Here is a 115,940-nt window from a genome sequence, read left to right as displayed (position 1 = left end):
TCCAGGGTGTTGCAGGCCATTCTGTTCCATTTTTGGCAGTGAATGGGTTAAGAAAAGCACTGTACTGGAAACATTTCAGTGCTACAATCTTGTTTTCAAGTTTCTGCAGCACATTCCACTGTTTCTTCAAAACATAGCCTTCTGAGCTAGTTTGTGTCTCAGGTCACAGATATGCAGCCAAGGGTACACACATGTATAAGGCACAGATCCAAGCAAGCAAGGTAGCACATTTGAAAGGTTATTTTATTTATGTATGGTACATGGTGCTTTACCAAAAAAAAAAAGGAGGATAGGTCTCTGTCCCCAAGGGATTTACAATCTAGGGGGGCAACACTAGGGAGACAAGAGGAAGAGGAGGGAAATGCAGGCATGGTAAAATGTGCCATTGAGTTGGTGCCGACTCCTGGCGACCACAGAGCCATGTGGTTGTCTTTAGTAGAATGTAGGAGGGGTTTACCATTGCCAACATGGGAATAATTTCATTTACACATAGGTAAGCTTCCTAACCTTAGAGTGTGGGGTGTGAAGTAGAGTGTGGGGATGAAGGGGTTGTGTTAAAAGCTCCTGGAAAAGAAAAAGGATTGGAAAATTAAGCTGCCAATATAGTAATGCCCTTATGTGTAATATATGGTGTGTCCACATGTGGAAGACTGTGTCCATATCTGGGCACCACACCTTTTAAAGGATATTGTGGAGCTGGAAAAGGTGCAGAGGAGGGCAACCAAAATGATCAGGAAGTTGAGTGGCTCCCGTAAGAGAGACTTTGTGGCCTTATTTTAGAAAGAAGGTGGGTAAGGAGGGATATGATAGAGGTGTACAAAAGTATGTCTGGTGTGGATAGAGAGGAGGTCTTCTCCCCCTCTCATAATATTAATGTTAGAAGCTGGGATCCTCCATTGAGCTAAATGCTGGGAGATTCAGGACAAAAGGAAATACTTCTTTTCACAATGTGTAGTTAGGAACATAGGAAACTGCCATATACTGACTCAGACCATTGGTCTATCAAGCTCAGTATTGTCTTCACAGACTGGCAGCAGCTTCTCCAAGGTTGCAGACAGGAATCTCTCTCAGCCCTATCTTGGCTGAGATACCCTTATACTAGGGAATCAGGTTAGTAAACCTGTATGTCATTTATGCAATGCTCCTGCATAGGAATAGGGAGGGAAGACATGACCAAGAGGTTCACGCAGATGAGACAGTAAATCTCTTCTGGAAAAGTTTGTATGGTTATGTGCAAAAAGACAAGAGTATCTCTTCTAAACAGCAATGGGACAAATTGTGGAAATGGACGTTGGATGTAAACCCGCCCCCCATTACCTGATGTGCCTTGAAATCCCCCACCCACCGAGTTACAGTACTACCTGCATATACTTCATAACCTTGTGGGTTTCCAAATCCTTGTGTGTAAATCTTTGTAGATATATCATGTACAAACAACCACTTTGTATATAATTGTGCTTTGGCAACGTACTGTATGCTTTGGTAGTTTGCTGGTTCCAAAAAAAAAAAAATCTTGTCCTATAAAAAAATCTTGTCCTATCTTGGAGAAGCCAGGGAGGGAACTTGAAACCTTCTGCTCTTCCCAGTGCGGCTTCATCCCCTGAGGGGAATATCTTGCAGTGCTCACACATCAAGTCTCCTATTCATATGCAACCATATCTAAACCATGGAAATTGCTGCTGCTGTATGTAGTGATAGCCGCCAATCTAGATGGTTTTAAAAAGGGATTAGACAAATTCATGAAGGATAGGGCTGTTGTGTGCCAAAGTCACCCTGTACTCTGTGTATGCCCTGGGGCTACACCAGAGTCAAGGCAATTAGGCCTGCGGCCAGCTAAGGGCTCTCAAGTAACTTCATGATATACAGCAATTCCTGGTGGAAGCTCAAAGAAAACAGACAAAGGCTGTACGTTAATATGTTTAAGGTAAAGTGTGCCGTCAATTCGATTTCAACTCCTGGCACCCACAGAGTCCTTTGATTTTTCTTTGGTAGAATACAGGAGGGGTTTACCATTGCCATCTCCTGCGCAGTATGAGATGATGCCTTTCAGCATCTTCCTATATCGCTGCTGCCCAATATAGGTGTTTCCCATAGTATGGTTTTCTATATATTTCCCATAGTCTGGGAAATATACCAGCAGGGATTCGAACTGGCAACCTTGTTTGTTAATCAAGCATTTCCCCGCTGCGCCACTTAAAGTGGACTTACTTTTATTACCCTAAGGTAAACATATTATTACAAAGAGATGAGCTGGCAAGGGTGTATGCAATGGCTCAGTGGCTAAGGATATCTAACTGCTACCAACATTTAACATTGTGAAGGGAAGGGCAAGGGAGAGGGAGGAGAGGATGGAGGTAAAGCTAGGATTGGCTAGAATGTCAAAGCTAGAATATCAAGGAAAGAGGCAAAGGCTGGCAGTAGCAGTGGTTGGAGTTTGATGGATGCGTTGGCAATGGATTCAGGTGGGTCTCACAGCACAGGTCTCGAACATATAGGACAGACAAGTTAGTCATTACGCCAAGTCCTCCTGCAGAGGCAGCCATCAGCAAGTTGGGAGGGAGCTCCAGAGCTCACTTCCCTTGCTTCTCATGGCTGGTCCTCTTATACAGTTAAAATCTTTGATCTACAGCAAATGTCCATCATCAGTGTCCTAAACATGACAAAAGTGTTAATGCAGCCAACCATTAAGGTTTTGCCCTCATATCAAATGTCCTCACATTCAAAGATGGCACATCCTGAATATTTTGGCAGTAAGTTCTTATCAACAGGCGTGTTCCCTGTCTGCTCCCACAAGTGTCTCTTATTATCAGGCGAATGTCCTTCAGATGCAAAAACATGCCAGCTCAAACTGCAGTCTCTGGTCTTTTACTATTCCATTTGCCAGTGCCTCAGCAATTCAAAGCAAAGAAGAAGTGAGAAGATAGAGGAAGAAGGGAATGGGGGCAGGGCAGGGTGTGAATCAATCAATCTATATATTTTACCAGCTCAAGGCACTTGTTTACAGGATAAGTGTAATAAAAGAGTATACATTTCACCTGTTACAAGCAATAAAAGCACTACCACAGAGTAACTACAAACAGATCAAACAAATCCCTTTTAGCAGTAATTCCCTAGAGTTCAATAAGTTCACAAAGAGTTCAGAATTCCCCTGGACCAAGGAATCTCTTGCATCATGAGCAGGCCTAGTAGACACCTTAGGTTTTAGCCTGTCGATACAGATTCAGGTTGAGCCACTTGGTGCATAACACTGTCAATGACTACTAGCCTACATAGCAGTATATTTCCATCAGGATCAGAGCTGGCATGCCCCTGACCACCATGTGCTAGGAAACACCAAGGGAGGGGGCAGTTACCTGTCTCGCCACTCCCCCGCTTGTAGGCTTCTCTGATTGGCCACTGCATGAAGCAGGATGCTGGACTAGATGGGCCTTTGTCCTGATCCAGGAGGGCTTTATGTTCTTATTTATTTATTTATTTATTTATTTATTTATTTATTTATTTATTTATGTATGTTTACTTTATTTATTTATATATACTGCCTGATATAAACCTCTCTAGGTGTACAAAGTTAAAATGTAGCGAATGTAAAATAATATAAAACAGTTAAAATTCACAAAACAAAACCAGTAAAAAATAACCTGAAAAGATAAAGATATCATCATTATTATGTTTTGTTTTTTAAAAATCATTTAAGTCTAGGAAAACAGACTTGAGGTTCTTCCTAAAAGCAAGCAGAGAAGCTCTTATTTCAAGAGGGAGCGTATTCCAGGGCCCCTTTTTGCTCCCTGTTTGAAATATTAATCATCTCTTCTAACTAAAATAAGTTTTAAAAAGCTATACAAGAGTGATTTTATTCTGCCAGGGTTCGATTCATACAACCCAACCCGCCCCCAGCATGCATTCTGTGCCTTTAAAACTAATACCAAAGATACAGAAATAAACTAGTCTATGCCAGTTGAACTTGTGCCTGCCACGAAGCCTTTAAGTGCACAGAAAGTGCAGCGAGGAAATAACTTGACTAGCAAGCCAGAGGTTGCCGGTTTGAATCCCTGCTGGTAAGTTTCCCAGACTATGGGGAAATCCTATATTGGGCAGCAATGATATAGGAAAGATGCTGAAAGGCATAATCTCATACTGTGTGGGAGATGGCGATGGTAAACCCCTCCTTTATTCTACCAAAGACAACCACAGGGCTCTGTAGTCACCAGGAGTTGATATTGACTCGATAGCACACTTTACCTTTAGACAACTGTACAGAAGTCTGACTACTTATGTACATTTTAAAAGTGCCTGAATATAGGCCCCTCAAATGCAGGGTACAGATAGAAAGTATACTGTTGTACCTGTGTTCAACATAACTAAGTTGTGAATAACTCTAGTTATGTACAGATCTGTACCTGCATTACGCTGTACACTAGTACAAGTGTTGAACATAATGTGAATAGAACTCTGGCTTCTCTCTCTTTTACGTAGAGCATGTAATTATTTCAAGGCATGGAAATAAAAAGGAGCTGCCTGCTTGAAGGAGCTACATGTATTCATTTAGTTCCATTTGCTTTGCCCGCTCTTGCCCCAGGAACGGAAGATTATGAAATTGCTATGGAAACTGGAAGTCCTCCTATTCACGAGCTATTAGGACTTAAACCTTTCATGGTTTTCATGCCGCTATTGAGGAAGTCATAGATCAGGGTGGTGGAAGTGGTGAGAGTGATTAAACTTGCAAGATTCAGCACTTCAATCTGACACCTAAAAACAGCTGGAAAAAGGGACAAAGCCTCTCCCCAGAGAATGGGGCTGAGGCAAAAACAAAGATCAAATCATTTGTGTTGGCATCAAAAAATTCCACGCAACCCTCTTCATAGTCCAGGGACACCCGGATCTTTTTAACATCATGTTTCAGGGCCACATGGGTTTCTTTGGGGGAAGTAAAAGCCCTGAGGTGATGAGGAGGGAAAGAGACATCCAATGGTTTCCCTACAGCCCAGATCCCCTCATTAGAACTAATGCTCTCCAGTCTCTTCCTCCTGACAGACTCTCTTGTGACCCCTACCGCCCACATGGTCAACTTCTCGTTCCCATCCTCCTCCACCTCCACCTCCCACCAATGCCTTCCTGAAGCGAATCTTTCACAGCCCAGTACACAGGTCTCCACATCAAATCTTGCAGGGCTTTCAGGCAGGTTGTCCTTTCTGCTTCCCCACTTCACATTCTTCAGATCCTCAGAGAGAACAAGCCAGGGATTCGCTGTGTCTGGATCCAGAGTCACGTTCACTACATGTCAGAGAGAGAGGAAGACAGAGAAGGGTGGATGGTGTCAAGAATCATGTTAAATATACAGAGCCCTCCTCCCATCCTACCCTACTTCACTGTCTGTTGCTGGAGAGTGACTCGCAAAGGCTGACATATTGAGCAATGTTCCATCTGCCTTGTAATGGAAGGTGCATGCAGGTGTGCAAGAGTGCTAGTGCAACTGGAAATAATAGCTGTCCATCACACAACTGTATCTGCGCCATTCTTGAATATTTCAAGGCAGATGGAATGTTGCACAGTATATCAGCCCCTTTCTCCAGTCTTCACTTAAGTTTGGCAGAATTATACCTGCCACACGTCATTCAATATAGTGCTATTGCTATCTTAAAATTCAGATACCTGTCCCAACAGCAAAGGGGAAAAAGACTGCTGGTAAAGTAATGAGGTAAGAGACCACTTGTTGTCCAGCTCTTTCTAATTTGCTATGAGTGCAATTCCGTACATGTGCACCAAGGACAAGCCAGGAGAAAGTTGCTCTTTTCAGAAGTCCCCCCCCCCCCGCTTCACATAGACACATACAGTGAACATGGAAGAGGAAAATGGGAGCACATCAAATCACCACATCCCCATGCTGAGGTGCCTACCGGCCAAGCCCCTCCCCATGACATGTGTGTGTTCAGTGTTCCTCTGCATAGGGTACAAGATATAAGATTTGGGTATGTGGAATAGGGGTAAGGAAAGGTGTGTATATATATATTTGGTAAGGTAAGGTAACATGTGCCGTCAAGTCGGTGTCAACTCCTGGTGCCCACAGAACCCTGTGGTTGTCTTTGGTAGAATACAGGAGGGGTTTGCCATTGCCATCTCCTATGCAGTATGAGATGATGCCTTTCAGTATCTTTCCTATATCACTGCTGCCCAGTATAGGTGTAGTCTGGGAAACATACCAGCGGGGATTCAAACCGGCAACTGGCTTGCTAGTCAAGTCATTTCCCCCCGGTGCCATTAGGTGGCTGTGGAACAGGGGTACAGCTGGGTAATTTTGGCACCTGGACCTAGTGAGCTTACACCTCCCCCCTCCCAAAATAATCATCCTCTACACACACACACACACACACACACACACACCATGGTTTCACACAACATTCTTGAGCGCACAGATCCTACTGGAATATGTTAGTGCATCTGTTTGTGTGGGAGAGAGCTCTTCCCATTGGCATGGGCAAGAAGGCAGGCACAGGCTGAGGCAGCAGCACACAGAGCGCCCTGCCTCAGCCAGCTCCTCCCACCCACTGAACAGCTGAAAGATTCACACACCTTCTTTTTCATTCACCTCAAACCCCCAAGTCTGGGCCAGAGAGCATTTTCAAAAAAAGACCATGCAAGCCCCAATGGATTCACATACATTAGTGATCATTCACCACAAACCCACAGGTCTGGGACAGAGTGTATTTGAAAAAAAAAATGTAAAAACTGCTCAGAGACTTAAGTTTTGGGCGGTATAGAAATGCGTTGAATAAAAATAAAATAAATAAATAAAAACACAACCCAAAATAGATTCAAACAGTTTCACAAACCAGCTGGGATACAACATGTGTTCCTTGCTACACACCTAAATCACAAACCAGCTTGGAAAAAATAGTGCATTTGTAAGGAAAAAAATTAAAACCACAACATGTGACTCTTGCTCCATAGTTCTCACGCAGATCATCTGGATCACAAACCAATCTGAGCACAGTGCATTTTTTAAAAAAACAAAAACGTTTATTCAGATGTTAACAGTTCCACTTTCACTAGGTGTGAAGTACTTTGGATAGAGGTAACGCTTTCTGGCAGATTTACTGCAATAGGGAAGCATTCATTAAAAACCACAGGATTGATTCCATATGGGGTGGAAGGAGAAATGTTTACCAAGCCAGACATATAGAGGAACCTTGTGGGGCAACTCAATTATTGTTTGACAAGGAGATAAATTTCCTTGCAATCAGCCCAGAAGTGAGACCCTATCAGGATTTGTGAACTGTCCCCAATACCTTTATATTTTTTCATAGCTTTTTCCAGAGGGAATTTTTTCTGAGAATGTGATGTGATTCTCTGTTCCAGAAATGGAGAAGAATCTGTTGCATGTTCCACTTGCTGCTTCTTATACCTGGAAGAGAAGATGGTTAAATTTAAGGAACAGCTAAAGATTGTTGCTCTGCTTCAACCTTGTAGTCCAAAATGGCAGGTTAGACACTTATTCAAGAGGAGATTCACTCCCTTGCTATTTCAAAGCTGGAAAGGAAAGACTGTGCCATTGAGTCGGTGTTGACTCCTGGTGACCACAGAGCCATGTGGCTTTCTTGGTGTTTACCATTGCCTTTCTCCCACATAGTATGAGATGATGCCTTTGCCATTGTGACTGAAGTGAGCAACCGTCTCCAGCACCTTCCTATATCGCTCCTGACCGATATAAGTGACTAGAAATATATATATTTACTAGGCACAGTCTGGGAAGCACACCGGCGGGGATTCAAACTAACAGCCTCTTGCTCCCTAGGCAATCTGCTTCCCTGCTGTGCCACCGCAGTTGATTTCAAGGCTGGACCTCCTTCATAATAAGAGCATAGCGAAAACATAACTCTGTGCATCATATAAGCCACTATACTTAGTTTATAAAATGCCTGAAGGGCTACAGAGTCACATACCTGCTCAAGGTAATTCTGATGTCCTGAAAGAGAGAACAAGAGAAATAGGTCTTAGCTATGACAAAACACACACTTAGCTGACAAAACACACACTGGAGTTCATGTTTGGCTGAGGAATGGATATTTCCCCTAGTTTGGGATTCAGGGATGTATTTTTTCTTGTGCAGGAACTTGAGAAGGGTCTTTATCTCAGGGGGCATAGAGACACAAAAATTAGATCACATTGTGCTCTGGAAAGCTCAACATATTTTTGTCACACATATAGTTTTCCAAATTCTGAGTAAAAAGGGTAGTCTTAAGTCTTCTCTGAAAGACTGGGACTGAGGGAGCCATCTGGAGCTCATCTGAGAGCAAGTTCTACAGCCTGGGGGCCACCACTGAGAAGGCCATGTCCCACACACTCAACAAATGAGCTTCAGCAGCTGTTGGCACACAGTGCATGCTTCCTGACTGATCTAGTCAGGTGGGTAGATTCAGCTAGGAGCAGGTGGTCCTTAAGATACCTGGGGCTCAAGTCATTTAGGGCTTTCAAGGTAACAACCAGCACCTTGAATTGTACCCAGAATCTGATTGGCAGCCAATGTCTTCAAAATAGGCATGATATGGGTAATTAAGGGAGAACAAGTCCTACCATCTTGAAGCACAAGGGCTGTCCAGAAGACTGATTGGCTAGATACCTGCGACATCACCAAGCACCACCCCCCTGCCTGGAGTAGCCTACTTTCCACATAGAAAGTACCCTTATTGCTGTCTATGTGTCTCTGTCTGTCACTCTGTATGTGTGTGTCCCCCAACAACTTTGCAATGCTTGCACCAAATCTGGTACAAATGTTGTGCCACATAGGGATACCTGAATGGCATGGCTTGTGACAATGTCATGCACCTCAATCCAAGAAGGAGACTGCACGCAAAGTAGATGGATTAGTTCTTGGTAGAATAATTGCATGTCTAATCCCAAACATGCAGACTGTTAAGAGCGGGGGAGGGTGGGGGACAGATGAGGTTATTGTTATTTACTGCAGAGGAAAGTACATATTTGAAAAGCAAAATGGAGGAAAGCTAGGCTTGTCATTCAGCAGCAAAGCAAAAGAATAACTACTGTTATTGGGCACATCTGTACACTGGCCTCACCTGCAAGAATTCCTGTGGTGGCTGCTGAAACTTCCCTTCCATCTCTGTAATCAGGTTACTGAGACGGGAAATCTCTGCAGAAAGCCTGGTGACAATTTCTTGATGCCTCTCTTCAAAATCTTTCTTTAAATCTTCCAGCTGGGTTAGCCACAGATGCTCTTTTTCCTCAATAAATCTGTGCATTTCCTCAAAGACAGATTTGATCTTTTTCTTCTCTTTTTCTAAGTATGTCTGGAGAAGCACACAAAAATTGGGGAAGGGTCACAAATGAAATATGAAGATTGATCAAGGGAAATTAGGTAGAGGCCTTTGCCTTTGACAGTATAGCAAAGAACAAACAAAATCACTTTCAGCAACAATAAATTAGAATGCATCCTTAGATAATATATAAACAATAACATCAAAGATACAATCCATAAGATGACAGAGATGGCACCAAAAAGATTAACTAAGTCGTGAGGTCACATATTTTATAAAACTACAAAATTCACAAATATAGCCAACAGAAAAGGCAAAATGGAACCAGCCTGTAGATCCTGCAGGAATTCATTCATATCAAACACCTAAATGTCTGTGTGAAGGATGCCCAGAGCATGAATGCAAGGCTTCAACCTTCCAGCCTCTGCACTATCAGATTCCTCCTAAAAAGAATTGTCCGCTGCCACCACCAGCCTTTAGGGGTAGGCCAGGTACCTGAATCATGCAAACACTCTGAACTCCCGAAAAGACACACATTCAAGAGTGTTAACATGGGTTATCAAGTATAACCCCTCAAATTCTTAGTCTTTCAGTAGCAAAATGATTAAAGTGGGCACAGGTAGGGCTGAACATAATGTAATACCCAGCACAGACCAGAATTAGAATAAAAACAAGTAAAAAGTCTAGTTTATTAAGTAAAAAAATAAAAGAAGAGTTCAAGAACACAAAAAAGCATTCTTACTTGCATCCTAGGCTTAGATGGAAGAGTCTAGGAGGCAATTTCCCTAAGTTATTTTGGAATTTAGTATCTTAGGCTTAAAGCATGATTGAAAGCAGCCCTTTGCCTCAGCTAGGACAAAAGGAACTCTGCATGGTCTCTGGAACACGCATGTTGGACTCAAAGCAAGAGCCCTCCACAGAAGCACACACTAAGGTGATTCACATGACTGCTGGGGCGGGCTGGGTGAAAGGCAGGATCCGACCTTCCTTCCCACACACAATCTGGGGCCCAAACAGGACTATGCCACTTGCGCGCCCACATGAGTGGCAGAGCAGTGAGTAGTGTGCTGAACAAGAGGCGGAGGAAGGAAGCCTGGCCACCAGATATCCAAAAATGTACTGTGTGAGTGGCGTGGTACATTGGGATATTTCCCGGCTGCTGGGCCACTCCTTCCCCCCAGTTCTATGATAAGCATGGTCGCCAGAAGCCCGAGTGCCCACACAATTCGGATGTGAGGTAGGAGGTGTGCGTGCATCCTCCTACCTCACTTTTAGCCCAGGTTTCAAACCAGGGCTACCTGGGGGTGGAGCGCCCGGATCGGGAGCAATCCCAGCCCTGCACACAACCAGCCCTGCCTGGCGTAGCCCTGTTCTACCCAGGCAGGGCTAGTCATGTGAATGATTTTACTTTATTTCTTCCTCCTTTTTAAAAATTGCAGACCTCAAAGGGAAGTTCTGTCTCCAGTTGTCTGTCACTGGGGCTCAGAGAGATGGAGGCACTAATTAAGGTTTAAGTCCTCAATCTATGCAGCCATCAAAGATAAAAGGTGAGTAATTGTTTTATTTACCTCTTATTTTACCTATCTCAGGGCAATTAGTGCCAAACGGTTTTTGTGACACCTGGAGCTGACGTGACTGAAAGTATGTAACCTGTACGTCAAAATGAAGGTTCTGGTGATTGGGCAGAATAGACATCTTCCACTACAGCCTGTTGCTTCATTGCTCAATCAAAATGGCTTGTGAGCAGTATGCTTCTGGGTTCTCTAGAACCCTTCATCAAGCTAGGGGCTGTTTCTCTCTAATGGGTAGGTCTTAGTCTCTCTATCTCTCTCTGTGTTACTTGTTAGGGTTACTTGTTAGGGTTAAGATATCACAGGACTAGGAGTTCTTAGGGTTACCTAAAGGCAGTGTTTACTTATTGGTGGGGGTGGAGTAAGCTAGGGCTGGGAGAGGCCCCACATTCCTTTCCTTTGACTCACATCCTGTGTGACAGTTGGAAGGATACTCTACATATGAGGTGAAGGCCTGAAAGCATAGCGAACAGGGATAGCAAACAGGACGTAGGAGTTTTGCAGGAGTTTAGCGGGAAGTGTGCGGGGGAGCCTGGAATAAGCCCCTGCGATCACAAGGATCACAAGGAGCCTGGTGGAGAAGAGAATGTAAGTACATATCCCTCCCTCGTATCCCTCATATTCTTGGGAAAGACTGTTTGGACAGTTAAATCGTTGACCATTACAGCTGAGACCTATCCTAATAAACTATCTAATAAGCTATCTAATAAACGGACAATAAGCTCCCTAAATACAGTAAACAGCCAACTAAAACAGTATGAAGATAGAAGGTCAGCAGGGGAAGGGGCACTTCCCAGTGTATTGCACAGAGTGCCACATGTACGACTACTTGCCCCATGGGCAGAAGTCATGGGTGTGTGCTCGGTGCAAGGAGCTCCTGGCTCTCAGGGAACAAATCCGTTCCCTCGAGACCAAGGTGGCGGATCTGGAGAAGCTCAGAGAGACAGAGAGGCATGTGGACGAGACCTTCAGGGATGTGATAGAGGCATCGCTCTCCAAGGCTGGTAGCTCCTCTGCTGTCAGGGAGAATGAAGGTCTTGGGCAAGGAGGACATTGGTCTGAGGAAGAGGGAAATGCTCCTTTAGAAGGGACCCCTTCTGTGGATGATGAGCCCATATCCTCTCGCACAGGGGATACTCCTCTGGGGGGTGGGGCCTCCTTGTAGTTGGTGATTCGATCATTATGGGGATAGAGAGATGGGTTTGTGACCGCATGGTGACTTGCCTGCCTGGTGCGAAGGTTGCAGACATTACGCAGTGTCTAGACAGGCTCCTAGGCAGTGCTGGGGAGGAGACAGCTGTTGTGGTGCACGTCGGCACCAACAATGTGGGGAAATGCAGTCGGAAGGTCCTGGAAGCCAAATTTAGGCTGATAGGTAGCATTTTGAAGTCCAGGACACCCAAGGTAGCATTCTCAGAAATGCTACCTGTTCCACACACAAGTACAGGGAGACAGGCAGAGCTGAGGGGTTTCAATGCGTGGATGAGACGTTGGTGCTGGGAGGAGGGGTTTAGATTTGTTAGGCACTGGGACACATTTTGGGGCAAGCAAGGCCTGTACAAAAGGGACAGGCTGTACTTGAACCAAGATGGAACCAGACTGCTGGTGCTTAAAATCAAAAAGGTTGCAGAGCAGCTTTTAAAATGACACCTGGGAAACAGCCGATGGGAGCTGGGCAGTATCCCATTTGGCAAAAGCCATCCTTTAAAGTGTGAGGCTGCAAAGAATTCAAATAAAACAGAAGGGGACGGAGCAGAACCGCATAAAGAGCAGACGGGAGGCGTCAAGGAGAGGCAGAGCTGTAATTATGGGTGATTTCAACTACCCACACATAGACTGGGTAAATTCAAATTCAAGTCAGGACAAAGAGGTCAAATTTCTAGATACGCTAAATGACTGTGCTCTAGAACAGTTGGTCATGGAACCAACCAGAGAGAAGGTGACCTTGGATCTAATTCTGAGTGACACCCAGGACCTGGTGCGTGATGTCAGTGTCATTGACCCTTTAGGGAACAGTGACCACAGTGCCATCAAATTCAGCATACATGCGGGGAGAGAATCACCAAGGATGTCTAACACAGACATTTTGAATTTCAGAAGAGGAAACTTCTCCCAAATGAGGAGTATGGTGAAAAGAAAGCTGAGGGGGAAAATCAGGAGAGTCACTTTGCTCCAGAATGCATGGAGTGCATGGAGTTTACTCAAAACCACAATACTAGAAGCCCAGTTAGACTGTATACCCAAAAGGAGGAAAGGTACCACTAAGTCCAGGAGGATGCCAGCATGGCAAACGGGTACCGTCAAGGAAGCCATAAAAGGGAAGAAGACTTCCTTCCGAAATTGGAAGGCCTGACCAAACGAAGAGAACAGAAAGGAACACAAACTCTGGCAAAAGAAATGCAAGGTGACGATAAGGGAGGCAAAAAGAGAGTTTGAGGAACATTTAGCCAAAAGTATCAAGGGGAATAACAAAAACTTCTTTAAGTACATCAGAAGCAGGAAACCTGCCAGGGAGGCAGTTGGACCATTAGACAATGAGGGAGTGAAAGGGATTATTAAGGAGGATATGGAGGTTGCAGAGAAACTGAATGAGTTCTTTGCATCTGTCTTCACGGCAGAGGATACTGAGCATATACCTGCTCCTGAACAGGCTTTTTAGGGATGGAGGCTAGAGAGCTGAGTCAGATAGAAGTAACGAGAGATGATGTTCTAAACTGTCTGGAAAAACTGAAAGCTAACAAATCACCAGGGCCAGATGGCATCCATCCAAGAGTCCTCAAAGAACTCAAATGTGAAATTGCCGACCTCCTTGCTAAAATATTTAACTTATCCCTGAAATCGGGCTCTGTACCAGAGGACTGGAGAGTAGCAAATGTAACACCGATTTTCAAAAAGGGATCCAGGGGCAATCCGGGAAAGTACAGGCCAGTTAGCCTAACGTCCGTTCCAGGCAAATTGATGGAAAGCATCCTCAAGGATCAAATTGTAAAGCACCTAGAAGAACAGGCCCTGCTCGGAGTGAGCCAGCATGGCTTCCGCAAAGGTAAATCTTGCCTCACCAACCTTTTGGACTTCTTTGAGTGTCAACGAATGTGTGGATCAAGGTGATCCAGTTGACATAGTCTACCTGGACTTCCAAAAAGCTTTTGACAAAGTTCCTCATCAAAGACTCCTGAGGAAACTTAGCTGTCATGGGATAAAGGGACAAGTACATGTGTGGATTGCTAACTGGTTGAAAGACAGGAAACAGAGGGTAGGTATAAATTGAGAGTTTTCACAATGAAGGGAAGTAAGAAGTGGGGTCCCCCAGGGATCTGTACTGGGACCGGTGCTTTTTAATTTATTCATAAATGATCTAGAAGCAGGGGCAAGCAGCAATGTTGCCAAATTCGCAGATGATACCAAACTCTTCCGGGTAGTGAAATCCCAAACGGATTGTGAGCAGCTCCAAAAGGATCTCTCCAAACTGGGGGAGTGGGCGACAAGATGGAAAATGCCGTTCAATGTTAGCAAGTGTAAAGTGATGCACATTGGGACGAAAAACCCCAACTTCAAGTATATGATGATGGGATCCGAGCTGTTGGTGACGTACCAGGAGAGGGATCTTGGGGTTGTGGTGGACAGCTCGTTGAAAGTGTCGACTCAATGTGCGGCAGCTGTGAAAAAGGCAAATTCCATGCTAGGGATCATTAGAAAGGGGATTGAAAATAAAACGGCTAACATTATAATGCCCTCATACAAAACTATGGTGCGGCCACACTTTGAGTACTGCGTACAATTCTGGTCACCACATCTTTAAAAGGACATTGTTGAACTGGAGAAGGTACAGAAGAGGGCAACCAAGATGATCAGGGGCCCAGAGCACCTTTCTTATGAGGCAAGACTACCAACACCTGGGGCTTTTTAGTTTAGAAAAAAGACGACTGCGGGGAGACATGATAGAGGTCTATAAAATCATGCATGGCGTGGAGAAAGTGGAGAGAGAGAGATTCTTTTCCCCCTCACACAACACTAGAACCAGGGGTCACTCCATGGAATTGATTGCCAGGAGGTCTAGGACCCACAAACGGAAGTACTTTTTCACACAATGCGTGATCCACTTGTGGAACTCTCTGCCACAGGATGTGGTGACAGCCAACAACCTGGATGGCTTTAAGAGGGGTTTGGATGAGTTCATGGAGGAGAGGTCTATCAATGGCTACTAGTCGGAGGGCTGTGGGCCACCTCCAGCTTCAAAGGCAGGATGCCTCTGAGTACCAGTTGCAGGGGAGTAATGGCAGGTGAGAGGGCACGCCCTCAACTCCTGTCTGTGGCTTCCAGCGGCATCTGGTGGGCTACTGTGCGAAGCAGGATGCTGGACTAGATGGGCCTTGGGCCTGATCCAGCAGGGCTGTTCTTATGTTAGATAGCAAAGTAACATAAAACAGAGGGTGGGGACAAGAGGAAGCTGCTTATCGGGGCAGAGCTTAAAATCTGCACATCTTACAATTGAGAACTCTCATAAACAGTAGACTCAAGCTCCACCAGTGCCACCATGTCCAGCTTTGATGACTCCTTCCTCTCCCTTTTTATTTTGCCATCCAGACTGATGAAGGACTAGAAAGCTCTGGAGAACTAGAAAGCTTGCTGATCACAACTCTGTGTCACTTTGATTGGTCATAATAAAAGTGGGACTAAACTGTAACTTTTGGATTTCTTCCCCCAAATGGATCAAGAAGGCTACCTAGGGTTTTGTTTACAATTCAAGAACATGAGGAGCTTAGCAGGCAATACTCATCACCCCCAACATGTGAAATGTAATAAGAAACACCTACCAGGCACTTCTTGCTTCCAAGTTCTTCAGCCAATTTCAGAGCCACAATATGTTCTCTCTGTTTCTCCAATGACTTCATCCGGACCGTGATTTTTTCCTGCACACATGAGGAAAAACTTTGCTTGAGGAGAAGTCTGGACCATTGATAACAACCATTGTTTTCCTTTGAAAACTATGTTTGATCTGATAGTGAAGGATTAGCCACTTGCCAAGGAACATTTCCACCTTACCCAAGGAAGCTAGGTAGCTTCTCTGTGACTGTCCTTTCACCCCTTCTCTGTTTTGCCTGATCAAAGAGCTGGAGGGAAGACAGGATCCAACCTTCCTGCTCCCAGATGATTAGAGATTCCTGGGTTAACCCTCTCCTACCCAGGAGAGGGTTAATCCTCTCCTTTTCCACCCTTTGTTCTTGGTTTCCTGACAATGCCATTTCCTCCAATTGCCTGTGGCAACCTCCTTGATTTTGTTATAAATACCTGTGGTATGTTGACATCAGAAGTAGAGTTGTGGTATTTTTCACTTAAATTAGGCAGGTCAACACTGCCACTAAGATTAAATGACAGTGTGGGCAAATGAGGTCTAGGACAAAACGTCCTGAGAGGTTTTAATTGAAGGACAGGGCTGTTGTTCAGTAGGTTCACCATCTGAGGATTTTCCTAACCCAGCATTGCTCCTGGATGCTCAGGTTGTAGCTGTGGCCAGGTGTATCTTGGCATAGCTTTGACTGATGTATTAGCCATATCCTGTAGAGGGAAGCTCTAGGCACACTTACCCATGCCTTAGTCACATTGCAGTTGGACTACTGCAATGCACTCTATGTGGGATCACCCTTGAAGAGCAGCTGGAAACTTCAGCTAGTACAAAAAACAGCCACCAAGGTTCTTACTGGGACCTCAGTGTAGGAGCATATTGCTCCCATCTTTATAGAACTGAACTGCCTGCCTGCCTGTTTCTGGGCCCTATGGTGCTGATGCTTACCTTTAAAGCCCTAAAGGGCTTAGGCCCCAAGTATTTGGAGGACTGCCTTTTTCCTTGGGCGATTGCCTGCCACATGATCAGCAGAGGGGGCCTTGCTTCATGTGCTCACACCATAGGAGGATCACTTGTCATGAGTGTTGAACAGGGCCTTCTCTGTTATTGCCCCCAGATTGTGGAACACTCTCCCTGTGACTGTTCACTTCCTCCCAACCTTGTCTGCCTTTCAGTAGCAGGCAAAGTCCATTCTGTTCTCTGGTACCTTTTTGCTCTGACTGCTGTGCTGGTTTTCCGCTCAATCTAATGGTTTGCTACTATAGTTATTTAATTCATTCATCTTTCTGTTGCTGCTATAGATATTTAATTTATTCCACTCTCTATTGGTAATGTTTCTTTGTAATGTTTGAATACATGTTTTAATCTTGCAGTATTGCTTTTGTATATTGTATTTTAGGTTTTGTTAGGTTCCTTGGGATTTTAGATAAGGCAGGATAACAAACAAACAACAAACAAAAATAAATATGGGCTGACACCCAGACTAATGCAGTGCGGGTGCTCTAATGCCATGCTGATGCTAGTGGGGAAGGAGTGATTTTCAGTTATCTTCTCTTCCCTTTGAAGCCCACTGTGCCTTCTGAAAACGTGTCAGTGCTTATTTCCAGAAGGCACAGTGGGGTTCACAGAGGGATCAGCAAAAGTCACCCCCTCCTCCATAGTACCAGTGCTGCATTCGTCTGGTTGCTAGCCCTTATTTATAAAAGCAAATAAACAAAATATGGAAGAGAGGGTGAAGAAGAAAGCAAATGGCTGGGAGAAAATGAGCACTGGAGCAAGACAGCAAGTACTGAAAAAAACAATTGGAAACAGGAAATTACATGTCAGACATGACACTTTGACATCTGGAATACGACTACATATATGCTGGATTCTCTTTTGTTTCCCTTTGAAGAATAATGCGTGTAACACACTTTTCACTTCCCTGAATGGCTAGATGTGGCTTTCCAGAGAAGTGGGCAGGGAGTGAGTGAGAGAGAAGTGATGAAAACATAGGAGCAACTCCTCACTTACCAGCCACCTAATGGTGCAGTGGGGAAATGACTTGACTAGCAAGCCAGAGATTGCTGGTTCGAATACCTGCTGGTATGTTTCCCAGAAACACCTATATCAGGCAGCAGCGATATAGGAAGATGCTGAAAGGCATCATCTCATACTGCACGGGAGATGGCAATGGTAAACTCCTCTTGTATTCTACCAAAGACAATCACAGGGCTCTGTGGTTGCCAGGAGTCAACATTGACTCAAGGGCACAACTTTACCTCAGTTACATATGGGGATGAGGGTAGTGGAAAGACACTTTCAGGGAGAAAAATGTGTTTTGTGGGGAGGGCGATGTGTTGAAGATTATCTGATTTGATGATAAACAGATTGAGTGTTGAACATTACATGCGAATAGGTCTGTAGTGAAACAGAAACAGTATGAGCAATAGCATCTTCCAGGCAATAGCAGTGACAGATGCTTGGTGCCTGCCTCCCAAGAAGCAGGAGGGGCTTGGAGAAAAAGTCCCCTCAAAAATATTGGCGGTGCCATCAGCTCCAGAAAAGAAAACAAGGTCCCCTTGTTCAAATCGAACAGGCCCCTTCAGAGCTTGTTATGCCACTGGAGAGAAAATGAAACATTAACCAGAATTTACTAATATAAATGTTTTCTTAAATCATAATCATAAACTCAGGCTACATAAATAGCAAATCCTGCTCTGAATGAACATGAATAAAAGTATGATGTGCTGAATGTTAGACACTACAGATGAAAAACAATGTTAAACATGCCCAGCTTTTCCCTTTTTGATTTTTGAGCTTTAAAGAGTTCTTGTGGATACACACCAGCATTGTTATTTATTTACTTGTTATTACTTGTGTTAATAAATGTTGGACAGCATTCAACTAGTTAGGCAGGACTAAGCACCACCACAATTAACAGCCATTAATTTCAATGGGATTCAGTCAAGACTAATTTAGTCTGAATGCTGCCCAGTGATAACATTTTGATGATAGGTTTTGGCTTGCAAACCTGCTTTTTCTTTGCAGATTGTGCAATTTTATTCTTGTGATACATTTATGCTATCAGTTTCAGTGCATCAATACCTTAGTCTTATGTAATATCTGAGAGAGTAAGTTTAATGGTGAAGGACCTTCCTTATAGAATGTCATACTTCCAAAGGCCTCCTTAGCTTCCATAAGCCATTGTCACAATTTTGTTACCCTACTCCCCTGCTTTGATGTGTGATATAATGGCTGATTCACACAATCATTCAAATATAGGTTTAATGTGGGCTACCAACATCAGCATGATTGTGTGAACCCATGCCAAGGTAGTTTATGACCCAAGATGAATCTGGGATTCCTACCTTGGCATGGGCTCACACAATCACACTAAGTATTATTATTAATCATATTTTATACCGCCTGATATGTACATCTCTAGGCAGGGTATATAATTTAAAACAGTAAAAACAGTTAAAATTTCACAAAATATAGTAAAACCAATCTCATGTTGGTAACGCACATTAGACCTAGATCTGAACAACTGTGTGAACAAGACTGTGTGTGTTATTACAAGCATTAATTACATGTAATAGCACATGTAATAATTGCATGATTGTGTGTGTGTTATTACATGCACATGTATGCATGCAGCTGTGCTGGTGTTCCTCAAAGGGATGTCCACGCTGTATAATGTGAGATGCTGGAGAGGAGAAAGCAGGATGTGGTGATGTGATTTTAAATTACTGTTCCTATACTGAGCCCTATTCTCTTGTGTGTCCTGGATACAATACAGCACAGCTTTCATACAGATCGATCTATCTCTATATCCAGTGGTGCTCTTACCCCTGGACTTCGGCCCTGAAGTCCAGGGATTCCAAACCCCCTGGGGTCCCCCAAATCTTTAGTCTGTTCTGGGTGGTGCGGTCACCACTGGCCTGCACTGCACCGGGCAGCTAAGTGTGATTATGACCTGTGTGGGGTGCTTTAGAGACAGAGGGGGGAGTGTGGAGAGAAATATGTGGGATGGGAATATGTTAAGTTGCATATTGAAATGTTTCTGCTAATGCATATTTGCATAAACATACCTGTTTTATGTTTTTACATTCTTATGAGTGAGGTTACTTTTTGTGCCCTCAATAACTCACATGTTAAAAATACTGCATGTGTCATGGTGTGTTTGTGTGTAGGGGGATTATTATTATTATTATATTTCTATACCGCCCTTCCAAAAATGGCTCAGGGCAGTTTACACAGAGAAATAACAAACAAATAAGATGGAACCCTGTCCCCAAAGGGCTCACAATCTAAAAATAAATGTAAGATAGATAACAGCAACAGTCACTGGAGGTACTGTACTGGGGATGATGCTTAACTTGTGGAGGGCGGGGGTAGGACTCCAAAGGCCTTTAGGTCCAGGCTCCAAAATTTCCTAGGTGCACCTCTGACTCTATCTATCTATCTATCTATCTATCTGGACAGACAGACAGACAGACACATATAGATAATGAAAGACCTGGACACTTCTGTGAAAATGAGGCAGCTTTGCTATGATTTGAAGAACTCAACAAAATTTCTTATAGGAGTGAATATACAGAGCAGGGGCATAGTTATCACTGAACAAAGAGGGACAAATGTCCCTGGCCTTTGCCCATGGGGAAAGCTCCCGGCTCCTGATAGGAGTGTGGGGCGTGGGTGATATGATTTGCATGAAGAGCAAGAGAAAGGGCATGCCAAGAATGTTTTGCTTTTTACCATATCCTTATAGTTTTTCTGCAGCAAAGACACGGGTGGGGGGAGAACAACAAGGCATGGGGTCAAGGGTCCATCTAAACGTCTTGCCCCATGGCCCACTTCAGCCTTGCTACATCCCGGTGCAGAGCCCTCTAAAAGAAAACAATTTTTCCCCCTATAGATTTCCACTATGGTGATTTCCTACCTTGAACTCCTGGGCAATCTCTTCCACTGGAACCACATCATGACCCTTGTGCTCTTTGGATTTCTCGCATACCAAGCAGATTAGGTCTTCATCATCCTTACAGAAGAGTTTCAGGACCTCCTGGTGCTTGGCACACTCTCCCCCTTTTCTTTCTGCTTGTTTTTCCTTCTCAAGTTTCCTGATTATTTCTACGACATTTGCCAGTTGTCGGTTTGGCCTGAAATTCTTTTGCTGAAAAGTTTCTCTACACTGAGCGCAGGAAACAACTCTGTCAGACTCCCTCCAGTACTGGATCAAGCAGGCTCTGCAGAAATTGTGGCCACAGTCTATGATCACTGGATCTTTGAAATATTCCAGGCAGATGGGACAAGTAGTCTCATCACAGAGCTCTTCAACGGGACCCCCAGCTGCCATTGCTGCTGTCTCTCCCTGAAGCATAAAAACTGTGCTACTTTAACTCCAAATAAGGAGAGGGTGTTCCCTTTCCTATAATTGCCTCACCATGGCAAAAGATCCAAATGAGAGAGTGACAACAGGAAAAGGGCTGGTGTGTTTGCTGCAAAACTAGACACATTAAATATGTTGTCTCTCTTGTGTTTCCCCCCCTTTCCTTTAGAATACAGTATTATTTCCAATATGGGGAGGGTGATGATCCGGACTAGGACAGTGGCATGGTTGGAACCAGAGGGGGGTTAACCCATTAATCTCATGCGGTTTCCCCAGGAAATATCTCACCAAAATAGCTATGTGCCCCCCAAAGTGTCACGTACTGCAATGCTGGGCCCTTAATCTGGTGTTCCTGCTTTCAGAATGCACGCTATTACATGTGTACAGTTGCATACAATTGGACATGGGTTTAATATAAATAAACTTAGTTGCACGTAGGTGTACATACGAGTACAGCTGTACTTTCACTCTGGATGTCAATTCATTTTTTATAATATACCTCTGCATTTCAGTTTTACATATCACATACAAATTACTGTTTGTGCTCGTTAGCACAATGAAACCTGGAAAGAAAGAAAAAAGAATGAATTCATTTGGGTCCATCTGTGAGTAGAATAATTAAGGCAGACTGAATTCTCCCATTCCTCAGCCACTTTTCAAAAATGAAAGAATAAAGCAGCATGGAAATATATTTCCATGGTCAACGTGTTGAACTTCAGAACCTATCAAGCATGACTGAATAACAGGGTGCCTTTTGACATGTGCCAAACACTTTCCTATCACCATTATCGGCCTCCTTCCCTCCCCTGCCAAGCCCCTCCCCTCCCACAATTAAATAGCAGTTTCAAGATTCCAGATGGAACTATGAGTTCCATCGTTCTACTCTCACCTTGTTTCCCATTTGTAGAGCGAATGCTTGGGGAGGGAATGGGATCATCATGGTAGCTGGCTCTGCCCCCACCATCCACTGACCTTACTCCCCCACTCCACATAGTTTCACACATTAAACCTATTTACACACACGAGCTGCCTGGATAGTCCCAGGCACAGCTCGTGTCATCTGGAGCAACAGGAGTCTCTGCTCCAGTCCTGGGTAGCCTAGCTCTTCTACCCAGAGCTTTACTGAGTTAAAACGAACAGTAATGTGCCTGATTTCAAATTATGTTTGTTATTTATACTGCTTATCGATAAATGTTTTCATAGGAAAATAAATAATAGATACTTAAGATAAATTAATATGGGGTTCCCAACAGGGGTACTCATACTATTTGTATTTTTATGTATATATGTCTGTGGTGGAACAGCTCTCTATTCCTCCTAACCTTTTGCCATTGACACCAAGCAAACTTCTTGTATGGCTGAGTCCACTGTAACAGCCCTTCAAAAATTATCAAAACCAAAAAATACAAACGCAAAACAGTTACTTACAGAGCATGACAGGGAAAATAAAAAGCTGGAAAAACACATCCACTACCTGGCTATACTGCCCCTACACAGAGTCCTCTGTACTTTCTATATTCACAGCTTCTGGCTTGCTGGGCAGTCCCTGTCCTGGTTATAGCAAAAGTCTCGGGCTCAATCCAACCTGGCTTTTCTTTTTCTTCTAGTGATTTCCGTTATTTTCCTCCCGCACCTTCTCTCCTGCAAATGGACAAAATCCATCACAGACCAATTCTCTTTCAGACTTCTTCTAGCTGCTCACTCTTGACTCTCTGGACTTGCTCTCTGCTCTCCTGGACTCACTCTGATTTCTTCTGCAACTGCCAGCTCTGCCTCTCTCCAGCCCCAACAGTTTATTGGGCCAGCCAATCAGAACAAACAAAAATTCCCTCCATTTTTAAAAATCCCTTTCCCTCCAAAGAAAATCCACTGTCAAACTGCTAAACCAATGTGAAACTACAAAAAAACAAGAATGAACTTTTGACCCTGCACTGTCTCCATGTATAGGGATTTGCAAGCACAGAAATCCTATTTACAATTATTAGGAACAGAATATAATACAATTCATTTATCAGGGCTTATTTACAAGAAGAGGTTTGGGAATATTAACAACAATACAGGGGCTTATTTGCAGAAACCCAAGAGGTCTAGGCCTTGTTCCTCCACAATGTCACACACACACACACACACACACACACACACACACACACAATGTTATGGCTGTGAGACAGGCTACTCTAGTCACTAGCTTATATCCAGACTAAGTTACTCATAGCAGTCTTATTGAAATTAATGGGACAGGATTACTTGTCCTATTAACTTCAGTGGGAGTACTCATGCATAACTTGTACATATTATATGTACACACACATACACACACACACACATGCTGAGGGAGGCCAGCGACGGCCTGGGATCAGCCCGCCACCACAGACCCCCCTCCTTGTGTCAGTGTCTGACATCTGATGCAGGGAGCCCCTGATGTCAGACACGGAGGGGGCGTGGTTTAGTTCCCAAATGGGGTGTGTCTGGGGCGTATGGCACAGCCCCTGAGGGGCAGTGACCCGGGTTCTCTGAACACCGTTTGCTCAATGGTGGCTCCGCCCGTGTGTGTGTGTGTGTGTGTGTGTGTGTGTGTGTATAAAATCTCTATGGGGTTCCTGACCTGAAGGTTTGTGACAGAAGGGGTTCAGTTGTTTTAAAAGGTTGGGAACCCCTGAGTTAATAAATAATAAGAGGGGAGTTGATTAGAATTGGAAAGATCTGAGGGAGGGATGGTCAACCACTGACCAGCGCCTGACCCTACAGAATTTAATCTAGAAATACTCCACCTACACACTACAGTCTCCCTTTATGCAGCGTTTATAGATCTCAAGTCTGTATTCGACTCTATATCTTGAGCCAAACTGGGGGGGGGGGGGCTAGAAACCTGCTCAACTGATGCTTGCTACTCCTCATCCGCACCTCCACAATGATACATCCCTCAGATGCAACCCTCAGGGTCACCTATCAAGTGCTGTCTGAACTCATAAGAGCATTAAGCAGGGCTGCAAACTGGCTCTGCTCCTGTTTAACTTTAAACAACATGGTGGGTCATCTAAACCAGTGTTTCTCAACTATTTTGGAGTCATGGACCGGTACTTTCTTCATGTGCAGTTTCCTGGACCAGCAGTTAGTAAAGGGGTCACCCCCCTCGCCGCCACCCCCTAACCCCAGTGATGTCATGCACAAAGGGGGCGGGGCCCAAGGTCCACGGAGACCAGACGAGCTCTCCAGAGCTCATTTCTAGGCAGGCAGCCCTCGCTGCTGGATAATGTTCATTTCGCTTCCTCAAAATGAACATTATCCAGCAGCGATGGCTGCCTAGAAATGAGCTTTGGAGAGCTCTCGGCATGGCCCCTGCTGGCCCAAAATTGTGCTTTTGCGGGGGTGATTTTTATTAGTGATGCCTCACAGACCAGTACCCAATGCTTCGTGGACTGGCACCAGTCCGCGGACTGGTGGTTGAGAAACACTGATTTTTACACACACATACACCCCAAACCCGCAGGAAAACGCATCTCCACCTTGCCCTGTGCAAATGACTCTGCAATCCTCTCTGCGGGGAGACATGGTAGAGGTCTATAAAATCATTCATGGTGTGGAGAAAGTGGATAGAGAGAATTTTTTCTCCCTCCCACATAACACTACAACCTGGGGTCACCCCCTGAAATTGATTGCCAGGAAATCTAGGACCAACAAATGGAAGTACTTTTCATAATCAACTTGTAGACTTCTCTGCCACAAGATGTGGTGACAGTCAACAACCTGTATGGTTTTAAGAGGGGTTTGGATAACTTCATCAAGGAGAAGTCTATCAACGGCTACTAGTCGGAGGGCTGTGGGCCACCTCCAGCCTCAAAGGCAGGATGCCTCTGAGTACGAGTTGCAGGGAAGTAACGGCAGGAGAGAGGGCATGCCTTCAACTCCTGCCTGTGGCTTCCAGCAGCATCTGTTGGGCCACTGTGCGAAACAGGATGCTGGACTAGATAGGCCTTGGGCCTGATCCAGCAGGGCTGTTCTTATCCACTCTAAGATCCCTATAGGTCTCAGAAGAGCCCTGAAAGCCTTCACTCAATACTGTAAGGAGAATCGACTAGAAATCAACTACCACGAAACCAAAATCATGATCTTCAGCAAGAGACCACTCGTGGCACATGGGCATACAATCGAGCAACTCACATGCTTCAAATACCTGGAGGTGGCCCTCCATGCCTCTGGCACTGTTGTGTGCCAAAGTCACCCTGAACTCTTTGTATGCTCTGGAGCTACACCAGAGTCAAGGTAATTAGGCATACTGTCCTCTTGGGGCTCTCAAGTTCCTTCATGAGATATAGTGATTCCTGGCAGCAGGCACAGAAGAAAACACAGACACAGACCGTGTATTACTTAAGCTAATCTATTATATTAATTCTCCTGGGTGTGCCTTGGAATGTGCGTCCCAGAGCCCAGCTGATTGGCTGGGTGGTGGACGTGCCTGATTGGCTGAGGCACACCCTGGAGGATTGGTTGCTTCAGTGGTGGCCCAGCCATGGAGGCCAGAGGTGGCGGGCCCGGCCGTGGAGGCAAGGCCCAAGAGGGGGGAAAGAAAGGGGGGCAGAAGTGGCAGTGGGGAGGAGAGGTGGCTGGGCCTGGAAGCAGAGACTGGGGCAGAAAGGGGGGGAGGTAACCGCCGGCCCCAAAGAGCGCACAGATGCTCTGTGTGGGGTCGGCTAGTAAAATGTATTACTTAGAGATTATCTGGCAAGGGTGTGTGTACTGGCTCGGTGGCTAAGGATATCTAACTGCTAACAGCATCGAACATCCAGCGGAGGAGGGGAGAGCAAGAGAGAAGGAGGAGAGAAGGGAGGCAAGATTAAATGAGGAAAGAAAGGAATGGAGCTGATAATTTTGAGGAAAGAGGCACCGTTATTATTGAGACTTGGTGCAGAGTTTGGCAAGCAAGACTGTCAGCAAGTCGAGAGTGAGCCTCAGAGCCCACTTCGCTTGCTTCTCGCGGCTGGTTCTCTTATACAGTTAAAACTCTTTGATCTACGACATGTGTCCATCATCACTGTCTTGAACATTGCAAAAGTGTCAGTGCATCCAGCCATAAAGGTGTCAATCATATAGCAAATGTTCTCACATTCAAGGAGGGCACATCCTTTAGTGTCAGTTCTTATCATCAGGAGTGTTCCCTGTCTGCTCCCACAAGTGTCTCTTTTGTTATCAGAGGAATGTCCTTCAGATACAAAAACATAGCTGCTCAAACTGCAGTCTCTGGTCTTTTTCTGTTCCAATTGCCAGCATCTCAGTAATTAAAGGTGGAGGAGGAGGAGGAGGAAGAGGAGGAGGAGGTATGAAGATATAGCAAGAGGGGAATGGGGGTGGAGAGGGGGCACTACAATCTGTCTGTATATCTTGCCAGCTCAAGGCACTTGTTTACAGGATAAGCATAATAAAAGGGTATACATTTCACCAATTACAAGCAATAAAAGCACTTTCACAGAGTAATTACAAACAAATCCCTTTTAGCAGTCATTTCCCAGAGTGCAATAAGTTCATGCAGAGTTCAGAATTTCCCTGAACCAAGGACTCTCTTGCTTCATGAGCAGGCCTAGTAGACATCTTAGGTTTTAGCCTGTTCGTTCCTATCTGAAAATGCCATGGATTGAACCTGGGACCCCGCCCCGCTTCTGCATGCAAAACATGTGCTCTTTTACAGAACTAGAGCCCCATGATCCCTAACAGACAAATGTATACCACAGTTAACAGAGTTGAGGGATTCTAACAAAACACAGAACACTGGAAAGCAGAACTGCACAAACACCTAGTCAAAGGGAACTATGCTGGTAATGAACAGCAAGGCTGAAAGCTAAGCACAAGGCCAGCCATGGTAGAGATGTCTAGTTGCTTTTTGCTTGCTCTTGTTAAATTAGTGGGAATCATCAACTTCCTGTTGCCAATCTACCCAATGCCTGTTTCACATGCCACAGTGGTGTAGGCCTGAACCAGACCGAAGCCATGTTACCTTTCATATATTCTGTCTGTGTAAGGGGGGCCTAGGGGATTCCTTATAAGGAGTTGCTTTTCTGTGCCAAGGAGGGCCAGGAGAGACTAGATAAGAAGGTGATGAGGTATTCACCTAAAAGAATACATGCACAGAAGTTAGCTGGAAATTTACAGAAAGTTCAGACAAAGGAAAAGGGCAGTACCTATGCACCATCTCCTAGGCTATAAATATGTCATGCTTGTAAATGATCGGGGTCTTGGACTTGAGCACTAGCTATCCAGGACCTTTGCTACTATAGAGCAAATAAAGCCTGCGCTTTATAAAGCGTGCGCAAAGCATTACTGGGAGCTTTGAGAGCCGCAGCGGGGAAGGGGCGGCAGGGAGGTATCCTGCCGCCCCAATTACTCTACTACTTACGGCGCCACCGTGGGAAGCGGCGGGAGGGGTAAGTAAACCCTCCCGCTGCTCTTAAAGCGACCCCTACCCCCAATTCGGACCACCCAGGTCCGGACTGGTCCGGGCCCATCCCTAACTCTCTCTCATCCTAGCCCACCTCACAGGATTGTTGTAAGAATAAAAGTAGGAAGAAAGAATCATACAAATACTACCCTGAGTTATGCCAAACAGAAAGCGAAGTCACCCACCAGCAATCAGTTTAGACAATCTCTCTCTCTCCCTCTCTCTCCCCACTAATTTGGTTTCAAAGCAGACAACAAAATGGAATACATGGAGTCATCCCAGTTTCTTGGGATCTTAGTAGTAAGCATTTCAGGGGCAGGAGAGAAAGGCACCTTTAAAAATAAATCCCCAGCATCAACTGATTTGCAAAGTCTTATTTTGGTGCAAGTCTTTTTTCCTTTAAGCATTTATTCAGCAGCTTTAGACCCTTATCAATTTATTTATTTATTTATTTATCATCATCATTATCATTATTATTAACATTTTATATCCCGCTCTTCCTCCAAGGAGCCCAAAGCGCTGTACTACATACTTAAGTTTCTCCTCACAACAACCCTGTGAAGTAGGTTAGGCTGAGAGAGAAGTGACTGGCCCAGAGTCACCCAGCAAGTATCATGGCTGAATGGGGATTTGAACTCGGGTCTTCCTGATCCTACTCCAGCACTCTAACCATTACACCATGCTGGTTCAAATGGACGACTCAGCCTTAGGGGTGTGCATAAAACGGGCTGGTCTGGTTCAGTTCGAGTCCGAACCGGACTCGAACCTGACAGGACCAGTTTGGTCTGGTACCCTCTGAACCGGCCCCCACAGTCTAGTTCAGTCTGGGGGGGTGGTTTTATAATTTTATTTTTTTTAAAAAAATTATATTTAAATTTACCTTCAGCCCCTTTGGGGGGCTTCCTGTAGGCCGTGGGGGTGGGTCCGCCAAGGTTTCCCCTCCCCCCACTGGCCTCTCACATCACAGATGCGGCCCAAATTTAATCAGTTTACTGGCCCATTCGGACCTCTGTAAATTGATGCAGTGGCCATTTTGGAGGCCGCCGTGCATTGCCTCTGCGAGGCCTGGCATGGCCCAGGACCTCACAGAGACCATTTGTGCATGTGCGGCAGCCATTTTTTTTTAAAAAAATCGCCACCAGAAAAATGGCTGCCACACATGCGCAAGTGGTCTCTGCAAGGTCTTGGGCCATGCCAGGCCTCGCAGAGGCCATTTGCGCATACGCAGCAGCCTCCAAAATGGCCACCATGCTGATTTACGGAGACTGATTAAATTCGGGCCATGGCGGTGATGTGAGAGGCCAGCGGGGGGAGGGGGAACCTTGGCGGACACCCTCCCCTGTGGCCTACAGGAAGCCCCCGGAAGAGGCTGAAAGTAAATTAAAATTAATCTTTTAAAAATTCACAGACTTGTCCGGGGGCTCGGTTCCAGTCCGGATGGAACCGGGGTGGGGTTCAGTTCGACCCCAAACCCCTGAACCGGGCCGCACATCCCTACTCAGCCTGCAAGATCCCAACATTGAACACCAACTGTTCTCTCTACCTCCATCATGCTTACTTTTAAAAATACAAGTTTCTGTTACTTTCCATCACATCAGTACCAAGACAGCCTCCGCCCCTTTCTCGTCAGCTCTTACTCCTTTTCATTTGTCTTCTTCACATTCTACTTGTTCCCTCCACCCGATGGTTACTTTTAAAAACACAAGTTTCTTTTACCGTCCTCCCCCTGCCTTGCCTTCTTGAGGGTCGGTCAGCACAGCAGAACAATACAATTATGTAGCCCTCAGGCAGTTTCTCTCCTTTACATTCTTCTCCCCGCCCCACCCAATACAACTTTCATTTACATTACCTCCTGCTGCCTTGTGAGTCAATCTATCAGCAACACAAACAATGCTTTTATGCAGCCCCCAGGCAACCTGCAGCCAGCAGCTCGGCTACAAAGCTCCAGCACTGCGTCTTGCTGCTGGTGGTGCCTGACGCATGTGTTTGTGCCTGCATGACATCACTCAATCGGCATGCTCTCAGCTCCAGAGAGTGAGTCTTTGCAGAGCACAGCTGGGAGCAGCCATGCTGGGAGGTGGGAAGGAGGCAAATAAAAAGTGGGTATTGGGCCACTTTGCTGCTGCCACAGCAATAGAGAAAGGGAAAGGGTGAGAAACGGGGGCGGAGGGGAGAAAGGGCAAGGATTGAGAACTTGGGGCCCCTCAGAGGCTGTGGGCCAGGAGACATTTGTCGCCCTTTGCCTAATTAACGGAACACCCCTGACCGGGTTGCCATATCCTGGCTTTCCAAATCTGGGTGCCTAATTTGCATATTATGTAAACTGGCTTGAAAATAATTTTTGAGCAGAATAGTGACTGCATGTTTTGCTCCATATCTGCTTCTACAAGGGCTAGAACTTAGGGTTTTTTGTTTGTTTGTTTTTGTTTTAATGAAAGCTGAAATCCGGGTGAATCTGGGTGGGCTAAGCAATGTGGATTAGGTGCTTAAAATCCAGGTGAAACTCAAAATTCCAGTGGGCATGGCAACTCTATGCATAACAGCACCAGGGTGCTTTCCAGCTTAGCCGCTCAACAGCGGCAAAATGCTTCTGTTCAGGCAAATAGCATTCAAAACGTAAATAGCAAAGCGCCCAGAAGGGGGAGCAGTCCCATGAAAACTAACAACCTGAAAAAACAGCAACTTTTTAATGTTGTATATACAATGTTATAGTACTATATTGGTGTCACAACACAGGAAGTGGGGAAGCACACTTCAGAGATTCGTCGTGACCCCGTTGCAAGTAATCTGGAAAGTGCCCAGGAAGACCTGTGGCAACCACATTGCATTAAACTTAAACATCCTGAGGAGTGCCACCGCCATCTTAAAATTCTTCTGTACCCAAAGAGGATAATACATACCTTCAGCCCTTAAATTATTGAAAGCCAAGTCTCTGGCCCAGCTAGTTTACAGCACAATACCACCCCACCCCCACAATACCCTCATTCTCCCACAACTGACTAGGTTCCCCGGCCTCCCTGATTAATTCTATACCTCTCTATTACTCTCTGACTAGTTCTATGAAGCTGCGTGCAAAATTCGCCAGACCCTGACCGCCAGTAAATGCTAACTAGACCTAATGCAGCACAGAGCTCCACCTATAATCTACAGACTTTTTATAGTTTTCAATTTGAATTCTACAATAACTTTTAACACTCTATAGCCTTTTACTTGTAGATCTTAACTATCCCAACATTTTAACAGTTTTAACCCATATAGTTTTAATCACTTTTAATTGGTAAACCTTTTAGTCTCCTATAGTGCAACACTGCAACTGCTGATTCATGGTGCTTACAGTTTCTGTGCTACGGCTGCCTTACGACAGTCAATGGCCATAATACAGTCTTTATAAACCTTATAGGCTGTAACAATTTGGAAATTCTATAGCCTTCTTACTGTTTATACTCCCTCAATCTCAATAGCCTTCAACACATGCCAATGTTATGTTTTCTTGCCTTAGGCTGGTCAAAGATGATAATAATGTTATTGATTGATTGAATTCAAATCCTTCCCCCCTCAGTTATGAAGCTCACTGGAAGACCTTTTGCCATTCACCTTTTCTCATCCTAACCTACTTCACAGGATTGTTGTAAAGATAAGGGGGAAGGGAGAAGAACTATCACGTCTGCCACCCTGTGCTCAGTGGCGGTGGCTTCATTGGGTGGGGTAAATGAGAAAAAGAAAGGAAGCAATATACAAAAAGCACAGAATCAAAAAAGAGGAATCCATGTCTGAACTGAAGAACTGAGAAGAAAGGAAGCAATACTGAAGGAATAATTCATTAAAGCACAGGGAATAGAACAGAGAGAAAAATGGGAAGAAGAACAGATAAGCAGCAGGAGAGAAGCATCCCAACAAAAACTAGCTGGATCAATCAACTAGTGGAAGCAGATGCTCAAAAAATGAAGTGAACATAGCCGCATAATGCAAAATGAAAGGAAATTTCATTTTCTGAAAGAAAAAGGATTCTTTCCTTCACCATTCCCCAGATGTTTCTGTTTGCTGCCAGAAGAAAACACCTGAGGTTTACTAATAAAATTCAACTTGAGTTTAAAGAACAATGACCCATCTTTTATTTTCCTCACCCCCCAAAAGTTCATATCATTTTTCTTCTAAGCAAGGATTTTAAAAGGTGTGTTTAAAGCAAAAAGGAGTTTAAAGCAAAGTATCTAATGCTGTCATACAAGGGAGACCCAGGAAACAGTCATTGAAAAGGACGTTTTTTTGCTGGGATAAATAGGGATAGTTACCACTTCAAACGGCACTCCTCTGTTCAGTTAGCAGGGATTATTTCCCCCAAAGCTGCTGAAACATGCCTATTCAGCCTCATACACTTCTTGTGCTTCCCTAATAGCTTTATTTTGAGCAAGATATGGGAGGATCAGGACAGATCAGTTAATCTTCCTGAGTTTCCCCCTCTGTACCAGCATCTAAAGCACTAACTGAATCTATTGCAAAGTGCCTCCTTTGCTTGGGGGCTGCAGAGAAGTCTCCTCTCCGCCTTCTCCTCCTCTCCCCTCTTCATCCAATCAATGCAGGGAAGGGTGTAAAGACCTGTAGTGTTTAAAAATCCAATTCATGTTTTTGTTGCACTTGTAACTAGTTTGTGTATGAGGATAATCTGGGGCCAGGTTTTGCAGGAGATCCTGCATATTGAGTGCATGGAGGATGACCCAGGTTGAATCCCTAATATCTCCAAATAGGGCTAGGAAAGAAGAACGTATGAATCCTTGGAGAGCTAATACTGATCCATGCAGACTATAGCCTATAGTCAGTGCAGACTAGTATATATGAACCACAGGACTGACTTGAAATACGGCAGCTTTGTATACCCCACAACTCTCAGCAAATGCTTCACATTTTAAATTCCCCATTTGCTGTATTGATAAATATTTTAAGGACTTGAATGTCACACAGCCCTTTCCAGAACCCTGTCATATTGATAATGTGTGAAATGGGAAGTAAATGAGGCAACATAGGCAAAAAGCTTTTAACTTTTTATTGAATACTAGCTGATCCGGTGCAGAGCATCTGCACCCCTGTTTGCTGCTGCAGCTTTCTCCCCTCACCCTACCCGCCCCCACTTTTTTGCCCACCCGCCATCTTCTTTTTCTCCCACGCCCTCCTGCCCACAGCCGCCGTCGTCTTCTTCTTACCTGCCTGCCACCCCATCTTATTTATTTATTTATTGTTAAATTTATATACGCCTTTCATTAAAAACAATCCCAATGCGGTTTATAAAAGTTAAAAAACATACAATAAAAATGAACAATTAAAAATATTAAGCTACAAATATGAAACCAATCTGATTTGAAATATATAAAATACACACATAAAAAACTATACGTGGGTAAGACACACAGAAACAGCAATAAAAACAATCATGTAAAGACCTGGATAAAAAGTCAAGATTTAACAAGCTTTCTAAAACCTGTGATGGAGTCCAAGGAGCGAGTGGCCACTGGGAGAGCATTCCAAAGTCTGGAGGCAGCAACAGAGAAGGCCCTGTCCCGTGTGCACGACAACCGAGACTCCCTTATTGTATGCACCCGGAGCAGAGCCCATCAAGATGATCTCATCAAGCGGGCAGCAACCCTTGGGAGCAGGTGGTCCCTCAGGTATCCTGGGCCCAAACTGTTGAGGGCTTTAAAGATCAAAACCAGCACCTTGAATTGGACCCAGAAACACACTGGTAACCAGTGCAGCTCTTTCAGGATAGGTGTGATATGATCATACCGGGCAGCTCCAGATAGAACCCTAGCTGCCGCATTTTGCACTAGCTGCAGTTTATGGATATCCTTTGCACGTGACAAGGGTGTGTGGCCTGGGCTGCCGAGAGCCCGAACAAGCTCTCAGCTCATCATTTCAGGCAGCATCAGCTGCCTGATAGGACATTTCCCCCTTTCTCTCCCTCCAGAGTTCTCTCCTTGGGTTCTTTGAACCCGTTTGCCCAATGGTGGCTCTGCCCCTGCTGCAGTCCATAGACCAGAAAGGGGGAAAAAAGAACAGTGATTGTTACAGCACCAGAAATGGCAGTAAAATACCAAACAGTTAAGGGTGTGCACAAACCGAGCTTCGAGCACAGGTGGTTAGGTGCCGCAAGGAGGGGAGTGGCGAGCGGGAGCTTTAAGGAAGAGAGCGGGACAGTGCATGTGATACCAAGTTCCAAGCACCATGCTGACCACGCAAATGCTGCCTGTGCATGTGTGGATGCCATATATGTGCTGGTGCTGTGTGTGTGGGTACTTGAGATGTGTGCCGCCCCAGCAGGAAGCTGCATGGGGTGGAAAAGAGCAGGTGAGGACCTGCTCTCCTCACTCCTACTCCGCTCCCCTCCCCATGGCACCAAACCTGTGCTTGAACCTTGGCTTGTGCACCCCCGTACAAACAGCACAAATCATATATTCCAGATGTAAAAAAAACCCCATGATAACCCTCGACCCATAGCCACAAAACCATCCTCCTGTCAAACATCAGTTTGCAAGTTGTTTCCTTGCACTAACAGCAACGTACAACGTACAGCCACTACTAGGATCACCTTTGAGATGTTATCTATGAATAAATATTTAACCTAAAATTGATTAGATCTCAGTGTAGTCAATATAGGCATAATCAATAGTTGGTGGGCTCCAGAATAGAAACTGCAGGACAACAAAATCATGCCCCCCCAAAAAAATCTGGTGAGCAGGATGTGTGAGCAGATGCAGAATGAAAGGTCTCGGAGGGATGTATCCCAAAGGATTAACCATGATCAGTGTGGCCATGAAAATATGGCCTTTGTTAGGGAGGGAACACTCTCCACAATGTCCACTGTTGTGCCCAAAGTCACTTTTGCGCTCTATGTATGCTCAGGAGCTACGCCTGAATGAAAAGGAGCTTGGCTGCACTGCTTCTTGATCTTAGTTTGGGAATCACAGTTCAAACTGGCGACATAAGATCAATACCACAACATTATGCAATCTTAAATTTTTATTGAACTAAAAATAACAGCATAAGGCAAGCAATATTCTAAGACAATCCAAGCATATGAAGGATAGCTATCATATGTGTTGGATGCATGTGAGATCAGTATTACAGCTAGCAGCCAATAACATTTTCAACCATCTAAGGGAGGGAAGGGAAGAGACAGACACACAGTGAAAAGCTTCGGGAGGAAGGAGTAGGAGAGGGGAAATAACAGCTCAGGCAGGCTGGGCTGTTGGGAGAGAGGAGGAGGGAGAGGAGAGTTGGATGGAGATCAAGGAATCTGGAGAGGCTGCAGAAAGCATCTTTACCAGTTCTAGTGATGGTCAGCAAGTGAGCGTTGCTCAGGCACATAGCTTGTGAGCAAGGAGAGCAGCAACTAGACAGGCAGATGGTGCGTTCTGGAGATCCCTTTCTGGAGCTGGGTACAGATCACAACTATACTTCAATTCCCTGCTACGCAGAGGGAATTTGCCAGCAAGTTACATCTAGTGGGACGTCTGCTTGGCTGGATAGCCTTACAGAATCAGAAAGTTGAGCAAGTGATTGCTGAAACCATGCCTGTTGCTAACCTGTTTTATGTTAGTTTGATCCTTTGATCTGAACATAAAGTCTTTGGTGCAGTGCAACATCCAAGAATATCCATACATCTTAATAGCTAAGCCATAAACATGTGCCTCATGACAAAGCACATCTTCAGTTCAAGGGAAATCCACTCAATAAAACTTACCAGGAAGGAACTGTCTGTTTATCCTTGTTGTAAGCATTTTAGGAGGTAAACAATCAAACTGCAAACTGAGGCGCCTTTCTTGGTTGGGGTCTGAGAGGGAGGAAAGGGCAATGGGTGTTTCAGGGGATAACAGCCTAAAACAAATGGTTGCTACCTTTACCTATATGTTGCAAACTCAGCACAATCAAGAAAGCAGTTTCAACAACATATGTAACAGAAAGAATTCAATCTAAGAATATAATCCAGAAAGGTGCAATATAAGGTATACATTAGCACAATGAATCACAATGAAGAAAGCAGTTTCAGTAACTTATGTAATAGGGGTGTGCACAAAACCGGTTTGCCCGGTTCAGAGTCCAAACCAGATTCGAACCAAACCGGGCATATTCAGTTTTGTGGCACAGAACGCGCCCGCCCCTCTCTCTGCCTGAATGCAAGCCAGCTCACAGGTTCTACTTTTTTGGTTTTGTTTAATTTACACTCACCGCAGTGGGTCTGGCGGCCTTGGGGAGTGCAGGCATGGCTCTGTGTGTGCGTGTGGGGTATCCTCTTAGTCACCCCTCCCCTTGCCAGCCTCCCCCTGGTCGTGCAAGGGCTGTTTCGGCCCATTTTCGGGCTGTTCCGGCCCTTTTCCTGGTGGTGGCAGCCATTTTGTAGGCCACGGTGTATGCTCCCTGGCCATTTGTCTGGCCTGGGTCATGACCCAGCCACACAAACGGCCAGGAAGCATAAGCGTCAGCCTCCAACATGGCCACGGCCACTGGGAAAAGGCCCAAAAGGCCCCAAAACAGCCCTTGCAGGACTAAGGGGAGGCTGGCAGGGGGAGAGGGAGACTAAGGAGACCCCCCCGCAGCTGCGCCAACACCCCCCCAGGGCTGTCGGACCCATGGTGGTGAGTGTAAATTTTTTGTTGTTGTTTAGAACCCCCAAAGAGGCCCCGAGCCAGACCAGTTTATTTATTTATTATTTTACTTAACATATTTTTATACCACCCAAAACTGATGGCAAACCAGCTCACACATCCCTATTATGTAACAGACAAAATCCAATCTAGGAATATAATCTATTGCAAGTCAGCCAGGAAGAAGCAATATAAGGCGTTAATACAACAGGATACACATCCTTAGGGGAAGACCAGCTAAACATTTACTGTTCTAACAAGGTACCTTTGATAGGTATTTTCTCTGAGTCTGGTAATTCACTAAGAGTTCAGCATGCCTCTGGCCAGAGACTCTCTGGCAGGGACACTTTAAATGGACACAGGCCTAATCCTTGGTTCTGATATAGAGGATATATTATGGGTCATAACACCACCTTGGTGCAGACAGAAAATAGCAGGATGAACTAGCACAAGAACTGCTACACGTAGATGCCCAAGAATAACTCCTGCAAGTAGTTTTTGCAAAAGTCCACTGAACCTCCCACAAAAAAACCCAAACACACACACACACAAACCCCTCCTCCCTCAAGAAATACCCTTAGAATCCAATTTCTGTGAGACAACAGTGGTGGAAATAAATAAAACTTCATGTATAACCCAAAACGACATTAGAGCCTCTGTTTCATTGCACTGTGATTATTATAATTCTCTCTATCCATAAGTAAAAATAATAGAAAGCAATGACATTTCTGCCAGGTTTTTTAGAAAAAACAAAACAAAACAAAACAAAACAAAACAAAAACATCGGTTTAAATTGGCAGGGCTCCAGTGTCTTTAAAGTGTCATGAAGGGGGCATGTTGAATAGGGTATTTTTAAGTGATGATAATCCCAGCCTAAGTAAATGCTGTGGGATACACATCTTTAGGAACATAAGAAGCTGCCTTATTTATACTGATCCAGACCATTAGTCCATCTGGCTCAGTATTGTCTACAGAGACTGGCAGCGGCTTCTCCAAGGTTGCAGGCAGGAGCCTCTCTCAGCCCCATCATTTATCTTTAAATAAACAATCAATGGAACTGATGGAGGTGAAGGGATAGTGTAGTCTGTTCTAATTCAATTTCTTCCTGTCATGTAACATTGAAATGCACTAGAACTTGACTAAGAACACCCTAAAACCTTCAACCCTATATGTAATAAATAATAATATATGGTTTTTGTTTTTCTCTTTTTCTGCGTACACTATGGACTGGATCTCACGATCCGTGAGACCCAGTTTGGGGTGGTGAGCGGGAAGAGCAGGCTAAGCCCGCTCTCCCCGCTCACGAGAGTGATTGCGGGCTCCGAGATGGAGCTGGCGGGGGCTGGGGAGCCCGGGGGCCGTGCGACCCCCGGAAGCCCCAGTATGCCCTGCGTGAGCACGCAGGGCATACTTGGGAGACCCCCAGAGCTGGGAGACGGCTTTTTACCTCCCCTCTGGGGGTCTATTCGTGAGTAGGCATGGCGTGAAGCCGCGGCGCGGCTACTCACGATTCAAAAAACCAGGTTTGCGGAGTGCTTGCTCCGCAAACCTGGTTTGGGAGCAGGGGTTCTTGAGTGGGCTACCCACTCCAGAACCACCGGGCTTGCAGCCGAGCCCGGTAGTTCTGACGATCTGCAAAAATTGGGCTAGGCTCTCCTAGCCCGATTTTTGCAGATCGTGGGAATAGCCCCTATAATTATTTCAATGCTCTGCAACAAGTGATAGCTTCCAACCCTGTCTGCTTTATTTCATTTTTTAAAAAACATTTGATTCTGATACTTTCCACCACACTTGCCCTGCAGATGGATGGGAAATTCTGACCCTGAGAACTGGAAGTCCTGCTTAAGAACCATGAAGCCCGATTGCTTGGCTTTCATAAAGCTACAGACGAAGTGCTAAACCCTCTCAGGAAAGTGGAGCTGTAGGTGAGGATTCTGCTTCTTGAGATTTAACATTTCAGTCTGGATTTATACCCTACCCAGAAATAAGGAAGGATCCTCTCTCCACTGAATAAAGATAAAGTGAAAGTGAAGATCTGGTCATCTGTATCAGCATCAAAAAATTCCACGCAACCCTCTTCGTAGTCCAGGGACACCCGGATCTTCCTGATGTCATGTTTGAAGGCCAAAGGGGTCCATTCAGAAGTAAATGCCATGAATTCATCTGCTATCATCCCCACTGCCCAGATCCTCTCATTAGGATTCAGTTTAAAGGTGAACTTTCCCTTCCGCCTGACAGATTCTGCTGCTACCCCCACGGCCCACATTGCCCCTTCCTCATTCTCATTCTCTACCTCCACCTCCCACCAATGCTTCCCTGAAGTGAATCTCTCACGGCCCAACACACAAGGCCTGAAATCAAATCGCTTTGGGCTGTTAGGCAAGTCCTGCTCTGTGTCTCCCTTTCTTACACTCTTCAGATCCTCTGACAGAATAAGTTCAGGATGTGCCGTGTCTGGATCCAGAGTTATATTCTCTGTAGGTTGGAGAGAGAAAGAAAGAGCCAGTTGGAAGGTGGTTGGTTCATGGAAAGGATTTGTGTCAGCTGCTGCTGGGAAGTGATTCACACACAAACTCCCCCTCCCTCTGGCTTCACCTGAATCTTAATCTGGTTAGGAGGCCCTATAAAGAACAGGAGAAGTCACTCCCTGAAGGACGGGCAGGTCAAGGAGAGATATAAAGGCAGATTCACACACTTGCGGTCCAATTACAGGAGAACCTCATTATTCGCGGAACCGCTATGTGTGGTTCTGCATACCCATGGGGTGTCTTATTGACACCCGTTTCAAGTATCTCCAAATATAAACAGGTTAAAACTCACATATCCACAGTTCCTAGAGCGCTGGAAGTGGCCATAGAGGTCACTTCCGGCCACCATTTTATGCTGAGAAAGCTAGGAAGAGACAGAAGGAACCATTTTGTGGCTCATTTCTGGTGTTGGTGAGCAGGGCGGGGGGGGGGAGGAATTTCCCCCGCAGTTTTTTGGAGGCATTCCATCCTTTGGGGTGCATATCTGGGCACATGGGGGACCTGAGGAGCACACCACATTTGGGGGCCATTCTGGGGCTTTAGACTGCCTGCCTCCACACTGAAACCTAATCTACCCTTCCCCACAGACCTAATGCCTTCTAATTTGTGGTTCCATTACTCGCAGTAGTAGACGAGGAACAGAACCCCTGCAAGCAATGAAGTTCTCCTGTATTGCTATATTTTAAATTGATGTTATCTCATATCAAGAGTTTCTAATCTCTTGCAGTTCTTTACCAATAGCTGCCTTTCTACAGAAATTATTCTAATATCTGTATCTGTCATGTGGAAGACAGGCTGACAAATTAAAAATCAGGCCATGATACGTATAGCAATGCATCACTAGAGATGGACTGTAGCTCAGTGGTTGAACCCATGAAAGCATGTAGGAGGTCCCAGTGTGAATTGTTGGCATCTCCAGGTACGGAGACACTACAGTCTCCAAAGAGCCAGTGTAGTGCAACAGTTAAGAGTTTAGGACAGCATCAGGGAAAACCAGACTCAAATATTGCAGTCAGCCATGAGTTCTGTGGGTAGATTTGGGCTAATCACATTCAGCCTAACTTTCACAGGGTTGTTATGACGATAGCAAGGGTGCAGGGAAGAAACTCCTACCCACTCTAGGCTTTATAAAGATGGGCGGGGTGAATAATAATAATAATAATAATAATAATAATAATAATAATAAAATAAGAAACAATGATATTAGGATGTTATTCAATGTTTTTTAGGTGTAGGGATATGCGAACCAGCTCAAGGTCTAACCGGTGTGCCATCAAACTGATCTGGCTCAAGGGCTCACCCTAGAGCTGAACCACACCTGGTTCGGCTTGAGGCTGAGCCAAACTCCCCAGGCTGGCTTGGAGCTGGTTCGGGGGTTCTAAAGTTTGTTTGTTTTTAATTTAAACACTCACCGCTGGGTCCAGCAATCTCAGGGGGGTGCTGCCGCAGCCATGGGAGGGTCTCCACTGTTTCCCTCTCCCCCCACTGGCCTCCCCCCGGTCCTCCAAGGGCCATTTTGGCCCGTTTTCAGGCTGTCCTGGCCCTTTCTCTGGTGGCAATGGCCATTTTGGAGGCCACCATGCATGCGTCCTGGGCATTTGCATGGCCTGGGTCCCAGCCATGCAACTGGCCAGGGCACATGTGTGGTGGCCTCTAAAATGGCCACCGGCACCAGAGAAAGAGCTGGAACGGCCCAAAAGCAGGCCAGAACGGCCCATGGCTGACCAGGGGGAGGTCCAGAGGGGGAGTGGGAAATGATCGAGTACCCCCGAGGTAGCTAGACCTGATAGTGAGTGTTTAACAGTTTTAAAAAATATATTTTAGAACCCCCGAACTGGCTCGAATTCGAGCTGAGATCGGTGGGGGGGGGGGGGGATGTTCAGGGGCACAAAACCAAACATGCCTGGTTCGGTTCGAGTCTGGTTTGGACTCAAACTGAACTGGGCAAACTGGTTTTGCGCCCACCTGTATTTAGGTGTTAGATGATATCTCCAAAAGCTAGCAGACAGAACTCCTCCTTAAGCCTGTCTCCCGCACCATATCCTATCCATATTTCCCTTGTCATTCAACCCAGAAAATTACCTTTGTACAGTGCTGGCTCCAGAGATTCCAGGGATTCTGTTGGATGGAAGCAAGAATGACAGATTTACTCAAGCCATTGTATCTGTAGCAATGTATCATGTCATGTAAAAGAAATATCAGGCCTCCCATATACAGAAAACACCTGATTAAGCTTAATATTTAAAGGACCATGTCGCAGGTTCTTTAGATGTTGCTGTTGAAATTTGCAGGCATCTGGTGGGCCACTGTGGAAAACAGGATGCTAGAATAGCTAGGTCTTGGGTTTGATCCAGCATGGCTCCTTTTATGTTCTTAAGAGTTTGAGTGCAAGAAGAGGAAGCACCATCCAATTAAATTGGTGAACTGGTGCCAATGGGAGATTTGCTTTTGGGGTAAATAGTGGTCACAGGCGAAGGATCCAAATCAGGCATGTAGCAGGGGCAAAGACCCCTTCCCCTCATGCTGTGGTACTGATCAGGACAATACATACCCACATGCTTGCTATTGGTTTACCATTAAGAAACAAACATATAACAAACATATAGTGACCAGGTTCCCCTCCCTCTAAAGTTAACAGGAAGTGAACCCTTGTCTTGACTGACAGGCTGGTGAACTCCAGGGCAACCAATCAGTACACCAGGTGGGTGGGACATAGAGAGCTGTTGCTGGGAATTCTGGGAACAAGAAAGGAAGTCTGGGCAGAGAGTGTGGACTAGCAGGAAGTGTGCTGGAGGAGCATGGAGGAGGACATGTGGCAGCAGGATGGTTGTAGATCCTTGTAAGGCAGGATGGCAGGAGGCTTGAGTCTCATCTGGAGTTTGGTGAGTAAAAGATCCATCTATCTTATTTATTTATTATTTCCCTATGTAAACCGCCCTGAGCCATTTTTGGAAGGGCGGTATAGAAATCAAAGGAAGGAAGGAAGGACAGGAAGCCTGGGTTTTGGCTTTGGGAATTTAGTCTAGGGAATAGTTTGTTTAGTAAGACTTTGTGTCAGGAATTTATATTTCTTTGTGGGTGTGCTTGGCATTTTCCTAATTATCTGTTCCTTGCAACTAATTAACCAAGATTTTTAAAGTGTGCCACCCCAGCATCATTTGGGGTGCTTTTGAAATATTCTTGCAATCAAACTAAGTATTTTGTAGTGTATCTAAAAGCTAAAAGCCTGGTCTGTTGAACAAAAAATGTTTTCCCCTTTGTTCTTAACCTTTTTCAAGCCTCCAAGGGTGGTTATTGACCCAGCAGGAGGAGGGGGAATTTCTCTGGTACAAAACATATCTCAATGAGAGCTTGGCCAAAATAACAGTTAATTCCACATGTAGGCAGAATTCCTTGGAGAACAATTGGTTTTATTCTTGCCTATTAGCATGGGGGAGCAGATATTTGTATTTGCCTAATACCTATAGCACTCAGTCTAATGGACAAGTACTCTACAAGTCTCAGAGTGCTTGGTGGCAGCAGAAACCTACCAGAACATCTGGGTTTTACCAGAATCTTTTTTTTAGCTTTCTGGGTTCTGAAAGTTAAGGATTTTTAATATTAACTGACCTGAGTCAGGAAAGGGGATTTTCCACTACCCACAATCCACTACATGGCCAACAAACATATTAAAATAATGTATCATTTGATACTAAACCTCTGTGTAAAATATGGATTTAGGAATGAAGAACCAACATGAGTCCTACAACCAAGTGGAGCATTTTTAGAGATCTTATCCATTTGCCTTCCACAATACCTTTAAATTTTCCCATGGCATCTCCAAGAGCAGAATTTTTCTCCGAATAAATATCAAGTATCTCTTCCAGCCCAGGAAAAAGCTCCACTGCATGACCCATGTTGTCTTTGTCATACCTGGAAGGAAAGATATTAAGAAAGAACTGTGGCCAAAGCGTTGAGGTAAAAATGCCCCATCTCATCCCCAGAAGGATATATTCTAAAGATATAGCATAGGGTTGATCTGAATATTTATTATTATTATTATTATTATTATTATTATTATTATTATTATTATTTCAATTTCTATACCGCCCTTCCAAAAATGGCTCAGGGCGGTTTACACAGAGAAATAACAAACAAATATATTCTTCAAAAATAACTTGTGGGGGACATATTGTCCTTAGGAGCCACCTAATGGCACAATGGGGAAGAAACTTGCCTAGGGAGCAAGAGGTTGCCGGTTTGAATCCCCACTGGTATGTTTCCCAGACTATGAGAAACACTTATATCGGGCAGCAGTGATATAGGAAAGATAGTGAAAGGCATCATCTCATACTGCGCAGGAGGAGGCAATGGTAAACCCCTCCTGTATTCTACCAGAGAAAACCACAGGGCTCTGTGGGCACCAGGAGTCGACATTGACCCGACGGTACAACTTTACTGATTGTTCCTAGAGGGGGTTCAAGGAGATGGGATGAATCACGGTTGTTTGATGGTGGACAGTTTTGTGACTTTTGTGGCATGAGCTGGTTCTGCCCCCCCCCCCCAAATCCTGTTGTCCCTTTGTGGTAGCAGTGATTCCTGCAGCATTTCCACTGCTTTTCTTCCTCAGAGACTGCTCCTACCAGGCTCCATTTTTCCGCCCTGGGACATCACAACAATGATGTCATTCCTGATTCATTCGGGGGTGGGAGGATGGCAGTTTCCTTGGAGTAGTTCCCAAACCACATAGGAAATATAATTTCAGATTTCTTCATATTGCCCAGCTCCGTGCCACCCCCTCCCCCAGCATCTCTCTTTAATATTTTATTGTACCCAACAAAGTGACAATAATTTTAAAGAAACATGTTTGCTTTTAACATGGGACCAAATGTTTTCCATAGGAAGTGAAATGCAAATAGAGTGAGAAAGAGTCACATACCTGCTTAAGGTGTGCATTATGTCCTGAAAAAGAGAAATGGGTCTTAGCTTTATGGATAAAACACACAATATGATCATTCTTGTTCTAGTGGGGATTCATCTGTCCACTCCCACTTCTGGAAGAATGAACTGTTGATCCCAGGGTTGTGCCACTTATTCTTTAGGATTTATGGAGATGTGTTAGTGAGGACCCCTTGACTGACTTTTAAGCTGACCTCTCTCCCATAGGTTCTGAGTGTGTTCCTTGTTTTGCTGGAATGTCAGTTACCCTCAAGACCCATCAGCACCAGTGTTCTCTCTAATTTTTTTCATTTGTGTGCAAAATGAGTTTTGTTCTGGGTGACAGTATCAAGGCAGTGTGAGTGCACGTGCATTCCGAGTGAGGCCTTCCGGATTCAACCTGAGAGGGATCTAAAATTAACTGAGCAGACATAAAAAAAATTGATGCACGTGCATGTGCACACACCTTAGAGGGAACACTGATCAGCACTGCTTTCACACCAGCCCTCCTTTATTCACTTCTTGCACAGCACCCATGTGACCTCATGAGGCAAGGTGAGATGATTGCCTCAATTTGTCCAAAAAAGAATCCATGTGTGTGTGTATCTATCTCCTTTAATTACAATAAAGATGAAATATAAACATCCACTCAAGGGACACAGCCCAGTTAGGGAGTTAAAAACTCAACTTTAAAATTCACAAACACACAAACACACACACACACACACACACACACACACACACACACACACACACACTTATAATAAAATAGTCTCTATTAAAAAATTGGAAGAAGTTGAATGTGCTGAAGGTTTCTCAATGTAGATTAAAAAGATCCAATCTAATCTTCTTTTTGTTGAAGAGTAATATATCCAGAGTTAGTACTCCACTGTATCTTGTTATATAGTTAAAAATGCCAAACATGTTTCGACCCAAGACAAAGGTCTTCTTCAGTGGCAAGCATTCCCACTATAGAACAAAATATGGATTATTTACTTCTATCTATCTATCTATCTATCTATCTATCTATCTATCTATCTATCTACCTACCTAGCTACCTACCTACCTACCTACCTACACACACACACACACACATATTTGGAGTCTTTCTTGGACAAATTGATGTTTTGTTGAATCCATATAGGGCTTGTTTTTTGTTGAGATGATTGCCTCAAGCAGCAAATTACTGAGGTGCTGGGTGTGTGTGTGTAATCAGATGTCACTCACCACCTCTTTTGCCTCTTACTGTTTGCCACCATGAAAACAGATCTTCATCACAGCTGCTGCTCAGCAAAGAGCTGCTTTGAGGCTGCCATCTGCCTTCTCTCTGTGCTCCTTGCTAGGGTCGGATTGGCTGCCCTCATCTCCTCATTTGCAAGAAGCACAAGGAAAGAACAGGAGGATGCTGGGAACCTTGCAAGAGGCAGTTTTGAAAGGGCTAGCCTTCACCAGGGACGTGGGGCAAAGCAGTATTCGGTGCTGTGCCTTGGACATGGCAATACTTTGTGTCACCCCGAAGCCATGTACAAAAAAAATATGGCTGGCTGTGCTTCATTCAACAGGTCTCCCTTGGTTATGCAGGGAACTGGGGAACATGTTTTTACTTCGGTTTCACCTGCAGGAATTCACTTGCTGGCTGCTGGCACTTCCTTTCCATTTCTCCAATCAGGTTATTGAAGTGGGAAATCTTTTCAGTGAGTCTGCTGATATTTTCTTGCTGCCTCTTAACAACAGTGTCCTTCAGATCTCCTAATTGGGCTAGCCTGACGTTTTCTATTCTGTCAAGCAACCTGTGAATTTGTCCAGTGGCAGACCTGATCCTCTGATGCTCCTTTTCTAGCTCCATCTGGGGAAAATGCAGAAAATGGAGAAAGGGCAGAAGTGGAACATGAAAGTCACTCAAGAAAGGTCAGCTAGAAGTCTGGGAGTGCAGGAATTAATTAGTCACACAATTTCTTATTGGGTCTTGGAATGAATCTAGTCTCCTACCCATTTCATATATTTTATGAAGTATTATGCATGAAATGAAAGAATCCTAGATATGTCAATATCATGCATAAAATGAAATTTAGCATTAAGAAAATTAATACTAATATACTGTAGTCTCAACATACTGGAATTGTTTTTGGACCAGATTGATCCTAGGGATGTCAATATTATGCATAAAATGAAATTTAGCATTACGAAAATTCGCTTCTTGTATTTTTTAAAAAAATTATCTGTGACCTCTGGTTTAGAGACAGAGTGGGGGATAAAGATGTGTGATGGGAATATGTTAAGTTGTGTGTTGAAATATTTCTGCTAATGCATATTTGCATAAATATACCTGTTTTATGTTCTTACATTCTTGTGAGTCCAGTTGCTGCTTGTGCCCTCACGTGTTTGAGCGCACGGATGCTGCTCAAAGAAAGACATATCTGTTCAAGGCTAGCAGAAGGTGTTGACAAGCTACACAACACTCACTGCACATCATTGAACAATGATTGGTCCACAACATCATTGTAAAAACTGCACAACTACTACTGTTGCAACAAATATTTATATACTCTTCTTCAACAAAAGTTCTCAAAGCAGTTTACATAGAAAAATAAATAATAAATAAAGATGGCTCCCAATCCCAAAAGGGCTCACAATCTAAAAAAGAACATAAGGTAGACACCAAAAACAGCCACTGGAAGGATGCTGTGCTGGGTTGGCTAGGGCCAGTTGCTCTCCCCCTGCTAAATTTAAGAGAACCACCACTTTAAAAAGTGCCTCTTTGACCAGTTATCAGGGCTACCATCAGGGGTGGATTAATCTTTTTGCGATTTGCCGCCCCAGAGACAAGAGTAAGAGGGCTTGTGGGGGAGAGAAACTTAATTCTGTTTTTTACTTTTAAAAATGCTGCTGTGTGGCAACAGAGGCTCCGCCCACCTCCTAAATCATCACAGGAGGTGAAGTCGGGCACTGGAGGATGGTGGTGAAAGAGGTCCTCACTCAAGCCCGGCTTACTCGCAAATGACACAGACTGGGAGATTTTGGGCTTCTGCACATGCATGTGCATGCATAGAGGCCCGAAATTGCCCCTCTGTGTCATTTACAAGTAAGCCGGGCTTGAGCGAGGACCTCTTTCACTGCTGTCCTCCAGTGCCTGATCTTACCTCCTGTGATGGTTTAGGAGGCAGGCGGAGCTTCTGCCACTACACAGCGACATTTTTAAAGGTTGAAAAATAATAATTGAGTTTCCCTCCAAGATGCCGCTCCCTAAGATTTGCCGCCATAGGCGGCTGCCTACACTGCCTATGCAGTAATCTACCATTGGCTACCATATACAACTTTGCATTTGTCCCAGAGAAGTCTTCCATAAGCAGCTGTGCAACATCATGGAGTCCACAACTCTGTACAGCTTGGCAACCTTCTTGGGCCAAGCTTTAAGAGAACCACCACTTTAAAAGATGCCTCTTTGCAACAAACAGATTTGTTTGTTGCACAAGCAAGTCATTAGTCAGGATGTCAGCCACTGAATACAAAAGATAAACCAGAAGAAACTTCCAATAAAATCTTCACATTATAGTAAAAGCTAAGTAGCATTCTGAGAATGTCCCACACAGTTTCACATATCCTCCTGATCTTGAAAGGAGCATACTATAATTATGTTTTTTCTCTGTAGTTAACATCAGAAGAGTAACTTGGTTCCATAGGACCACTACATTCTTCAAACCTCAAGGGATGAGTTGCATATGTGTAGACCAGCCTGTGGAAACCACACAGCAGCACACGTTCATGTCCTGTCAAATGCTGAGAAATCCAATTCAGTTCCCTCACCAATCAAGAGCATGGGGTGTCTATCACTCAACATTCACCTTCAGCATGATAGCAGGAGCACCTACCAGACATTCCTGGCTTCTCAGCTCTTCAGCCAGTTTTCTGTCCATAAGATGTTGTCTCTCTTTCTCCAGGGGCTCCTGCTGCACCTTGATGTATTCCTGCAAAAGCAGAAAAGACTTAACACTTTGGCAGAAGGCCAGCCCACCCTCTGATATCAACCAATGTTTCCTTAGAAACCCAGGTCCAGTCTGACAGTGAAGGAATTGCAGCTTGCTGTAGGCAAGAGGTTTTTCCCTTGAAATCCCAAGCTGTGTCAAAACGCATGTGGCTTGCCAGGCTGGCTGACTGACTGACTGATTGATTGATGGATGGATGGATTGCTCAGTTTCTATACCACCTTTCATAAAACTCACCCCAAGATGGTTTAGAAAAGTTAAACTACAATAAAAATCCATAAAGATCAGATTAAAATGTAAAAATCCATTAAAACCATAAAAACACCACCAAGCAGCAGCAGCCATACAAAGTCAAACACAGAGCTGTAAGGGAGCAGAAAAAATGGCAACTATTACCCTAAGGAGTAATAGCCTGAACAAATAAACACATTTTTAGTTGTTTTTTAAAAGCAGCCACAGATGTCACAGAATTGACACCCCCTCGCCCTCACCGGGAGAGCTTTCCAGATCCTGGGAGCAACAACAGAGAAGGCCCTGTTCCATGTACACAACAATTGAGCCTCAGTCAATGTCGGCACATGGAGCAAAGCTACCTTTGATGAACTTGCTGGACAAGCAGAAACTCTTGGGAGCAAGTGGTCCTTCAGATATCCAGGACCTAAACCATTAAGAGCTTTAAAAGTGATCTGGAACTGGATCAGGAAACAAACTGGCAGCCAATGCAGTTCTTTTAAAAAAAGATGTAATATGCTCAGAGTCAGGTCCAGCAATACCCCCAAGTTGCACACTTGCTCTTTCAAAGGTTGTGCAACCCCATCCAGAGCTGGTTAAATCCCACCATTCCAACCAGCTTTCCTACTGACCAACAGCACCATCGTGTCTGAAGTTAACTTCAGCTTGCTAATCCACATCCAGCCTATCACCGCCTCCAGCCCCTGGGCCTTTCCCAGACAGCAGGCTTTACCGCAAGGTGAAGAGGGGTGAAAAACTGTGAGTTACAGGGCATTAGATATTTCGAATTTGCCCAAAAACCCAACACAAAAAATGGAATTTTTTTACCCCAGACATAAATTGGGCTAGCTCCACTGCACAATGAAAAACTTGAGTCGTGTATGGAGCGCTCCCCACTAGCCTGCAGGGACTTCAACCTAAATCTGGATGATATGCGAATGTACACCTGCCCCTTCCCAAGTAAAATCACCATCTGCCAGTGATCCTGCTGACAGCACATCCACTGCCTCTTCCAGCACACCCACTGCCTCCTTAACACCTATTGACAAAGAAAGATAGAGCTGAGTGTCATCTGAATATTGATGACACTTCAGTCCAAACCTCCTGATGATCTCTCCCAGGGATTCATGTAGATGTTGGCATGGGGGACAAAACTGAGCCTTGCGGGACCTCATAGGCCAATGGCCAAGGAGCTGAACAGAAGCCACCCAGCACCATCATCTGGAAACTCCCCTCAAGATAGGACCGGAAGCTCTCTAATGCAGTACCCCCCAATCTCCATACTTGAGAGGCTGGCCAGAAGGATACCATGGTCAATGGTATCGAGCACTCTTCCTCTCTAGTTCTTGGTAAAGGTCATCCACCAGGGCAACCAAGCCAGTTTCAGTGCCAAACTCAGGGTGGAAGCTAGATTGAAAAGGATCTAGATAATCTGTATCATTCAAGACCCTTTGCAGCTGCACAGCCACCACATAAGTTATCACTTTGCTTTAAAAAAGGGAAGATTAGAAAGAGACTGATAGTTATCAAGGTTGGAGAGATCAAGGAAGGGCTTTTTAAATAGTGGTCTTACCACCGCCTGCTTGAGGCTCCATGGCATTTTGCCCTCACTTAATGAACCATTAATAATTACATCTAACCTTCCCTGGGAATTTTTATTAGCCATGAAGGGCAAGAGTCCAGAGTGCACAATGTTGCTCACACACTGCCTAGGATCTTGTCCACCTCCTCAGGCTGCACTAACTGAAAAGACTCCAATACAATGAGAACAGATAGTTGTTGAGGCAGGTCACCTGGAACTGCCAAAACCCTGGAGTCCAAATCAGCATGAATGCAAGCAACTTTATAGGTGAAGTGACTAGCAAACTGGTCACAGCAGGCTACTGATGGCTCTTTCTCCGTCACACAGGGGCCCATGTTAAGCAATGACTTTGCCTCATGGAACAGCTCCGCTAACCTACACTGATCAGATGCAATGGAAGCAGAGAAAAAACGTTTTTTGCCACCTCTACTGCCATGGAGTAATCCCTAAGATGGGCTCTAGCCTGTGTTTGATCAGATTCATTATGACTCTCCAAACATCATTGCTCTAGCTCAGGCTTCCCCAAACTTTGGCCCTCCAGATGTTGCTGAACTACAACTCCCAGCATCCCTAGCCACAGTTTATTGTGGCTGGGTATGCTGGGAGTTGTAGTTCAGCAACATCTGGAGGGCCGCAGTTTGGGGAAGCCTGCTCTAGCTGTAGTCTGAGTTGTTTAATTGCCCTGAGCTCTGAGAAAAACCAAGGTGCTGAATGGGCTCCGCCAAGCTGGAGAGGGTGCTTAGGAGCGACCATGTCAGTGCTATTGCTATTGGTTGACTCAGCCTTCCATCCTTCCGAGGTCGGTAAAATGAGTACCCAGAATGTTGGGGGGCAATATGCTAAATCATTGTAAACCACTTAGAGAGCTCCGGCTATAAAGCGGTATATAAATGTAAGTGCTATAATAGCCTATGTCCCATGTTCCTGCAGCTGTTGTGCGAAAAGGACACCAGGCCTGCCCCTTCTTGCTTCCCATGTACAGTAGTCCAGGCAAGGGAGGGAGATGGGAAGCAGGCAGGGGCATGATGAGGTCTGACAGGCATATTGGAATTCCAACAGATTTCTGCAACAACAGGAATTTAGTCAGAGTTCTGACTGTTGGGGCTAGGGATGTGCTCAAACCGAGGTTTGTGCACTGGTTCAGTGCCATGGGGAGGGGAGTGGTGAGTGGGATCTTTAAAAAAGAGGAGAGCAGGTCCTCCTTACCTGCTTTCCACCACTGCATGCATGCAGCTTTCCACCACTTTCTTACCTGCTTTCCACCACTGCGACAGTGCTTGTCCCACGAACCAAGTGCAGCGCCAGCACGTAAATGGTGTCTGTGCATGCGTGGGTGCCATTTGAGTGGTCAGCATGGCAAGGACCTGCTGTCCTTTTTAAAGATCCTCCTCGCTGCCCCGCAGTGCTGAACCAGTGCACAAACTTTGGCTCATGCACATCCCTACTCGGGGCTCCCTCCTGTTATAGCTGAACACATTATGATAATGCCTCGCAGAAGGCACATTGGGTCTGACATGCCTGTGGGATCCAACACAGTGCATAGCCCTACTCGGCTTACTGCAGTCTCTTCTTCTCTGGAATGTTTTGAAGTAGGAGAAAGGACTTAGGGGGACGAGATGGCAAGTCTTTACTCCAGTCCAGATGTTCTGGCTGCAGCTGCTCAATGCCATCTGTTTGCCTCAAGGGAAGTTATGAAGGGTCCCAAGGCAGAGTCTGAAGGCACATGACCCAGTAATCTTGCTGAAGCTTAAACAGGTCCTGGTCTGGTCAGTACCTGGATGTGAGACTCCCTGGGAAGCCTATGTCCATGGAGTATAAGATAGGAGATAAATCTAATAAGTGAATAAAATTACGAAGTCATCCCTGTACATAGCTGTACGTATCTATGGTTTTCCAGAAACATGGGAAATTGTCTATTATATGCTGCATTGTTCAATATATGCCTCACATAGATAATTTTTTTTGGCAGAGTTTCTAAATGGAATGCTTAATCATGGAGAGGGTGTGACAAAACTGTTCATAACAGGAACAAACATATGACTCATATAACTCTTTATAGCCTTTTTCACATTGTCAATTGAAAGATCAGAAAGAAATTTGAGGCACAAAATGTGATCAGGAATAAAAAGGACCATCATATGCAATCAGTGTTTCAAAGGCCAACCTGTCATCTAATTTATTGTTACTCAGTTCATTTTAGACTGTAAATGTTATGGTCTTACAGTGGGCTTTCATCTGCCTATTTCATATTGTTTGCTCTGTTGCACTCCTAAAACCGGGGTTCCTGTTTGGTCATGAGCATTATATTAGGGGCTGGGCGTTTGAGGGTGGGGCTGAGGAGTTGGGTTGTGCCAGGCCTTTTGCAGGTATGTTTTTGGGCTCTCTTGAGTGGGATGGCGCTGGGGGTGTGCCCAGCAGTTCTGGGGCAGCTATTACTGTAGTGGTGGGGAAAAGAAGAACTGGCACTGGCAGAGCAGCTGGCCATTACAGGGGAAGGGAAACCAGTAATTTAGTAACTGTTTCCACTTCCAAATCCTTTGTTAACACTCAGGCCTCGGGGAGCAGCCCCAACGACCCACAGAGTCTGGCCTTGCTCCTCTGCAATGTCAGGTTGGTTCAGAATAAGACCAAAATTGTCCACGATTTGATCGTGGATGAGGGAGCTGATCTGGCATGTATAACTTAGACCTGGTTGGGGGAGGCAAGTGGTCCAGTGTGGGCTCAGCTTCTTCCACCAGGTTACTCTGTCATGGAGCAGGCCAGGGGAAGTGAGCGGGGGGTGGGGGTGGAGTGGCTGTGGTCCATAAGAATACCATTTCCCCTCCAGGGCCCCTGTGAGACAGTTGACTTATATTGAGTGTATATTTTTGAGGCTGAGAACTAGGGATAGACTGGGGATTCTGTTGGTGTACTATCCACCCCGCTGCCCAACTGACTCCCTAACTGAGCTGACGGAGTTGGTTGCGGAGTTGGTGTTGGAGTCTCCTAGACTTTTGGTCCTGGGAGACTTCAATATCCACTTTGGGGCTGGCTTGTCTGGTGTGGCTCAGGAGTTCATAGCAGCCATGACAACTATGGGCCTATCCCAATTAGTTTCTGAACTCATGTTGCCGGCCACACACTCGATTTGGTCTTTTGTTCAGATCAGGGGGGTGTTCCGTGGATGTGGGATCTGGTGGTTTCCCCATTGTCATAGACGGACCACTACCTGGTTAAGGTTGGTTTCACAGCCTCAATCCACCCCTGCAGGGGTGGTGGACCTATTAGGATGGTCCGTCCAAAAAGGCTGCTGGACCCAGTGGGATTTCAAATGCCTTGGAGGATTTTGATGCCGGTGCGGCATGTGATTCTGTTGATGCCCTGGTGGGAAACTGGAACAGGGAACTCAGAGCAGTAGACAAGATTGCTCCTAAGCATCCCTTCCGACCTGCTTCAAAAATGGCCCCTTGGTATACTGAGGAGTTGCGGTGGCTGAAGCAGTTGAGTAGGCGACTAGAGCGCAAGTGGAGGAGAACTTAGTATGAATCTGACAGGATGCAGCATGTGACCCATCTGAAGACTTATGTGATGGCGGTGCATGCAGCAAAAAAGAGATTTTGGTCTGTGCGCATTGCGATGGCAGGTTTGTGCTCAGCATAGTTATTCCAGGTTGTGAAGAGTTTTGTTTCTGTTCTTTCTACATCAAATCATTCCCTTGAGTCGTTCTGCTGTGATGCCTTTAATGGGTTCTTTGCGAACAAGATCTCCTGTATTCGGACTGACTTGGGCTCCACTATTTCTGCAAGGTCTATGGAGGAGGTGTCCAGCGATCCCTCTTGCAGTATTAGATTAGATCAGTTTCAATTTGTGACTCCTGGGGATGTGGACAAGCTGCTTGGGGCGGTGCGGCCTACCACCTGTTCTCTGGATCCTTGCCCGACTTGGCTGCTTCTATCTAGCAGGGAGATTGTTGGAGGTGGCCTAGTTAACATCATAAATGCATTGCTGAGGGAGGGTAGGGTGCCTCCTTGTCTGAAGGAGGCAATGGTTAGACCACTCCTTAAGAAGCCTTCACTGAACCCCTTAGTGATGGATAGTTACGGGCCAATCTCCCTTAGTTGGGCAAGGTGATTATAAGGGTGGTGGCCGACCAGCTCCAGGCAGTTTTGGAGGAAACTGATTAGACCTATTTCACACTGGCTTTAGAGCTGGCTATGGAGTTGAGACAGCCTTGGTCGGCCTGATGGATGATCTTTACCAGGGAACCGACAGAGGGAGTGTGACTCTGCTGGTTCTTCTGGATCTCTTGGCGGCATTCAATACCATCAACCAAGGTATCCTTCTGGATCTCCTGGGGGAGTTGGGGATAGGGGGCACTGCTTTGTAGTGGTTTCACTCCTATCTCTCGGGTAGATTCCAGATGGTGGAGCTTGGTGACAGTTGCTCCTCAAAACAGGAGTTGTTATATGGAGTCCCTCAGAGCTCCATTCTGTCACCAATGCTATTCAATATCTACATGAAACGGCTGGGTGAGGTCATCAGGAGGTTTGGTGCTGGGTGTTATCAGTATGCTGATGACACTCAAATCTACTTCTCCTTTTCATCTTCAAGAAATGGCACTCATTCGCTAAATGCCTGCCTACAGGCAGTAATGGGCTGGATGAAGGATAACAAATTGAAGCTGAATCCAAATAAGATGGAGGTGCTCATTGGGGGGGCTCAGAATCTGAGGGGTGAGTTAGATCTTCCTGTGCTGGATGGGGTTACACACACTCACCTAGAAGGAGCAGGTGCACAGCTTGGGAGTACTCCTGGACCCAGGCCTCACTCTGGTATCTCAGGTGGAGGCCATGGCCAGGTGTACCTTCTATCAGCTTCGGCTGATTCGACAGCTGCACCCATTCCTTGAAGAGGATAAGCTCAAAACAGTGGTGCATCAGCTGGTAACCTTTCGGCTTGACTATTGCAATGTGCTCTACGTAGGGCTGCCTTTGTATGTATTTCGGAAACTTCAGTTATTTCAGAATGCGGCAGCCAAATTAGTCTCTGGGGCAACCTGGAGAGACCATATTATGCTTGTCCTGAAACAGTGACACTGGCTGCCAATATGTTTCTGGACAAAATACAAAGTGCTGGTTATTACCTTTAAAGCCCTGAATGACTTAGGTCCAAGTTATCTTAGAGAACGCCTTCTTCTGCATGATCCCCACCGCAAGTTAAGATCATCTGAGGAGATCCGTCTCCAGTTACCACCAGCTCTTCAGATGGCAACTCAGAGGTGGGCCTTCTCTGAAGCTGCTCCTGGCCTCCTAGGCGGAACGGGGGGGGGGGGGGGGCAGGCATGGCACGTACCCTAGGCGCCACTGAGGAGGGGGCACCATGTCAGTTCCTGCCCCCACACGCCACTGCCCACCTGCCCAGCCCCAGGGTCCCTCAGCCACTTGCCTCCAGCTCCGGCCTAGGATCAGCAACCAGGCCTAGGATGAGAGCGGCCTGCAAACTGCAGAGCTTTCTCTCCCTGTCTCTCAGCTGATCGGTGGGTGGGCGGGGCTTCCAGAGAGGCCTCTGAGTAGGCCTCCCTGAAGCCTGTACTCTGCAGGCCCCAAGCAAGCCAGGAAGGAGGAAGCAGGCAGAGTTCTGCAGCAGACCCTCTGCCCAGACCAGCCAGCACAGCTTTTGCCAGGTAGGCTGTGAATTCCTTTTTGTGGATGCACACCCCCACCATATATAGGGATCTGCTTGCCATAGGGCTTTGATATGGGGGGGGGGACTGAGAAGTCTCTGAATATTTAATTTAAAACAGACTGAAAAATTTGCTGGCTTTAAAAACAAAAACTATTTAAAAAGGCCTATAAGTGGCTTGTTTCATGGCAGAAAATTACAAAAACTTCTGGAGCAAGTATATTTTATTTATTTATTTTCATTCATTCATTCATTCATTCATTCATTCATAAATGCACTTATGTTCAAGTTGTTTTGCAACCCAGAAGGTCTGAGTGAGAACTGTGAAGCATGTGTTGTGCTTTTATTTTATTTTATTTTATTTTTCTTGTGTGTGAACTGCTCTCCAATAACTTGCAGGGACTTCAGGGTAAATCTGGCCAACATATGAATGCAGCACCTCCATTCCAGAGGAGATGTGTGTTAAAGGGCTTTAAAAGCCTCGTGTGAAAAACCTCCTGGAATCAAACTTCACTGAATTTGTTCAGAATTCTGAGAAAACAGACATAGGCTCACCCTGCATGGTTGAAAGTCTCCTTTGCTAATCTGCAGCGAGGGGGCCATTTTAATAATTAGTGTTGCTAGTGTGTTCTAGGCATTACAAGTAGCACAAATATATAGTACTCAATGTATACCACTATATACTGTGAAGTGTGCATGTGTGTATTCAGTGAAATGTATTTCCAGGCAGCATACATATTTTGAAATATCAGTCTTAAATCCTTGGGGGCCTGGGGTGTGTGGAGGTCCTGGACTTTGAGGGGCTGGGGGCCCATTTTAAAATCTCATCTTGGCCCATTCCAACCTTGCTATGCCCCTGGCGGTCACTACACATGGGTTTCTGCACAACACCTGCACAGAAGAAACTTCCATGTAGAAAATGTGTCTCTTGTAAATTGACACTGAATTTTCCATCCATGACTGGGATATTTGAGAGTTAGAGTCAATAATAAAAGAACAGCACACAGCTTGTGATCGGAAGGGGCAAATTACAATGATTTCTTAGTCTGGCAGGGGCTGCTTTTGGCCCTGGCAGAACTTGGCTGTCTGCTCCTGTTGCAAATGCCTCTGTCTAGTGTGGCAAACTAATGTATCCTCCCTCTTGGTGTCAAAGTAAGCACTGGTGTGGTGAATGCACATATACCCCATCATGAGCCAACAGTCATCATAAGACAAAGGCTGGCAGGAATCATTCACTGGTTTATAGACCCCCACCACCTTCTTCTTCCCCTATTTTGCTAGTGGCTATTTGGGCAGGTGATCCTCTAGGACAAAGTCATGTTTTTTAAAAAGAATGAGATGAGACAGAGAAAATGACACTTGGAATCCTCGCATAACTCCTGACTGTTGTTCTAAGTCTTTTACAGAGATGGCTCATGTTTTCAGGTTTTGATCAACAACCATGTCTAGATGGTACAGTGTTCCTTTTAACAGGGATTTCCAGATATTGTTGACTACAAGTCCCATCATTCCTGTTTGGACAGGGGCACAATTTCAGTGCTTGCCCTAGGTGCTATTTTCCCTAGTTACACCTCTGCCTGGCCTGTGGAATGCACTCCCGGCAGAAATCCATAATTTGAGTCCATTGCTGTCTTTCAGGAGTGCCCTTAAGACCTATCTTTTTGGATTGGCCTTCCAACGTTTTTAGACTACTGTAAACTGTTTTAAATTGTTTTAAATGGTTGCCCTGGTTTTCCAGGGTTTTTAGTTGTTTGCATGTTTAATTGGTTTTATTCTTTTCTTATAGTGTTGATTTTAATTAACTGGTTTTAATTGTTTTTATCCTGTTGTAAAGCACCCTGAGCCATTTTGGAAGGGCAGTAAATCAATCAATCAAATAAATAAATAAATATTATACTGGCTGATGGAAAAAAGGAAATGGGAGTTCTGTTAAAAAAACTGTGGGGAGGAAGTTGCTGTGAAGGTGGGGCTATTCTTTCATGCCCTTTATATACAACAGAAATTCCTATATAAGTGATGCTCCAACCCTCCAAAAAGAAAACAAAGTTCATTTCCCAAACCTTTCCATTATAGTAGCTTCCTACCTGATATTCTTGAGCAGCCTCATCCTCGGGAACAATGTTATGATCTTTGTGCTCCTTGGATTTTTCACAAACTAGGCAGATGGTGATTTGATCATCCTTGCAGAAGAGTTTCAGGGGCTCCTGGTGCTTTTCACAGACTCTCCTCTTCCCTTCTGCTCTTTCCTCCTCCTGAAGTTTCTTGACAACCCTTCCACCTGCCGTTTGCCGGTTTGGCTGGAAGTTCCTTTGCTGAACTGTTTCTGTACATTTTGAGCAAGGAATGCCTCGGTCAAACTCCTCCCAGCAGTAGGTAAGGCAGGCTGGGCAGATATTGTGTCCACAGTCTAAAATCACTAGATCTCTGGAAAACCCCAAGCAGATGGGGCAAACAATTTCATCACAGAGCTCCTCGTCACGACCCCCGGTTGCCATTGCTGTCTCTCCCTGGTGTAGAACAAGGAGGAGCTTAGTTTCACTTTTGAGTTTAAATGACGCCTGAGGATTTCCTTCCTTTGCAGCAATGCGCTCAAGATGTGGGGAGGTTGTCACTGAGCAGGTTCGGCTTTTTTTTTGCCTTTAGTGCAGAGGCACAAAACTAAAGGAATATCCAGAAGTGTGTACTTAGCCCTATCTCAAAAGAATATCCTTTGGAGGACATGGGGATTCTGCACATAATCAGAACCAGAAGTTCTTTCGCTATTAAAAAGAAAAAGAAGAGAAAATAAGTAATCAAAGCCTCCTCTCCAATGAAAAATAAACAGATTAGGACTACTCAGGCAACTCAGAGGTTATTCCAGCATCATTGCCCACAGCAGCACTAAGCCATAAAATTGGCTGAACCTGAAAGAGGAGAGGCTCAGTTTAAAGGCACAGGGACCCCCATAAGTTTTTATTGCACGTTGTCTGTCCACAGAGCACATGCTGGAGCTGCGATTGCATTACTACCAAAAACCCCCCACAAAAAACCCCTACTACAACTTGGTTCTGAAAAACAACAGGAAGAAGATGCAGAAAATGCAAGTTAATGATTTGGGAAAGCATCATGTGCATGCTCTGTAAAAAGTGAACGAAGGAAGGGTAACAGTTTTTTAAAAAGAGGGAGGGATTGGTGCTGAACTCCCTCTAGATGAGCCTAGTATGAACCTATGAAGCTGCCTCATACGGGGCCAGACCACAGGCCCATCTAATGCTTCACTATCTACATTGACAGGCAGTGACCAATGTTCCAGAGAGGAGCTTTCTCCAGTCTTATCTCGAAAGGTATTGAATCTGGAACCTTTTGCATGCAAAGCATACATTCTACTACCACTGAGCTGTGGCCTCTCAGATCAGTGGGATCTAAATGTACCTGAGCGGACACCAAAAAACTTGAGAGTGCACACATGTGTGCACGCCTTAGAGGGAACACTGCTCCAAAGTCCCTGCGAGCTATCAGGGTTCACTCCAGACATGATTCGGGGTTTTCACTGCGTGTTAGAATTTAGCCCAATTTATGTCCAGGGTTAAAAAAAACAAATCATTTTTTGCATCTGTTTTTAGGGGAAATTACTCACAGTAAAGCCTTGAAGTAAACTCCTGTTAAAGCCTGCTGTCTGGAAATGCTCCCGGAGTCTCCAGAACTGACATCAATCTCCAAAAGAGTTTTGAAAGCTCCGAATGGCTTGATAGTGTGAAAAATATTAGAGGAAAAATGGTGTGTGTGTGTGTATCTCCAGGAATATACACAATCAGGTCTAACAATCAGACTAGAGGAGGTTGCTTTTTGGGGGTGGGGTGTGACGTGTCTTGACAGTCCGGCTGACTTTTCTTTTCTTCGTCTACAAGACCAGCTGCCACTGTGTGTCAGGGACTGCATACTGCGTTAATCCAGCATTATGCTTATACTAGTTAAATGGCTTGTGCAGTTTGCAAGCATGCCTCCTGTAAAACCAAGTCTGGCTTTTCTGTGTCTAAAGTACCAGAGAACATTGCCAAGGTTTGTTTGAATCGTAATCCTAATCCGAACACATGATTTTCCAATGGGAGAGGTTTTTCCAAGTTTTCTGGGCCATTAATGGGTTTTTCTGAATTTTTGTTTGTCTGTTGGTCGTCTGGGCGAGATCTGGAAGCTACTTGTGAAAATGGCATGTTTCTATCTTTGGTGGTTTGGTCTGGGACTTTCAGGTCAGTCAGTGAGTGAGGCCCATGTAACTTCATATAAATAGAAGCTTCCAAAAGGCCACATTATAAGGGAAGAAGAGTCACACTGCTGAAGGGAGCAGACTACGATTCCCAAAAGTCTCTGCATCGCTAAGCATGTGTGTATGGGGGTGGAGGTGGGAAGGCAATTCCCAGAGAGTCTTCATCATCCAGACTACCTGAGTTCTCGTCTCATAGCCTCTCTGTGGATGGATTGATAGACCAGGATCAGAAACTGGTTGGCTGCTTTTGGTTTTGCCAGCACGAATGTAAGCTGGCTGTAAGCTGGCTTTTAGCATTTGCTGCTCTTTGCTGATTCATGCTGACTTATTGAAAAATACCTTTTAGATAGCTGCTTTGCAATGCTTGGTGGAAAACCAGTTTACAACTTGGTGTTGGGAAGTGCTAAGTCGCCTTATCTGTCCAAAGCAGAATAGTAGGTGGGGAATATACAACAGTAGGGAGAGATAGGATATGTTGTCTTTACACGTACGGAAGATAATACTGCACATGTAAAGGATGTATTTCCCAAATATGGAGTGGAACTTTCCTAATACTGAGTAAACTTCTCTGTACAATGATTGGATGAAAGTTGGTACAAAGGGGTGGAGAGAAAAGTTTATAAAAGTTGCTGTTGCCATGTATAGGGCGCGTCCCTGGATCTTTGCCGTGAGGCACCAGGGCCGTCCTCAGCGCTGAGAAATAAACTTGCTTCCTTCACTGTCCGTGTCAGTGGTCACTTGATCGGGTAACACATACATGGCAGGCAGACCCAGGACATGAACAGCTGCTTGCGAGGGAGGGTTCGATCGATTGATCGATCGGAAGAATGGCATCATAGTGACTCCAAACAATCCACTCCATCTTGTCCTTGGCTCCAGGTCTCCACTCCCTCTTTCCTAAGCTCTTCTGCAGTTCCTCCTGTTTGGGGCATCACAGTCCCACAGAAGAGTGCCTGGAAATGCCTTCAAAATATCCCACCCCACCCTGCTCCCCCAACACTCATTTCATTCTATAGAGATGCAAGATTATTAATCAAGGTTATTAGTTAACCTCATCAGAAGCAGCTGCATTCACGTGCAATAAAAGAAGGCGCATTTCGCATGAGCCTCCTTAAAGTATGCCTTCCCTCGAGTGGGACATGGATACCAAGCCTCAGAAAGTGCTGTGGTTTGTGATCTAGTTTGAGGAGGTGGATGGCGAGGAGGAAGAGGAAGAGGTCTCCTCCTCCAAGGCAGACGAGAATGAGAGGGGGGCTCTTTGTTGGCGAGTTGGCTTTTCCAGTCCAGTGTATAAATGTATGTGAATGTGCGTTTTTAAAAGAGCCTATTATTTTGTCGCCGCTTCAGTTTTTCAGGATAATGCAGTGTCTGTTCTAGGTGGGTGCATGAAGCCAGCATCCCTGGAGCTTGGAGTGAGTGAGCAGTGTGAGACATAACCTACTCTGGTCCTGCTGCCTCCCGCTATTAAGATGCACTATGGGCGGGAGAGGAAGGTGTAAACATGGACGGGGGCTCTCTTGCATCATGTGCGCACCCCAGAGCCAAAAACCAACTGTTCCAACGCCTTCCATTATCCCAGCTGTGCTTCTGGAAAGTTGCAAACCGCCCCCAGTCATTGTGGGCACCTCCCTTACCCAATCGCTTAGTAATTCCCATCACTGGAGGAGGCAGAAGAAGGGAATTTCTGTATAGGCATAAGGAGGGGGCGTTGTTTATTTTGCAGGAGCAAGGAAGTTGGATTTAAAAGACAAACAAAAAGAATTGAAAGCTTTTAGTCTATTCTACTTTTAGTCAATTCTCTAAATGCCATTTATTGAAGTATCCCCCCCACCCCTGCCCAAGGGGAGACTGGATGGGGAAAGCAGAGAGATCGGGGTGGGAGTGGATTGCAATGAGCAAGATTTGCACAAGAGCATGAGGATAGCCGGGAGGGGGAGGGGGAACCTCCACGGACTCACCCCCCGCCCAGCCGCCTCCAGGAACTCCCCTGAGGGGAGTAAGGTTTTTTAAAAAATGTTTTTTAAATTAAAAGAAGTTCGAGAACCCTCAAACTTTCTGGAGGTGTTCGGTCTGGGGTCAGACCAAACAGGGGTTGGTTTGGTTCGACCCGAGCCATCGACGTCGAGACAATTTGCACATCCCTATTGGAGACAGGCCTATAGTTGCTTAACTCTGAGGGATCCAAGACAGGCTTCTTTAGAAGTGGTCTAATTATTGCCTCTTTAAGGCAAGGAGGCATCCTGCCCTCCCTCAGAGAAGTATTTATAATCTCTGCTAGGCCTTCTACAACAACCCCCCTGCCAGATAGTATAAGCCATGTCAGGCAAGGGTCAAGAGAACAGGCAGTAGGCCACACCACTCCAAGAACCTTGTCCACATCCTCACGAGTCACAAACGGAATTGATCCAGCCTGACCACATAAGAAGAGTTGCTGAACACCTCCAATTCGAACACTGCTGTAACTGTGGCGTCTAAGTCCGTCGGCCCAAATACAAGAGATTTTATTCACAAAAAAACTCATTAAACACATCACCTGTATCACCTGCAGAGCTAACACTAAATCCTTCCAAGGCTTCTTGGAACCCTACTGGATCCAATAACCAGAATGTAATGGCCAGGTTGGTCTCTGGGTCATCTAGGAGAGACCATATCACTCCTATCTTAAAAGATCTACGCTGGCTGCAGATAAGTTTCCGGGCAGAGTACAAGGTCTTGTTTATAACCTATAAAGCCCTACACAGCTTAGGCCCTGGGTATTTAAGAGAATATCTTCTTTGCTATGAAACACGCCGCCCATTGAGATCATCAGGAGAGGTTAATTTGCAGTTGCCACTGGCTTGTCTGGTTACTACGCGGGGATGGGCCTTCTCCATTGCTGCCCCAAGACTTTGGAACATGCCCGTTGCTTAAATAAGAGCCTCCTCATCTTTTACAACTTTTAAAAAGGCAGTCAAGACACATTTGTTCACCCAGGCTTTTAATTAGATACTGTTTTAATAGTTTGATGGTTTTTATTAGTTTTAGCATGGTTTCAAATTTTAAATTGTTGTAATGTTTTAACCATTTTACTTGTTGTTTTTATTGTTTTGTTGTAAACCGCCCAGAGACTTGCATTTTGGGTGGTATGCAAATATGTTAAGAAAATAAATAAATAACAAACCTTCCATAGTTTATCAAAACTTTCCCTTTCTAGTATTCATGCTAGAACAGACATTCTTTACCTCAGAATCACCTTCTGAACAAGTGTAATGAATCTATGGGGAAACGACTAAATTATGAGGAGCAGAAATTGAAGAGCACACTTGAAACTACAACACTGTGATTGGGTCTCCCTCCCCCCGCCCCGCCATGTTAACAATTGGAGATTTGCTAACTAATGGTGAAGCCCAGACTGATTCAATTTCTTCAGGAACAGTCTTTTGATATAAAGGTCTTCCATACAAAGGTCTTTCATGGGTTTGTCAAAACACAGGCACTCCCCGATTTATTAACACCCAACTTATAAATGATCCATACTTACAAATAGAGCTCCATAACATATTAAATAGGGATGTGCACAAAAATCTTCGGCGCTGACGGGAGTAGCACTTTAAGGGCGGGGGAGGGTGTACTCACCCTTCCCGCCACATTTCCCCCACCAGTGCGCTGTTGTTTTTAAGCCCCTCGGGGCGGCAGCGTTCCTCCCTGCCGCCCTGTTTCCCCCATCGGCCGGAAGTGGCCACGCACGCACACTCGCAACTTCCGGCCACTTCCAGCTGACGGGGGAAACGGGGCGGCAGGGAGGAATGCTGCCACCCCGAGGGGCTTAAAAACGACAGCGCGCCGGCGGGGGAAGTGTGGCGGGAGGGGTGAGTACACCCTCCCCCGCCCTTAAAGTGCTACCCCCATCGGCGTTTCGGTGCCGAAACCGCCTCCAGCACCAAAACGTTTTGGAGGCCTTCATAATGGCCTCCGAAACGTTTCAGGCACAAGCCTAATATTAAATTAATGAAGTCCCAAACCTACAAACACGAACCCACACATACAGACAAGCCATCCCTCATAGGAACTATATGCACTTCGAATTAGGAACATCCAACTTACAAACAAACTTTTGGAATGCAACCCTTTTGTAAGTTGCAGTAAGCTAATAGTTAACAGGGGTGCACAACTTTGGCTCTCCAGCAGCTTTTGGAGTACAACTCCCATTATTCCCAGTCATAGTGACCAGTAGTCAAGGATGATGGGAATTGTAGTCCAATATTTGAAGGAAGGTCAAAGTTGTGCAACACTGGTTTAGAATGTTTGTGAGGAGAGAGAAAGAGGGAGTGGGGAGGATTTGTCAAAAGAAATTAAGGAAATACTAGTATTTGTAGATTGCACATGATAGCATGTTTCTATTAGGGAGCACAGAACGGGATATTTCTACATCTGCTTCAGCTAAAGTAGAAGTGCACAGGTAAGGGAGTACTGCTAATTAATATTGTCTGGAAACATGGAATTAGAGTTCTAAATAAAGTAGTTTATTTAGAAAATCCATCAGGGAGATAGATTAAGACCTACATGCCTGATTGCTAGCTACATACAGAAGGAAGGGAAGGGAGAAGAAGGGAAGGGAGGAAGGGAAAGGAGAAGAAGTCTGTCTCTCCAGGTGAGAGAATGAAACCTAGCCAAGGGGAATCAGAGTAAAGAAAAGATGAACAGAGGGGGAATGCCCTTACTGACTATCTCTACCCCTAATGCCCCTAGTGCCCCAATAGGGTTGCTGGTCCTAAGAGTCAATGCCATTAGGAGCTGCATCTCCAACAGTTTCTTCTCTGGCAGTGAAGATTGCATAGGAGTGTGGATGAGTGTAGTGAAGACCATAAGGTTAGGGTTAGAACTGGCTTCATAACTCAAAAAATCTCCCCCTCCTCAAAACCATCCCCTTAAATGGCATGTCAGTATAAGAGAAAACATATTTTTATTTCATCCCGCCACCCCCAGCCACCTTTTTTAAAAGGCTATGCAGAAAAGAGTGAAAAGTACAGAGAAATTGGAAGTCTTGCCCAAATGAAGAGAACAGAAAGGAACATAAAGTCTGGCAAAAGAAATGTTGCAGGACAAAAAGAGATGCAAAAAGAGAGTTTGAGGAACGTTTAGCTAGATAAGAAGTGTCAAGGGGAATAACAAAAACTCCTTTAAATATATCAGAAGCAGAAAAAACCTGCCAGGGAGGTGGTTGGACCCTTAGATGATGAGGGTGTGAAAGGGGTTATTAAGGAGGATAAGGAGATTGCAGAGAAGCTGAATGAGTTCTTCGCATCGGGGCAAAGGATACTGACCACATCCTTGCCTCGGAACTGAGCTTCTCAGGCTTGGAGGCTGAAGAATTGGGCTAATTTGAGGTGATGAGAGAGGATCTTCTAAACCGTCTTGAAAAACTAAACATTAACAAATCGCCAGGGCCAGATGGCATCCGCCCAAGAGTTCTGAAGAAATTCAATGTGAAATTGCTGATCTCCTAGCAAAAATATGTGATTTTCACTACAATCAGGCTCTTGATGTGGGACCTTGTGGTGGTGTGAGCAAGGGATCCAGATTAGAGATGTACAAATAAAATGCTACCCAAACCACTTTTTTTTTTTACTCTCTCCGTTCTCTCATTTTTTCGGAGAAGAATTTCCTGTTCCAAAGCCTGAGCAAGGAGCCTGTCTGAACCAAGAAGAAGCACTTTGTGTGCCTAATTTTCAGGACTAAGCTAAGATTGTAAATGTCAGCTCAGGTGAGGGGATGTAAAAAACCAGATGAGCAAAAAAGAAAATCTGTTGATGATCATGGAATATGCCTTTCTCTTGAGAAATGCCTTAATACATTGTATCCAGAAGGAAAGAAATATGATGTTTTGAGCAATGTCCACACCTAGTGATTAATGAGACAACCCACACCAGAGTGAAACAGTGTAACTGCTTGGAGTTGGGAAATGTTTTGCTCACAAGTCTCTTCATACGCTTGCACATATGAAGGATTATTGGAACTGTCTCCTCTTTTGAGCTAAATTCCCCAGATTTGCCCCAACTGGGGGTGCTGACCAAACACCCTCGAGGCAGTTTTGTCAACAAGTGGCAGTGTCTAGAGATCTCTCCTAGCCAGGAGCATGAGGCAAGGCAGGGGATAGGGCAGGCCTGCACAACTCAAATGACCTGGCGGGCCGAAACAACCGTGACTTGGTTCATGGAGACCGAGGTCAATTCTTAGGGTGCTGATTATTAGAGTAACACTTAATATCAATCAACCAACCAACCAAATTAAAGTGAAATGAATTAAAAATGAATTAAAATGAATTTAATCAATATTTAACTTTTGATGTGCTGGCAGGCCAAGATTGATTTAAATTAATATGAAATAAGTTGAATTAAAATTCATTCTAATAATATAAATATTATACAATCTGTACAAAATACATAATAAAATGCATTGTTCTTCCTTTCCACCTCTGCCAAATCATCACACATAACATGGAACACTTTTAAGGGGGGGGGGGAAATGGGAACCTCTTATAATTTTGGAAAAGAAGGGAGAAGGGGAAAGAAAGATGGAAAGGATGCAGCAGGAGGCTTGGCTTGAGAGAAAGAGAGAATGGAGCAGTCTTGGAGAGAGAGAGAGAGAGAGAGAGAGAGAGAGAGAGAGAGAGAGAGAGAGAGAGAGAGAGAGAGAACGAACACAGAGCAGTCGGTGAGAGAGAGAGAGAGAGAATGAATGGAGCAATCTTGGTGAGAGTCTGTTCCCCCTTGTTCCGGAGGTCCCCGTTCTCCTCCCGCCACTAACAGCTTTCCCTCCCCATCCCTCAGCAATGCTTTCTCTCCCTGCCGGGCTCCATCCATCCCTGCCATTTTTGCCCGCCCCCGCCACTGGCCACTGTCCACCACCACCTCCTACCTCATTGCCGCCACCCCCCCCAAAAAATTCCAGTCGCCGCACAGCCGAGGAGATGCCCTCTGGGCTATTTCCCTTTCCTCCCTCTGCTGCTTAACCACCACCCCCATTCCAGCCACCGCGCAGCCGAGGAGATGGCTGCACGGGTGCGGGAGTCCTTCCCTCCCCTCCCCTCCCCCCCAAGACGGCGGCGGCGTACGGTGACAGAATTCAGAGCGACGCTTGGGCCTGCTATTTGGCCCGGCGTCGCTTTCCAACTGAGAGACATGCCTGCGCAATTAAGAGACTTAACTGTGCAGGCGTGCCTCGCATTTGGCCTGCGGGCCATATGTTGTGCAGGCCTGGGATAGGGGAATGCTGGAAGAGGGATCACCAGTTGTATAGGCTGCTGAAACAAAGGGGCCCATAGAGTTCCATTTTCCACTGACAGGGATTCTATGTTAGTGTGCAATGTGGCCCAGAGAACAGAAAGACTATTGGCACCAGTGTTCCCTCTAAAGCATATGTGCGAGCTCACACATTTTTTGATGTTCGCTCAGTTAATTTTAGATCCTGCTCGAGTTGAATCAGGAAGGTCCCACTCTGAATGCACATGCGCACATACTGCCTTGCTACTTCTGCCCAGAACAAAACTCAGCTGAAAAAGATCAAAGGGAACACTGAGTGGCACATATCCCATCACCCCACCGAGATCTCTACAATATATACAGGCTTACCTCACTATCCGCAGACTTGCCATCCACGGTGGGTAATAGACACCTGACCAGCATACACGGGAAAAATCCAGCTATAAAGGGGTTAATTCCATGTCTCCATGGGTTGGGGTGGTGGTGGCTGGAAATGTCCTCAAGGTCATTTCCAGTGCCATTCTGAGGGCAGGAGCCATTTATGGCTCATTTATGTTCTGTTTTTTAAAAAACAAAACACATTTTCAGACTAATTTGGGGGATCTTTTGCACTTGCAGAGGGCATCCTTAAACACCTGACTACCACGGAGCACAATTGGGAACTTCATCTGGCCTGTTTTCACAGTTTTGGAGTGTGTGTTTTTTTAGTCTGGGAACTTAACCCAGTGGTTTCATTACCTGTGGTAATCTGTGTGGGAATGGGTGTGATGATGATAATGAGGTACTCCTGCATACTCTTCCTTCCCCCGACCACCACACTGTTTGCAAGAATTTCTCTCATTTGTATGGGATATCTGAGGTTTTCCTTGATTTCATTTGCCTCCCATGTGTACTTTCTGATGAATAACAAGATGCAGACATTGAGAGAAACATTTCCCACACTCAAGACACTTATATGGTTTTTCTCCTGTGTGGACTCTTCGGTGAGCAACAAGACTAAATTACTAGGGCGGTCCTAACGTAAAAGCAATACAAATATGTTTAAAAACATACTATTGTAAGACACATTTAGCTAAAAGGTCCAAATTATGTATAAATTCCCAGGTGGGCTAGAGAAAGGTACTTAATATAGAGGGGCAAGGTTTCAGAAATCAGAGAAAGTGTTAGATTTACCCTGAAGGAGCTGGGCAAGAGGCTATTCCACCTGTCCTCACAAAGATCAGACCTGGGCAGCTGGAAACTAGCGTCCTTCTGGGGATACGAAGTGGAAAGCAGGAGAGTTGAAGGAGTTAGTGGGGTTGCTCACAAGGGACGTTCCAGCGTGAGGCCATCTGGATATATCAGCAGGGGAGCCGATCTAAAACCAGGCACAATGAGCTGATCCTCGGCATGAGGGCAGGGAATTGGCCAGGCAGGTAGTGACTTCTGCTTGGGCCGCCCCAGGGCCAGACTGGGGGTACTGAGAGAGCGGTGGAATGTATGTGGGGAGGGCGCCAGGTTTTGAGCAGAATGGGTACTTAAGGGTGGGAGTATTCACTCTTGCTGAGTACGGCGGAGCACAGGGGCGACCTGCAGATGAGGCGCACCAGGAATATGCCCTGTTGCCCTGTGGGCCAGTCCGAGCCTGGGCGACCCCAATGGAGAGGAGAACACCAAGGTAGTCTGCTATAGTTCTTGTTGTGATGGAATCCCAAGTGAGAGGCACAAGGAAACACAAGATGGAGTCCCCAGTATGAGAGAGAGGTGACACTTGTAGCAGTGGAGTCCCCAGCGTAAAGCACAAGGGAGCACACAAAGATGGAGTCCTCAGTAGGATAGAGAGGGGAACACACTGAGTCAGGGGCCTGGGGATACTTATATCCCAAAATGTGCCTTGGGGGCTCTTTTCTGTTGTCATGCTCTGCTGAATAGGTCCGTGTGCAGGTGCATCAAAGAATATCCTGTGTTGGGACTGACTCTCCCAATCATTTTATCAAAAGTTTCAATGGGCACCTTTTCTCTTCCTCTTTAATGTTTTTTGACATTTTGTATTTTACATACATCTTTCCTTGTTTCCCCCCACCCGCCCCAACCCCGAGCCCGACCTCCCCTCCCCTTACCAGCCTTTGCACGCTGTGCTGGCTGGAGCGAAGTGGGAAAAGAAAGGAGAGATGGGGGAAAGAGAGAGAAGGAGCAGGAGGAGAGGGAGAGAAGAAAAGGAGATACGCACCGTTGCACCAATAGATGTGAGTGAATCTCAAAACACCAGAGAAGGTGTTTGGGGTTGTTTTTTGTTTGTGTTTGTAAATTATTCTAAAAATAGTTTAATAAAGTTGTCCCAGATTTCTGACCATTTATGCAGTTTATTGACTTTTATGAGGGCCCATTTTTCATGTGCCGCTAACTTGAGCAAGTCATGCACTCATTCCTCACTCTTAGGAGGAGTGGGAGATTTCCATCGCTGCAGTATTAATCGCTTGGCTACCAGTAAGCTTCTCCATACCATTGTTTAGGACCTGATTTTCATCCTCACTCAGTTGGGATATACTCCAGTAAGGCATTCAGATCCTTCAGTGCAAGGGATGAATCTATCACTAAATTAATATGCGTAATAACCTCCTTCCCGAATCCTTGCACTATGGGGCAATCCCAGAACATATGCATTAAGTTGGCATGGGGATTATTGCATCCCCAGCAATTATTTGAGGCCATTTTTAATTGCTTAGAGGGGTCCAATATGGGCTCTCAAGTCATCAGCCCTCTATCTAGCAGTAGATTAACTTGTAGCCTAGCAACAGCCCTTAAACTTCTCCTAGCACTATAAGAGCTACTAAGCAGGCCCTGTCGTAAAGCAACTTTGAATTTAGCACTTCCCACCACACACAACAGCTGCTGAAAAGGCACCCTAGGCAGGCACCACTTGACTCTGGGTGTGATACTGAAATTCCGGATTATTAGCCTGGTGCGCTTAGCCAATTGACTCACCAAGTCGGAGACCGTTTTCAAAGCTTAATTTGTTCTGCAGAGCAAAGCAACCCTGGGAATACTTTCCAGAGCAGGGCAGCACAGGAGAATGGCTGCCAGGGGGTGTTGGTGTTATATACAGATTGAAACAGTTTTAGCATGATCAGCAATTAACAATGAACCTGACAGGTAGTCCTGTGTAGCACCAGGTAGCATCACCATGCTAGCCTTTGAAGATTCTAAGGCTTTCTTTGTTAGGGATCATAATTACTTTGTCTCCTACATGAGCTACTTCTTATCAGCAATCTTCCCTACCTGCCATCGGTCAAACAGCGCAGGAAGGCATAGCATTTAGCATATTGTTGTGATTTCCAAGGCTGGTTACAGCTAAAGGGTGAGAACAGACCAAACGCTTTCTGCGTGGGAACAAACGGCTGTCAAAATGGAGGAGACTCTTGCTCAGTTCAGCTAGGAATCTAAAATGGCGCTGCTATAGCTAACTCAAGGGTAACAGGTGTCCAAGCTGGTTTGTGATCCAGGTGTGTGTTTGAACTGTGGAGCAAGTATGGGCTTCCTCTCTGTCACCCCCTTTATTCCTACCCCACCTTCTATAGCCTCTCACCACCTCCTTGATTTCCTTGTCTTTCTGTACTCTTTCCACCCTGCCCCATCCTTAGCATAACTTATTTGAAAATTGAATAAGTTACCTATTGGAATAAGATATCTATCTGAATCACTGGAAAATATTTTATTGTATTTTACCAAATATAATGTAGTAAATGTATCTGGGGGTGAGCCTCTTACAGTATATATCCCTCCCTACAGCGTGTGTGTGGATGGATGGATGGATGACATTGCTTTAAAATGGGTTAATTATTTTGACTGCTGAATGAGTGAATCTTATTACGGTCAATAGCCCATAACAGAGACAAAACAATACAACTCGTTTGACAGAATACAAAGAAAAGGGGGGGGGGTTGTATTGTGACTGCTAAAAGTTGCCTCACTCCCACATCTCCCTCTGTCATAGTTGAGATGTGGGCCGTAAATGTTGGAGATGGAGTTCCAGTGCATCGACCTTTTGCACCAACTATTCTAATGACCACTAGAGGCAATGGGAGTAGAGGTAGTTAGTGAGGGTCTCTCCTTACCTGACCCTGCTTGCCTCTGCTCTAGGACCCCTGCCTTGACTCCACACGGGTACGTCCTGTAGTGAGTCAGTCCTCTTTCTTTCTTCCTACAGAGAAGATGGAAACATCTCTCCCTACCTATTCATTATGTAGCTGATAGATAGGTCTTTCCTATCTCAAATGTACTTCACCAATAAATCAATTTACTTTAGACTCTGCGGTGACCTCCATGCATGTTACTTAAACAGCTGCAATCACTAAACTCTGCACTCTGTAACTGGAGTGGTAGCTTTCTTGGTGCTTTGCTAAATAATCACAAACACCAACAATAACAACAAGGGCATTGTCAGAATCACTGGAACTCGAAAAGTGATATGGGAAAAACCATGACCATAGCTGTATGTGGCTAGAGTACTGTACTTTTAGAAGTGATTGGTTTTGCTTTATTAAATGTATAAAGAACAGCCAGGCTGATATGGGGACTGCTGCCTTTTTGTTTTATATTCTTACATTCTTGTGAGTTCAGTTGCTGTTTGTGCCCTCAAGAGAAGCCACGTGTTAAAAAATACGCTCTGTGTGTGTGTGCGTGTGTGTGCGCAGGGAGATGATGCTTAAATTGCTGAAGGGTGGAGTGGGGTGGGGGCTCCAAAGGCCTTTAGGTCCAGGCTCCAAAATTACCTAGGAGCACTCTGCCCACAGTGTTGAGTTATCATTGGATCTTTGAAATATCCCATGCAGATCAAATAAGTCACTTCATCACAAAATTCTTTGGTGGGGCCCCCAGCCCCTGCCATGCCATGGCCCCATGAAGGGCAGTGGCAGCCTTCAGTTTCTTTTTTCAGATAATGACGGGCATTTCCTTTCTAAAACTTCCTCAGAAATGGGCAAGTTCCTCTCTGAGCAACAATCTACTGATAGATAAAGCTTGTGCTTCTCCCCCTTGCGCTTTGTGCTTTTAGCGAGCAGACTGTTGACATGATTTAGCACTATATACATATAGCTGCTATGGTACCAATCAGAGGAATAGTGTTGATTCTACACATGATCAGAGACATTCTTAACCCATTTTTTAAAAATAGAAGCTGGTTTCCTTCCCAAAGAAAGGGCAACCTGCACACTCTGGGTCGGTTCCAACAATAGTCTGCCAGCGCATGCAAGAAGGCTGGGGATGCATCACCATTTCAGGGCAGTCTTTAATTGTATGAGGTTCATCTGAATCACCCTCTACACGTGCTCCAAAGACTAGAGTTGTCAGGATGCCCTCCACTCCGGTGATACATCAGGGTGGGCATGTTCTTGGTGCATCCATCCCCAGCCTTATTGCATATACTGGGCAGGGCAGCATTTTTCTGAACTGGCCCAGAAGAGGCAACTTGTTCTCAGTGATTGCCAACTGTCCAGAAAACAAAAAACTGGCCTACTTTTGTGCCTGTAACAAGAGGTTGCTTCCCAGAAACCAGACAGCAGGCTTTACCGTAGGTTTACTGAGAGGCTTTACTGTGAGTTCAAAGTTGCCCCCCAAAGATGCAAAAAGTGGATTTTTTTTTTAAAAACCCTGGATATAATTCAGGGTACATGGTAATGTAAAATTTAAAAAATGGATTTTGTGTGAAGTGCTCCTCAATAGCTCATTGGGCTTCAGGGTTAATTTGGCCAATATGTGAACGCATCCCCTCCATTCTGGAAGAGATGCAAACTAAAAGCCAAGAGATAAACATCGTCACCCATTAATTACTGCATCTAAAATTGCTGCTAAGCAGTCTACTACTACAGGGATTAGGTACTTTGCACATGACCAAAGACACTCAGTCAAGGTGCCAGAATTTCTAAAAATTCTCAACTCGACTTGAAATGCTCCAGTTTCAAATCAATACATTACAATCCTCTTAATTCGGACCCCCTATTTTCCCTATTACAAGGCAACCAGTAGGTGGGGGAGGAGAGTAACTTTTCGGAATGGAAGAGAGGACCACAGTTCCCAGAAGCCCCCGCTGAGAGAAAGGAAGGACCGAGCAGCCGTAAACACGCTGCTAGCTATTGGGCTTCGTTAAATTCTGGTGTCGGATTGGCTGGCATCGTTGACTGAGTCAGTGATTGTTGTGGAGTAAAGATTCGGAAGTGTCTACGCTGCATGGGAGCTCAGGATAGAGACAAAGAGGTGTAGGTACCTAGGAGGGTGGGCCGTGAGAATGAGTGGTATGAAAACTGCTTGCTGAATCCCGCAGTTTGCAGTTGCTGGTGAGGAGGATAAGAACAAATGGGGCGCGGGGATGATTGTTTTTGTTTGTTTGTTTGTTTGTTTGTTTTGAAGATACAACGCTGCTGTCAAATAATTGGTTCGCCTAGGTCAATATTGACTATGCAGACTGGCAGCAGCTCTGCAGGAAGTCAGGTAGGGGGTTCCCCCCCTGCTAGAGTTTGGACCTGGGGTTCTCTGCCCCCAAAGCATATCCTCTACCACTGAGCTAAAGCCCCATTCTATACTGGTGGAGGCAGATTTCTTGTGTGAGTCTGCCTTAGTTTTGCATATTTCACTATAGAGTGGTAGAAGAAAATGATGACTATGCTTTTGTATGTACGCAGCAAGCAGGAGGAGATTAGAAAAAAGGGGGATAAGAAGCAAAGTTAGTGGAACTGAAGAAAGGGTGGAGATGGTATTGTGGGAGGAAGGGAAGGTTATCCCTACTGGGGTCTCTTCATTGTTAATATGCAGAAAGAGGCAAGGTGAGATGAACAGCAAACTGGGTGGCAAGTCAGTTATGCCCGTTTCACCATTTCTACAGCACAGAGTGCTTTGGAATAATTGAAGGAAGCCAATGTTTATCCTGTCCATAACTTGCTTGGAGGAAGGACCATCCAACCTCTGAGTTGGAATAATAATTTTCCAGTCATGACACTGCACATTACAAAGTAATGGTTTGATTCTGTTGGTGGTAATTCAAACGAGAGTAGGTTTTGAAAAACACTAATGTATTAAAATTGTTAGGATATGCTGACCTTTTTTTAAAAAATTCATAGAAATGCAATAGGAAAATATCATATTGGTGCTGCATCACAGAACTCCAGTAATAAAACAAAGTGTTTGACTCGAGACAGTTAGGTTTGGCTGCATTCGTATGAGGTTCCGTTGTAATCAATCAGGGTCAGACATGTCCAGTGGCCTAGCAGTAAGCCCAAATGGGACTGGAAGAGAAATAACTCCTCACACATGTTCCCTCTTACTGAGGGAGCTCAGAGCAGCTTGCTTCTGGTTCCTGAGCGGTCTCCCATCCTGCCAATGCTTGGAACTAGACAGAACTGTTTTCTGCATATTGGTGATGTGCCTTCAGAAGCGATAATTATTTTTATGGCATAAGGGCAATCCCAATAAGGGTAACGGAATTGGGCATGTTGCTACCTTTTCAGTGACATAAGAAACAGGACAGGTAAAAGACTGCATGATTAAGTGGATGCAAAATTTTAAACAGGACAATTGACATGCAACAATGGGAATATCAATGGAAAGTGAATATTAAATTTACAGCAAATAGCACCTTAAGAGAAAACTAGTACAAAATATATCTCCGCTTGTATATTACTCCTACGATGATTTCAAAGATGGATAGTAATTACTCTGGAGATTGCTGGATGTGTAAGAGCCATGCGGGGCCATTTTATCACATGTGGTGGACATGTAGTAAAGCGCAACAGTTCTGGAAACAAATTCAACATAAGATGCAATAAATTTTAAACAAATTTTACTTATTCACCAGATTTTTGTTGGTTAAATATGGCTAAATCTTATATTCCTAATAAATATATGGAGTTGTCTCTATATTATTACTGCAGTTAGGAATCTATATGCTGCCATTTGGAGATTACACATAATCCTGATTTTAGATGAGTGGCTACTCAAGGTATGGGAATATGCCTCTATTGCTAAAATTACTGCTTATTTATGGAACACTTCAGATGTAACATTTGCTTTAATCTGGGAAACTTCTATAATTTAGCACAGGGTCAACACCAACATTTGGGTGGGTTTTGGTGGTGTTTTTTTTAGAACTGATGGTTAAAGCATTATTTCTCTCTTTTTATAATACTTGGTATTAGGGTGGGGTTTTTTGGAGGGTTGACAATGGATGGTTGTTGAATTCCCAATTGATGTATGTAATTATGAGATGCTCAAGAGATGTTAATGTATGATAACCATGAAGCTATTTTTTATCCTTTTCCTTTCTACGTGCTGCTTTAATTTCTGTAATCTTTTTGGGAAAACAGTTTTTTTTAAAAAAAAAGACATAAGCAGATTTCCAAGTTGATATTGTATATACCAACTGGCAAGCAGGGGCGGAGGGAGGCCAGTGGCGACCCAGGTCCAGCCTACTGCTGCTGCCTCTTAGCCCTGCCCCCACATCCGATGTCAGGTGCTAAGCCCCGCCCCTGCTTCTGATGTCAGAAGCAGGGGGTGTATCAAAATGCCCTGCCAGTGCCACGTTCACGGGACAGCTGGAGTGGCTCTCCCTGCCTAAAGGGCTAGGAGAGTTGCTCTGCTCCCTGCTGTGCTGTGCTGCAAATGCGCTGTGCTGGTTTAGTTTGCACAATATTGCAGCACTGGCCAGGTATTTTGCCTGAAAACAGGGCCGCGTAGCCCTGTTTGCAAGCAAAGATACGCTCCCTGCCCTGCGTCTGACATCAGACTCCAGTGGCATGGGTGCAGCCCCTGATTGGCAGCATCCCGGCTTCTTCAAACCTGTTTGCTTAATGGTGGCTCCACCCCTCCTGGCAAGAAAACATCTACTAATGTCTGAACCATGCAAAATATGTTGGAAGCATTATCAGAATTTTTGGACATCCCTTCTGATTCAGTTACCAAAGTATTTTGTGTGTTTAAAACACTATTTCTTTCTTTCTTTCTTAGTTTCTTTTTTAATGGCCTTATAGTAGGAGATGTTCTCTTGCCAATGGGTATGTATAATATCAACTTGAAAATATGCTTATGGCTACAATCATTGAAAAGTGGCAATATGCCTGATGCCATTATCCTTGGAATTGCCTGTAAGCAAATAAATAAATAAAAACAGAGAAGCAGATCCTCTGCCGCAAGGGTTTTTCAGCTTAAAGGATTCTGCCCTGTCCTAGACTGCATGTTTCTGCAAGTACTCAGAACACATATGCTCAAATGTTTATATGTACTTTTTCTTATAACCCATCAGGTTCTGTTCATGAGACGATATTGCAGGACCCATTTTCAGTCCAGGTAAGTACATGGAACAGATTTACTTTTTTAACAGAAAGGGATGGGAAGGGGAAGTGAAAGTGTGGGAGATTAATTACCTCTGTAGTTGAGACTGCGGAGGCTGCTTTATTCTGTTCCTTGTCTGTTGTTAAGTCCCTTAAGGGGGTTGGGGGAATTTTCTGTCTTTGCAGGATCCAGTGACCTTACAAAGGTTTCTTGACGGGTGATGCCATCATGGAGAATTGTGGGAATACGGCCTTGTCAGGTAAGGGACATGCTTTCTCATTTGCTAAGAGCTGCCAATTCCTGGCTGTAGTAATACTGCCCTTGTGAAAATGTGAAGAACTGGAAGAGATCCATTTATTTTATTCAATTAGATTGTTTCAAACGAGCTATTATTTCAATAGGAACATCAATGTGCATGATGCTTCCCAGAGTAACAAGAAAAAGATTTATAGTATTCCTAGTCCCAAAGAGAATTGTAGTCGGCCTAATTGCCTCTAATCAAATGTTGACTTTATTATTGTGGCTCTGAGATGTAAAACCAGTACAACATTCCCCGATTTCATTTCTGTGGAAAACTGGAGAGAAGGTCAGAGCACCCAAACAAGTTGAACATGTTTACATTGTCTACAGTCAGTTTGGACACAGGGGGTGAGGGAGAGGGAATGGAAGAGAGTGAAGGCCCAAGACATGTTGGATACGTTTCTCAACTGTATAATTCCATAATTGTTAGGATGTTGGCAGGGTTGTAATGGAGGAGGAATGTGCAGGGACGGAGCGCTGGTACTTCTCAGCTTCTCTGACTGTTGGGGTGGGCATGGTCATGGGGGCTGTCATGGAATGCGCCCTTTGCACTTGGGAATTTGCAACTACATCACTGGATGTTGGCCATTTTTAAACAAATGATTATAAATCACATGACTTCCTCATTGACTTCCTCAACTAACTGAATTTTAATTGGGAAATTATGATATAATTGAGAATGTTGTATTGATGTCTTCTAACTTGAAATCTTCTGCATGAGAAGCATGTGATGTGCTCCTGAGCGATGCCCTCTTCTCTAAGTTAGTATTGGCTCCTGGATGTTCTTGGGAGGATGTTTTGTTGTGTATGTCTTCTCGGGATGGTTTGGGGTGTTCATCTGAGTCCCTTCTGTCATTCTCTTTTTCTTCTTTCGTGACAAGGGTTTCTCATCCTGAAGCCTGATCTCCTGACCTTAATGCAAGGTGGACAATTGCCATGGGTGCCAATTTTTCAGGGCTTGAACCAAAAGGAGATCTCTGACAACAACTCAGGTGAGGGATCAACCGAAAACAGCTGTACTCGCACAGTCACTTAATGGAATCCTCACTATGGAACTACACTCCCAGAACTCTGTGTGTGTTTGACACCCAATTCTGCAAGAGATCAGAAATGTGCAAAGTGCAGCATTGGACCCAGAATTGAGCTTGGGTTTCTTTGAAAAGGAGGGCAGCCGCCTTTGTGACACAGAGATGTTTGCAAGTGTGTTGAGAAGTGGCAGAGTTTCATACATATTAAACTGCCTTACACAGAGTCTGTCCGTCTAGTTCAGTATTGTCAACACTGACTGGCAACAGCTTTCTAGGGATCAAGACAAGGGCCTTTTCCCAGCCCTACTGGAAAGGCCAGGGGTTGCATCCAGGGACTTCTGCATGCAAAGCAGGTGCTCTGTCAATGAGCTAGAGCCCTTACTTCTGAAAGCAGACCTTCTCTCTACCCTGTGGGAAACTTCTTATATCCAACTTTTTCTGGTTTTAGAATTCAGATAAGGGAAAGGAAAGGCTAATATTAGTCATTCTAATTTATTTATTGGTTTGTTTGTTTGTTTTGTTTATTGGCAGATTATTTATTTACTGGTACAATTGATTATACCTCTCTCTCTCTCTCTCTCTCCCCCTCCCCACCCCCGCCATTACTTTGGATTGAAATATCAGTCCTCAGCACTTCCTCTTACATCTTGCTTCTGACCAACCCACCTGCTGTGGAGATAAAGCTGGAACAGGAAGAGAACCCAGGGACCCCAGATCATCAAACATCTCAGGAAAATTGGACCCTCCCAGCTGTCCAGTCAGGTGATGGAATGGTCCACTCTACTTGGGTTGCATAAGGATTTATTCAGAATAAGTTTTGGACTTCTTCTATTGATTGCCTGTGTGTTTACTGCCCATCACACTTCTCCAGGAAGGAACACTCCTATGGAGAGTGTCAAGCATAGGAAACCAGCCCATGCCATAGGGAGGGATGGTGATGGTGCATGTGGACAGCATCCAAAAGGCCCATTGGCCTGGCTGTGGCATAGAAGTCGGCTGTATTGTTGCCTCTCTTCTCTTGCAGTGTGCGGTGCTTCTTCCTGCTCTTGTGCTGAATGTGTAAGCAGAGCCACACCACTGCCCGTCAGACAGCATGTTAGCACATGAGCCACCTGGGGCGGTCAGTACTATCAGGTCGGGGTGGGTGGGGAATGATTATTGTGATTTTTGACAAGGTCTACGCTCCTGGAGATGGGGAAATTGTGATAGCATTGCAATACATTCAACTTTCAGTGTGGTGTTCTTTTATGGTCCTGGCTGCAGCAGCCAAATTTGCAGTGGCGTTTTAAAAGCGTAAAAAACACAAAGACGACGATAACATTTTATCCTACCCATATTTACTCGAATAGAAGACTATTCTGAATTTGATATGATTCCCTTAAAAAATAGAGGTTAAATTTAGGTTATACCTTATGTACTCCAAAAACCTAGTCTTGGATTCAGGTAAACACAATGCCTTTCATGGCAGATGACCACCAACTTCCCAGGTCCTAAGATGATACATAATAACTTTAAAGGGGTCTCCTTGATGTGATTCCCTTTTGCTTGGCCGCATTGTTTCCACAGCATGTAGAATGCCATCCTCATTTCAGTCTGGATTGTCCTCTCCTTCCAGCCGAAGGGAAACAGGTGTAACAGCAGAATCAGCTCAGGTAGGAGATTCTGAGGGAAACTGCTGGTGGGTTTTGGTTGGGGAGGGGGAAAGCAACACACACACACACACACACACACACACACACACACACACACACACACTCTCAAATAGGAGAGGATCTCCTACTTTCATAGCTTTATATGGACTGGAGAGAAACAGCACATCCTCTGATCCAGATTACCCTCATCTGCAGCACTAAGCTTCAGAGGGGGCAGACATAATAGCAGCTTCAAACTCTTGGATGGGCAAAATAGGGATGCCCCAGCTGAGCTAGATAGACCAAGGATTCCTCACCCCTCATTTTGCCTCCCTTCCAGACTTCTATACAGCACAAGAAGGGAGCTTGGGGTAGCCGAGAGCTTAGCATTGTAGATGCTCTAGCCCTGGAGCTGAATGCTGCATGTAGTGTGGATGGGGCCATAGCCCATCGAAAGAACATCTGCCTTGAATGCGGAAGGTCTTTGGTTCACTCCCTGGCATCTCCAAGTAGAGCTGGGAAGGACTCTTGCCTGAAAACTTTGGAGAACTGCTGCAAGTCTGTGCAGAGAATACTAAGCTAAGAACAGCCCTGCTGCATCAGGCCCATGGCCTATCTGGTGCAGCACCAGATGCCACGGGGAAGCCCACAGGTGAGAGGTGAAGGCATGCCCTTTCCTCTGCCTACAACTGGTATTTAGAGGCATCCTGCCTCTGAGCCTGGGGGCAGCCTATAGCCATCAAGACTAGCAGCCACTGATAGACCTGTCCTCCATGAATTTGCCTAAGCCCCTCTTAAAGCCATCCAGGCTGGTGGCTATCACCACATCCTGTGGCAGAGAATCCCATATATATTAATTATGTGTGTGTGAAATAATATTTCCTTTTGTTGGTCCGAAATTTCCTGGCAGTCAGTTTCATTGGATGATCCTTGGTTCTAGTGTTATGAGAGAGGAAGAAAAATCTTTAAACTCTTTCTAAAACATGCATAATTTTATAGACATCTATCATGTCTCCCCTTTAGATGTTTTTTTTTCTGAGTTAAAAAGCGCCAGATGTTGCAGCCTTGCCTCATAAGGAAAGTGTTCTAGGCCCCTGATCATCTTGGTTGCTGCTTTCTACATCTTCCCAAGTTCTATAATCTGTCTTTTGAGATATGGAGAGTAGAACTGTGCACAGTTCTCAAAGTGTGACTGAACCACAGATTCACCTAGAACCATAGATAGACCTAGCATGGAATTTGTCTTTTTAACAGCTGCCACACACTGAGTCAACATTTTACATAGGAAACTGCCATATACTGAGTCAGACCATTGGTCTATCTAGCTCAGTATTGTCTTCACAGACTGGCAGCAGCTTCTCCAAGGTTGCAGGCAGGAATCTCTCTCAGCCCTATCTTGGAGAAGCCAGGGAGGGAACTTGAAGCCTTCTGCTCTTCCCAGAGTGGCTTCATCCCCTGAGGGGAATATCTTGCAGTGCTCACACATCAAGTCTCCCATTCATATGCAACTGGGGCAGACCCTGCTTAGCAATGGGGACAAGTCATGCTTGCTACCACAAGACCAGCTCTCCTCTCCCGGAGAGGGGCTCAATGAGCTGTCCACCATGACCCGAAGATTCGTCTCCTAGTCAATCACTGACAGCTCAGATCCCATCAGTATGTACATGCGGTTAGATGGACCAAGGGTCTGACTTGATGTAAAGCAGCTTCCTGTGCTATAAGTGTGTGTTGGGGGGAGGATTTCCCTGTCCCTACCTCATTGATGCAGTTTGTGATAGACCCCAAACTACTTTTTTATTATTTTCAATATTTTTATTACTTGAAGTATTATTTAATACTTTATCAGTCTACCTGAGAAATAAGGTAGACTGTGAGGATAAGGGTGTTTTGAGGATAAAATGTGGGCAAATGTGTCTAGGCTTGCCTGATCTCCTTCAGAGGAAGTTAAGAGACAAATATCGTCATTTAATATGTGATATCAAATGTTATGGTGTGGGTATGAGTGCACAGCTGCAATTACTCAACTCAGCAATTACTTTTTAAAGGAGGATAACTTAGCCTGCGGTTCCAAGAGGAGGAAGCAGATGAGTAGAGGAAGTGCTGAAATATTATTTCCATGACAGGGGTGGGCAAAAGCAAAACGTAATGTGCCCAAAGTGTTGCTGCAAACAGAACCCAAATGAGGTGATTTGTTCTTGCAGAGGCAGGTGACGTTTGAAGATGTGGCCGTGTATTTCACAGAGGAGCAGGCCGCTCTGCTGGACCCAAACCAACGAGTTTTATACAGAGATGTCATGGTGGAGAACTATGAGAATGTGGCCTCCCTGGGTAAGGAGCTTCTTTCCTGACATGGTATGGAAATGTGTGAGCTACCCATGGACAGAAAGGCAATACATATGCCCCCTGCCCAATTAAACAAAATGCCACATTCCTCCTGATGTTCTCCATTCTCTGAGTCAGACCCTTGTCCATCTAGCTCACTATTATACACTGACTGGCAGTGACTCTCCAAGGTTTCAGGCAGGAGTCTTTCCCAGGCCTACCTGGAGATGCCAGAGACTGCCACATGCTTCCTGACAGTCTCTCTCCTTTCCCAAGGAGGATTTCTGCTCCCAAAGCCTGAGCTCATTGTCCGGTTGGAACGAGGGGAAGGACCGTGGATGTCAGACAGTCAAACTGTGGATGATACCCTCATGACTAACCCAGGTGGGTAAGCCAGTGGATGGCAATTTGTTTAATGATTACTGATACCTGGGAGCGCCTTAAGATAAATGGGGAGATTCTTCACCTTTTTACCTTCATTTCATTCATGAGTACTGATCTAGCCTTTAGAAAGAATTGGAAGTGTCTGCTTGTATCTATGATTTAAACTAAAATTTAACATCTGAACACAAGCAAGATTTATCCACCTGTGCAGCACTGCCCTGCCATTAAAGAACATTTGGTTCTCCCCCCTCCACCTCTGAATTACTCATTTTCCAATGTCTAATAAGAGGAGAATACAAGCTTTCCCCCAGCAGCAAGTCCCTGGGTTCACATTTCTGTTTATGCTACTGGAGCAAAGTGATGGATGGTGAGATTTTAGCTCTCCAGGCTAATGCTGCAATCCGGTGTACACTTTCTTGGGAGTCAGCTTTGATGAACTAAATGGGGCTTACCTCCCAGTTAATTTGCATAGGGTTGAGCAACACATTCTTCCCATTGCTCCATAAGCCATATCCTCTCAGTAGACCTGAAAACACCTTAGCAAGGAATCAAGCTAGGGTCTATCTTCAGGTTGAGAGGCAGTATTATACCGAATACCAGTTACAAAGGCATGCCTTCATCTCCTGTTTGTGGTCTTCCCAGAGGCATCTGGTGGACCACTATGGGGGAAACAAGATGCTGAGCTAGGAAGGCCTCAGCCTGATCCAACAGAAGTCATCTTCTGTCCTAAGAGGGTGACACCAAAACACAGTGGCCCACCAGGTCTAAATGGAAGCAAAACTCCAGAAATATACCAATAATGTGGTACTGATTGCAAAAAGGGTTCTCTCTGTTTATCATGAACTACAGTTTTTTCCAATGTATTATTGCATGTTGTTAAAATGCATTGGGCATGATCTGTCAGTTCCATAAATGATAGTTATAATGCAAAAAGCAAATGATTGTAAATATAAAATGACTTCTAGGAAAGAAAATCCATGGGATAAACCATACTAAAATGATAGATAAAACCTATGTATTAAATTCCACAAACACACTAAAAACAATCTCTTAAACATACAAACTTAGGATTCATAACAGCATTATTCAGCTCAAAAGTTATAATGTTAAAAAAACATATTAAGCAGTAAACCAAAACATATTAGAACATGCATGCCATGTTATATGAACATCATCACTCATTCAGCTCTTAAGTTTTTCTTCAGAATCTTAACGGCTTGTGCTTCCCCTTTATTAATCTGATTACTGAATTGCATTTTCTCCTGCACTCCGCAGTTAATTCACTCTATTTGATTCAATCTTCCTCCAGCAGATGATTTCCAGAAAAATCACATGAGCCCCAAGTTTGGTAAAAGCTTTGCAGACAAATGCAAGCTTCTGCGACACCAGAGGGTCCACGGAGGAGGGCTGCCTTACAATTGCTTGGAGTCTGGCAAATGTTTCCTTTGGAAATCAGACCTTGCAAGCCATAAGATCATCCACACAGGAAAGAAGCCTTATATATGCCAGGAGTGCGGGAAATGTTTATCTTGGAAATCGGCCCTCATAAGGCATCGGAAACTCCACAAGGGAGTGATGGGAGAGAAACTTCACGAATGCTTGGAGTGTGGAAAATGTTTCTCTTGGAAATCGGATCTTGTGAGACATGAGAGATTCCATATGAGAGAACCCCTATAAATGCCTGGAATGTGGAAAATGTTTTGCTTACCAGTCACACTTTATATACCACCGGAACAGGGGCATAGCTAGGGGAGAGGGGGCCCATGTTCATCCCTCTTTCTGGCGTCCCCCCAGACTGAGGGAGATAATGAAGAAAATTGGGAGGGAAGTAGCTGGAGGGCCCTCTGGAGCTGGGGGCCCGTGTTCTTTGAACCCTTTCATTCAATTATAGCTACGCCCCTGCACCGGAAAGCCCATATGAGAAAGAAGCACTATAACCATTGTGTCATCTCTATGGATTTTTACAAACTATCAAAGCCTTGTGTGTAATACAAATATTTTTAATGTATGAACTTGCCCTTAGCTTCCTCACAGACAAATTGCCCAATAAACACTAACAGCAGCTAGTAATAGTTGTGAGGATTGTATACAGTTTCTTATAATGACAATAATTAGGTAACCTTACATTCAAAAGCTGCAATCCTATGCACATTTAACCCTCTAACAAGTTCCATAGAGTTTAAGGGTTCTTGCTCCTGCATAGGATTACACTGAACGTTAAGCATTTCTAATTCTCATCAATTTCCATAAAAAATATTTAAGCACATAGCTAACTCTTCTACCAAAAAGTTGTAGAAGTGCTTGATTTTGCCTGAGTTGTGACCCGACTACTTGGACATCATTTTTGCAATGTTAAGGGAGGAGAGCTGGTCTTGTGATAGTAAGCATGAATTGTCCCCTTTGTTAAGCAGGGTCCACCCTGGTTTACATTTGAATGGTAGACTACATGTGTGAGCACTGTGAGATATTCCCCTCAGGGGATGGGGCCACTCTGAGAAAAGCACTTGCATGGAGAAAGTTCCAAGTTCCCTCCTTGGCATCTCCAAGATAGGGCTGAGAGAGTCTCCTGCCTGCAACCTTGGAGAAGCTGCTGCCAGTAACTTCCTGGCTAAGGTGGAACTTAAGCATGGGATCTCTCCCTTTTGTTTTAATAGCCACTGCATCATCCTAAATAAATAGTTTCCTAAATAAACAGAGCTGAGGCCTTGTGTCTGATATTCCTCCATTTTGTGTGTGGCTGTTGCTGGATTCATTCATAGTCGTTTCCTACTATGAAAACAGGCCTTGGGAGAGCTGTGAACTTGTGTATGAGAGAGGAGGAGAGTAAAAGCTTGTTGTCAGGCTGGCTCTGTTCACCATTTTGGCTTTTGCTTTGAACGAAACCACACTTCTGTGTTACGTACAAATATAGTGAACTGTGGTAAGGTTCAAACCACAGGAAAAACAAACTGGGCTGATAATCGGTTTCCCCTATTTGTGTTTGTAATGCAGAACTGTTGTTTAGTACAATCAAGCAGCAAGAGCTTTCACCCTTCTCATCCTCCCATCTGTGAAAGGAAAAGGGCAAAGCATGTAGATCTGCAGCTCTCTGGGACTTATTGGCTGGATTCACACACAAATCAGCACCTCAGGTTCATGTGAGGTGCCACAGCCCTGGGAGCACGTGTCACCCTCTCTTCCAGTGTAGGTTCAGATCTGCTGGGGCTGGCTGAGTTGTGTGAACCCACCAGTCTTGGCATATCAGAACCTACACTAGGAGGAAGAGTGGTGAGTGCAGTCCCAAGGCTGCGCACATCACACAAACCTGAGGTGCCATGTTATGTGTGACCTCAGCCATTCCCTTAGTGGGAAACCATGGCTTCCTGTGGCTTGTATGCAGATGCTTCAGATGAATGAGCGAGGGAGAATGAACACTACCCCACAGCGTGTCAAGGGTGAAGTATTACTTGAATAAATAGGAATAGCAGAAAAGGCTCTGGTTGTGTTTTAGGCAGGCAGAAGAGAGACAGAGTAATGCAGTCATTAGAACACCAACAAAGCCCTCTTCACATGATACATTCACGTGCATACAGTCTGTACTGTGTATGCATATATGCAGTTATTCACTTATATTCAATGCATGTACAGCAGTACACTTTTAAACTGCATCTTGCATTTCAGGAAGCCTGTACCCAGGTTCACTTTTAAAATTAATCCATACAGTTATTGTCACAAGAACATATAAATGTGTACAGACATTTGTACACTTGTACAACAGTCTAAATAGGGTAGACTTCTAGGCTGGCCTTGTTACAAAGAACAAAATACTGTAGATAGCTATGAAGGAATATGGCCCAAACCACCTCTTTTTCTGTTACAGATTTCTGTATTGTTTATTCCCGATGTTGTGTGAAAGAAGCTGTGTGCAGGGGTCATAAGTCCACAGCTCCTGTTCTTCAGTTTGGTTTGTGAGAGAGAAGAGTTGTCCTGGTTAAATTTTGGAGGGAAGAGAGGGTTTGATTGGATATGTTGTAAAATAATGGAGGGAACGTGGGCTGTTTAGAAAAATGAAGTGGGGAAAGAATAAAAGGAGGCTTGCCTGCAGCAGAGGGTTAGTGCAAGTTCCAGTTGGAGTCAGAGTGGAAGAGCGCAAGTCCAAGTGAAGGAGTGCAAGTTCCAGTTAGAGCTGAAGTCTTGAAGAGCCAGGAGAGAAGAGCTGCTGAAATTAGAGCCAAGAAATCGCTGGGAGAGTTGAGCTGAAACTCTCTGAAGAACTGGATCACTCTCAAAGCAGCCGAAAGAACAGTTGCACTCTACTTGGGGCTGCTTTTCTACATAGCCTGGAAACTACACTTGGTACAGAATGAGGCAGCCAGATTGGTCTCTGGGACAACACGAAGGGACCACATAACACTGGTTTTGAAAGAAATGCACTGGCTGCCGGGGGAAATACAAAGTGCTAATTATTACCTATAAAGCCCTTAATGGCTTGGGTCCAGGCTGTTTAAGAGAGCGCCTCCTTTGTCATGAGCCCTGATGCCTGTTATGATCTTCTGGAGAGGTCCGTTTATGGTTGTCGCCAGCTCGGCTGGTGGCGATTCAGGACTAGGCTTCTCTGTGGTTGCCCCAGGGCTTTGGAATATGCTCCCTGCTGAAATAAGAGCACGTCCTTCTCTGTGTTTTCAGGAAGACCCTCAAGACTCTGTTCTCACAAGCTTTTAAATAGAATTTTAATAATTTGTTTTAATAATTGTTTTATACTATTTTTGAATGTCTTGTGTATTTTAATTGGTGGGTTTTTTTAAAAAAAAAATTAAATCCTGTACACTGCCTAGAGATGTACATATCAGGTGGTATAAAAATATGATAAATAAATAAATGAGACATTTATGGAATAAACCCTGTTTATGGAATAGCCTCCCCTGTGAGGTTTGCCTGGCCTGGCTTCATCACTTGGCTCGTTTAGGTGCCAGGGACAACTTCAAACTCACAGTAAGGCAGCCTTGCAGAAAATCTGTGGTAAAGCCTGCTGTCTGGGAAAGCTCCAGGAAGTTATCCAGACATGGCTTCATGTCGTGGAGTATCTGAAGAGCGAATTTCTTTGCTTCAGATTCACAGCTGTTTAATTTGGAGGATTAAATGGACCTTTCACATAGTGTCAGCTACTCTCCGCATTCCCTGCAGATCTTTTTCCCGTGTGCATTCTCACAACTTGCTCCAGGTTTTTTCTCCAACCAATGACATCCCAGAGGAGGAGGTGAGGCGTGACTATACCTACGTCACCCAATTGATTTCCCTGCTCCTTCTCTCTCCTGTTTCCCCTCATTTCCCCCCAATCTCTCTTCTTGGGCTAGCAGATTCGGGCTGGCGGCTGGGTAAATTGAGTGCCTGGAATCCCTGCCCTGTCCAGCTGTCATGAGACAATATTCATCATTCTCACCTCCAGTGACTGTTGCTGGTGTCTATCTTATGTTTCTTTTTAGATTGTGAGCCCTTTAGGGATAGGGAGCCATCTTATTTATTTGTTATTTCTCTGTGTAAACCGCCCTGAGCCATTTTTGGAAGGGTGGTATAGAAATCAAATAAATAAAATAATAATAATAATAATGGCTGTTAAACCGATTAGGAGGTTGGCCTCAGAGCTACCACCCCCCTTCTTTACACCTATGACTATGATGGATATTTATATATTGCTTTTCAACAAAAGTTTCCAAATTTATTTCCCAATTTATTTATACATAGATATAAATGAATAAGATGGGCTCACAGTCTAAAAGGAAACATGGGCTAGACACCAGCAACAGCTGCTGGAGGGATACTGTGCTGAGGTTGGATAGGGCCAGTTGCTCTCCCCCTGCTAAATAACCACCACTTTAAAAGGTGCCTCTTTGCTCAGTTAGCAGGGGTATGTGCACTGAACAGCTAGGCCATGGGCCTTTTTTTAGAATTAGGTAAACTAGACACAGACCAGCAATTATCAGACAAAAGGGTGGTTTTTATTTGAACAAAGGGATAAGGGCTTGGATTTAAACTGATTGAGAGAGAAAGAGAAGTTAAGAACTCCACACAACCAAGCCAAAAGATAGTAAAGACACTGGGGCCTTTCACAGCATTGTGCGGGCAGAATCCCACAATGCACCATGTGAGGAGCACTCTAGACACTTGTCTCTGTGCCAGTGAGGGTGGCAAGCATACTGAACTACCACATGATCCTGGAGCCTGGGTTAATGGAACACTTGCTCCTTTAACCCCGACTAAAAAGTCAGGCTTGGCACTGTGGCAGCGCTGGGATCCACATGGATCCTGGTGAGTCTCACAGGCAGCCAAGCCCAGGCCGGTTTTTCCACATGGTGAGAACCGCTGGGCTCGTGGGTGAGCCTGCTGGTTCTCTGGCGGCTAGCCCACCAAAGTAGCCCTCCCCTTAGCCCAGGTTAGTGGAGCGAGCGCTCCGCTAACCTGGGTTTTCTGATCATGTACCGGCACGGCTCTGCACCATGGCGGCACATGAGGAGACTCCCGCCAGGAGGCTGCAAGCAGTCTCCCAGGTTCGGTGGTCTCTCCAGGATGCCCTGAGCGCTTGCACGGGGCACCCTGGAACTTCTGGGGGCCGTGCAGCCCCGCCAGCTCTGTGACGGAGCGACAGTCAGGGCTGCCTTTGGATCATCTGCGGGGAGAGCGGGCTAAGCCCGTTTCCCCTGCAAACCCCCTTACAGCTCTTCACACTAATTGTGTGAAGAGCCTCATTATATTGCACTATTCAGTATGGCTGATAACTGACCACAGGAAATCTAGCTTGATTTAGGCTCATGCCAGCAGATCTCAGAAGGTAAAGCTTTTTCACTGGAGAGATCAGCATTATCACCCACTAATATCTATTTATCAGGTTGTTGTGAAAGCCACAGGTGGCAACCCTCCTGTCTCAAAACAAACATAGGGGCTTGCAGATCACTGATGCAGTTCTGTCACTTGGCAGCAAGTTGAACAAGATCCAGATTATCCATCTTTCATTCTACTTATGAAGCACTTGATTTTTTATCCCAGTTTCTTCAATTTATTTTGCAGGTTATTTGGCACACAAGGAAGGATGTCATAGAGACCCACCTACCCACCCACCCACACCGTAATAGCATAGAAAGTTGGGCATTCATTTTGGCTACATATACCCATCCTAAAATGTTTTTTCTTAAGACATTCATACAGCTTGCCTTTAACAATTTTTTTTTTGTTATGAACAAGGACCCTTTATGGAGGCTATGCCAAGTAAGAACATCTGATATTAGGGTTTTTTTGCATAGTTTCTCTGATGTTCTTGCAGGCTGGATTCTCTGGTAAATGCTTTCCATGAAATCCTATTGATTGGTGTGTACTTCTCTCATAAGAAATGCTGAAATAAAAAGAAAACAAGCAGGCAGAGAGGAATTACTAATACATACAGTACATATCTTTGAGAAAGAAAAGGAAAATGGGGTGGAATATCTTTGCTAATTGGGCAAGGAGGCCCCTTTTCAAATGGTGGCTCTCTTACATTTACCGAGAGGATAGCAGCTGTCTGTATTCAACCCAGTACAAAGTCCCTCCAGTGGCTGTGGCTGATGTTGCCTTTGTGTTTCTCTTTTAGACTGCAAGCTCCTTTGGGACAAGGAGCCATAGAGCCCTTTCTCACGATCAGTGAGAACGGCTACCAGGTGCGCAGGGAGGAAGGCTGCTGGAATTTACCTCCTCTGCAGACAATGGCCCAGTCCATGCTGGGCATGTGGACTGCGTGCCCACACCAACACCAGCTGCCCCAGGCAGAAGGCAGCGTGGAGGTTTGGGGGCTGGGATACACCGTCCTGGCCAAAGGAACTCCCATAATGCACTGTGCAAGAGCACAGTGCATTGTGGAGATCCTCCAGCTCTGGCCAGGAGCCTGCTCCTGTGTCGGCACTGCGTGGTGCCAACACACAAGCACTTAGCTCGGGTTAAGAGTGCCCTCGTGCTCTTAACCCGGACTAAGTGGCGGGCTCCCTAAGCGGGTTTGCCGTGCCGCCGCCAGGAGCCACTCGCCTTGGCTTGCTCTTGGCTTGATGTGTGAACAGTCTCATTTTCTCATCGCTGTGCGAACCTTTTGTTGTTGTTGAAAAGCAATACATACATATTCTTAATAACAATAGTAAAATGAAAAGAGCCCATGAGAGACACGGACTAAAGTGAGACACAACGGCAATGAGAGAAGAGGCAGGGGGGAAGACTGGGCAAATGATGTGTCACCCATTTATCACCTTTCTCCCACTAGGGAGAAGGAGCCACAGAGAATGTTTGTATTCCCTTACACAGTCCTTGGGAGGGAAGGCAGTATAGATTGAATAAGGCTTGTAATTTAGGCTTGGTCTAAATTACATGCAGCAGAATGAAGGGTTAGAATCCTGAGCTGGTAGAGTGGGCTGCAGCAGTTACACAGGAACATAGGAAGCTGCTTTATACCGAGTCAGACCATTGGTCCATCTTGCTCAGCTGCCTTATACTGAGTCCAGACCATTGGTCCATCTCATTCAGTATTGTCTACACCAGGAGTTCCCGACCTGTGGTCCCTCAGCTGTTGCCGAACTACAACTCCCATCACCCCCAGCTACAATTTATTGTGACTGCGGATGATGAGAGTTGCAGTTCAGCAGCATCTGGAGGGCCACAGATTGGGAAGCCCTGGTCTACACTGACTGGCAGTGGCTCTCCACGGTTTCAGGCAGGAGACTTTCCAAGCCCTACCAGAGATTGAACTGGAGAGTCCTTCTGCATTCAAAGCAGATGCTCTGTCACTGAGCTACAGCCTCACCTTCAGACTGCAGATGAAGGAAGGGGAGCCATTTTGAATACACTCCCACATAAATACTTCCTGAATTAAAAGGAAAAGGGAGGAAACAAAGACAAAAACCAGCACATCGGGAGAGAGGTTCTATCTCATTCAGCTCCCTGCTCTGCTACTTTCTGTTTGCAGGGTTTTCTCCACATATGGTAACACTTGAAAATGACATGCATACATTACAAGGTACCAAATCAAAGCATAATATAAGGTCCCAGACCAGTTAATTATCTTGAGGATAAAGATTATTCTCACCTGAACATGTTCTTTGATGGCGAACAAGAGTAGATCGATCAGTATACTTCTTTCCACACTCCAGGCAATGATAGGGCTTCTCCCCTGTGTGGACTCTCTTGTGACTCACAAAGGCGGAATGATGAGCAAAGCATTTCTCACACTCTGGGCATTGATAGGGTTTCTCTCCTGTGTGGATTCTCTGATGGGTTACAAGGTTCGAATGGCAAGCAAAAGCGCTCCCACACTCTGAACATGTATAAGGTTTCTCTCCTGTGTGGATTCTCTGGTGTTTCACTAGGTGAGTTTTTTGAGTAAAACATTTCCCACATTCCATGCATTTATGGGGCTTCTCTCTTGTATGGACTCTCTGATGCTTCACAAAGTTTGAATGGTGAGAGAAACACATGCCACACTCCAGGCAGTTGTAGGGTTTGTCACCTGTGTGTACTCTCTGGTGACTCACAAAGGCAGAATGATGGGCAAAGAATTTCCCACACTCTGGGCATTGATAGGGTTTCTCTCCTGTGTGGACTCTCTGATGGGTTACAAGGTTTGAATGGGAAGAAAAAGCATTCCCACACTCTGAACACGTATAAGGTTTCTCTCCTGTGTGGATTCTCTGGTGTTTCACTAGGTGAGTTTTTTGAGCAAAACATTTCCCACATTCTACACATTTATGGGGCTTCTCTCCTGTATGGATTCGCTGATGGTTCACAAAGTTTGAATGGTGAGAGAAACACTTGCCACACTCCAAGCAGTTGTAGGGTTTCTCACCTGTGTGGACTCTCTGGTGTTTCACAAAGGCTTGGCGGTTGGTAAAACATTCCCCACACACCAAACATTTATAGGGTTTCTCTCCTGTGTGGACTCTCTGGTGGGTCACAAAGTTTGATTGTTGACTAAAACTTTTTCCACACTCCAAACACTTGTATGGTTTCTCTCCTGTGTGAACTCGCTCATGTCGGATGAGGTTCGTTTTCTGAGTAAAACACATCCCACACTCTGAACATGGGTGTTTTTTCTTGACGCCATCTGCTGGGACAAAGGGAAGAAAACAGAGACAAGAAGATCACTGCTAAGTCTGGGAAGAAGGAGCTTAAAAAGTAGACTGAGATGAGGGTCCGAGGACCACCTTGGGACTTTGGGAGTCCCCTAGCCAAAAGATTATCAGCGTCCCTGAACCGGCAGAGACTAGCCAAGGAAGAGTGGGCTGGCTCTGATGATTCAAGAAACTGGCTTGTGGGATGCTGAGAAAGCCAAAGGTGTGCCCAGCCCACATGTTCCACCCTCCCCACTGTTGCTAGCACTGCTCTTCTGCAGGCTCCCAGAAGCTTCTCTGTTTTTGTCTGAGATCATGGATCCATGGCTCTCACTTTTAATATGCTCATGAGCCTCACAGGATCGTGAGTTCTCCATTGGCATATTTGGGACCTGTCACTTAGCAGGCAGTGGGACAGTTACCCCCAGATTTAGTAGCTGCCAAAGTCAAATTGAAAGGGCACTAGCCTTGCACCTTTCCTTATGTTTGGGAATGCCTAAGTAGACTTCTGAAGTTAACTTGCAAAAGTTAGTTTTCATTCAGGGTCTCTCTCTGCACCAAGATTGACCCCCTCTTGGTCTACCTCCCCTCCATAGATGCCTCAAACAAGTTAAAAACCAATTACCTCAGCAGGGAAGTCAGATAAGGCTCTGAGATGCAACTTACTTCCTACCAGAAGAGAGCTAAGTGGGCGATAGAAACTCATAGGTGTAATAAAATACTGATGAGTTTACTAGGTTCTTCCAACCCAAGAGATACCGTGTTTTCACGTTCATTCATGCCATTTACATACAGGGTGCAGTTGACCCATTCAAAACATTGCGTTGTAGTGCAGCACAGCAAACACAGACAATGGAATCTTTTGAGATTCCCTGGAACTCCCCAATTCAAGAAAGAAGAGCAACTGGAATGTTGCCTCAGGACATATTTTGAGATATAATTGCCCCTGGCTCCTTGAACCAGTGTGCTTTATTCAGTTCCCAGTGCATGTCATTTGGTTCTTATACCTTGGAGTCACCCACGATATGGATGCTAGATCGGACACCCGCCATTACCCTTGGCTGTGTCTTGCTCTATGTGCCAGTCATACTTCCAACCTTCAGATCAGCCTTCTCGCCTGGTCCAGTCTGCCCAGCCAACATTGCTTCTACCAGAAGTTGGCTATTCGAGAACAGACACTTTTTGGATCTACCTTTGCTGCCCAAACCCCCTTAGTTTCCCGCTACTGCCTGCTGCTTCCTGGTCCATCCCTGAAGAAAGAGGTCCTTCATTTGCGCTAGAGCCACAAGGGTCCAATCACCACTAATTCAGACACTAAGCTAAATTTCCTCTTTGCAGTTATCTGGTTAGCCTTGTAATGTATTTTTAGTAGTAATATTGCTTTAATTGACTTTCCTATTCCCCTGTAGCCCTACACTGCAATAAAACCTTGTTTGTTTTTCAACTTTAACCTCTCTCTCAGTTCATTTTCCTATAAACAAAGCTTTTCACAAAAATTATTCCATGTGGAACTGCTCCACCCCATCTCGCTAATTCCTCACACAAAGCCCAAACACAATTTTGGGGTTTTCACCAATTACCCCAGGGCAGTTCCATTAACAGCACAAAATTTGTTAATACAAGACTGAAACACCTCCATGAAAAAGGGACCATGTACAGCCTATTCTCAAATATTTATTTATTTATTTATTTATAATATTTGTATACCGCCTGCTACTAAATTCTCTAGGCTGTTTACAATTATTTATAATAAATAAATAACTTTAAATAATTCTTCCACCAAAACAATTAGACATGAATAAAAATACCATCCACCAGATGTTACAAATAAAACTTGTTTTAACTTACAACATCTGGTAGATGGTATTTTTATCCTTGGTGACAGTGTTCCCAGATGTTGTTGACTACAACTCCCAGAATCCCCAGCCAAAGACCACTGCAGCTGGGGTTGCTGGGAGTTGTAGTCAACAACATCTGGGAATCCCTGTTAGAGGGAACACTGCTTGGTGATTGGTTCTTTTTAATCCTTGCATAATAAAAGAGGATTTGGTAGAAGAATTTTTTGGAGTTAACAGGCGCATAGCATCGGCAACTTATCAATCAGTCAATAGTAAGAAAGAAAGAACATGAAAAAGCAGGGGGTTATTAAGTTATTTAAATTCTATTATTTAATTGTAGTATAGATTGCAGTTAAAGGCACAACCCTAATATTTAAAAACACCACCTTGAGTGGCATAGGATCTGGCGTAGGCCCCCTTCTGCTGGTATAATTTGAAATGCACTTCCACATCTTTGCTAAGCTGACACAATTATACTGCTACATCAGCAGATCTGTATTGCTGGTGTAACTCTGGCTGGCAGAGGCCCCCAAATGGGGCAGGACTGTGGGTATGTCATGGGCAGGAGCAGGAGGAACTAACTGACTTATGACAAATCCTCTACCTCCTTCAGACTTACCCTGCCCTGAAAGCATAACATTACATCAACTCTGGGGCAATTCCAAGGGTAACAGAATTAGGCATGTTAGCACTTTCCCAATGACTGTAGCCATAAGCAAATTTTCAAGCTGATATATATAACCACTAGCAAGAGAACATCTATTATAAGACCATATTCTTACAAAACTCTTAAATATTAAATGCCATCAAGTCAGTGTCGACTCTTAGCGATCACATAGAGAGATTCTCTCCAGGATGATCTGTCTTCAACTTGGCCTTTAAGGTCTCTCTGTGGTGCATTCATTGCTGTTGTAATCCTTAAATATTATAGTGTCTGCAAAATGTTTCAGTAATGGAACCAGAAGTTTTGGACATCATGACTTCTTGGCCATATGCCCCTGGGCTGCTCCACAGGGCTAGGGTTCCACATGCAGCCTCTGCATTCCTGGTGGAAATGGCTCATTTCCTGCAGGACAGAGGGAGGCTGAGGGATGATAAATGCCCCTGAGATGTCTTGCAAGGAGTGGTTTGAGAGCTGCTCTGTGGCCCAAGCAATGTGAGTTTTCAGACTTGCCTGCTTCTCCTCTTTGGCTTCTGACATGGGTGTTTCTGGCCAGTCACACAAAAGGTTAATTTGAACCTGGTTCTCAACCCAGGTCTCTGTGCAGTAAGCTACCGAGATTCTCACTTCCCAGAGTGCAAGTGGGATTCCCCTTGGGCCTTGTCCCCGTTTCTTCCCTGGCAAAAAAAGTTTTCCTGTGAATGGATATTGCATCCCTCATAGGGACTTGAAGCCTTGCTCTGGGGAGGCCTGTGTGTTTATTGCACATGCCTCCCCTCTCCTAAGGGAACAATTTTCTTTCCCTTTGTGCTGTGCAGTATGACCCATAGCAGTTCATGGAGCAGAAGGTGCTCTGGCATCCTTGTGTCAGGCGGGTTGTGTGTTTTGTGCATACGGTGTGATATGCTGATGGCACAGGGAGTTGTAGTACTGTGCATAGATTGATTTCTTCCTTGCCACACAGGGGCGCCATCACTGCTCTGTGATGAATGCATGCTAGTAGTGTTGCCAGGAATGCAGGGGAAGCAGCAGCCTCTCTGGGTTTTTCCCCAAGTCTTGTCTCCTTCCCTCTTGTGCTGGGCTGGTATAGGAGGAGCCCAATGACATTAGGGCAGCATAGCCCAAGTCCCATTCACATGTTGTGGCTGTTCTCCCGAGCAGCTAAGATTGGGCTAGGGCAGCTGGGAGAACCACTGGGAGATGCACGGCTCCTGGCACACCTTGGCAGCAAACCCACCTAAGTAAGGGGCCTTCCAGTTAGCCAAGGTTAAGGGCACAAGCGCGCCCTTCACCCGGGCTAATGGCTTGTGTGTCAGCACCAGCTGCTACCAGCTGGCGCCGACACAGGAGCAGGCTCCCAGCCATCACCGGGGGTGGGGGGAGGAGGGAGGGATTCCCACAATGTGGAATTTCCCAGATATCCCACAATGCATTGATGCAGTGTACTGTGGGATATCCAGGGGCTGGGACAATGCATCTTGGCCCCCACACCGCCTGGGGCAGCATCTGGGCACTCAATCCGTGCACCCAGCACCAACAGAATGATTGTCTGTAGGAGAGGTAAGCTTTCCAAGGCCTCCTCCCTGGCCGCCCTCAGGCTTGATTGTGAAAAAGGCCTGTTATGTTCAACGCTTGTACAAGTGTACAGGAGGACCTTGCTATTCGCGGGTCCAGCGCTCGGTTTCACGTATCCACAGTCGGGCAATTAGCACCCAACCTTGGTATATGAGGAAAAAACCCGGGGGGCGGGGAGGAAAGGGTTAAACACACGTATCTACCAGTCGGGTACAGAGGCATATCTAGGGAAAATAGCACCTAGGGCAAGCACTGAAATTGCGCCCCTTGTCCAAACATCTGGTACCCATCTTTCAGATAACTTTACTATAATATCAGCTGAAAAATATAAGTCAAGCTCATTAATCTTTTAAAATTTCCAAAACTATTTAGCAGTAGACGTAGCCAGACCAAAAAATGCTGGAAAACTACAAATTTCAGTATGCTGGGGCTCATGAAATACCCAAATACTCTGTGGAGGTGTACTTGGAAAACTAAACAGAAGTGCCTGTCTAATTCTCTACTATGCATCTACTAGCATCACTATTACATAAGTTTTAAAAATAAATGGAGAATTTGACTTTTCTCGGATACTCTGAAAATAATTAAAGGATATGAAGAGTAAACTGTGTCACTGCTTGGAATATATTCTAGTATTTCAGAAAGACAGTTAAAATGAGAGAAAGAGAGCAAGAAACTCCCAGTGGGCCTTAATACTAAGGATTTCTCACTGATTCAAAGATAAACTCACCATTAATAACCATATTTTAAAGACACCACATTTAACTCACTTATCATAAGAAGCAAAGTAAGAGCAAATGAATACAATCCTAGCTCATAAGCTTCAGCTCAGTATTCACAAGCCCTGATTCTCTGTACATAGTGCCAAACTGAATATGTGTACAGTGACATATTAAAGTAATTTTTTTTAACCTGTAGCCCCTTTGGGGTGCTTCCTATAGGCTGTGGGGGGGGGGGTCTGAAAAGGTTACCCCTCCCACTGCTGGCCTCTAGGGCCTCGCAGAGACCATTTGAGCATGTGCAGTGGCCATTTTTAAAAAATAATTGTGGTTTTTTTTAATGGCAACTGAAAACAAAATAGCCACCATGCATGCTCAAATGGCCTCTGCGAGGCCTGGCATAGCCTAGGGCCTCACAGAGACCATTTGAGCATGTGCAGTGGCCATTTTGGTTTTGGTGGCCATTTTTAAAAAAAATTTTTTTTTTAAGAATTTGCGCCCCCCCTTCAAGTGGTGCCCAGGGCACGTGCCCTGCCTGCCCTACCCTAGACATGCCCCTGGTTGGGTGTGGATTTTGACTGCTGGAGAGATTGGGAGCCATTTTATGGCTCAAAATGGAGGCAAAAACCATGATTTTTGGCTGATTTTCAGCCCCATGGGCAACAGTGCAGTAAGGACCTTGAGCGTCCATCTGGGGGCAATTGGGTGTGATGTGGGGGGGGGGGGAAACCTGCCATTTTTGGCCTATGTTTGGCGTCCAGGAACGTAACGCCCGATTCCCATTGCCCTAATGCCCCATTATTTGCGGATTCACTATCCATGGCCCCCTGTGGAACGGAACCCCCACGAATAATGTGGCCAGATGTACCTTTGCATGGCTTCAGCTAGTGCGCCAGCTGCATCCCTTTCTCGAGAAGGCAGATCTGGCCACAGTTACCCATGCCTTAGTCACGTCAAGGCTGGATTACTGTAACACACTCTACGTGGGGCTGCCCTTGAAGAATATCTGGAAACTGCAGCTAGTGCAAAATGCGGCAGCTAGGGTTTTATCTGGAGCTGCCCGGTGGGAGCACATCACACCCATTTTGAAAGAGCTGCACTGGCTACCAGTTTGTTTCCGGGTCCAATTCAAGGTGCTGGTTTTGACCTTTAAAGCCCTTAATGGTTTGGGCCCGGGATACCTGAGGGACTGCCTGCTCCCAAGGGTTGCTGCCCGCTTGACGAGGTCATCTGAGGGGGCTCTGCTCCAGGTGCTGACAATGAGGGAGGCTCAGATGTCATGCATGCGGGACAGGGCCTTCTCTGTTGCTGCCCCCAGACTCTGGAATGCTCTCCCGGTGGCTATTCGCTCCTCGGTCTTCATCACAGCTTTTAGAAAAAGTGTAAAATCTTGGCTTTTTGCCCAGGCATTATTTGATTCTCTGCTGCTGCTCTTTATAGTCTGTACTGCTTTTATGCCTTTGTTTTAATTTTTTAACCAGATTTGTTTAATATTTTTTTCACTTAATATTTTAATTGTGTCTTTTTTACCATCTTGTGTTTAGATTTTTTTTTTTTTTTTTTTTGCTGTAAACCGCCTTGGAATTGCTTTAATGAAAGGTGGTATTTAAATTTAACAATGAATGAATAAATGAATGAATGAATGAATGAAACTGACAGATCTGCACACAGGTACAGTTATTCACACAGTATGGTGAACACAAGTACAGCAGTATACGTCCTATCTATACAACGCATTTGAGGGGCCTGTACCCAGGTTCACTTTTAACATGAACGCAAGTATAATTATTAATGCAAACAGATGTACAAGACATCTGTATGCCTGTACAGCAAAATGTGTGAATTGGGCTCAGGATGCTAGCCCATCTGGGAGGAAGGGATTGCCAGCCACGGTTGAAAAGAACTATGGCTACAACATTTTGCAGCCTAAGCCTATCCATGTTTATGCAGAAGTCCCAATGTGTCCAATGGGGCCTCCTCCCAGGTAAGCGGGCATAAGACTGCAGCCTTAGTTGATCATATTAACTACACCATTAAACACTTTTATTTAAAAAGGCATGGCTACTTAATCTAATTGCAGATTTTTTTAAAAAACACATACATTGTTAATACAAGTACAGTATTTATTTAAAAGCCTGGGTGACATTTTAGAAAGGGCATTCCTCCTTCTCTCTCACAACTGAAGGGCAAGACTTTTTCATAGATGGCATCTGCTAAAACATGCATGTACAACCAAAGAAAAATGCCATTTGCCTCTGTCAGAATGATTGCTTTTATTCATGTGCAGAATTAATCAGTTGATTCAAAGTTATGATTAATGGACTAAAATTTAACTGTGATGGCATTTTTTTAAAACCCCAATGAAATGGGCTTGGCAATTATGCCAGTCTTCTGTAAAAAGATTAAGGATAATTAGTATTCTAATATTTATACATTGCTTTTCAACAACAACAACAACAACAACAAAGTTTTCAAAGTGGTTTACATCGCTAATAAAATGAAAAGATGGTGCCCAGTTTCACAGGGACTCACAATCTAAAAAACACACAAAAAAAAACCACGCAAGGGAGACACCAGCAAGAGCCACTGAAGAGGAGCTGTGCTGGGCTTGAATAGGGCCAGCTGCTCACTACCTGCTATATATAAGAGAAGTGCCACTTTACAAGGCACCTCTTTGTCCAGTTAGCAGGGAGCAGATAATTAGAGGACAGGGAAAAAGAGATACAGAAAGGTCATTTGCGGCCTGTATTAAGCATCCTTTTGTTTAAAAAATGCACCACCACACCAAAAGGGTGTGTGTGTGTGTGTATGTGTCCCTGTGTCAGGGCTGCGTTCTTGACCCCTTATAAGGTCCAGCCTCAGAGTATTGGCCTGGCTGGAAGAGATGTTTAAGCTGCCTGTTGTCTTCACAGGTCAGCAAAAACCACCCCCAATGCCTCCATCCTCGGCTCCTAGGTGGGTAGCCCTTGCCTGACTGGCCCCTCATCATGGGCCAGCCTGTCTTTATATATCCGCGAAATCTCGCGGATAGTCTCCAGTGTTCCCTCTAACAGGGATTCCCAGATGTCGTTGACTACAACTCCCAGCATCCCCAGCTACAATAGCCTTTGCTTGGGGATTATGGGAGTTGTAATCAACGACATCTGGGAATCCCTGTTAAAGGGAACACTGGTAGTCTTGCGAGATCTTGCTGGAACGCCTGCAAGACTCTGTAGGCTCGTGAAAGTTCATTAAGGGAGCTTGCGAGGCGCAATTCCTGTCTCGTGAGATCTCGTCATCATCAGATGGTCAAAAAGCTGTCTGGCCAGATGGGTGAGTCACAGAGGCCCCCAGTTAGACCCCAACAGTGTGTCTGACTGACTCAATATTGCAAAGAGGCATGAAAATCATTTGCAACCAACCTATTAACATGTATAGTGATAAAGAACAAGACAGTGGGCCCATTCATACAACTGTTTGGGAGGACGGGAGCAGTGGAAGGCTGTTTAACCCTCCCTTTCCTGCAGACGATCACCAGGATGTTGCTGGGCAAACGGATGGTGCACTCAGATGCTCCGCTGCTATCGCTGGCAGCGTGGAGGCCAGGATGCACTGGTCCGGCCCCTGTGAATCCCACAATGCACCATGCCAGTGTGCGGTGCATGAGGAACAGGTGGGCGCCCGTCAAGTGGCTGAAAGCAGTTGCCGCTTTACACTTTCAGGTAAATGGGGTTAACAGAATGCTAGCTCCCTTACCCTCAATATAAGAGGTGGGCTCACTGCTGAGGCTCCACTGGGAGCCTCAGGGCTACCAGCGGTTCTCATAGGCAGCCAAGCCCAGGTTTGGCTGCCCTAACCCGGTCTGGCTGCTCCTAAGAACAGCCTCAGTTTATAACAGGTAAACCCTAACAAGTAAAAATATGCTACTTAAGTTTTTTTTTAAAAAAGTTTATTGGCCAAAAAAGAAAGTGGGAGGCACCTAAGGCAGCTTACAAGATGACAGAAGTTAATACAACAGTCAAGGAAAGGGACAGCAAGGTATCATATCAATGTAAACAATGCCCGAGAAAAGAGAAGCCACTTTCCCTCTGTGCCTGAACGCCTCCAATGAGATGGTCTGGCAGAACTTAACTGGTTAGTCTCATGTTCATAATTACTTGTTTGTACATTCACAGCAGGTGAACAACATGTGTTCTGAACATACAAACAGCCCACACTTTGGACATTTCTGCTGGACCTTTCTGTCCTTTTTCCTAGGGCACACATAACACCTGCCTCTCTTCCTGCTGCCGGGGCCTCTTCCAGACACACGGCATGCGGCCTCCCTAGCAGGCTCTGGCAAGCTGCCGATGTTCCTGCTTTGCAGCAGAGGCGTCACCATCTCCTTTCCCACCTGCAGCAGGAAAAGTCTCCTCCGGCGATGACTGGTGGCGTTCCAGTCAGGGTGACAAGAAATCCAAATGATGTAAGCGTTCAAGCAAGCAATGTCCAGGATGTTGGAAAACACAACCAGGGGCCAATGCCTTCCAACCCGTTTGGTGGTGTAGAGGGAGATCAGTCGATTGCAGGTCTCCACGCAGCTGATTTTTTTATTGTAGAAGTGGAGGACCTCTGGCTTTCCTTCTGTGGCACTTCTACCAGAGCCCATGTGCAAAGACGACAGAAGGATGACAGCTTTCCCTCTCTTTGGGACATAGCTAACAAGAGTCAGGTCTCCTTGGAAGCCAAATATGCTACTGTGGGCCCTTCTGGACCTGTTGCCAAGGAACTCCTGTGGAACCTCTGGCCTGTTCTTTTTCACTGCCCCAACCAGAGTCAATTGTTTTGTCAGCAGCTCCCTGGCGAGTTCCACACTTGTAAATGAGTTGCCTGTTGTGACATTTCTTCCACTTCCCTCCACAGTCTTAGCCAATTTCATCACAATGTCCTCCAAGTTCGCTGGTGCTAGGGCACTGCATTCTCTCTTTGTAGATATGTCAGCGTTGAGGACATAGGAGGTGACGGAATCGTAACACAGCCAGAATTTTATTCCGTATTTGGCAGCTTTGGGTGGCATATACCGTCTGAAGGGACAACTACCTCGGAAGGTGACCAGCTGTTCACCTATCGTCACGTTCTCATGTGGGACAAAACACTTTGGCAGCGTTTCCACAAACATGTTCCACAGGTCAGCCACAGGGGCCAGTTTGTTACCCCAGCTGGTCCTTTGGCACTGAGCCTGGTCAGCAAATCTCAGAACCCTTGAGATTTTTTTGAAGGTCCCCAGCGACATGGTCCCTCTGAAGACGGGTCTACCATCCTCGCTGGACCACAGTTCCTCCAAACTCTCCCCACAGGATCTGTACACTCCTGCCAAGATGCGAAGCCCAAGATAGGCACAGAGTTCATTTTCAGAGATGGGCTCCCAAGCGTCCCCACAGCACTCAACCCCATATTTGTTGCTGCACTCAAGGACAAGGTCCAGCATAGATGGAGAGAAGAACAGGAATAGGCAGGAGGAAAGGCATTCAGTCACTTGCTCAATGGCGTGGGTGGTCACCCCAGGAGCAGAGACCATCATGGCTCTAGCAGCAGTTGTTCTTTGGCCAGGTGGTTCTTTCAGCCATATCTCCCTCCTGTTCCTCGATATGTAGAAGTCTCCAGGCCAAATTGCTGTTACACCTACATGTTAAAGAGGCACATTAATCCTCAGCAGGATCAATAATAATAATTTTAAAAGTAGAAGCCATTTTCAAGACAAAAGTGTTTCATCACATTTGTCCGAATGTAACAAGGCCTACCTTTGAAGAAGAGATGGATGCCAGGCACCAGCTGGAGAGACTGTGCAACGTTTGTTCTCCAAGAGCTGCATTGAATACCAGTTAGTTTCCAAACCCAATTCAAAGTGCTGATTTTAACCTTTAAATAACTAAATATTCTGGGCCCTGAAACTCTGAGGAAACACTTTTCGCGTGTTGCTCCCCCACCCCACTCCACCGTGTCCTGAGAACTTTGGGAGAACCTGTGGAGTAAATGTGTATTTAATTTAATTTTAATTTTTCTATACAGCCTGTCCTAAAATGGCTCAAGGTGGTTCCACCTGCTTCTAAATTTCAGTCAGCAGCTACCAGATATAGAGGTCTTCTCTCCACAGAACTCCTTGGCTCAGAAGGTTTCTAGCCACCTCATTCCAAGTTCAAGAAGCATAATAAAGACTTTCCTTTATAGGAAAACATTTGCTGTAGAGAGAAGGATGGTCAACCAGCAGCTTGTGGATTAGATCTGGACCTGAGACAGATGCCAGTAAGCCTGCCAAATTCTAATCAAAGTGTGGTAAAAAAAAATGTTGGCTCAGTTTTACTTGTAAAGAAAGACAAGATGTCTCTGTGCATATTTCATAGACATGTGATTGCATTTCTGTCTCACACCCATTCTAGAGAGGCAAAGAATTGCTGTCAATCTCTCTTCAAAGGATCTTTCAGGAAGCAATTTGTTCCTCACCTCTCCACAGGTAATGGCTCTGGACTATCCAAAGGCAAGCACTCTATGAGGCTGCACACATGAGCAATCTAGCATGGCGCTGCCTCAGTCACAAGTCCGAGTTTTTTACCTGGCCATTTACCGGGGTTAGAGGGTGTGAGTGCGGGAATACAGCCATGTGTGTGTTCGGGCTGCGTACCCAACTCACAAGAGATTCCCCCAAAGCACTGTGCTCATCCCGCGGTGCATTGTGGGATATCCAGAGGCCGGGACTAATTTCGAATCTTGAAGCAGCGTGTTGTGCAGAGGGCGAGCTGTGCTTTACACAGTAAAATACTGATTGGTGGGGGGGAAGTAGGTTTGTCCCTGCCTTCCCAACCTCCTCCCTCCCTGCCCCAGGGGCAGTCATGTGAACCGGCTTTGTATATGTGAAATCCTTAATGCTAGGCAATGCCTACTTTATTTATAGAGCCTGACCAAACACATGGGGGTCAGAGCGTACTGACCTGCAGACTGTAAATTGTTAGTAATAATAAAAAAGCACTGAAAATGGGGTGGAGGGGAAATTGCCAGCAGCCTCCTCTTCAATCCTTGTCTCTCTTAGAGGGTCTGCAAGGAGAGTGAAGAGAGGTGCTTCTTCAAAGCTTGCAAGGGTCAGATCGGACCTGAAGAGCTGCTCTGATGGCAGTAGCGACGGGGGGTGGGGGGGCAGGGCGGGGGGCAGGATCTTGCTGTCCTGCTGCCACCCCAACAATCTGCCACCTGAAATGATCACTTCACTCTGCCTCATATGAACCCGGGACCCTCTGCATGCAAAGCATGTGCTTTGGCCCCAGCCCAGTGAGAACTATAAATACTATTAATGTTAGCCAATACCAAGACTATTAGCCATGATAGCTAAATGGAACTTCCAGGATCTGAACCAGTGTATTTCTGGATTCCAGATACTGGGGATAAACAGGGGAAGGCTATTGCCCTCTCGTCCTGCTTGTGAGTTTTTCCAGAGGTAGCTAGCTGTCCCTGGTTGGAAACAGGATGCTGGACTAGATGGATCCTTGGTCTCCTCCAGTTGGGCGTTTTTCATGTTCTTACGGAAGAGATAAGAGGAGCTGGTAAAGAGATAATTCAAACCAGGAGGGAGGACAGTAAGAAAGATCAACCAGTTTCACACATATCAGGATTTGTCTGACATCTAACTGCTTCCATTCAAGTTGTGCTCACTCACCCAAGCTGTGGTCCGATGGAACCTCCTTTCCATCCAACGCCTCCTGGTCTGGAATCCAGGGCTTCTCCTCTTTTGTAGGCAATGAGATAAAGTCTGGTTTGAGGTCTGAAAATCCTGCTCAAAGGCAAAGAGCACAGATGTAACCAAATGGAATTCAGCACGTGAAGCAGCATTGGGCATGGTATTCATCAGATATATTAGGATAAAAACCTGATTTATTTATTTTTAACGTCCTGGTGAAAACTGGTTTCTCTCACCTGTGAAAAATCAATCAATCTTGGTTTAAGGCAGGGCTGCTCAACTTCGGCTCTCCTGCAGATGTTGGCCTACAGCTCCCATAATCCCTGGCTATTGGCCATTGTGGCTAGGAAACAGAGGGCTAGTCTGATAAAAGTGAAGGGAGACTGGCTAACTCCCCAGATCGAAAGGCTTTCTGATTCTGCCCAGGTGTACCACAAACCCCCAAGTGTCTACAGCACTTTAGGCACCCTTGCTGCAGTTGGCCATCCATTTTCTTATCCACTCTGTGCCGGAATGCCCAACCTTGAGGAATCATAAGGGATAGCAATAGAGTGGTAATCATAAAAGAAACCTGACGCATGTTCTGAGTAAGTCATCTATGTACTCCAGGACATGCAAACCCCTCTCTCACCTGACTGAACAGCCAGGAAAGTCTGACTTTCCTGAGATGCTCGGAGGCTTGGGTTCCATGGCTCCTCTTCTGCTTCCAGCTTTACCTCTACATCAGGAAACCCTGATCAGAAGCAAGACAGAAAATCAAGTGCTGAGGACTGGTATTCCGACATAGAGAGATGAGCATTAGATACTGTTTTGAAAGTTAGATACTGTTATAGATAACAAGATACTGTTTCGATAGTTTCTAGCATTGTTTTAAATTTTACATTACTGTGGTTTTAGCTTTTTTATTTTGTTATAATTTGTATTTTATTGTGAGCCACCCAAAGATGTAAGTTTGGAGCGGGATATAAATATGTCAAATAAAATAAAAATAAAATAAATAAATTCACACCAACAAGTTCCTCCTAAAACGTGTGCTCTTGCTCTGCTGTATTTTTCAGACTCATTATATTTAACGTTTTAGGGCAGCATCCCGAATAGCTAGTCCTGACTAAGCAGCATTGAGATCAATGAGACAAGTCAATCATAACTAACTGAAGTCCCATTTTCCCATGATTTCAGTGGGACTTAGTCATAACTAACTCAGTTTGGATGAGGCCCTTAATTATTATTATTTTAACAGGTTGTCAATCACCTGGGATCACCATGTACTCTGCTCTGAGCTTCTCGGGGGAAGAACGGGATATACATGTAAATAATAAATAAAGAAACCCAACTGGCTTCCATTCACCCTCACCTGAGTTGGTGTCAGAGAACCCTTTTTGATCCAAGTCCCGAGAATCTGTCATCCATGACTCTTCCCCTTCGGCCATCCAGGAAATGAGGTTGGGCTCTTGGACTGGAAATCCTTGCCAGGAAAGAAGAGACAGAATGTTACCAGGATTTGGTTGAAGGCCCTACACTATACCTGACAGACTGACTCTAAAGGCTCTAGGTGGTTCACAAAATATCCTCCCAAAAACCTCCAGAGGAGATTCTACCACAATGCTTTTTGGGAGAGGCCACGGCTCAGTGGTAGAGTACATGTTGTACATGCAAGAGTTCAGTTGCTGGGATCTCCAGTCAGAGAATCGAAGGAATCAGGGATAGGAAAGACTGTTGCCCAAAACCCTGGAGCTGCTACCAATTGGGACAGACAGTGCTGGACTAATAGACCAATGATCTGACTCATTGAAGGAAGCCCAGCCTGGGTTAGGCTGTGCGTGAGAATCACCGGGATAGGGTCTGATCCCAGTGGGGCAGCGCTGCCTAGCCCCTCGAGCAAGCCCTTAACCCGGGCTCTGGGATTGTGTGTTCACTGGAGTTATGTTTAGCCCCTGCAGACACAGAGACAGGTGCCTAGAGCACCCATCTCCAGGGGGAATCCTCCAATGTATCACAAGTGCCGTGCGGTGCACTGTGGGATCTCCGGAGGCTGGGATGCATCATCCCGGCCTCAAGCACTGCAGGCATGCTGTGCAGATCATCTGTGAGCGTGGTCCGTGCTCCCAGCAACATTGCAGCAGTCATCGGGGTGGCGGGGAGCTAAGCTTGACCAGCCTTCCCCACAACCCCCACCCCAGTCGTGTGAATGACCTCAGTGGCTGACAACCTGTCTAAATTACTCAGCCATTCTACTCAAGTTATTCTAGAGGACTAATACATTTCAAAAGAAGATTTCTAGTAAATTTAGTTAGGTTGTCAGTCAGTATGAGACAGCTTCACATATTCCTAAACAGGCTTCATTATTTTTCATTTTTGTTAAAGATTTCTGGAGAGAAAATTTGCAATTATAATGCTATATTCAACTTAGGAGTCTAATATGAGGTTGTTGTTGTTGTTTTTAAATAACCAATAGTCATGACTTTAACAAATGATATTAGGGATACTTCTGACCATCATGGCACCAGAATAATAAAATTTGATCTATATCCTCCCTAACAAGCAAAGAACCACATCTGATTGATTGATTGATTGATTGCACCCTATATATTTGAGAAATGTAGCAGTTTTAATTTTAAAAAAAAAGTCTCACTGAATCAAGCAAAGGAACTCTTCCGCCTGTAATTCTGAAGGAATGGGAATGGGAGAAGACATGGGCAGACCTGGGCACCTGCAACTCCTAGCAAATGAAGATGCAAATTCCTTACCTGACAAAGGGGTATTACCATAATTCACCATTATGACATCATTGTTCAAGGAACCTTCTTCAAAGGCCCCTGCAAGAACAAAGAGCCCACCGACTCAAGGCCCACTATACTAGAAGCCATTGCAAAGGGCTCAGTGTCAGATTGGGAAGGAATCCCAACACCCTCTCTTTCCTAAGATAAGGAGAGGTTCTCATCAGACCACCTTCACTAGAAATGAGGATTCTGAAAAAGCCTCTCATGTTTTTCTGACTCAGAGAGGTATCAAGCATGAATTGTCCCCTCTGCTAAGTAGGGTCTGCCTTGGTTTGCATTTGGATGGGTGACTATATGTGAGCACCATAAGATATTCCCTTTAGGGGATGAAGACATAGCACAGTGGAAGAACATTTGCATACTTGCATGCAGCAGGCTTCAGGTTCATTCCCTGCCATTTCCAGATAGGGCTGGGAGAGATTCCTGCCTGAAACCTTGAGGAGCCACTGCCAGTCAGTGTAGACAATAGCGAGTTAGATGGACCAATGGTCTGACGCAGTACATGGCAGCTTCCTATGTTTCTAACTACGCAAGTGTCTCCTACAAAATTGGTCACCCTTCCACCCCTCTTTTAAAACAGAAACTGTTCCATGCATCTACCTGGTTTGAAGAATGGTGTAGCTTTCACAGGAACTGGCACCTGGTGGGTCATAACAAAAAACAATGCAATAACTTTTGAGCACCCTGTACTAATACACATTTGGGCAAACTTATCTTGCATACATCACTCTCTCTGTTCCTACAACAACACAATGGTTCAAAAAGGGACAAAAGTGGCACATTTCCCTGATCCCCTTTCTTTCAAGGCGGTTAACCAAGACCTGCACATACAGTCCAGGACATGGCAAAATCCTTTAATATGTAAATTTTTTAGGACAGGAACTACTGATCTCCCACTTATGCCATGAAATGCAATGTATATGAATGGTAATGTAAAATGACCATCATTATATCTGAAGGCACATCATATTGCTTAAATTCAGTATGAACTTAATATGAGTTCATGTGGTGTAGTGGTTAAGAGTGTTGGGTTAGGACTGGGGAGACCCAGGTTCATATCCCTCTTCAGCCATGAAATTCACTGGGTGACTCTGGGCCAGTTACATATCTCTTAGCCTAACCCACCGCACAGGGTTGTTGTGAGGATAAACATAACCATGTACACCATTCTGAGCTCCTTGGCAGAAAAGTGGGATAGAAATGTAATAATAATCAGAGTTTCAGCTGAATGAGATTGAGAGGACGTTCTTTGTAGCAACTCCTAGGATGAGACTTCCTTGCCCTGGGAAGACCTGATCATGCAGCCCCACTTGGGGAACCCTATTTGTGGTGTTCTCTCCCCCAAGAGTGTTCCTTGGCATCTCAGTTATTGTCCTTCAGGCACCAGGCAAACACTTTTTATTCTCCCAGAATGTTTACAATCGGTCATTTTAGTGCATTTTAACTGCTGGTTTTAGTGCGGGTTTAATCTGCTATGCCAAATTTTGTTTAATCAATTTTCATTATTTTTATCATATGCTTTTCATTTGAAAGAAAGGCACACCCACCCACACATTGCCGCCGCCGCCCCCCCCCCCATTATATATGGACCACCATTGCAAGCTTAAGCATCTGGGACTTTTTAGTTTATGTAAAAGATGGGAAGGATGGGTTGGTAAGGGGGGAACATGGTGGACATCTCTAAAATTATGCATAGTTTGGCAAAAAAAAGGGATAGCAATAATTTTTTGTGCTTTCTCTCTTTAACACCAAAACTTGGGATCATCCAATACAATAGATTAAGAGTAGATTCAAAAGGACAAACATCTTCACACAAAGCCTAATTTACTTATTTCAGAGGGGTAGCTGTGTTAGTCTACTATAGCAAAGACAACAAAGCCTCTTGTAACATCGTAAAGACTAACATATTATTTATTATTACACACACACACACATATATATATATATATATATATATATATATATATATATATACACACACACACCACTTTTCAACAAAAATGTTTTCCAAATGGTTTACAAAGAAAATAAGCAGAAGATGGCTCCCTGTCCCCAAAGGTCTCACAGTCTAAAAAGAAACATAAAAGGTAGACACCAGCAACAGCTACTGGAAAGATGCTGTGCTGGGGTGGAATAGGGCCAGTTGTTCTCCTCCTGCTTAATATAAAGAGAATCATCACAACTTTGAAAGATGCCTCTTTGCCAGTTCATGACTACTTACGGGTTCTCAATCTTGGGTCCTCAGATGTTGTTGGACTTCAACTCCCATAATTCCTAACCAAAAGCCACTGGGGCTGGGGATTATGGGAGCTGAAGTCCAGTAACATATGGGAACCCAAAGTTGAGAATCCCCGGAATAGAGTCTAATGCATGCATCTGAGGAGGTGGACTGTCGACCTCAAAAGCTTATGGCATTACAATAAATGAGCTAGGCACTACAAGACTTTTTACTATTTTTAATTTATGGAACTCATTGCCACAAAGTGCCCACTGCCTGATGGCTTTACAAGGGGGTTAAATACTCTCAAGGGGCATACCTCTATCAGCAGCTATAATACTAAACGGATCCAGTTATTTAGAGGCAGTATGTCATTGCATGCCAGAGTGGGGTGGGGGGCAGAGAGGGCTGTCTGCCTTGACATCCTGTCTATAGTCTTCCCAGAAGCATCTGTTGGCCATCGTAGGGAACAGGATACTGAACTAGAAGGATCTTCGATCTGAACCAGCAGAGCTCTCCTACAGCTCTAGAAAGGTTAAACTGCGCCACCACCCTCTCTGTTCCCTCTCACCAGCAACTGCAAGAGTCGGCTCCTCCAGCCAGCTTTCATGCCATTGCCATTCTTCTGCTTCTTACAACCGCATGCAGTGCAGCTACTTCCGAAACCTTGCTCCAAAACAACCAATCGTACGTCCACTGTCAGCTGTCTTAGCCAATCAGAGATCAGTTACCCAAGAGACCCAATAGCTAGTAGGACTTTTCATCGTTTCCCTTCCTTTCAGACACAGAGGGTTCTGGGAGTTGTAGTACATTCTGTCGTCAGGCAAAAGTGGTATTTTCTATTGTAACTAGCCCTATCCAACCCCAACACAGCATCTCTCCAGTGGCTGTTGCTGGTGTCTGGAGTCTAACTTATGTTTCTTTTTAGACTGTGAGCCCTTTGGGGACAGGGGACCATCTTATTTATGTATTATTTATTTTTCTATGTAAACCGCTTTGAGAATTATGTTGAAGAGCGGTATATAAATATTCGTAATAGTAGTAGTAGTATTTACATCTAGTGAAGGAGCCAGGAAAGGAAAGGAAAGGAAAGGGGAAAGTAAGTCCCTAAGCTTCCCTAAGGGTTTGATACAGAGTTCCTGGTTTTTGTTTTCAGAATCTCTAGTATCTTGGACTGAGCGTCTCTGAACATGTGCAAAGCACCTAATGAATAAAAGAATCTCCGTCGCAGGCGCAGCTCAAGAGTAAGAATGTGAATATTTGAACCTTTGAGCTGTTCCCTTAATGGCAGTTTGACCTGCAGCAGTTATAACGGATGTTTATCTATATGCTATGATGTAAATTTCAGCACAGCACCCTCCTGCTGTGCACAAGCACACAGTATTTCTGCGTAGTCGTTTCCTGTTATGCACAAGAGCAGCTTAAACTATTAGTTTTTCTGGACAGTTGGCAACCTCTAAAACTGTTTTTTCTAGCTGAAGACATCCATGCAAAGGGAGCAGTTTGCAGAATAATGATCCTATGGGGCTATTCTTACTATCACAAAAATCGGGCTAGGACAATCCTAGCCCGATTTTTGTCATCGTCAGAACCACCGGGCTTGCAGCCAAGCCCGGTGGTTCTGGAGCGGCTAACCCACTCCTGTAGCCTGCCCCTTAGCCCACGTTTGCGGAGCGAGCACTCAGCAAACTCGGGCTATTTGCTCGTGAGTAGCCGTGGTGCGGCTCCACGCTGCAGCTACTCGCGAGTAGACCCCTGGCCGGGAGGCTTAAAAGCAGCCTCCTGGCTCGGGGGTCTCTCCAGTATGCCCTGCGCACTTGCGCAGGGCATACTGGGGCTTCCGGGGGCCACGCGGCCCCTGAGCTCCCCAGCCCCTAATGGCTCCCGTAGCCGGCCACCGTGTGGGCAGCTGATCCAGCCGCCCAGGGCTCCCTGCCCACTTGTGAAAGGGAAAGCGGGCTTAGCCCGCTCTTCCCGCTCACCGCTAGGAACCTGGTCTCACTGATCGTGAAAACCGGTCCATTATCTTCCTATTGTGGCACAGTGGGGAAATGACTTTAATAGCAAGCCAGAGGTTGCCGGTTCTAATCTCCGTGGGTATGTTCCCCAGACTGTGGGAAACACCTATATCGGGCAGCATAGGAACACAGGAAGCTGCCATACACCAAGTCAGACCATTGGTTTGTCAAGCTCAGTATTGTCTTCACAGACTGACAGCGGCTTCTTCAAGGTGGCAGGTAGGAATCTCTCTCAGCCCTATGTTGGAGATGCTAGGGAGGGAACTTGGAACTTAGATGCTCTTCCCAGAGCGGCTTCATCCCCTGAGGGGAATATCTTACAGTGCTCACACTTCTAGTCTCCCATTCATATCCAACCAGGGCAGACCCTGCTTTGCTAAGGGGACAAGTCATGCTTGCTAACATAAGACCAGTGATACAGGAAGAGGCTGAAAGGCATCATCTCGTACTGCGCGGGAGGAGGCAATGGTAAACACCTCCTGTATTCTACCATAGACAACCACAGGGCTCTGTGGAGTCAACAGTGACGCCAGGAGTCGACACCGACGCGACAGAACACTTTACCTTTACCTTTTAATAAGAATAGTTTTATGAGTAGGTTGTGATATACATTTTAAAACATTTGTTTCTATTTTGAGATATGATAGTATTGTAATATTTATGGATTAGAGTATGCATAATATCTTGGATTTTTATATTGTATGTATTATCACTCCTTAAAACAGCAGTTGTCATTCACAGACTGTATTGGGAACAAATATTACCATTCCTTCTTTGATTAGTATCCTCATGTAGATTTGCCCATCCTGCCTTCCATATATTATTCTCTTCTAGTCCTCAGTAAGTCCTGATCAGGTAAATAAGACTTCTCAAGCCTATTTTACTTTAAGGTTGCAATCTGAGGTCAGCTGCACCTGCTAACATTTTCCTGGAGACAAACTGTGCTGGATTGCAATGTGGAATACAGCACTATACTATGTGCCATGTGGAATCCGTTACAATTCTGCTTGCAGCTGTTTGTGCAAGAGCAGTGTCTCAGCAGTACTAAAGGGCCCCCAACTACAGAAACTACCTTCCTTTCCTAACTGTTCTCTGCTACTTTAATAGAGATTCCTTTTTAAGGATGGGTTCACACAACCTGCCAAAAGTCAGTAAGAAGTATGGACGGGGGGTGGGGGAGAGAGAGAGTGAAAATGGGAGGAGGTTGATAGTATGTTATTGACTTGCTACCAACTTTGCCAAGCCAGCTTCATGCCTTGGTTATGAGCCTTGGGTTGAATGGGGTAACAATTTCATTTGGCGTGTTGCCATCCAGACTTGGGCAGGTTTGGATAACCTATAATAGGAGTGCACATGCATCCCGAGAACCTCCAGTTCCCTCTCCCTAGTAGTCCAGGGTTGTGTGAACCCACCTAAAGGAGTTGATTAATGTCTGTGACCAATAAGTGCATGGCTGCCATGTTTGCTGATGAATAGTTCATGTGAAAGATTGACTAGCAGCGGAACTGGAATCAGACATTTGAGTCGCTGCTTATCAGTTCCCTAAATATTAAACCTACCCCTGCTAACTGGGCAAAAAGGCACCTTTTACCGTGGTGATTCTCTTTATTTAGCAGGGGGAGAGTAACTGGCCCTATCCACCTCCAGCACAGTACCTCCAGTGACTGTTGCTGGTGTCTATCTTATGTTTCTTTTTAGAATGTGAGCCCTTTGGGGACATAGTGCCATCTTATTTATTTATTATCTCTCTGTGTAAACTGCCCTGAGCCATTTTTGGAAGGGTGGTATAGAAATTGAATTAATAATAATAATAATAATAATAATAATAATAATCAAACATTAGTGGAAGCCTCTGAAAGGAAAACACTCAAAGGGCTTTTGAAGAAAATGATTTAGTCTGTATCCAGAACATAGCCAGTTATCCACATATTTTAAAAGTGTGGGTTTCATTGCTTTTTGTTTGTTTTGATTAGGAAAAATGTGACAGTTACAAATAAATCAGCTATTATATATTTTGAAGAAGTTGTCCTGTTTGTGAGGGGGGGGAAATCATACTTCCCGATGACCTATAGCTACCAGATTTTGCATACACATTCCTGCCACTGAAATTAGCTAAATACACTACCTTTTACACTGGAATATGCTCGGGAAAAGGTTTAAATTTTTATATTTAGAAGAAATTCTAAATACAGTATTACCATATCTTAACTACCATTCATCAGATTTAACACTCCATCAGACCAGTAATTCCAAAATGGCATCATGCCCAAGAGAAGCAGATCTTTCTCAGATTCAAATTTACTATGATTCGAGTTTACCATTGTTCTTTTACTTCCTTTTGGCAAGCACATTAATAAACACTCTATTACATCTTTAATTTCTTTAAAACTTCCCTGTAAAATGATCTATGCAAAATGACTTTGCCCAGTCAACAACAGGCCTCACCTGCTAGTCAACAAACAAGAAAAAAGTTAGAGAGAGAGAGAGAGAGAGAGAGAGAGAGAGAGAGAGAGAGAGCTGGTATTCATGGTCCTCCCAATATATTACAAATAAACCCAATTTCTGGATAAAGTTGTTTACTGTAGGCCTGTGTTATTTCTCTCAAGCTAATACCTGGTTCAGTCTCTGGCATCCCCAGGTAATGGGAATATTTTTCTTCTTGAAACCTGAGAGCAGTTGAGCTAAGAGAATCAACTCAATACAAGACAGCTTCACATGTTCAGAAAGTAATTGCTACTAGTTCTATGGGCCACATAGTTTTTGGACTCAAACTGGGAGATTTTGCATTGCCAAATTAAAAATTAATGCTATTGTTACGGCCCAGTCTCAACCAGCCCCCTTTCCTTAAGCTTCACCACTGCCACCAAGTAGACATTTGTGTGTGGGGTGTGTGTGTGTGTTTATATTTCCTGGCTGTGTCAACTGAAACCTGTTTCTCCCAAAGTTGGGTAGGGTGGAAAGGCTTCTAGGTTTGGAGTGCGGAAAAACAGACTGAAGCTACAAATCTTTAAATGCAAAATAAGAAAATTTGACTTTAAAATAGTTCTGTTCAAAATTGTAGTTATTTTGGAAAATTTAGTACAAGAAAAAGTATCCATATGAGCATAAGGAACAAATAAAATATGAAGAACACACATCCAACCTAACCTGCACCTAAGAGTGCCCTAGCTCAGTGCTCTTACCAGGAGTCATCTTATAATCACCTCTATAGTCAGCTTCTGCAGAGAGCCTGCTCTCTCAGCCTCTGGTCTTGTTCTTTTTATCCAGTTCTGGAGGTCCAATTCAACTGTTCTTTCAGCTGCTTTGAGAGTGATCCAGTTCTTCAGGGAGTTTCAGCTCAAATCTCCCAGTGATTTCTCAGCTCTAATTTCAGCAGCTCTTCAAGACTTCAATTCTAACTGGAACTTGCACTCCAACTAACTTGAACTCCTCCACTTGGACTTGCACTCTTCCACTCTGACTCCAACTGGAACTTGCACTAACCCTCTGCTGCAGGCAAGCCTCCTTTTATTCTTTGCCCCCTTCAATTTTTTCTAAACAGCCCACGGTCCCTCCATTATTTTATAACATATCCAATCAAATCAAACTCTCTCTTCCCTCCAAAATGTAACCAGTACAACTCTTCTTCCTACCAAACCAAACCAAACCAAACCGTAGAACATGAGCTGTGAACCTTTGACCCCTGCACAGCTTCTCCTTTACACTCATTGGGAGTAAGCAATACAGAAATCTGTAACACAAGAGGAGGTTTGAGCCTCTTTCCTTCATAGCTATCTGTCTTGTTCTTTGTCATAAAGTGAGCCTAGAAGTCTAGCTCTATTCAGACTTTGTTGCACAAGTGTACTAATGTCTGTATACATGTACATGTTCTTGTGAGAATGACTCTGTATGGATTAATTTTGAAAGTGAAACTGGGTACAGGCTCCCTGAAATGCAGGATGCAGATTGAAAGTGTACTGCTGTACATGCCTTCAACATAGCATGTGAACAACTGTATATGCATATATGCTATACAGATTGTGTGTACATGTACATGAATGTAATGCGTGAACAGGGCTTTTGTTGGTATTTTAACCACTGTGCTACTCTGGCTCTCCTCTGTTTGTAAGATATCCCCCTTAGGAAATTCTGGAGATACCCCTGAGCCCAGTCTGCAGCCTCCCGGTCTGGGGTCCACTTGTGTGTCACCGTGTGCCGCGGCGACACACGAGCAACCAAATGAGGTTAACGGAGTGTTTGCTCCATTAACCTCATTTAAGGGGTGGTGGTGGAATTAGGCGGACTAGCCACCTTCAGAGCACCGGGCCCGCCTGCGAACCTGGTGGTACCCACGATCCCTGGAAAGCGGGCTACGCTCCCTTAGCTCACTTTCCAGTGATTGTGGGCCCCCCTCCAGTGATTGAGAGCGCCAGTGATTGAGAGCGCCCCCCTCTCCCCAAGGCCTTCAGATTCCTTCATCTGAAGCATCTGCATACAAGCCACAGGAAGGCATGGTTTCCCACTAAGGGAATGGCTGAGGTCACACATAACATGGCACTTCAGGTCTGCGTGATGTGCGCAGCCTTGGGAGTGCACTCACCACCCTTCCTTCTAGTGTAGGTTCTGATATGCCAAGACTGGTGGGTTCACACAACACAGCCAGCCCCAGCATATCTGAACCTACACCAGAAGTGGAAGAGAGGGGGGACACATGCTCCCAGGGCTGTGGCGCCTCACATGAACCTGAGGTGCTGTATTGTGTGTGAATCCAGCCAATAAGTCCCAGAGAGCTGCAGATCTACATGCTTTGCCCTTTTGCTTTCACAGATGGGAGGATGAAAGCTCTTGCTGCTTGATTGTACTAAACAACAGTTCTGATTTATTTATTTATTTGATGTATATACCGCCCTTC

The 115,940-nt window shown here is 45.0% G+C and overlaps 4 protein-coding genes across 32 annotated transcripts; 1 reads left to right on the top strand and 3 right to left on the bottom strand.

Annotated features, from left to right (window-relative positions):
• Nucleotides 1-225: 225 nt before the first annotated feature.
• On the bottom strand, nucleotides 226-29,476 carry LOC128343450 (zinc finger protein RFP-like). Of its 6 annotated transcripts, none has more exons than XM_053292545.1 (8): nucleotides 29,331-29,476; nucleotides 21,500-21,614; nucleotides 20,605-21,033; nucleotides 15,652-15,747; nucleotides 9,069-9,299; nucleotides 7,938-7,960; nucleotides 7,284-7,399; nucleotides 226-5,271 (listed from the first exon to the last, which is right to left on the bottom strand). In XM_053292545.1, exons 3-8 carry the CDS (start codon nucleotides 21,016-21,018, stop codon nucleotides 4,727-4,729), a joined length of 1,425 nt encoding a protein of 474 aa, XP_053148520.1. In that variant the 5' UTR covers nucleotides 21,019-21,033; nucleotides 21,500-21,614; nucleotides 29,331-29,476; the 3' UTR covers nucleotides 226-4,726. The 6 variants fall into 6 exon arrangements, with proteins under 6 accessions (XP_053148520.1, XP_053148521.1, XP_053148517.1 ...); XM_053292546.1 differs by having other exon boundaries at nucleotides 21,551-21,614; XM_053292542.1 differs by adding an exon at nucleotides 22,637-22,692 and having other exon boundaries at nucleotides 20,605-21,614; nucleotides 29,331-29,466.
• LOC128343452 (zinc finger protein 606-like) lies at nucleotides 11,318-86,354 on the top strand. Of its 11 annotated transcripts, none has more exons than XM_053292556.1 (9): nucleotides 11,318-11,425; nucleotides 75,769-75,812; nucleotides 75,983-76,056; nucleotides 76,979-77,089; nucleotides 77,750-77,887; nucleotides 78,692-78,777; nucleotides 80,958-81,084; nucleotides 81,355-81,462; nucleotides 82,772-86,354. In XM_053292556.1, the coding sequence occupies exons 3-9, from the start codon at nucleotides 76,026-76,028 to the stop codon at nucleotides 83,137-83,139; spliced, it is 969 nt and encodes a 322-aa protein (XP_053148531.1). In that variant the 5' UTR covers nucleotides 11,318-11,425; nucleotides 75,769-75,812; nucleotides 75,983-76,025; the 3' UTR covers nucleotides 83,140-86,354. The 11 variants fall into 11 exon arrangements, with proteins under 11 accessions (XP_053148531.1, XP_053148534.1, XP_053148532.1 ...); XM_053292559.1 differs by lacking the exon at nucleotides 11,318-11,425 and adding an exon at nucleotides 35,900-36,105; XM_053292557.1 differs by lacking the exon at nucleotides 11,318-11,425 and adding an exon at nucleotides 41,304-41,524.
• On the bottom strand, nucleotides 32,638-62,906 carry LOC128343451 (zinc finger protein RFP-like). Of its 5 annotated transcripts, XM_053292550.1 has the most exons (9): nucleotides 62,780-62,884; nucleotides 57,101-57,775; nucleotides 47,429-47,524; nucleotides 45,175-45,405; nucleotides 43,561-43,583; nucleotides 42,439-42,554; nucleotides 40,725-40,760; nucleotides 38,525-38,589; nucleotides 32,638-35,303 (listed from the first exon to the last, which is right to left on the bottom strand). In XM_053292550.1, the coding sequence occupies exons 2-9, from the start codon at nucleotides 57,509-57,511 to the stop codon at nucleotides 35,232-35,234; spliced, it is 1,050 nt and encodes a 349-aa protein (XP_053148525.1). In that variant the 5' UTR covers nucleotides 57,512-57,775; nucleotides 62,780-62,884; the 3' UTR covers nucleotides 32,638-35,231. The 5 variants fall into 5 exon arrangements, with proteins under 5 accessions (XP_053148525.1, XP_053148522.1, XP_053148526.1 ...); XM_053292547.1 differs by lacking the exon at nucleotides 32,638-35,303 and having other exon boundaries at nucleotides 37,429-38,589; XM_053292551.1 differs by lacking the exons at nucleotides 32,638-35,303; nucleotides 57,101-57,775 and having other exon boundaries at nucleotides 37,429-38,589; nucleotides 62,780-62,906.
• Nucleotides 86,355-87,351: 997 nt separating the features above from the next.
• On the bottom strand, nucleotides 87,352-109,748 carry LOC128343447 (zinc finger protein 501-like). Of its 10 annotated transcripts, XM_053292532.1 has the most exons (7): nucleotides 109,603-109,743; nucleotides 107,414-107,453; nucleotides 105,388-105,498; nucleotides 104,665-104,766; nucleotides 104,013-104,126; nucleotides 90,536-91,549; nucleotides 87,352-88,825 (listed from the first exon to the last, which is right to left on the bottom strand). In XM_053292532.1, the coding sequence occupies exons 1-7, from the start codon at nucleotides 109,639-109,641 to the stop codon at nucleotides 88,791-88,793; spliced, it is 1,455 nt and encodes a 484-aa protein (XP_053148507.1). In that variant the 5' UTR covers nucleotides 109,642-109,743; the 3' UTR covers nucleotides 87,352-88,790. The 10 variants fall into 10 exon arrangements, with proteins under 10 accessions (XP_053148507.1, XP_053148510.1, XP_053148505.1 ...); XM_053292535.1 differs by lacking the exon at nucleotides 104,665-104,766 and having other exon boundaries at nucleotides 109,603-109,745; XM_053292526.1 differs by lacking the exons at nucleotides 87,352-88,825; nucleotides 90,536-91,549 and adding an exon at nucleotides 100,010-101,989 and having other exon boundaries at nucleotides 109,603-109,747.
• Between the last annotated feature and the right edge of the window lie 6,192 nt (nucleotides 109,749-115,940).

This window comes from Hemicordylus capensis, chromosome 2, assembly GCF_027244095.1.
Source record: "Hemicordylus capensis ecotype Gifberg chromosome 2, rHemCap1.1.pri, whole genome shotgun sequence".
In the NCBI taxonomy this organism is placed as follows: Eukaryota; Metazoa; Chordata; class Lepidosauria; order Squamata; family Cordylidae; genus Hemicordylus; species Hemicordylus capensis.
This window is presented reverse-complemented; position numbering and strand designations above follow the sequence as displayed.

What these genes read in the sequence shown, in the direction of transcription:
- LOC128343450 (XM_053292541.1), bottom strand. Translation starts at nt 21,042, where the DNA reads ATGCTTCAGGGAGAGACAGCAGCAATGGCAGCTGGGGGTCCCGTTGAA. An exon ending in AGATTGCCCAGGAGTTCAAG is followed by an intron (nt 15,748 to 20,604) that starts GTAGGAAATCAC and finishes TCATGTGTGCAG; the next exon opens with GAAAAAATCACGGTCCGGAT. An exon ending in AGCTATGAAAAAATATAAAG is followed by an intron (nt 5,272 to 7,283) that starts GTATTGGGGACA and finishes TCTGACATGTAG; the next exon opens with TGAACGTGACTCTGGATCCA.
- LOC128343451 (XM_053292547.1), bottom strand. Translation starts at nt 57,511, where the DNA reads ATGGCAACCGGGGGTCGTGACGAGGAGCTCTGTGATGAAATTGTTTGC. An exon ending in AGGCTGCTCAAGAATATCAG is followed by an intron (nt 47,525 to 57,100) that starts GTAGGAAGCTAC and finishes CTGCTTTTGCAG; the next exon opens with GAATACATCAAGGTGCAGCA. An exon ending in TGAGAAGCCAGGAATGTCTG is followed by an intron (nt 45,406 to 47,428) that starts GTAGGTGCTCCT and finishes CATTTTCCCCAG; the next exon opens with ATGGAGCTAGAAAAGGAGCA.
- LOC128343452 (XM_053292556.1), top strand. Translation starts at nt 76,026, where the DNA reads ATGGAGAATTGTGGGAATACGGCCTTGTCAG. An exon ending in TGGGAATACGGCCTTGTCAG is followed by an intron (nt 76,057 to 76,978) that starts GTAAGGGACATG and finishes TTTCGTGACAAG; the next exon opens with GGTTTCTCATCCTGAAGCCT. An exon ending in GATCTCTGACAACAACTCAG is followed by an intron (nt 77,090 to 77,749) that starts GTGAGGGATCAA and finishes TTGAAATATCAG; the next exon opens with TCCTCAGCACTTCCTCTTAC.
- LOC128343447 (XM_053292526.1), bottom strand. Translation starts at nt 109,641, where the DNA reads ATGAAAGCTGGCTGGAGGAGCCGACTCTTGCAGTTGCTG. An exon ending in GCCGACTCTTGCAGTTGCTG is followed by an intron (nt 107,454 to 109,602) that starts GTGAGAGGGAAC and finishes ATGACCCACCAG; the next exon opens with GTGCCAGTTCCTGTGAAAGC. An exon ending in GTTCTCTGACACCAACTCAG is followed by an intron (nt 104,767 to 105,387) that starts GTGAGGGTGAAT and finishes GCTTCTGATCAG; the next exon opens with GGTTTCCTGATGTAGAGGTA.